At 36.5% G+C, this 143,147-nt stretch overlaps 7 protein-coding genes, 1 long non-coding RNA gene and 1 pseudogene across 14 annotated transcripts; 5 read left to right on the plus strand and 4 right to left on the minus strand.

Moving 5' to 3' along the window:
- Positions 1–6,348: 6,348 nt before the first annotated feature.
- On the minus strand, positions 6,349–9,235 carry LOC104113275 (rop guanine nucleotide exchange factor 3-like). The gene is made up of 8 exons (XM_009623390.4): positions 9,011–9,235; positions 8,299–8,647; positions 8,102–8,218; positions 7,859–8,013; positions 7,700–7,774; positions 7,293–7,601; positions 6,846–7,187; positions 6,349–6,735 (listed from the first exon to the last, which is right to left on the minus strand). Exons 2-8 carry the CDS (start codon positions 8,609–8,611, stop codon positions 6,613–6,615), a joined length of 1,434 nt encoding a protein of 477 aa, XP_009621685.1. The 5' UTR covers positions 8,612–8,647; positions 9,011–9,235; the 3' UTR covers positions 6,349–6,612.
- A 14,754-nt stretch (positions 9,236–23,989) lies between these two features.
- Positions 23,990–26,952, minus strand: LOC104113276 (pentatricopeptide repeat-containing protein At1g11290, chloroplastic-like). 3 transcript variants are annotated; one of them, XM_009623393.4, is made up of 3 exons: positions 24,802–26,952; positions 24,461–24,630; positions 23,990–24,374 (listed from the first exon to the last, which is right to left on the minus strand). In XM_009623393.4, exon 1 carries the CDS (start codon positions 26,782–26,784, stop codon positions 24,826–24,828), a length of 1,959 nt encoding a protein of 652 aa, XP_009621688.1. In that variant the 5' UTR covers positions 26,785–26,952; the 3' UTR covers positions 23,990–24,374; positions 24,461–24,630; positions 24,802–24,825. The 3 variants fall into 3 exon arrangements, with proteins under 3 accessions (XP_009621688.1, XP_009621689.1, XP_009621687.1); XM_009623394.4 differs by having other exon boundaries at positions 24,461–24,633; XM_009623392.4 differs by having other exon boundaries at positions 24,461–26,952.
- Positions 26,953–36,020: 9,068 nt separating this feature from the next.
- LOC104113278 (protein PLANT CADMIUM RESISTANCE 7-like) lies at positions 36,021–37,117 on the plus strand. Its single transcript, XM_009623395.4, has 4 exons — positions 36,021–36,241; positions 36,380–36,451; positions 36,562–36,774; positions 36,948–37,117. The coding sequence occupies exons 1-4, from the start codon at positions 36,043–36,045 to the stop codon at positions 37,022–37,024; spliced, it is 561 nt and encodes a 186-aa protein (XP_009621690.1). The 5' UTR covers positions 36,021–36,042; the 3' UTR covers positions 37,025–37,117.
- Positions 37,118–37,249: 132 nt separating this feature from the next.
- Positions 37,250–39,393, plus strand: LOC104113279 (gibberellin 20-oxidase-like protein). Its single transcript, XM_009623396.4, has 2 exons — positions 37,250–38,543; positions 38,632–39,393. The coding sequence occupies exons 1-2, from the start codon at positions 38,185–38,187 to the stop codon at positions 39,230–39,232; spliced, it is 960 nt and encodes a 319-aa protein (XP_009621691.1). The 5' UTR covers positions 37,250–38,184; the 3' UTR covers positions 39,233–39,393.
- A 24,939-nt stretch (positions 39,394–64,332) lies between these two features.
- Positions 64,333–69,867, plus strand: LOC138896884 (uncharacterized). The gene is made up of 2 exons (XR_011410400.1): positions 64,333–64,876; positions 65,102–69,867. It is a non-coding gene; the product is annotated as an uncharacterized lncRNA (long non-coding RNA).
- Positions 69,868–79,393: 9,526 nt separating this feature from the next.
- On the plus strand, positions 79,394–84,088 carry LOC117273766 (beta-amylase 2, chloroplastic-like; annotated as a pseudogene).
- Positions 84,089–84,570: 482 nt separating this feature from the next.
- Positions 84,571–94,632, plus strand: LOC104121695 (beta-amylase 7-like). Of its 5 annotated transcripts, none has more exons than XM_009633746.4 (12): positions 84,574–85,083; positions 85,874–86,478; positions 86,692–86,976; positions 87,244–87,321; positions 87,561–87,764; positions 88,013–88,207; positions 88,988–89,152; positions 89,582–89,842; positions 91,539–91,757; positions 91,908–92,127; positions 94,073–94,167; positions 94,266–94,632. In XM_009633746.4, exons 2-11 carry the CDS (start codon positions 86,044–86,046, stop codon positions 94,132–94,134), a joined length of 2,124 nt encoding a protein of 707 aa, XP_009632041.1. In that variant the 5' UTR covers positions 84,574–85,083; positions 85,874–86,043; the 3' UTR covers positions 94,135–94,167; positions 94,266–94,632. The 5 variants fall into 5 exon arrangements, with proteins under 5 accessions (XP_018622261.1, XP_009632042.1, XP_070038529.1 ...); XM_009633744.4 differs by having other exon boundaries at positions 94,073–94,164; XM_018766745.3 differs by lacking the exon at positions 87,244–87,321 and having other exon boundaries at positions 84,571–85,083; positions 94,073–94,164.
- A 411-nt stretch (positions 94,633–95,043) lies between these two features.
- On the minus strand, positions 95,044–100,226 carry LOC104121694 (uncharacterized). The gene is made up of 5 exons (XM_009633743.4): positions 99,093–100,226; positions 98,316–98,374; positions 97,491–97,619; positions 96,923–97,058; positions 95,044–95,594 (listed from the first exon to the last, which is right to left on the minus strand). Exons 1-5 carry the CDS (start codon positions 99,795–99,797, stop codon positions 95,304–95,306), a joined length of 1,320 nt encoding a protein of 439 aa, XP_009632038.1. The 5' UTR covers positions 99,798–100,226; the 3' UTR covers positions 95,044–95,303.
- A 10,477-nt stretch (positions 100,227–110,703) lies between these two features.
- On the minus strand, positions 110,704–111,759 carry LOC138906440 (uncharacterized). Its single transcript, XM_070195236.1, has 2 exons — positions 111,640–111,759; positions 110,704–111,558 (listed from the first exon to the last, which is right to left on the minus strand). Exons 1-2 carry the CDS (start codon positions 111,757–111,759, stop codon positions 110,704–110,706), a joined length of 975 nt encoding a protein of 324 aa, XP_070051337.1.
- Between the last annotated feature and the right edge of the window lie 31,388 nt (positions 111,760–143,147).

Genomic DNA, 143,147 nt, shown 5'->3' on the forward strand with positions numbered 1-143,147 from the left:
TATTGATAAAATCTACACATAAAATACATAGATCTTCAAGAAATTTCTTCAAGAACTCAAAGGAGGGTTTTGCAAGATTTCTTCCAAAAGGTAATCCTACACCCTTATACTTAAATGTATGAATATATTATGGTAATATGAGTATGAATTAAGTATAGGAACTCATGGTATGGTTATTGAAAGTCATAAGCTCCCAATTTAAATACATAACCATTATAGAAATTGAAAGGAGATTATTTGATGGAATATTGTTGGTTGGGTGAGAATGGTTGGTCACACATGTGATGTTAGGATTATAAGTTGTTAAATAATGATGGTGGGATGAATTGTTAGTAAATTATGGTAGTTGAAATAACTATTTCTATGGTTAAGAAATGTATAAATGTATGCCCACTAGGTATTTGATAAATTATCTAAATGGCCTAAACTATAGAATTTGTTACTAATGTTGGTCCCAATGGATGTTGATATTGTAGATTGAAATTGCTTAGTATAGTAGATCGTTGTAGTAACATTAAGGGGTGAATTTCAGTTTTGGATCGTTGGCATTGAATTGAGGAGACAAGAAGACATTCAGAGGTGGATACGCGCGGAATGGAATTTTCTAAGTATTGATTAGCTTGCTCGACGTTGGGTTCGCCTTGTTCGAGGTAAGTAACTCTTCTAATCTTGGAGCTGAGGGTATGAACCCTAAATATATGTATTTTGTGAATTATTGGGAGGTGACGCACATGCTAGGTGACGGGCGTGTGGGCGTGCACTATAGAAATTGTGACATAATTATTTCTGTAAAATTGTGTAGTAAATAATCTTGACATTTTCCATGCAGTTTTATGTGTTAATGAAATTGAGCTGAAAAGTATATTAAAAATCATGTTGAGGCTATGTTCCAGTATTATTGGGACCCACATAGGTCATATTATTGTGAATTATTTATTTTAAATTAAAAATTCATACTCAGTCATATTCATTTCAGTGCATATCATATCTTAGTCTCTGTTGTTATTTATTGATACATCATATCATCATTTTGGGCTATTCTCATGACATTGTGAGCCCATGAGAGAGAGACTGGAGAGATTGATGATTGAGGGAGGCCAAGGGCCTGATTGTGAGGATATTTTTGGGATCGGGCTTCACGCCATAGCAGGCCATGTTGGCTTTATATACATTATACTATTGCACGTGAGTTGGCCATGCAGATCCTTATATATTATACTATTGCACGTGAGTTGGCCGTGCAGATCCTTACATTATACTATTTCACGTGAGTTGGCCGTGCAACACGTGAGTTGTCCGTGCAGCACGTGAATTGTCCGTGCAGATCCAGATATGATATTGTAGCACGTGAGTTGTCCGTGCAGTACGTGAGTTATCCGTGCAGCACGTGAGTTGTCCGTGCTTATAGCGCTTGGGCTGTAGGAGCCCCTCATGAGTTTGTACACACCCCTAGTGAGCGCAGTCGACTATAAATAGGGATCGGATTGCACGCCGCAACATGTATTGTATAGCGCTGAGTGATTGAGTGTGCTGAGCACAGTGAGAGAGAATGCGAGACAATGAGATTGAGTACTCTGAGAGTGTGAGTACATGAGTGCAATCTCTGAGATACATTGCATTGACATGCACACATGACATATATGCATAGAGATGTATTTTTCTCATGTTGTACGGTATCACATTATTCATGATTTCTCACACATGTTGACATATGGGCATAGTGATGCATTTTGTTTTACACTGGTTATTTGGGAAAGAAAATGAGATATTTTATTTATTATTGAAAGGATTTTGGAAAAATTACTGTTTTCAAACTTATTCATATTTTTGGTAACTTCGGTAAACTATTCGGGTTTTCATTGATGTACTTGAAAGACAGAACTATTTTCAGAAGTCATGATTTAGCTGAGCATTTATTCTTGAGTTACTTCTGGTATTACTTGTTTAATATTGTTATGAACTATTGTTGGTTATGGAAGTTGGACTCTGACCTTGGTAGAAGCTCGTCACTACTTTCAACCTAAGGTTAGGTTTGTTAGTTACTCAGTACATGTGGTCGGTTGTACTGATACTGCACTTCTGCACATTGCGTGCAGATATTGGTTGTCGTTGTGGCTGTGTTCGATGGTTGCCGGATTTAAAGATGTACCTGCGTTCCTGTTGCAGCTACCTCTTGTTCAAGGTAGCCTTAGATTTATAAAAGCTCTGTTTATGTATTATTCAAACAGAATATGTATTTATTTTATTTTCGCTTTGTATACTCTATTCTTAGAAGCTCATGATTTGTACTACCAGTTCTTGGGAAAATGTATTGGTTTTAGATATTCTCTTTTAAATAATTATTATTGTAATTAGATAATTGAAAGTTGGCTTACCTAGCGGGTTAGGTTAGGTGTCATCACGACTAGTTGGATTTTGGATTGTGACAAAATAAATAAAAAGACAATATATACTTAAGAACAAAAGATGTAACATGGGGAAAGCTTGAAAAAAAAAAGTGTTGGCAACTGCTTTCTGCTCTCTTATTTGAGAAAATAATTTACCACATAATGAACTTTTAAGTGTAGAAAGGCCAAAAGGAATATAAAAGATTGAAGTAAAATATAGTTTGAAGAGAGAGTAATAAAGTGATAAAAGTAATGTAGGCCATGTGATAATGATGATGTGTATAAATGAGGTAAGAATACACACGTAAAGTTTAGGGTATTTAAGGTGAATTCCAAAAGTAACTATTCCTATTCCCAATATCTCGAGCGGTCCCAAATTATTTTTTTCATTAAAAAATATACTTTTTCTTTGATATACTAAATATTTTTTTTAAAAAAATTATCATATGCAACTATTTAATATTAGAAATTTCGGGAGCCCCACAGATATGGGGCCTCAAGCAACTTGCCTTGCCGCCCCTGGCAACGACAAAAAGGTCATTATTTTTCGTTTTGTTTCCTTGACATACTCTTATTATTTTAGAACAAGATCTCTGCAACTGAGAACAAGAAAAAAAGGTAGAGATGATTAGAGAAAGATGAGAAACAGAATCTCGCAAGTGTTTTACAAAAGGAAAAAAAAAAGAAGACAATTAGTTAACCGAAAACTCTGAAACTGAAACCAAGGATTCTTGTGGGAGCAAGAAAACACACCCCACATCCTGTTTTGTGTAGTCTGAGTCAAATTTGAATGCCGAATGATTAAACACATGCTAAATCTGTGTTTTCTAGCATATAACTTTGTGACATCTGGTTGCGAACAAATAATAAATCAAAAGATTGTCGCTTATAATCCTCTTATTTAAAATTTTAAACTTGTGGAAAAGAATTCTTTTATTAAAAATATAGTATATTTTATGTGCAAGAAGCTCTTATGTGTGACTTAACACCTTGTTTGGTTGATTGTTACATATTTTTACTTTAAATAACATAATGTTTATTTTATTTTTACTTAAATTTATTGTATCGTATAGTTAAATTTGTCATTATGTAACGACGAAAAGTGCCGCTTTATGTAATGACCGATTTGGTATTGTCGCGTCGTTATCTTATTTTTTCCTCTCATCTTGTCCTTGTCATTAAATAATTATATTTTATCTTTTACTCTATATTCTTATATGATAATTCTATCTCGTACCCTACTTCTTTTTTTTTTGGTAATATTGCAAGTCTATTCTTCATATTGCTGGTGCATGACATTAAATAATACAATCTATCCAATTAAACATTGTATCCATCAAAACAATACAGTACAATATAATACAATACGATACATTATAAAACGATATGTAATAACCCGCCAAACAAGCTGTAATTTGGTGATGGACGGGATAAGCTTCAAAGTTCAAACCATGGACATTTTCGTGTTCCAATATTAGAAGTTTGATTTGTTAAAGAATATATATATATATATATATATATATATATATATATCTTTGCAATATTTCTTTAAAAAGTACATTAACTTAACTAATACTCCCTCCGTTTTAATTTATGCGAACCTATTTGACTGGACACGGAATTTAAGAAATAAGAGAAGACTTTTGAACTTGTGGTATAAAATGAGGCACACATATTTTGTATGGCTATAAATTATTGCATAAAAGTAAATTATTTTCAAATATGGAAAGAGGTTATATATTATTTTTGGCACGAACTAAAAAGAAAATAGATTCACATAAATTGAAACAGAGGAATTATTTAAGTAATATATCAGTGTAAAATTTTTTACACTATAGATTGATTTGTTAAATTATAATGATAGCATACTTAAATATACTGTAAATTTATGAGAAAAAGAAAACAAGAAAAAAATTCACCTCAAAGTACACTTGTGACTGAATAAGTCAGCAAGTGATCAGATCCATGTCAATCACCTCTGTGCAGGGTCCCACTTTTAATAGATTCCCAAACTCCCAAAAAACAACCAAAACAGAAGCTGCCACAAAAATCCTATGCTCCTCTTTTGCAGTTTAATCACACAATTCATCACTGTACAACTTGTTGACTCTCAAATTTCCATGATCAATTAGTATATAGAGTTCAATCTAAAATTTCTAGTGATTCTTTTTTGGATTTTGTTGGTTGAATTTTGAAGAAATGGATAATGATGATGAGAAAAGGGAGAGTGGGGTTGCAGAGAAGAAGGTGGCTGTGGCTGATGTTGAAGCATTGAAGAAATGTTTGGAGGAAAACAAAGGGGACAATGATAAATGCAAGTCATTGGTTGAAGCTTTCAAGTCTTCATCAAGAATTAGGCCATTGAGACCAATGAGGCTCAGAACTGGTTCTTGGACTGATGTGTAAAAAGCTCTAATCTTTCAGCATAAATAATATACTATAAAGCTCCAATCTTTGAACAAATGGTAGTCCTTTTTTCCAATGTTTATATAAATTCTGTCTATAGTGGCTTAGGATTGATGATGATAAAAACTATCCTTTTAGGTCAGTCATTTCCGAGAAGCACATGTGGTATTGTTTCATTTGCTTTCAGCAGTGGAAAATTGATCCTGAATTGTGCTTTTTTTTTTCTTTTTTGTTCCCCTAGTTAAATACTAAGCAGGGAATCAAGAAACTGTTCTTATGACAGTAGTTTGGTGAATGATAATTCTCACTGGGCTATATGCTCAAGTAATATGTAATGTTTTTTTGACTGCTCATTTATCAAAAACAATTCCAGTTTCTGAGGCTTAAAGAATTCTTTGAGGGGTCGTTTGGTTGGAAAACAAGTTACCCCAAGATTAATTATCTTGGGATTAGTTATTCCACCATCTCAAGGGATAAAAAAAAAATACAATTTCGGAATTAGTTATAACACGATTTTATTACAACCAAACATGTGATTAACTCATCTCAATTTTAATCCCGTGATTATACCAAACGAGCTATTATTTCTTTTTTCCCTGAGAGTGTATGCTATTATTTTTTTTTCCCGCTATTTCATATCAGATGGTAGTACGTTGGCATTTGTATTGCGAACATATTATTCCTGACAAATTGGGGCGGGATGGATGAAATGGAAACTCGCTTCCGGTGTTTTGTGTGACAAGAAGGTGCCACCGAAACTAAAGGGTAAGTTCTACAGAGTGGTGGTCAGACCAACGATGTTGTATGGGCCTGAGGGTTGGCCAGCCAAGACCGCTCATGTCCAAAAGATGAAGGTAGCAGAGATGATGATGTTAAGATGGATGTGCGGGCACACCAGGTTAGATAGGATCAGAAATGAGGTTATTCGCGATAAGGTGAGTGTGACCCCTATTGAGGACAAGATTCGGGAAGCTCGGCTTAGGTGGTTTGGACATTTGAGGAGGAGGAGCACAAACGCCCTGGTGAGGAGGTGTGAGAGGTTAACATTGGAGGGCCTACGGAGAGGTAGAAGTAGGCCAAAGAAGAGGTGGAGAGAGTTGATTAGGCAAGACATGACGCAACTTTAGCTGACCGAGGACATGACCCTTGATAGGAAGGTATGGATGTCGAGGATTAGGGTAGTAGAGTAGGTAGTGTAGAGTGTTCATAGCAGTAGTATTGGCACGCAATCTCGCTTTCTGTTGGTAGTAGGTTTTTATGACTAACCGTTGTTTTCTTTCATTGTTGATCACCTTACTATCTTGTTGTTTTTATTTTGCTTTTATATGGCTTTTTGGTACTGTCCCTTGTCTATATTTTCATTAATGTGATGATCCTCACAAGGTAGGGGTAAGGTCTGCGTACACACTACCCTTCCAAACCCCAATGTGTGGGATAATACTGGGTATGTTGTTGTTGTTGTTGTATTATTCCTGACAAAATGCAGATGGAAGGGACATAAAATGCCCTCATTAGAGGATCTAAGGAATGAGAATGCCGATAAAGAATAGAAAACTACAGAATTTGGCTCTCGGATATAAAATATAAATATACAAAATCATGATAAAAACAGATTTCCAAGTTCGAATACTTCTCTCAAATTACAGAATCAATTTGGTTATCACGTAGTGAAATTGATCCTTCTTTTGTCAAGTTCTCGACTTGGTGCTATTCTATTCAGTAATGATCCTTTGTTACAGGAAGTTTAACTGTATTTCCGGAGGAGCTGAAATTTGAATCCTATTTGCAGAAATCAAAAAGGCTTTGCTTACTGCAGTCCCTACTCTTCTTGGTTTTTCATGGTCTTATCTACAAAAAGCACATCTTCAATCCAAGCAACAACGTTGAATGCCAAACTTTCCAATACTCTAGAATAGCTCTCCAAGATTGCCTTTCCAACATCCTGCAACAGTCAGTAAATATATCTTCGTTCACTTATCTATTCAAGTGTAAGGCCTAACAATTACATTGTTCGGTCAAGTATTCAAGATATGGATTCATTGAAATTTTTACCTTATTGAAATGGATCTTGCTTGTGTCCAATGTTGTTTGTGAAAGTTCAGGATACCGTTGCTTCAAAGAAAACAACAAACTTTCTGCTCGTTCTGCTAAGACATGATTCTTATCAGTCCGATCTTCAGAGACAAGATCTTTTACCATGACCCATGATGATTTCGATTGAGGCATGCATGTTTTACGTTTCCATGTATACATTGAAGCTTCAATCTTGTCAGCAAGTTCAAGTGCTTCATGTTCAGAGCTTATGTTTAGACTGTCAAGGAGATGTTCAGGGGAAAACTTCTCTGCTGAATACATGTGGCGATAGATTGAGTCTCCAACACTCGCCTTTCCACTCTGTAGCAAAATTTACCTCCTCATTAGTACTGCAATTTCCTATGTTTGTGTATTATGTTTTGAGTATGTTGTTCATTTAATCAAGAATTATTCAATAGAAGGTACCTTAGGGAGTGATGCCATGTATGATTCTGGGATTTCCATTTCAGAAAGAATGCTGCTATTGATAGCCATTGCTGCTTTGTGAATTTGGTTGGCACAGTCGCGTTTGTGTCTCAAGTGCTTCCTTGCCTTCTCGGAGATTCCACCAGAAGGAACACAAACAACTGGTAACCACCACTTCTCTTCTTTGCGCTGAGGTTGAGGCTGAACCTGAATAATCTTCCTAAACGATCCAGCACGTGTTGAGTTGCTTGACATGCTTCCTTGCTCAGCATACCAGAACTCAGTGGCCTCAAAACTGTCCAAGATTTCCTATAAAAGATCTCATTTTTAGCTTCATGTTGCTAAAATGGAACTTGATTTTGAATGAACATTTTGATTTTGAGGAGATTGTAGTTGTGTGGTCTTACCAGGAGCATGGCGTCGAGTTTTCTCAGTGCAGGAAGGTTGATGTAGATATCTGATCTAGGCCTGCTTGTCAATGCCTAAAAGTAGTTGACATTGTGTTAATACTCTCAAATATGCAAAAGTGAAAAGAGAGTAAATCTTCTGCTAAAAAGAGTTTTCACCTCAACAGTGGTTCCATCTTGAAACTTTTGTGATGTAGTAACAAATTCCACAATGTAATCACATATAGATAAGAGACAATTCATCTCTCTCTTCCACATTATTTTCTTGTCAGGATGTAAAGGTTCCAATCTTTGGTGTTGACCAAACATAGATGCTGAAGAAGAAAACAACAATCAGTAAACAAAAAATAGAACAAGAATCATATTAAACTGGGATTTAGAATGTCTATTTGAGAAACTTACCATAAAGATTTGTAATGGAATTTGAGATTGTCACTGCTGTTGATACACCTTTTCCCCCTCCTGACATGTCCTCTCCTAATAACAACTTTGAAAATCTCTCCTTCATCAATTCAAGCTCTACAAAGTTTTCGATACCAAAGTTAGCAAAATCATATATGAAGCTTAAACTTGTAATCCTATTTAGTTTATTGACTTACCTAAATCTATTGTTTCAGGATCATCTGCAATAGTCTTGTGCTGCCTCATTCCTAGTCTCGAAAGAACAGCACGAGTGGGAGATTTCATGCCTCGCGAGCTCATAGGAGATCCTGTCTCAGACCAACTATTTTCATCTGTATGTTCTGAAAAGGCTGAGGTCTCTGAGTTTGTTCTGCAATAGGCAAAAGAATAGCCACTCAACGTCGAAAAACCTGTTGTTTCAGTAGGTGATTGATCATCCACAGAAGATGGTGATGGTTGATATCCATATCCCACATCAGGACTTTCATCAGGACTTGAAATATTTTCCATTTTGAGACTCTCTTGCTGTAAATTCTCTGGTCAAATCTGCAAAACAATCAACAAAATGCCACAAGTTGTTTCAAGATTTGCAAGCAAAAGTTTCAAGAAAATTGATGTCTTCTTTCAAATCCAAAAGCTTTTTAACTACCCGGGAACTAAACTGAAATTAAAAATAACAGAATCTACAGCAAAAAGATAAAGTACAATGTTTTATACTCTTTTTGGACAAAAGCAAAAGAAAAATAGCATGTGTCATTGTTAACTGCAACTTTAAATAAGTCTCTGAATATGCAGCAAAGTTTGTATACAAAAGCAGTCTTGAATATGAAGATAAAAACTGAAATTTAAACATTTAAAGCTAACGGTACTGAACAAAAAAGCAAACGGTTAACCATTTCTTTATGTTACCTTTTAACAGTCACAGATTTTTGAATTTGAATAGTTGAAGGCAAAGCTAATACTGAAGGCAGTTTGAAACTGTTCCCTCCTTAAATCTTCTTCTTTTCTATTTACAAAAAGAAATCTGATTTATCTAAAGAACAAAATCAAATCTTGGCCGTCTGATCAAAATACAATCAAACAAAGAACACCCTTTTGCTGAAAATGGTTTCAGAATTGGCCATGAAGTTCTGAGCTTTTCTTGAAAATGTACAATGAGGCATGCATTATATGGTAGTGAGATTATAGTAATACATGGTTTTATGCATATTTAATGTAAATTAATATTTCTATTATTATATATATATTTTTCAATTGCATCAAAAATATATTAGTCCTGTACACACGAATGAGCTGGTCCATTGGATGCTTCCTTGAACTCAAAGGCTGTATTGCTAAGGTCAATAAGAATTCAAAATTAGATTTGATGGGTTAAAAAAGACAAAAGAAAATAGAGAATTTGTCTTCGATTTAGTTCTTACAATTTGATAATCAACTTCTTAATCAGAAAAAGGGGATTTTTAAGAGAATGATAGCAAGTCCGCTTGGATTGAAGGAATTTGAATTAGTGGGGCGGTTTTTGATAATTTACGATAAGTTTGGATTAGCTTTAAAATTAGAGATAAGCTGGAATTTAGTTGATTATTAATTAGTTAAATAGATGTGATATTTTTATTAGCCTGTGATTTGGCCCACAAGCTAACTAAAAAAATGAGTTATTCACAACCAATTTGCTCAATTTCTGAGATAATTTTAGAAACAAAGAATTTATTAAGATGCAATTAAAGGCAATACAAAACATTACCAAGAATTAAAATAACTATTAAGGCGCAATTAGGCTGCCAAGACTTTTACCACTAATTTTCTGTTGAAATTATGATTATTTTTCTAATGAAAAGTTGGATTATATGCAAATTTCATTCAAAAGTACAGGGAAAAAAAACTAAGAATTAAAATAGAAAAAAGAAAAGAACAAAGTAGGAATTATCAGACAAGTGCCTATTTCATATAAGAGGGTAGTTACGGTTGTCGGGAGTTAAGCAATGAGGCATGTGAATAAATCTTTATAAACCATCTAAATAATTATGGAGTTGTGAGGAAAAAAAAATATAATTATGGAGCAATTGGAGAAAATAGTATAAAAATTGGAGAAAGGGATGAATCATTCTATAACGAAGAGGTAAGTGGTAGACGTGCTTGCAACTCTTATTTTCTCTCATGTGGAATATAGTCTATGACTACATGCTATAAAATATTGAGGTTTAGTCAAATAGTTCTTAATATGTATGCAAATACATGAACCATAGTGGAACTTGTCACCGACAATACATAAATAAAAAAAGAAAGGAGTGAAATATATTCTCTGGAGAAAGTCATGTATCTTTTTCTTGAAAGGTCACACAATTTATTAAAAATTTAATGAGTTTAGTAAAAAAAAAAAAAAAAGGAATAGAAAGAGGATATTCCCATAAATTTGGATGACAATCCAAGGAAATTACTCTAATATATTTAAACTACGAAATTGCATGACATTCACCCTCCAATTAGGAATAGAAGTCATAACTTTGTGTAAAGTCTTGATGCATGTATTTTGAGAATCGTATAACAACAACAACAATAACAACTCACTATAATCTCACTAGTGGGGTCTGGGGAGGGTGATGTGAGACTTGTATAATAATAACAACAACAACAACCCAGTATAATCCTACTAGTGGGGTCTGAGGAGGGTAGTGTGTACGCAGACCTTACTCCTACCCTGGGATAGAGAGACTGTTTCCGATAGACCATTGGCTCCCTCCTTCCAAGAATTCTTCACATTGCTTTTGTATAGAAGAAGGGGAAAAAAAAAGCAGATTGCCCATAACCAAGACCCCATTGATTTACTTAGCCCGCATAAGTGTTCAAAAATTCGGAAAAATGATATTATATAGTTATTTTTAAAATAATAACAATTTTTATTTTTATTTTTTATATATATACATTTTTGTATGTTATATACATAAAATATATAAATTTTATATACATTTACGACTATAGTATATCAATAATTTTGACTATGGGCTAAAAGTGATATTTGCCCTTACATCGATATCATTGCGAGAGGAAAAAGACTTAACCAATAGCACAAGTTATACTCCCCATTCAATGAACATTTTCCCTTAAAAAATACATTTATACCAAACAACGAAAATTATTTTATCAAGGAAAATGCAAAATTATTTTCAGTTTAGCATCCCATTGCATTTCAGGAGGCTAAAGGAACTAGCTGCACTAACTGTTCAACAAGATTAACTTGTTTTTCTGTCTGTTTCCAAAAATATACAAGCTATTTTCTATTTTCATCAAGAATAGCGTCTAGTTTCTAGCATTCAGCTGTCGGTCCAGTAATCTTTTCTTTCCTAACATCTTCTTCTACGGTATTCAAGAAAAATGACTGTTTAACTTAAAAAAAGTTTATGTGGTCAAAATAAATAAACGAATAATTTGGGTTTCTAACAACTAATCTTCACTTTTCAAAATATAAAAAAAATAAACAATGATAAAAAGTAATACTAAAAGAATAAGAAAATAGAAATCTTATTAATGATTGTTGCTTTCTTTCAATAGGAAAGAACAAAATATTCCAATGACAGAGAATAATAAGAATATTGACAACTGATAGTATAACTTCTTAGATTTTCGATGGGGATACAAGATATTGTTGGGATTTTAAGCTTGTATAGGTTAAAGAGGGTGAATGAGAAATGGAGGGAAAATAAAATATTTGAGTTTTCCTCCTTGGCAAATGGACATTGTCCCATATTGGAGGAAGAAAAGACTTTTGATGGGTATATATATAATTGCTCTTCTTGTAACTCTTAAAGAGTTAAAAAGAAGGCAAGCCTCGCGCCTAAGAGTGTTCAAAACCGAACCGAAACCGAAAACCGAATCGAAACCGAAGCTTAATGGCTTATTGGTATCGGTTTAACGGTTGACGGGGAAAGGATTGAATTTTTTTTATTAACGGCTTATCGATTTGGGGGCAGATTATTCAATTTTCTTAACGGATAATCCGTTAACCCGTTAAGAATATATATATATATATATATATATATATATATATATATATATATATATATATAAAATTTATTTTTATCCATATATATATATTAAATAATCAAAAACCCTTCTTCCACTTCCAGTACTCTATCTATTACTAATTTACTATTAGACATTTAGTTATAATTTACTATTCCAGTTAGTTACTATTAGATAATTTTAATGTCATGTGTTATACCCAGTGTTCTCTTCTATTTCTTCTGATAGTTATAAGTTGTTATTAGGCTCATCCCCAGAGATGATTCTACTGGGAAATACGCTGGAATGTAGCTCTATATTTCTTCTATTTAGCTCTCTTCTTAGGTGTCATATTCTATAGACTGGAATGTAGTCTGTTGAGCATAGAAATTTTATTTTGAGTCACAATGGTCAGCAAACAATCCGATAAACCGCCCGATAAGAGCTAAACCGATACCAATCCGCCCGATATCTTATCGGGTGGCTAGCGGATTAATACATTTAAAAGCCGATAACCGATAAGCCAGACCGTTAAGAGTAAATAACCGTCGAATTCGCCCGATAAGCAGCCCTACTCGCGTCGTCGTCTTGATTAATTTTTTTGGACAAAATTTCTTTCAATTATTTAATTAATTAATTAACGAAAAATTCAATCCGGAATAACCCATGACGTCAGGCCCGTTTTCTTTCCCGGATTATTTTAAATCCGTTTTCCGCAATATTTCAAACAACCTGTTCCAACAGCCATGGCTATTTCTAAAAGGTTGCAAACCTTTTCAGCAACCCATGCCCGCAACTCGCTGTTCACCGACGGTTTTGGTACCAACACTCCGGTGAGTTAAATTATTTTATCCTGGGAGGATATATTCCAGCAGCTCGGGTACTTGAGGGGAATAATTTCCTTAAGGACACACTGTATATTCAGTGGGCTCGATTTATTCCTATACTGTTTTTCTAGAATTTATTTTGTTAAACAAGTATTACTAACTTTATGTTTTGTTTATATATTTCAGAAAGTTTAATAGTTTAATTATTTATTACAGCAATCCAGATTTATAACAGATATGGAAAGGGAATTTATATAATGGTACAATTTGTAACTGCTTGCCCTATTTAATTCTTACCCGTTATTAGTATTTATTATATTAATTACCCATTACATGGGTAATTTGTAACAGTTAAAGCAATAATAACCAATCGCGCACAATCAGGGATTCAACTGATTTCTTTTCATATTCGTAACTTTTAATGATCATTCCCTTTTTGTGGCTTCCAATGACCTTTATGTAGAGCTGTCTAAGATGAGGGTACTGAGTTCTTAAGGGTTAGGGTACGAAGAGGGTACCAGTAAGAGGGGAGGGGGTTCCTTAAGGGTACTTTGGTTAAGGAGATTTAAGGGTACGTATTAAGGGTACTTTTACTGGTACCTTACCAGTACCCCTATCAGTCTTAAGAGGAGGGTACTTAAGGATGCGGTACGAGTGCTTAGAGGTATTTTTAAATTAAAGTTTAAAAAAATATATATTTAAATACAAACAAACTTTAATGGATGAGAAAAATCATTACTTTAATTTCAATACTTATAAAAATAAAATTACATGTTTTTTTTTTTGAACAATTTACGAAATTTTTTATTAATTTCTATTGGTTCTTTGCTTGAAATTGATATCACTTATTATTCTGCATCCATGCTGTCTTCGGTAGATAGTATTTCACTATAGGTATCGTCGTCTTCTTGAATTATTTCTGGAAGGCCAAAGTTTCTTCTCTTCCAATATTTCAGCAAGTCTTCATTTCCTTCATCATCGCAAACATTATTTCTAACAATTGTTCTAGGAAAACCTTGAAAGCAAAATTATATGTTTCTTGTATGTGACGTCTAAATCCGGAATGGTTAGAATTTGTTTCAAACCGAGGACACCCCTCATTAGCATTATCCTCAGTCAATCTAGTAAATATTTTTTTATTCGTTTAGGAGCCATTTTTAATAATAAATAATTAAATTACAACAAATAGCAACACAAGTATAATAAAAATAAATGTGAAAATATATGAGTGCTAGAACGTTAATTGCAATTAGAGATAGAAAGAGATAGAGAATTAACAAGATATGGGAGTTTTGTGTGAACAATGAAAGAATGAAATTAGGTATTTATAGTTTTAAAATAGGGCCAAAGTATATTTGAACAAACTTAGAGGTTAAAAAATATAAATTCGGGGGTAGGGGGTGTTAGGAAGCTAGGGAGGCAAAAATAGTTGTTTTTTGGACGTTGCCAACGACTATCATTTAAAAATAACCGTTGGCTAATGGTGCAAAAATGGTCACATTTTTTTAAAAAAACTTAAGGGTATCGGTTCGGTACCTTAAGGTACCAACTGGACCGATACTATAGGTAAATTGTATGGTACACTCCCTGTCCCCTTACCCTTTAACCAAATCCCCCACCGCTACTCCCAATTCGGACTGGTACGGTGCGGTACCGGTATTACTCTCCCCTTAGATAGCCCTACCTTAATTATCAGTCTTCTACCTATTTTCTCTTATTCAGCTAACATGAACAATATCTTCGTAGACGATCTCGTGAGTGTGTTATTGGTATCTTTGCACATTCTTCTACTTTATTGTTCTGACTCCTATGACACCTATCATCATAATATTGGTCCACGAGATGAGTTTATTTTCCACCAATACAATGTCTTCACTTCAGATTGTTACGTTGTACACTTATAAATAAGAATGAGTCTTTTGTCAATTGTGGATAAAAGCTCACTATTGCATAGAGAAGTACATTTCAGTAGATAGTTGCACATTAAAATTTTAGAAAATCTTCAATGCTTCTAATTGATAGGAGAAGGACTTTACCATGTATCATCTGTACAAATCACTTAAACTCCATGAAATTGTATTTCTATAGTAGAGTTGGGCTCAGCCTGAGGTAGGTAAAGCTGAACTATTGCGGCGGTGCGAAAATCGCAAAAATAGAGTAGATGCAAAACTATCAACCATACATGAGTTGTAGCTGCATGCCATCTTTTTGTTCTTCAACCCAAGGTTAAAGTTTGAAGAGAAAGCAATGAAAGTCATGAAAGAGTATGATGAGTGTTAACTGATAGGCTAGGCAAGAACATAAGAATATGGAGTGTTTGTTGATAGGGTGAAAAAGAAAAACGACATTATAAGGAAAGAACGTTGAGCAATTAGGACTCGGCCAGCTACGTTGTGGCAGCAGGAGCATTTTTGTATATTTTGTTAGCATTTTCTATAAGATTTTCTTCTTCTTTGCTTTCAGAATGTATTGCAAGAATACAAAATTTTGAATTAATTAAAGTGCTTATTTTAATAAAGTCAATTAAAAGTTAATAATATCTTGCCTATTTAGCCTAAAGCCATCTCCCAATCAAACTCTTCAATGCGCAACACAAACAAGGACGTCTCAATAAAACTCGTGGTCTAAAGCTAAATTTTTATAAGAGGCTTTTTTTTTTCCTATGATATACTTTATCTTACAAAACATAATACTAATATTTTTCATTTTTTTTGTATATAATATTATTATTTTATAATATATACATATTAATTTTTACATCGATAAGAAAATTCAAGTTAATAAGATGTTAGCCACGTATTTACAACGTGTTACACTGGATCTTATTGTTAAAAAATGTTAATTACCAATATGAAAATTTAAGTAGTTTAATTTTAAGTTCTAAATGATGTCTATTGTTAAAAAATAGACAATCTTTCTTTCTACTTTTATAAGAATTTTGTATTTTTTTCTATAAAGTTTAATATTGTCTAAGCGAAAATAAGATAGAAAATTCGCAACTAAAAATATTTTGAAGAATTAACCCAAATAGCCGCTCACCAACCATTTAAACTAAAAATAGTCGCTGGAAGTATTATATATGCATAATTTGTGTATTATATGTGTATAATCAATGTATAATCTATGTATATAACTTCAAAAAGGAAACATTGAATATGACCGACTATTTGTGTAAAGATCCCATAATATTTTTGGGGCCCCAAAATTTAGGAGGCCTAAAACAAAGGCTTTATTAACCTCCTCTTTGAGCCGCTCCTGAGCCCAAACACACAATATAAACAATATAGACAAGCACGCATATGGGCCAACAACTGGCATCAAAGACGAATCACATCCATTGGAGTTGAGATGATCAACGGTTCAACTTTAATTTCATGACCGTTTGACTGTCCCTCTTCGTCCTTTGCTTGTAGATGCCTGGCGCCGAGGATTTCAGAGCTCTCTTCTTTCTCTGTTTGGTGTTTCTCCCATTTTCGTGCTTCTGAATACGTTAAATTACAGAGGAACAAAGCGAGTTCTCACCATATTCGATATCACCTTTAGCAAATTTCTAATATACAAGCCATTTTTTCTTTTCACCAAAAATAGCGTGTGGTTCATTCAGCTGTATTCCACTCGTATAATCTTTTCTTTCCTAACATCTTCTTCTGCCGCATTCCAGAGAAATGACTATTTAACCAAAAAATAGTTTTTGTAGTCAAAATAAATAAAAAAATAATTTGGATCTCTAACAATCAATTTTACTTCACTTTTCAAAATATAAAAGATTATCAATAATAGAAAGTACGACTAAAAGAATAAGAAAATGGAAATCTTATTGATGATTGTAAATTTCTTTCAATAGGAAAGAACAATATCTTCCAATGACAGAGAATAATAAGAATATTGACAATTGATAGTATAACTTCTTAGTTTTTCAATGGGGATACAAGATATGAAAAAGAGTTTTATATAATGGTATAATTTGTAACCGCTTGCCCTATTTAATTCTTGCATGTTATTAGTGTTTATTACATTAATTACACATTACATGAATAATTTATAAAGGTTGAAGCAGCAATAGCCAATCATGCACAATTAGGGATTAAGCTGATTTCTTTCCATATTCGTAACTATTAATGATCTTTCCTTTTTTGTGGCTTCCAATGACTTTAATTATCATCCTCGTACCTATTTTCTCTTATTTAGCTAACATGAACAATATCTTCGTAGACAATCTAGTCGTTAGGGGTTTTCTATGATTTTCTTTCCATATTTGAATTTTATTTTTTCTTGAAGGAAAAATAGTTTAGCATAATTGATTTTTACTTTTCCTAAAAGGAAAGTATAGATCTCTTCCATATTTGACAGATCACTTTCTTGAGGAAAAGGTTGTGGACCTCTATAAATTGAGGATCCCTCATTTAAATAAAAATATAACAACATCATCCATAGTGTAGTCTTTACAAGAGCTTTATTTAGAATTCTCTCTCTTTTATATTAGTAAATCATATGTAGGTCACTTAACCAAATCATATTATAATATTATGCTTCTTTTTAGAATATTTTATTTTGTCGTTTGATTTATCATCTTTAAGGTTTGCTTTATTAACTTGCGCATGATGTCTTATTATTTTCGATCCCAACAAGTGGTATCAGAGCTAATGGTTCAAAGCGAAGTTAAAGACATGTTCAAGTCGGATTCAGATCAAGCAACCCAATTTGACGATACTGAAAAATTTTTATCCCCAAAAAAATAAAAATAAAAATACTCGGAATACTATATATGAAGATAAATATTTAACCATATTTTCAAGAGTCGTGTTGTTGCATGTACAAAAACAAAAACCAATTTTTAACTCATGCTTATATTTACCCCATGAGATCCACTTTCAACCATTGCTTACTTTTAATGCATGAGCTCCAATTCTTAACTCATGCTTACTCTTAATCCATGAGCTTCACTTTTAACGTAGGGCTCCACTTTTAACCCTTCTCACTTTTGGCGCAGAACTCCAGTGCTCACTTTCAATGCACGAGGTTCCAATTTTTAACTCATACCTACTTTTAACCATGGTTAGTAGCATTGATGAAGATTATATGAAGAATGCGTATCAAGTTTTGTCAAGAAAATTCAGGTCAAAAGAGGAGAATTGTTAGGTTTTTTCTTCATTTTCTTTCCATATTTGAATTTTATCTTTTCTTGAAGAACGGAAAAATAGTTTACGATAATTAATTTTTACTTTTCCTAAAAGGAAAGTCTAGATATCTTTTATATTTGACAGATCTCTTTATTGAAGGAAAATGTTGTGGAACTCTATAAATTGAGGATCCTTCATTACAGAAAAATATAATAACAACATCCACAATGTAGTCTTTACGAGAGTTTTGTTTAGAGGGAGAATTTATTCTCTCATAAGTTTTCTCTCTCTTTTATATTAGTAAATCATATGTAAGTCACTTGACCAAAACGTTTAAACTCCAAGAATTGTGTTTCTTCAGTAGAGTTGGCGCAACCTGAGGTAGGTAAAACTAGACTATCGTGGCAGTGCGAAAATCGTCGAAACTGAGTAGATGCAAAAGTATCAACCATACATGAGTTGTAGCTGCATGTCATCTTTTTGTTCTTCAACCCAAGGTTAAAGTTTGAAGAGAAAGCAATGGAAGTCATAGAAGAGTATTATGAGTATTAACTGATAGGCTAGGCAAGAGAAAAATGACACTATAAGAAAAGAACGTTGAGCAGTGAAGACTCGGCCAGCTGCGTGGTGGCAACATGAGCAGTTTTTGTATATTTTGTCTTTACCATCTGTAAATACTAAAAGCATTTTCTGGTTTGATTTCAAATGAATGATTCAAAATATTTGTTTTATTCAATTTCGCATGTTGCTTATCCAAAAATCACCAATAAATTGATTAGTACATTATCTGAAACAAATGTTTAAGTCATAGTATATTTTATCATGACTTGATAAGCTTGTCTAACAAGCATTATTTTTCTTCTTCCTTGCTTTCAGAATGTATTTCAAGAATACAAAAACTTGAATTAATTAAAGTACTTATTTTAATAAAATCACTTAAAAATTAACTAATATTTGCATTATTTTTCTTTTTTCTTTTTGTATATAATATAGTTATTTACAAAATATATATTAATATTTACTTCGGTAAGAAATTCAAGTTAATAAGATGTTAGCCACGTATTTACAACGCGTTACATTGGATCTTATTGTAAAAACGTTATTTACCAATATGAAAATTTAAATAGATTAATTTAAAGTTCTAAAATATGTCAATTGTTAAAAAATAGACAATCTTTCTTTCTACTTTTATTAAAAAATTGTACTTTTTTCCTATAATCTTCAATATTGTCTAAGAGAAAATAAAATAGAAAATCGCAGCTAAAAATATTTCTGGGGCCCCAACATTTAAGGGGCCTAAAGAAAAGGCTTTATTAGCCTCCTACTTGAGTCGCCCCTGAACCCAGACACACAATACAAAAAATATAAGCATGCACGCATATGGGCCAACAGCTAGCATCAAAGACGCATCACAGTTGTTAGAGTTGAGACAATCAACGGTTCAATTTTAATTTCATGACAGCTTGATTGTCTCTCTTCGTCCTTTGCTTGCAGACGCCTGGAGCTAGGATTTCAAAATTCTCTTCTTTCTCTGTTCGTTGTTTCTCCCATTTTCGTGTTTCTGAACACGTTAAATTGCAGAGGAACAAAGCGATGTCTCACCATATCCGGTATTACCTTTAGCAAATTTCTATGATAACTCTCTTTGGCTTTTGACTTATACGACGAGACAAATGGCTCTTTCAAATCTCCGTTCTTGCCTCCATATCTCAGTTTTTACCATTTTCGCACAATAATCTCTTTCCCTTTTCTCGGTCCTATCTTTGCTCCCGTCAACGTGCATTTAATTTGGAGCAAAAATACTTTTGAGTCTTAAATTAAATGTTATTTCATCACTTAGGATTCACCTCCTGTAGATAAATAATTTCGCATTTGATCCCTTAGAATTTGCGTCTAGCTAATAATTAAAAGAGCATTGATGTTATATCCATATTTTTTTTAATCTCACCTTTTTGGATGTTGCTTAACAAAAATCACCATTAAATTGGTTAGTACACCAATCAAATGTTTGTATCATATATTTTACGAAAAAGGGCCAAAATGGTCCCTGAACTATTGGCCAAGGGCTAAATATACTTTCCGTCCACTTATCGGTCCAAAAATATCCCCAACATTATCTTTTTGGCTCTTTTATGTCCTTATGATTAACGGTCAATTTGAATTAATTTTTTTTTTATATTTGAATTCCACATGTCATTTTATTACTGATCCAATCTAATTAAATAAATAAATAAGGGTAAAAACTGTCCCTAAACTATTTGCCAAGGACTAAATATACCCTCGGTCTACCTACTTGCTAAAAAATGGCACATCAAATTCACCCACCTAAAAAGATGGCCGAGCCCACCATAAACCCATTTTACAACTTAAACAATCTATCTTAGAATTTTTTGTCAAATATAAGAATCACAAAGAAAGAGGTTAATTTTTATTTTATTTTATTTGTAATTCTTTACCAAATATAATTATTTTATTTTATTTGTAATTCTTTACCAAATATAATAATTTATTATATATATATATATATATATATATATATATATATATATATATATATATATATATATATATATAGAGAGAGAGAGAGAGAGAGAGAGAGAGAGAGAGAGAGAGAGAAATTATAGAATTACCATTTATTATAAACGGAAGCAATTAAATATCATAAACGAATGTAGGCTAAATATCATGATTCTTTCATAGGTCTTCTAATTAGAAACAAAATAAGACAATTGAAAGAACAAAGCAACAAAAGATGATATTCTAGAAAAAATATTGGCATCAAATTGAGATTATCCACAAGAAATTATTATTGACCATTAGGAGTACTGAATATACGTAATTTGATTTCTTATTTCTTGTGAAGATCGGGTATTCAATAACTAATGGTCAGTCACTGACCAATATTACCCTATCAATTTCGGTCTAACTTGACCACCAGGGTGTTAACTAAAAACAATTAGGTCTTAGTATTAAAAAAATAAAGAAGAGGGAGGAAGTAGAACAAAAATGACCGTGAAAATAATTCTTCTAGTGAGATTTTATGTTTTACGGGCAGGTTAATATTGGGTCAGGTAAGCCAGAAAATTGGGTATTTTTTAGGGGTATTTTTTAACCGATAAGTGGACGGTTAATATATTTAGCCCTTGGCCAATAGTTCATGGACAGTTTTGGCATTTCTTTATTTATTTAATTGGATTGGACCAGTAATAAAATGACACGTAAAATTTAAATAATTTTTTTTAATTCAAGTTGATTGTTAGTCATAAGGAGAAATAAGCCGAAAAGATAACGGTAGAGGTATTTTTGGATCGATAAATGGATGGGGGATATACTTAGCCCTTGTTCAATAATTCAGGGGCAGTTTTGGCCTTTTGTTTTTACCTGTAATTGATTAGTGTTAAGTATTGTTAGATCAATTAAAACTTGGAGAACAAAATTAGATATTCAATTAAAGAAGTTTTGAGTTTAAAAATCGAAAATTTGATTCGATTCAGAGTGGGTGTTTTGGTGAAATCTTGAATAACTTCTTATCCGGCCACAATTTTTACCGTATACATACGAGTATATTTAATTCAAGAACATGAGTTTAATATAATATGATTTAACTTATGAATTGATAAATGTAATTTGTAAAAAAATGAAAATATCAAATAATAAGAGACAAAGAGAGATGTTATTCTTAGCGTTTTCATTAAACTTTATCTATTATAATAAAAAATCATAAAGCTATTTTTTGTCATATTAAAATAACTAAATTTTACCACTGTAACAATAGAATAGTTATAAATATCATATGCTATAACAATCAGCCGCCCATTACAGTTAATGCTACTGCTATAATGGGAAAATTTTGATTTTATTGTTATAGGTAAAGTTTAATTAATTTAATGTGATAAAAATATATTTTTTTAATTTACTATTATAATGAGTAAATTTAAATTATTTTAATATAAAAAAAAATAACTTTATAACTTCATTATTATATTAAATAACTTCACTGGCCATATGGCGAAATAACCCCAAAGACAGTAAGTAAAAACTTATTTTTACACGTGTTCTAAAAATTCAATAATCCTTGTGGAGTTGTGGTTAAACATGTACCTTCGTCGTTTTTTCGTTTGATTGAGGAATGTGTTGAAATCTACTTGTCATTAATTTTGCTCCGGTTATTTATTGTCCAGTTTGTATATCTCCCCTCTACTAGTACGTAGTTTTAGGACCCATTTCAGTTTTTTGTAGATCTTTTTCCGTAATTCAATGTTACATAAGGTTATAATTTTGAAAAGATAATATTCCTATAAAAGAAAAAAAACATTTTTTTTCCTGGAAATTCTTCCTTCAAAATTAAAAGCCTAATACCAACTCAATGGTAACATCAAGTTCTCGTTGGGTCTTACGATTATGATACAACCCAGGAGAACCATACCCCAAGGCTATATAAACCTTAACAAACCACCACGCTTCGCATCCGTCGTCCCAAACGGCTGTGCGCTAGACTTTTCTAGTTCCGGGCGAACACTGCAATATCGGCGTCACCATCCATGGCACGGTGGACATGGAGGGCGGTGAGTGGCTCTGATACCATTAATACAACCCAGAGAGAACCACACCCAATGGTAACATCAAGTTCTCGTTGGGTCTTACGATTATGATACAACCCAGGAGAACCATACCCCAAGGCTATATAAACCTTAACAAACCACCACGCTTCGCATCCGTCGTCCCAAACGGCTGTGCGCTAGACTTTTCTAGTTCCGGGCGAACACTGCAATATCGGCGTCACCATCCATGGCACGGTGGACATGGAGGGCGGTGAGTGGCTCTGATACCATTAATACAACCCAGAGAGAACCACACCCCAAAAGCTAGGTATTAAGGTGGGAGAGCCCAAGGCTATATAAACCCCACATTACGATACCGATGTGAGACTCAAGTCTCATACCTTGCAATGTACCATAACAAATTACCATATCGAACTTGACATGACCTGAATCGAGAAGCGAACCTATAATTAATTTTAGGGAATATGATCAATTTTGTCCAAATGCCGTCCATTTAAATGGAATAACTTTACCCTTTGTTTCGTATTTAGTATAAAAATGCACTCACCTTTCATCAAGTAGCTCAAAATTGCGCTACCCGCTGGCGGTTTGCTCCAATTAGGATTGAAAAGGGTCAATTTGCCCCTAAACTACTCGAAATGAGACAATTCTTTTTTCTACTCCCTACCGTTCATGGACAGAATTGTCGCAAGCAATGTTAGGCGACACTAGAGAGTCTTAACTAATAGCACAAATCATATTCCCCATTCAGTGAACATTTTCCCTGAAAAAAATACATTTACATCACTTTTACGCAACCAAAAAACGAATATTATTATATCAAGGAAAATGCTTTTTTGCAAAATATCTTACTCTAGAGCAAACACAAGTAATTGCATTTCATGTACTACAGGTTGAACCCTCCTTATTTGGTCAAAGTGATTTCTTCATACTTCATGTATAGTTCTCTCGAATGAATATTACACACGTATGCATCGAAAGAATAACCAAATGAAAAAGATAATTTAAACATGCAACGTGAAGCAAGAATAAAATTGTTCTACAGAGGTCAGTCTCAAACAAATGTGGTGCTCACCAAACAGATGTTTTCTAGCTGCACTTTAATGACTATGGTCTACTCTTTCTATAGTTATTAAATTAAATAAAAGGATTAATAATGGATTATCTGCTGCGCAAACTAGTTTATACAAAATGTATCATTTCCATTTTTTTAGTTGGCTCCGATCACACAAGCAAAACTACCAAAAAGATAAAGAATGTTTTTATTACTTCAGCATAGAGACAGCTTAAGATTGAAACCACCCAGTGTATTTTTAGGTATCTCTTCAATGGATCAAGTCTATGAGCTCAGCACAACTTCAGTTAGATTTGCATATAGCCTTCCACCGTAAGAATTTAAAATGGAGATTCTCAATCCTTTGCCATCTACAAGATCTGCCCCAGATCCCCTGTAAATATCCTGACTATTTGACCTACGTTGATCCTCCTTCAAGTAGTGGGGAAGCAAATGTTGTGCTCAATTTTCATCGTCTGACACGATCGATGCTGATCTATGTTGCTCGGACACTCCAAAAATGTCGTTCGGTGCGTGTCGGATCATTCAAAAGTAGTGTATTTTAGGAGGATCTGACACGGGTGCGGCAGTATTTTGGAGGGTTCGTGCAACATAGATGCTGATCACACTGGGTGCTATCATGGTAGCAAGAGAAGTCACACGGTGACGGTTCATTTACCAATACCCGTCATTCTTCTGGACTTGTATAGGCTGCACCAATTAAAATATATTTGTATGGTTCAGCTTAAACTCTTGCAAAAAGGAAATAACACATTAGTAGCAAGAAGACATTCTACCTTGATAGGGAAATTCACAATTCAATCTGTGGGGAACCTTTGGGATAGGATGGCTCTCTTGTCCCCTCTTTTTCCAAAATGGCATTTCAAATCCTATGATGCTGTATTTTGATGAGGCCAGTTTTTTTACCTGAGAATCTGCACGAGAAGCTCCTATTCGACCTCAATACCTACTTCATAGCACATAAGAATGAAAATAATTTAGATAGTCATTTGTCCAACTTCTGAAAATTTTGGTTGAAACAAGACAAGAAGTTGACGAATAAGAGGACACTTCAAAGAAGAAATTGAATGCCACAAACTTATGACTGGGTTTCCAAGTAGATAAAGTACTGATATACCATCTGTCTATATTCTCTATCTTTCTACAGGCTGGTCTCAATTAAGCTATAACCCAAGCTGGTCTCAATTAAGCTATAACCCAACTCTTTCTTCAAATTCTTCTCATCCATGAGTTGCCTCAGCTCTTCTACCTCTTTCCATCTGCCCTGCTCTGCATATAAGTTAGACAGAATCACAAAATAGCTTGTATTCTCTGGGTCTAAAGCAATGAGCCTTTTGGCAACAATTTCAGAGATTTCAGTAGATACACGAGTCTTTCTACAGCCAGCAAGCAGAGTTCCCCATATCCGCTTATCAGGCTCGATGGGCATGTTGTTGACGAATTCAAGAGCTTCTTCTATATTGCCTTGACGACTAAGCATATCAACCATGCACGCATAATGTGCAAGTTTCGGAGTAACATCGAATCTCTCTTCCATTGCATAAAACCAGTTCCACCCCTCATATTCAAGATCACAATGACTGCATGCAGATAGAACAGAAATGAAAACAACATCATTTGGTTTTATCCCAGAGTTCAACATGTCTAAGAAACACTCAAGAGCCTTATTTCCATGCCCATTAATGCCATACCCATTTATCATTGAGCTCCAGCAAATAAGGTCTTTGTTAGGAAATTCACTGAAAATAGCCGTTCCTTGGCTTATGCGTCCGAATTTGCAATACATGTCAATAAGCGAAGATATCAAAAAGGGATTGGATATATTTACAATTTTAATCACTTGTGCATGTATACCTTCTCCAATCTCTTCAGCAGCCATCGAAGAACAAGCCTGTAATAGACTAACATAGATGATCTCGTTAGGCTTCTCATTTGCTGATTGCATCTGCCAATATATATCAAAAGCATTACTAGGCAGCTCACTTTGGGCATATGCCGCAATCATTGTACTCCAGGCAATAAGATCTCTTGGTTTCAGGCGATCAAACAGACTCCTGGCTGATTCAATCTCACATAAATCACCATACATGTGAAGAAGAGCAGTCACTACCGAAACAAATCTCAAATATCCCTGCTTGAGCACAAGGCTGTGAAAACACTGTCCAATTTTTATCTCATCCAATTCTGATAATGCTCCAATAACTTCACGAATAACACTATCATCCGGTTCAAAGCAACAATACCTCATCTGAGAGAACAGACTCAAAGCTTCATTGAAACGATCATTTTCTACGCATCCATGAATCATAGTCCTCCATGAAACAAGATCCTTCTTCTCTATTCCACGAAAAACAGCAACGGATGCCTTCAAACTCCCGCATTTAGCATACATATCCACAAGAGAATTTTGGATATTAACATGAGAAATAAATGAAATTTTCATCGAATAAGCATGAATTTCTTTTCCAACTTTCAAAGCACCAAGATTTGCACAAGCAGGCACAATACCCACAATGCTAATATAATTTGGTTCCACGCTAGAGGATAGCATTTTCCTGAAAAGTTCAATAGCATCAACATACTCTCCACTCTTGACACAAGCTGAAACCATTGCGCTCCACAAAATTACATCCTTGTACCTTGTGCGATTAAATAATTTCAATGCAGCATCCATATTCCAAGTAGAGTAAACACCAACAAGAGCCGTCACAATGGGTAGTTCCAATTCAAAACCCAATTTGATTGCAAACCCGTGAACACATCGTGCTGTAGACTCCAAATTTTCAGCAGCTCTTATAACGCTTAAAACTGTCACGTAATTGGGTTTGTGTTCGTTTCTTAGCATTGTTTTGAAGAAGTTGATTGCTTCTATGGATTGGTTTTCCCTCACCAAATTTGATATTTTTGATGTCCATGATCTCACATTTTGTTTTTCAGCAAACTTAATTGGGTCCACAAAAAAGGACCTTTCACGAACATTTAATGAAATTCCAGACGAGTAACGTCTCTTTGACATTTTAGCAAACAGCTTGTATGAATTTTCACCAATTGATTTCATATACCATTCGACTACAAATCTGGTAGCCAAAAAAGAGCTCATACGACTTGGATACTATTGGTTATACCCATATTGCTCGATGCAAAAGAAAGGGATAGGAGCAGATTGCGATAGCAGCACGGTCAAGCTGAATCTATTGTGAGCAACCTCTGCTTTGGGTTCCTGAAGGAAAAAAAAATGTTTTGGTCCTTTTGATGTTATAACTAAGTGCAGTTTTATCCCTTAATTATTCCTAGTAACCCTTTTAGTCCCGGACTATTCTGTAAGAGGTCGTTTGGTAGAAAATAATGCATGCATTATATTTGTGTATTAGTAATATCTTATTTGGTATACTTTTTCAATATATGTATAACTCATACAAGTATCAGTTATACATCTTATTATCCTATATATAACTAATGCACAATCATGATATTAGTAATACCAAGGCTATTAATGCATGCATTAGCATGATTAAAGACAAAATTGTCCTTAAAGTCCCTTAAAACTAAAGAATATAGAGGGCATTTTTGTAAACAACTAATTTTTTTTAAAAAAAATAAGCAATGCATTTTAATTTTTAATACACCACACCAAACAGTGTATAAAAAATAATCTATGCATTACTAATCCCTGCATTACTAATATATTATATTCAACATTATTCTTATACACCCTACCAAATGACCCCTAACGGTGACTCTCTAGCCGTTTGATTTGAAATTAGAGTAATTTTCATAAACCACTATTGTTTAGTGGCTATTAACTTCTTATATCAACCATATACATAATTACTTCATATAGCTACTATTTAGTTATTACGCCTTTTCTCTTTGTTGGGTTGTCTCTCTTGCAGCCAAATCAACATTATCATCATCTCCCGCCATAATTTCTTTGGTTGAGGATTGCCCAACCTTCTCTGTATTCTCGGGGAGATCTCTTTCCCTCCTCAGCTGCCGTGAGTTCGATTTATTTCACTTTTTTGGACTATTTTGTAATCCACTCGTGTTGCCCTATTGTGCTAATGATTTATTGAGTTTGGAAGGATGAAGGGCGTGCGACTGTATACGATGTATTCTCGCTACCATATTCATAAATACAGTAGCGGAATTCGCCTAAAAAATAGGGGAGTCTAGCTGTGCGACTGTATTCGCGCTACTGTATTCATGAATACAATAGCGGGATTCGCCTAAAAAAATAGGGGAATGTAGCTGTTTAATAACGGAAAGAGGATCAATTAGCGTATATCGCTCCTAAATTAACTCAACAAAATCAATTCTACATAAAATACACTCCTACGCGACTGTATTCATTGTATTTGCGTTACTGTATTCATGAATATAGTAGCGAAATTCGCCTAAAAAATAGGGGAGTCCAATTGTGCGACTGTATTCGCGCTACTGTATTCGTAAATACAGTAGTTGAATTCGCCTAAAAAAATAGGGGAATTCAGCTGTTTAATAATGGAAAGAGGATCAATTTGCGTGTATCACTCCTAATTTAACTCAACATAATCAATTTTACATATATTTCGCTGCTACTGTGTTGTATTCCATATATTCGCGCGATTGTATTTATATAAATACAGTGAGGTAATCAAGAAATATGGTGTATACCGTTCTATTCAATTCGACTGTATACATTGTATTCAATTCACAGATATTCATTATTCAATATTATACATTGTGTTCAATTCACCGTATTCAATTCGACTGTATTCAAACAACAAAAATCATAAAATACAGTGATATTCGGTTGTATTTAAAAAATACAGACCTATGAAATACATAAATATAATGCATTTGAGTGTTTGTACAGAATACGATGTATTTGTATTATTGTATGTGGCTAAAAAGTAAAGAAGAGAAGAAAGTTCACCGAAGATGGCGTTTTCCACCAAGCAAAATACTTAAAACTAAAAATAGAGACGAACAAAAATCAGGTCCTCAAATCTTCTTCGCCGTAGCCATAGCCAGATTTGTTCGCCTATGAAGATGAGCCAATAGTGGATGATGACGCCGACAATTATGACACCGACGATTCTGCCGATTTGATGGAGAAGAGAGAGGATTGAGAATCTTGTTGATAGAGAGAGAAGGAAGAGAGAGAAAGAATATAATTGGCTTATTTCATGCCTCAATGCATGAGCAGAATCCTCAGAATCGTATGATTCAGATACTTAACGAAATGAACGGATAAAAGATCGGGATAGCCGGGATGACCTATTTCAAGATCAGATGATCCACCCACCGGGCAGGTGTCAGACACTATATATCATGTGTAGGTATAAATAAAATACCTATTTTGTTATAAAATAGAAAAGGTAGCTATAAGTAATAATATTTTAAAAAAAATTAGATTTATAATAAATATGGTGTAATAATTTGCTATAGGTATAGGAGGTAAAATTTCCTTGAAAATATCACCTAATTAGTATAACCATGTATTACGGTATTAAAACAAAATGGAGTGTGTAAAAAAGAAAAGAAAAAAAACAAGAGTTTGTGGGCGTTTGCGTTAGTGTATGTACTATATATATACTGAACACTATGTATAGAACACTCAAATCTAACACATTTACACATTCTCTTCTCTTTCTTTAGTTTGCTATTCTCAATTGTAATTTATTCGATTTATTTATTTATGAGATTGAGTTTTGATTATGTGTTGATATTCAATTTAATATATCGAGTAAAAATATTTTATCATAATCTATAAAATTCATCTGGTGTGAAATATGAGGCCGAACCATTACATGTTGTAGGAGTAAATTAAAGAACGTTAACAAGAGCGTTCTACTATGTTGCAGAACCTTATAAGTACAAGATTTGTATCACCTGATGATGCCATACCATGTAGTAGAGTATTGCTGCCAACTGTTCAAAATCAAATTTATATGCCAACTGAGATAATTAGTTCCGGTTACGTCTCGATCTTAATTTCCCGTATGCATATAAAATATGCATAAATTGGTATATCTGCGAATGCATGCCTCCATAGACCATAATATTGTAAATTTTGTAAGAGAATTAAATCACGATTGCATCAATTTCGAGATGATTTTTCATCTTCCATGCATTTCAACTGAACTATCATCACTGCAGTCAGAGGCACATTCATCATATAACCCGTGGATGCAAGTGTAACCACCACCTTATAATCGAATTATATACATTTTAATATTATTATGTATATAGAAAATATACTAACCATCATATAAGTTGGACGTGAACTCATGCCTCGAACTCGAATTTATATTTAAAGGTGCACCCGTGCGCTATCTTCAAATCTTACATCCACTATATACCTCGCGTAGTGTTAGCACTGTGATTTTGATATTCTGGTTATTATTTGTGGAGTATCATGGCTTTTAGTCGGGATATTGAAAACTTTTGTGGCTGCCTCCTTGAGGGACCAAATATGTCTGCCACAATACCTAATATTGCTTATTTGAGAAAGAAAAGGAGGAATTTTCAGAAACCATGGCTAAGAATTGAACATTTATTTGGTCCCTACAACTAAGGGATTAACAAAAAATTAATCATTAGCTTCCTTTCTTACATTGGCCGTATATCATAGTTAAAACCATAAGATTTTAACTTATTTCCTATCATACAAAATTGTTATAACAGCTTCCCTTTGGTAGGAATGTAAAGAAGGGAATGGGGAGGGTATTCAAATATTTAGCACAATCATTTGTCTCTTTTCTTTCCTACATCAAGGTTAATTACACTTGCCTCTAGAATGGTGGATGGCACTAAAATTTTCTCAGAGCTTCTAGTTTAGCATTATAGATATATTCTAGTTCCTCAAATTATGCACGTCCTTTGCAATTCTACATGTAGTTAAATTTGTTCCTTGATCTTCTTATGATTTCAAGAAAATATCGATGTATATTTATCCCTTTCATAGTTTAGTGCTGGATCAATCCAATTGTTCCGGATGTTTCTGTCACACCTCCTTTTTTTCGATGGATAGGGGAGTTTTTCCAATTAAAGTGACATTAATCAAAATGAGATTATTTATTTAATTAGAGTCGCCACTTAGGATATTTGTTATGGTGTCCCAAGTCATCAGTTTATTTTAAAATTCCAAATCTAGAAAATTGACTCTTATTTATGGTCTCCGAACACAGAGGATCGGGTAAGAAATTCTGTTAATCCGGGAGAAGGTGTTAGGCATTCTCGGATTACGTGGTTTTAGCACGGTCGCTTTAATCATACCTGGCTTAATTAATTTTTTAATTACCTATTTTTAGAACCTATGTACGTTTACCTTTTACCACTTTAAATTATGGCATTTTATGGCTTTATCTTTGAGACGGATCACATGTGCGTGAATCTGTTTTATTTGGGGCGCTAAAATCATGTCACGCGTACGTGTACATAATTTATCACGTTTTATTAATTTATAAAGATTGTTTTTGGCCAAAATCGCGTGAACGCATACTTTGATTTATTTGTGAAAATCATGATTATGTCACGCGAACGTGTACACAATCATGATATTTTAATTAAAAGCATGCCTAAAGCACTCTAACAATGTTCATTACTCTTCCTAAGCTTTGAGATTATTGTAATATCATGATTTATGGAGTAGTGGTGAAAAAAATATAATAAATTAGTTATGAAAATGTGGGCTAGCTTTTATTATTGGTATTTGACCCAAGTAGTAACTAAAAAAAAAAATCTTATGCATCTACATAGAGTAGACCAACTATTTTATGAAATGGGCCAGCAAGATTTCCCTCAATTGAGCCCAATGCCCTCTTGCAAAATTTCAAGAATAATCCTCAAATTCCAAACTGAATTTAAATCTAATTAATCATACAAATCAACTTGACCACTGCAATATCTAATAATTACCCCAAATGAAACAGTAGACTATCACGAACCATTCTATAAACAAAGACAATAAAATCACACACAAAACATCCAACATTCAAAGCGAACCAGAATATGATTTGGAATCGGAAAAGTAGAGAGGAAAAGAAATGGACCTCTTTGAATTCTTTTTTTTGTTTTGTTTTGTTTTTGTATTTCTAAGAACCTTCAAACCCAGCTTAGTTCATAAATAATTGTTGATCAGCTAGCAAAATGAAACCCAGCAACAACACTAAAACGCCAAATAGAAAACTTGATCCGAAGACCTCAACATGGACCTCAACTTTGACTCGATTTAGCAAACTTTGTTGTTTATTAGGATACTTCAAGTGTGTTTTTAGGCTTGAATTTGGGGCATTTTCGAGTCTTAAACGGGGTGATAAATTGCTGGATTTTTCGAAAGAAAGAGAAAGAAAGAATGACACGAGTAGAAATCCCTTAGCGTATAAGAAGAAAAATAAAATTCTCTCAATTCCCCCCCCATTCCTTCTTCTCTTTTTTTCCTTCCTTCTCTCATTTTTCACTTCTATTTATAGAAAAAAATTCAAAAATTTTCAGATTTTGTTATAATTATTTTATTATTATTTTTTAATTAAAAATATTCTCACTTCCCTTTTTTCTTTTTTTCTTTTTTAAAAATAATAATAAATTCTCCACTTTCCTTTACTTTTATTTTTTAATTTCCCAATTTTTTTTACTTTTCTTTTTTTTCCACTTATTTTACTTTTTTTTTAATTTCCACTTTCTTTTATTATTTTTTTAAAACTTTTCACATACCTTTACTTTTATTTTTTAAAACCTTTCACCTACCTTTACTTTTATTTTTTAATTCCAACTTTCTTTTACTTTTTATTTTTTTAAATTTTCACATTCTTTTACTTTTAAAAAAAAATAATTTTCACCTACTTTTACTTTTACTTTTTAATTCCATACTTCTACTTTTCCTATTTTTTATTCACATCCGAAATTTAAAAAATATTTAATTTTTTTAGATTTTTTAATTTATTTAATTTTAAAATAAGGAAAATAAAAATAAAAATAATATTAATAGTAATAATTGACCTTTTAAAATATTTTTAATTTTTTTACCATATATATAAAAATAAAAATAAAAAAATCTAACAAAGCTAAAACGTTATTTGGTTCAAAAAGATAAGTTACTTATCTTTCATTATTTGTTTTAGCTTTGTTTGGGTAATCATTATTTTAGCTTTGTGACAGAAAAGACAAAACTTTGTAGTATAGGATAATTATTTTAAACTAATGTAGAATTAATATATTTTTTTATCGAAACTCATTTGGATTATGGATCAAATCACATTAAAGGATAAATGGATCTAAAATGGGTATGACCCATATTAGCTTATGTGGCATTTGTTTTTGGATTTTTATCATAAAATTTAATGCCATGTCATATTTATGGTAGGGGTTTGAGGCAAAATGACTTTTAGGTGACAATGATAAAGTTTAGTTAGTTTTAAGTGACAAAAAATAGTTAAATAACTTTAGTAAAATTGAAAGATAGTTCAATGACCATCAGTGAAATTAACGCGGCTAAATTTGGGCAAATTAAAATGGATTAAATCAATTAACTCGTTCAAAGTTTACTTGGCTATGATGGACATAAGCTAAATAATGAATCCGACCCGGCCATTTTTTATACATTTTGAGCAACTAAAATATCAAGATACTAGTATGTGTAAACGGACTAAAGGCCGTATCCTTTCAAATTTATATTTCCACTCTCTTTTTTTCCGGTTAATTCCCATCTTCTTTCCTAAATATAAAATCAAACACATAAAGTCGAACGCAATAAATCAAACACTATGCGTATTAAATTAGATATGTTCGTCGTTAATAGTTTGGCACAAATATGCTCAATCCGTCCAATACTTGCTCATTCATGCCCTTAGTTTAACGGAACCATTATTTTGTCTTTCTTAAATAATTAATAATCGGACCCAATCAAAATCTACTTACTCGATCCACTAGGACCCGACCCACCCTTATTTCAAAGATATTTTTTGATATATTATTTTTGTTTGATTGAGAAATTGTGTGATAATCATATTTATTTATTTGAGTAATTTGATAATCGATTTTTTTTTGGTTATACATCATTTCGGAAAGCAATCCTACTAAAAATAGTAATTGATATTTATTTATTATTTTAATAATATAATATTCGAATTAGTTTGTGCTTTCTTCAATCATTTTACCATCTATTTTTATTTTTCTCAGTAGTGTTTGTTATGAAATAATTAATTAATAAAAATAAAAAAGAAGCACCACTGTTTTAATAGTGGTGCTTGATATGAAATAATATTTGTTATGAAATAATTAATTAATAAAAATGGAAAAGAAGCACCACTGTATTAACAATTTATTACTTATTTCATAACAAATTTGTAATGCAGAAATAATCCAATAAACTTATAATCAATCATATAATGATCATTTATCTAAACAAAAAAATGGACCCATCAGGTTAAGTTATAGTGAATATGGAGTTATTTCTATTGGTGAAAAATATAAATAGATTATGAGAAAAATAAAAATAGATGGTAAAATAATTAAAGAAAGCACAAACTAATTCGAATATTATATTATTAAAATAATAAAAAAATATCAATTACTACTTTTAGTAGGATTACTTCCCGAAATGATGTATAACAAAAAAAAAATCGATTATCAAATTACTCAAATAAATAAATATTGATTATCACACAATTTCTCAATCAAACAAAAATAATATATTAAAAAATATCTTTGAAATAAGGGTGGGTCGGGTCCTAACGAATCGGGTCTGCAAAATTTGGTTGGGTCCGGTTATTAATTATTCAAAAAAGACAAAATAGTGGTTCCGTTAAACTAAGGGCATGAATGAGCAAGTATTTGACGGATTGGGCATATTTCTGCCAAACTATTAACGACGGGCATATCTGTCATAATTCGTATAGTTCACTGGCATATATGGCCATTTTCCGTATTTTCTATGGGTCAATTAGGTGGATTTAGGAGTTTTCTTCTGTCATTGGATACTTAGTTCCAACGGGACAACAACAATAACAACAACCCAGTACAATCCTACTAGTGGGGTATGGGGAGGGTAGTGTGTACGCAGACCTTATCCCTACCTTGAGGTAGAGAGGTTGTTTTCGATAGACCCTCGGTTCCCTCCCTCCAAGAACTCCCCACCTTACTCTTGGGGTGACTCGAATTTGCAACCTCTTAGTTGGAAGTGGAGGGTGCTCACCATCAAAGCAACCCACTCAGACGGGATATACGGATGTAATTATTGTTAATTTGTGTATATTGGCTAGTTGCTTAAAGCTATAAAAGATTTCACTGGGTTTTGAAGTTTAACTACTAAGATTCGGAAGGGGATTCCATTAAGAAAATATTTTATTTTAGAAGGGCAAAAAGGAGATTTACGCAAAAGTATAGCCCAACACACTACATTGCACCTATGTAGCTATATTTTTAAGTTTAAGCCGCATACCTATTAATTTTTTGCACCAGTGTTTATACACCAGATACTATTCACTGGTGCAATACCCCACTTTGTTTACCCTAAAACGGATAACAATTGAATTTATACGCGGTTTTAAAGATACGTGATATAATTTGGCACAATTTGAGAAATATATATATATTAAAATTGACTGTGAAAGAAATAAATGCAAACCAAACGAATCAAATAGCCTTGGCCCTCAGGTTCGATCACCCTCAAACCAAGTGAAGATTCAACTGATATAAGAACAGAGTAGCAAGATATTGAAAATTAGAAGAAGGCAGTATATTGCTTTGTATTGAGTGAATATGATGAGTCTTACGAATGATTAGACCTCATTTATATAATAGGAGAGCCCTACTCTTGATACAATCTAAATACAGTAAGGAATCTCATGATAGGCTAATTAATCGGCCTCTTCTTGATACGTGTCGGGATTTCCGCCGCGATCCTCGCCCGATTGCGGATATTTCGGCTTTTCGTTGTTTGGCTCGGTAAGCTTCTCTTGGTCTCGTTCGATCTCTATCTTACTCGGTCTCGATCTTGCTCGATCTCTGGGTCACGAGCTCGGCAATCTAACTTCGCACCATGGTTCGATATAACACGGGTTTGAACCTTGCCTTATCATGTTCTAGTCTCGATCAGTAATACGAGGGGCAAGCCCAGTTTTGACCGTATAAACACTTATAATAGTTGAAATAAGAGAAAAGAATATAGGCTAAAATTGATTCGGAAAATACCCCACTTATACTTCCCGGAAATTATTTAAAAAAAGAATATGAAAGTGAGATCCGTTCAGAATGCAGTTAAAGTTTTAAAACGGTTTCTAAACCGCCAAATTGCCCTCACACTACTTATGTCATCAGCCATTTCCTGAACAAAACTACATGTTCTCTTCTTAACCATCTCTAGTTCTGTTCCACAATGTCGCCAACTGAGATTCAACTGGCAGGCCCTTCTTTTCCAATTACACCAACTGCGCTCAACGGCACCAACAGATTAGAATGTGTCGCGAATCAAAACGTTCCTCCAAAGAAAAGCCCTAAAGTTAGCAACTTGGAATTTCGTCCTCTAGTTCCTTGGTCCACTGGTCTATTCGACTGCTGTCAAGATGTACACACTTGTAAGTTGATAGTAAAACTTATTTAAGAAGCGCATGCATTTTACTTTTTACGTTTTACGCTTTAATTTGTCCTTTCAACATTAAACAAAAATGGGAGTTTTTTTTCCATCTTATTTTGAAATATGTTTGTTTTCATAGGTTGCTTAACATGCTGCTGCCCGTGTATCACATTTGGCCGCATAGCAGAGATTGTTGACAGAGGATCAACTTGTACGTTTCAAATGAGACGTGTATATATTTCTTTATTCCCTAAATATGCAAACCAATTTCAGAAAATATGATTGATGAAACATTTTTTGTGTTTGGTTAAACTAATGCAGCATGTGGGGTAAGTGGTGCACTCTACTTACTAATTCTGTGCGTGACGGGGTGCTCGTGTTTGTACTCATGCTTCTATCGTTCCAAATTAAGAGGACAATATTTCTTGGACGAAATCCCTTGCACCGATTTCTGCAGCCATTGTTGTTGCGAGACATGTGCATTGTGTCAAGAGTACAGAGAACTTAAAAACCAAGGCTTCGACATGTCCGCAGGTCTCTTCTATCTCCTCTTTTATTTGAGAATGTTATTTGTTATAAACAAAAGTAGATAATACTTAAAAGCAAGATAGATTCATCCCATAATTACTGCTAGAAGTTGCTCCAAATTTGGAGTTGTTCTTCTAATTTGTTATTACACGGATCTAACCTGACATTTAATTGGATAGGTTGGTATGGAAACATGCAAAGGTGTAAAAGAAGAGATGTGTTGCCTCCATCAGTTCAAACTGGAATGAAGCGATAGGTCGAAGTACCATCATGTTGCTCCAGTTTGTTTCCTTGCAACAAGAAATAGCTGAATTGTTGAATTGAATTTTATAGTTTTATTTGTTTGCAAGTCTTTTTTCTATTTCTTCAATTGGCACTAAATGTCGAGTCTGTTTGCTGTGAATCCCCTCGCTTGCCCTTTATGCAAAACAATGGCAACTTAAACATATATATATAGTTTAATACCTAAAACAATCAGAAAGTATTAATACTGATTTCATTTTTGTGGCTAGAGCTGCCTAATAAAAGGAAATAGGACATAAGGAAACATATTTCATGGTGAAGCTTAGTATTGACCTTCAATTCTTCAGTTTCTGAGTTACTGAGCTCTGTCACACTAACAATACATGTTTTCCTTGACAGATCAAGATGTTTTTCTTTTTCAGGTTCAAAAGTGTAGCATAAAATAATACATGAGATAGTCCTTCTATAATACATTATACATATAGTATTCTGAAATATCTTAGACAAATAACAACTCATGTTACTCTCCAAGTGAACAGATCTGCTTATGTGCACCTAAGAATGGAAATTACATGTTTACACGCATATAAGATAACCCTTTAGTATCTTTGTCATTTGTGAAACATAGATAGGTGAAGTTTGTCCCTGTGCATCTCTCTTATAAGGCTAATGTAAGAAATCTAGGGGTCAGGGACTCTATATCCTTGAAATTCAGAACCAACGACTAACCATTTTTAATATTTGTGTTGATAAGTTGAACTGTTGATTGACCATGAATTCAAACATGTCTTGCTTGTTGCTGCAACAAGCACCAGAAACTTAAGATTAAAATTTAAAAGCTATCAATACTTTGAATTGACTTTCACAAGATATGCAAAGTCACCCTTCAAGCACAGGAACATCTATTATATCATTGCCAATCAGTTGGGAACATACTTTTTAATTGAGGCTGAAAAAAGGCTGCCACAGTTGTCACGTCCCCTCGCATAATATATTCCACCAAATGGAAGTTAAAAGTTGAATTATGTGTGTTGCATGCATGTATGTATGCATCAGAAAAAAATTTAGCTACTAGAAAGAAACTCTTTTTATGAAATTATCTTTAATGAGGAGTTACTTGTCCTTCTAAAGGTTTGATTAACCCAAAGGAACATCTTTAGCTTCTTTTAGAAAATGATTCCTGAATCCCAAACACCATTGCAACTTCCTGTTTTGGACATTTCCCAACCATTAAACTCATCTACTCTATCTTCTCTTGCTGCTGCCTGCAAAGAATGGGGCTTCTTTCATGTTACTAATCATGGAATTTCCAATGATCTTTACACAAAAATTCATTGCCTCTCCAAACACCTCTTCAACCTCCCTTCTGAGATCAAAGTAAAAGCAGGTCCTTCCTCATCTCTGAAAACTTATACTCCTCATTTCATAGCATCTCCCTTCTTTGAAAGCCTTAAAGTATCTGGACCGGACTTCTTTGACTCGGCTAAGGGTTCTTCAGATACCCTTAAAGCTGAAAACAATTCAGAATTCAGGTAATGCTCTTTTAGAACATTCAACTTCTCTTTTCTTTAATGTCCCTAAAGTTGATATTGTTTTCTGATAAATGGTATTCCTTGTTAGTGAAATACTGCAAGATTATGGAAGCAAAATGACAGAGTTAGCAAAAGTCATTCAGAAAACTGTATTGATGAGCTTGGGAGAAGAAGTTGGAATGAAGTGTTATATATCTGAATTTGGTAATTGCCATGGTTACTTGAGGATAAATAACTACTCGCCCCCGGATAGTTTAGAAAAGGAGGTTGAAGGTCTTGGTATGCACACTGATATGAGCTGCATAACAATTGTCTATCAAGATGAATTAGGTGGACTTCAAGTAAGATCAAAGGATGGGCAGTGGGTGGATATTATGCCATGTGAAGGAACTCTTGTGGTAAATATTGGTGACATGCTACAAGCTTGGAGCAATGACAAGCTAAGATCCTCTGAACATCGTGTCGTTTTGAAGAAGCCGATTAATCGCTTCTCGTTGGCTTTCTTTTGGTGTTTTGAGGATGAGAAGGTGATCTTAGCACCTGATGAAGTAGTTGGTAAAGAAAATTCAAGAATCTACAAGCCATTTGTTTGCTCTGACTATTTAAAGTTTAGAGTGAACAATGAAAAAGGTAAATTTGAGAAAGTTGGTTTCACAGTTAAAGATTTTGCTGGGATTGGATCTAAGTAAAAGTTAGAAGCATGGTTGTCATTCTTTTAGCAGTAAGATTATAAGCTTGTACATCTCCTCATGTTCCATTATTGCAACATAGGTATCCAGGAGTTCTGTTTGTGTGAAAGTTTGTTATATAATATTGTGGTTTGCTATTTGATGATATTGTTTGCAAGTTATTTGTAAGTGTATTCATTGAATGATAGGAAGATGTATCAAGAAAGGCTTTGACCTGACTTAATTAGCAACTGAATGCATGTACAGTTGGAAGTCCAACTTCCAACTCATGTCTATATTAAAATTCTATGTTTGCCCACTTGGCATGTTTGGGTTTATTAATTATCAACGTATGCAAAGGGCATATTCTAGAACCAAACATTTATTATCAGTTAATTCATTATTTTCTGAATTCTAAATAATTGTTCCTGATTAGGAATGCTCAAATCATTCTCTCATGGAGATCCAGAAGAGTAAGCGAATCCTACCTAAAGAACATCTTTTTGCTGATAGGATATAAAGAATGGATAAATCATCTTTCAAAAGATTACATGACCAAAAGTTGGTTGTCATTCAACAATTTAGAACTTTGTCCTCTAGTGCATGGGCGGATTTATAGAATAGTTTATTGATTTATTTCCGTCAAACTAGTTATTTTATGTATATATTTTCTAGAATTAGTCTAATCACCCGTTAACACTCATACTTCACAAAAGACGAAATGGTGCCTTTAATTGAATAATGAATTATTTACTCAAAGCATCCCTACTTTAAGCATAATGTTGATATGCACCAGAATAAGGAATCTTTAATGCAACTTAGAAAAAAACCTATAATGTTTTGTCCTCTAGTAGTAAATTATATTAAGCATAATGTGATATGCACCGGAATAAAGAATAGTTTGTGTTAGTAGAACTATTGATGCCTTTGAATAAAGAATAGTTTGTGTTAGTAGAACTATTGATGCCTTTGAATACATTCTGGTTAAGTCATATCATATGCTTTAATGGTGGGTTTAACTATATGGATTCAACAAATCATCAGCGGGGTCTTGAAAACAAAAGTGAACTTTGCTTTTCTTAATACTACCATTTTTGCTAACAAGATATAATTTCATTAATAAAGAACCCATAAAGTTGTATACTGTTAGTTATGGTGACCATATTAATTGTTAATAAAATACTCTAAATAGAAAGATCGATTTGTCACCAGTCAACTGTCCAAAAAGTTGCTTTAATCAAGTTTCTTTATTTTAATAGATGATGATGATTGTTTCCCACATGGGTTTGCTTAGGAATAGTAATTAATCAAATACAAAAAACATCATTGATTGGTTTCTTTCTTTCTTTGGCTGGATTTCTGTGGGCTTTACATTTTTTACTTTTTATGTTTTTTGGGATACATAAGCAACTATACCATAGATTTAGCAATCTGCTATACCATAGATTTAGCACTTTGTCAGATGTCGTTTTATTAAAAGGTCAAACTGAGTTGATAAAAATCCAAAAGATGAAATAGAATTCATACCTTATACTAAGAATGAACATCCAACTCAAAATCTTAAGACAGTCACTTGAGCAACTTGTAATTTTCGTAAATTCTTCTGGATACCTTTGTACACGTGATGTAGAACATCAGGTAGAAACCACTTAGTCACAAATTAGTATTAGTAGAGATGTTCGTAAAAAATCGAACCAAACCGAAACCGAATCAAACCGACCTAAAAAATCTATATTTTTTAGGTTTGATTTGGTTTGGTTTTGGTTTTGAATTTTAAAAATCGATCAAATTTGGTTTGGTTTGATTTTAATAAAAAAAAATAACCGAAAAAAACTGAACCAAACCGACTATAAAAGTAGCTATATATATATATATATACTAAAGATATAAATGACTAATATGTATCATAAAATTTTTAGAAACTTTATATAAAAATATGCATACATACATACATATCTTTAGGTTTGGTTTGGTTTGGTTTTGGTTTTGAATTTTAAAAATCGATCAAATTTGGTTTGGTTTGATTTTAATAAAAAAATAATCTAAAAAAACTGAACCAAACCGACTATAAAAGTAGCTATATATATATATATATATATATATATATATATATAGTGTGTGTGTGTGTGTGTGTGTGTGTGTGTGTGTGTGTGAGTGTGTGTATATTTTTATATAAAGTTTCTAAAAATTTTATGATACATATTAGTCATTTATATCTTTAGTCTAGTTCTTTGCTATTATAATAATCTAATACTTTATCTTTACATTCTAGTTTGATTGGTAGTTTTCTTTTGCTAAGTACAAGAATTTATTTCATGTTAAAAATAATCGATTTTTAATTGAGTACTTTAATTATTCATCACTATTTGATTCAATTATCATCAATATATCTTGGTAAATGATAGATTTCTCAAAGAGCAATTGATTTGATAGTGGTACGTTAAAAATATAGTCGCCGAAATATGCGTTTGGTAGTGTATGTCTCATTTTTAAGAAAAAACCCGATGAATAACCGAAAAAACCGAAAAACCGAATCAAACCGAATCGATAAAAAACCGACTTAATTGGTTTGGTTTGGTTTGGTTCCAATATTTAAAAAACCGACTTACTTAGTATGGTTTCTTTTTCAGAAAAAACCGACCCAAAGCGAATAATGAACACCCCTAATTAGTAGGAGAAATTGGAACGAAGACTAGGCAAAAAGAGAAGGTATCTGATTTTAGAACTGCAGCTATACTTTGATGCAGTTTAAACCTCAGGGCTAAGATGTAGTTACTATACCAAGACATTTCGTATGAGCCATTTTTGGTTGTTAAATATCTTTTTTTATTTTAAAAAAAAAGGTAAGGGAGTCAATGTCACGATCTGAAATTCTCACCTTTGGAATCATGTTGGTGCCTAACATTTTACTTGATAGGCAAGTCAACGTTAGAAAAATCTTAACCATTTTTAAACAAATCAACATAAGCGGAAGTCAATTACTGAAATGAAGTGCAGAAGCCCACAACTACCAAATCATCAAAATACATCCCCGAATCTGGTGCACAAGTACACGAGCTACTAGGATAATACAAATAATGGTCTGAATAAAATTCAAGATGTTCGAAAGATAATATACACCTAAGATAAGATAGAAGGGGGCTTCAGAACTGCGAACGATATGCAGTTATACCTCAAGTCTCCTCTAATTAGCTGAATCCGAGTAAGTCTATGGTACTTCATTAGAACCAACTCCAAAATCTGCACAAGAAGTATAGAGTATAGTATGAGTACAACCGACCCCATGTACTCCGTAAGTGTCGAGTCTAACCTCGACGAAGTAGTGACGAGGCTATGACAAGACACGTACGTAAATAACTTGTACAGGTATATATAAATACGAAACAAATATAACACAATAAGTAACAATTTATAAATTTTGGGAGGAAACATGCGGAGGGGAATGATATAATAATTTCAGCATGAGAAGTATCACTTAGCATCCAATTAATTTATCAAAAATAAAATGAGCAACTGATAATATGAAAATGGCACGGCACCACCTTTTGTGCTTTTACTTTCATTCCTCCCATAAACTGATAAATAAATAATAATAATAATTGACACGGCATCACCCTTCGTGCTTTAACTCTCTTTTGGCATGGCATCACCCTTCGTACTTTTACACTAAAAAATGGCACGGCATCACCCTTCGTGCTTTTACACTCAAAAATGGTACGACAACACCCTTCGTGCTTTTACTCTCTTTCTCACCATGACAATGATAGTATAAATAATAAAAATGGCACGGCATCACTCTTCGTGCTTTTACACTCTTTCTCACCATATTTAACAATAATTAAATCGATAAAAATTTCATGAGTAATGATCAAATAATCAATAATGAACTCAAACAGGAATATCTTAATTAAATAAGCAATTATTCAAATTGAAATAAATTCCTCCAGCATGTTTTGACCCAACCACAACGCATAAATACTCGTCGCCACCTTCGTGCTTTTACTTTCATTCCTCCCATAAACTGATAAATAAATAAATAAATAAATAATAATAATAATAATAATAATAATAATAATAATAATAATAATAATAATAATAATAATAATAATAATAATAATAATAATTGGCACGACATCACCCTTCGTGCTTTAACTCTCTTTTGGCACGGCATTACCCTTCGTACTTTTACACTCTCTGAAAATGGCGCGGCAACACCCTTCGTGCTTTTACACTCAAAAATGATACGACAACACCCTTCGTATTTTTACTCTCTTTCTCACCATGACAATGATAGTATAAATAATAAAATAGCATGGCATCGCCCTTCATGCGTTTACACTCTTTCTCACCATATTCAATAATAATTAAATCAATAAAAATTTCATGAGTAATGATCAAATAATCAATAATGAACTCAAACAGGAATATCTTAATTAAATAAGTAATTATTCAAATTGAAATAAATTCATCTAGCATGTTTTGACCCAACCACAACGCATAGGTACTTGTCACCTCACATATACGTTATACCCGCACATTAAATCACGTAAAAAATAGACAAATAAATCCCACTCCCTCAAGTCAAGGTTAACCACGACACTTACCTCGCTTTGCAACCAAATTCAAGATTCCAATAAACCTTTGCCTCGCGAATTCGTGTCCGAAATCCTCAAATCTAGTCGTAAATAATTCAATATACTCAATAAAAATCGTAGGAATTGATTCCATATAAATTTACTAATTTTTAGGATTAAAATCCGAAATTCATTTTAAAAATCAATAGTGGGACCCACGTCTCGAATCTCGAAAAAATTCACAAAATCTGAAAATCCGTTTCGAGACGAGTCCAACAATATAAAAATTATCAAATTCTGATGTCAAATGGACCTTCAAATCCTAAATTTTATTTTTGAAAAGTTTTTAAAAATTCTAATTTTTTTCTATCTAAATCCGAAAATATGATGAATATAGACATGGATTTATGAAATAAAATTACTGTATGATAAAGAACACTTGCCCAATTCGAAATCGTGAAAAACTTCTTCAAATCGTCCAAAAACCGAGGTTTTAAAACCCAAACGAAATGAAGAAAATGGCTATTTTTGACCTCTTAATGTTTTGCTCAGTCTGGCATTTGCGGGCAAAAGGTCGCATTTGCGGCCTCGCATTTGCGAGACAAGGGCAGCATTTGTGAAGCCAAGCAGGCAGGCGAGTTCCGCATCTGCAGAAAATGGGCCGCATTTGCGGCTGCGCAGAAGCGCAAGAAGGAGCCGCAGAAGCGACGAAATGCACATTTGCGATCGGCTAGCACAGAAGCGATATCGCACGTGCGATCAAAGCTTCGCAGAAGCTAAGCTTCCTTCCCAGCCTCAACGTCGCGGAAGCGATATTTCCTTCGCAGAAGCGGGCACGCACCTGCGGCCAAAATTGTGCAGGTGCGATACACCAGAACTAGACCTGCAATTTTTACAAAAATGGTCTAAAACTCGTCCGAAACTCACTCGAGACCCTCGGGACCTCGTCTAACTATACAAACCAGTCCCATAACATAATACGGACTTACTCGGGGTCTCAAATTATATCAACTAACAACGAAATTATAATTCGTACCTCGATTCGAACTTTTAAGTTTTAAACTTTTTAATTTACAAAACGCGTGCCGAAACGTATTAAATGAATCCGGAATGACTTCAAATTTGGCGCACAAGTCATAAATAACATAATGGAGCTATTCAAATTTTCAGAATCTCAATCCGAGTCTGATATCAATAAAGTCAAATCTGTGGTCAAACTTTGGAATCTATAAGCTTTCAAACTTCCAATTTTCAACAAATGGCGATAACTCACGCTACGGACCTCCAAAATAAATTTCGGGCATACGCCCAAGTCCTAAATCATGATACGGAACTATTGGAACTGTTAAAATACTGATCAGTATCCGTTTGCTCAAAATATTGACCGAAGTCAACTCAATTGAGTTTTAAAGCTCTATTTCAAATTTTAATTATTTTTTCATATAAAAACTTTCCGAAATATTATTCGGACTGCGCACGCAAGTCAAAAAATGATAAATAGTGCTATTTGAGGTTTTAGAACATAGAAATAATTATTAAATTTAAAGATGACCTTTTGGGTCATCACATTCTCCACCTCTATAACAAACGTTCGTACTCGAACGGAATTAGAAAAGTACCTCAGCTAGTAAAAAGGTATGGATATGTACTCCGCATGTCCGACTCGGACTCCCAGGTAGTTGTCTCAATTGATTGACCTCTCCATTGCACCCGAACTGAAGGATAACTCTTAAACCTCAACTATCCGACCTGCCGGGCTAGAATAGCTATTGGCTCATCTTCGTAAGTCAAATCCTTGTCCAATTGAACTGAGCTGAAATCTAACACATGGGACAGATCACCATAATATTTTCCCAGCATAGACACATGGAACACCGGATGAACCGCTGATAAACTAGGTAGTAATGCAAGCATGTAAACTACTTCACCTACCCTTTCAAGAATTTCAAAGTGTCCAATATACCTAGGGCTCAACTTGCCCTTCTTTCCGAACCTCATTACACCTTTCATAGGTGAAACCCGGAGCAATACTCTTTCTCCCGCCATGAATGCAATATCATGAACTTTACGGTCAGCATAACTCTTTTTCCTAGACTGAGTTGTGCGAAATCGATCCTGAATAATCTTGACTTTATCTAAGGCATCCTGTACCAAATTGGTACGCAACAATCGAGCCTCTCCCGGTTCAAACCAGCCAACTGGCAAACGACACCGCCTCTCGTATAATGCTTTATATGGAGCCATCTGAATGTTCGACCGGTAGTTATTATAGGACCACAAGTGGCAAGAACTCATTCTAAGAACCTCCAAAGTCTATAACACAAGCGCGAATCATATCTTCCAATATCTGAATAATGCGCTCGGACTGTCCGTCTGTCTGTGGATGAAATATTATACTCAACTCAATCTGCGTTCCTAACTCACGTTGTACAACCCTCCAGAAGTGTGAGGTAAATTGCGTACCTCGATATGAAATAATAGACACGGGCACACCGTGAAGGCGGACAATCTCACGAATGTAAATTTCAGCTAACCTCTCTGAAGAATAGGTAACTGTCACTGAAATAAAATGTGCTGACTTGGTCAACCTGTCCACAATGACCCAAACTGCGTCAAATTTTCTCTGAGTTGAGCCCAACAACAAAATCCATAGTGATACGTTCCCACTTCCACTCAGGAATTTCTAACTTTTGAAGCAAACCACCAGGTCTCTGATGCTCGTACTTGACTTTGTTGACAATTTAGACACTGAGCTACATATGCAACTATATCCTTCTTCATTCTCCTCCACTAATAATGTTGTAGTAAATCTTGATACATTTTAGCGGCACCTGGATGAATAGAATACCTGGAACTGTGTGCCTCTTCAAGAATTAATTCACGAAGCTCATCCACATTAGGCACACAAATACGACCCTGCATTTGCAGAACTCTATCTTCCCCTACAGCAACCCATTTGGCACCACTGTGCCGTACCGTGTACTTAAGGACAAGCAAATAAGGATCATCATACTGCCACTCTCTGATGTGCTCATATAAAAAAGACCGAGCAACTGTGTAAGCTAGAACCCGACTGGGTTCTGAAACATCTAACCTCACGAACTGATTAGCCAAAGTTTGAACATCTACAGCTAACGGTCTCTCACCAACCGGAATATATGCAAGACTGCCCATACTCACAGCCTTTCTACTCAAAGCATCGACCACCACATTGGCCTTCCCAGTGTGATACAAAATGGTGATATCATAGTCTTTCAACAACTCCAACCATTTTCTATGCCTCAAATTGAGATATTTTTGCTTGAACAGATACTATAGGCTACGATGATCAGTGAATACCTCACACGAGATACCGTAAAGGTAATGCCTCCAAATCTTCAGTGTATGGACAATGGTTACCATTTCTAAGTCATGGACAGGGTAATATTTCTCGTGAACTTTCAACTGCCGTGATTCATATGCAATCACCCTGCCATCTTGCATCAATACTGCACCAAGCCCAACACGGGATGCATCACAATATACCGTATAAGATCCTGAACCTGTGGGTAATATCAACACTGGCGGCGTAGTCAAAGAAGTCTTGAGCTTTTGAAAACTCAACTCACACTCGTCTGACCATCTGAATGGGGCACCCTTCTGGGTCAATTTGGTCAGTAGGGATGCTATGGATAGAAACCCCTCCACAAACCAGCGATAATAACCTGTCAAACCAAGAAAACTCCGGATCTCTGTAGCTGAAGTAGGTCTAGGACAATTTTGAACTGCCTCAATCTTCTTAGGATCCACTTTTATGCCTTCAGCCGATACTATATGCCCCAGAAAGGCAACTAAGTCTAACCAAAATTCACATTTCGAAAATTTGGCATATAACTGATTATTTTTCAAAGTCTGAAGTACAATCAGAAGGTGATGCTCATGCTTCTCTCGACTGCTGGAGTAAATCAAGATATCATCAATGAATACAACCACAAAAAATATAAATATGGTTTGAATACCCGGTTCATTAAATCTATAAATGATGTTGGGGCATTTGTTAGCCCAAATGACATCACTAGGAATTTGTAATACACATACCGAGTCCAAAAAACTGTCTTAGGGACATCAGATGCCCTAATCTTCAACTGATGGTAACCAGACCTCAAATCGATCTTTGAAAACACTTTGACACCATGAAACTGATCGAATAAGTCATCAATTATGGGCAACGGATATTTGTTTTTTATAGTGGCCTTGTTCAACTACCGATAATCTATACACATCCGCATAGAGCCATCTTTCTTCTTTACAAATAACACTGAGCACCCCAGGGCGAGACGCTAGGTCTAATGAATCCCTGATCTAGCAAGTTTTGTAACTGCTCCTTCAATTCTTTCAACTCCGGCGGGGCCATACGATATGGTGGAATAGAAATGGGTTGAGTGCCCGAAGCTAAATCAATACAGAAGTCAATATATTTATCGGGTGGCATCACCGGCAGATCTGCAGGAAATACATCTGGAAATTCACGAACAACTGGAACTGAATCCATAAAAGAAACTTCCGCGCTGGGATCGCGAATATAAGCCAAATAAGCTAGGCGCCCCTTATCGACCATACGTTGAGCTTTCACATAAGAGATAACCTTGCTGGTAGAATGGCCAAGAGTCTCTTTCCACTCTAGTTGAGGTAACCCCGACATAGCTAAGGCCACCGTTTTTGAGTGACAATCCAATAAAGCATGGTAAGGTGACAGCTAATCCATACCCAAGATGATATCAAAATCTACTATATCAAGAAGTAGAAGATTCACGATAGTCTCAAGACTCCCAATAGTAAACACATACGAACGATAGACATGATCTTCCACAACAGAATCTCCCACCAGTGTGGACACACATACAGAAGCACTCGGAGAATCACGAGGCACAACCAGATATGAAGCAAAATAGGAGGACATATAGGAATAATTAGATCCTAGATCAAATAGAACTGAAGCGTCTCTATGGAAAATTGGAACAATACCTGTAATCACGACATCATATGATTCGGCCTCAGGCCTAGCTGGAAAAGCATAAAATCGGGGTTGGTCCCCACCACTCTGAACTGCATCCCTGGGAATGCCTCTAACTGGCTGGCCTCCACCTCTAACTGCTTGACCTCCACCTCTAGTTGTCTGACCCCTGCCCTTAGCTGGCTGGACAGGTGGCGGAACAGGTAGTGCTGGAATCATAGCACGAGAACCCTGTTGTTGTGAACTGCCCGATGCTCGAGGGCAAAATCTAGCAATGTGTATCGGATCAACACAAGTATAACAGGTCATCGGTTGTTGTGACTGCTGACCCTGGAACTGGCCATGTCGACTCGGATAACCACTCTGATGACTCCGGATCGGAGGTGCATTAATAGGATATGGCGGTGCACTATAAGCTAGCTGGTCGGAATGAGACACGTGAGGGTTGTGACCACTTGAAGCACTATGGGATGCCTGGAGCGCTAAATGAAATGGCCTGGGAGGATGGCCTCTACCAAAATTACCCTTGCCTCCAGGCGAGGCACCACTGAACCCACCGAACTAATGAGGCCTCTTATCAGACCCCTACCCTCTTTCCTGTGCACGAACCATCTCGATCCTCATCGCAACATTAGCAGCCGCCTGAAAGGAAATCTCACTTCCGGTCTCCTTGGTCATCTGAAGCCTGATAGGGTGAGTAAGTCCCTCAATGAACCTCTTCACACTCTCTCCCTCAGTAGGTAGTAAAAGGAGAGCATGACGGACTAGATCCATAAAACAGGTCTCGTACTGAGTAACAGTCATACTACCCTGCTGTAGACGCTCAAATTGCATACGGTAATCCTCTCTCAATGTGATAGGGAGGAACTTCTCTAGAAATAGCTGTGAGAACTGCTCCCAGGTCAATACAGGCGATCCAACTGGTTTGTTCAACGTATAATCTTTCCACCACCTCTTGGCGGAACCCGTTATCTGAAATACAACAAAATCGACCTCATTGGTCTCAACTATACCCATGTTCCGCAATACCTCATGGTAGTGGTCAAGATAATCATGTGGGTCCTCAGAAGGTGTACCACTGAAGTGAACTGGAAAGAGCTTAGTAAACTTGTCCAACCTCAATAAAGCCTCAGAAGACATGGCGGGCCTATCACCGGCCTGCGCCGCAACAACTAGCTGAACTACCCCAACTGGCGGGGCTGCTGGAGCCTGATACTGGGGAGCCATCTACTCCGGAGTGGGAGTAGTGGGAGTTTGTGCTCCTCCCCCAGCCTGTCAGACGGCTGGTGCCACTGGAAATGTACCATTCTGGGTCACACCCTTCATAAGACTCACCAAACGGACTAGAGCATCCTGAAGCACTGGAGTAGCTATGAATCCTTCCAGGACCTGAGCTGGTACAACATGTACAGTATGAGCTGGAACCTCTTCTTCCAAATCCACCTGAGGTTCTACAACAGGTGATGTTGCTCGAGCTCTAGACTGAGCTCTACCTCTGCCTCTACCTCGGCCTCTAGCGCGACCTCGGCCTCGACCACTACCCTTGGTCATAGTTGCCACGGGGAGTTCTGGTCCCTGTCCGTCGGTAGATGTATTACGTGTTCTTACCATCTGCGAGATATAAGAACATAATTGTTCAATCATTGGTGATAGAATTAGAATCGCACGACAGAATAAGAAAGAAGTGATAAAGTTCCTAAACTTCATAGCCTCTAAAAGATACGTATAGACTTATCTGTACCGATCCTTCAGACTCTACTAAGCTTGCTAGTGACTCGTGAGACCTAGGTAACCTAGTGCTCTGACACCAACTTGTCACGATACGAAATTCCCACCTTCAGGACCATGATGGCACCTAACATTTCACTTGCTTGGCAAGCTAACGTTAGAAAAATCTTAACCATTTTTAAACAAATTAACATAAGCGGAAGTCAATTATTGAAATAAAGTGCGGAAGACCACAACTACCAAATCATCAAAATATATCCCCGAATCCGGTGTCACAAGTGCACGAGCTACTAGGATAATACAAATAAGGGTCTGAATAAAATTCAAGTTGTTTGAAAGATAATACACACCTAAGATAAGATAGAAGGGAACTTCAGAACTGCGAACGATGTGCAGTTATACCTCAAGTCTCCTCTGATTAGTTGAATCCGAGTAAATCTATGGTAGGTCGTTGGAACCAACTCTAAAATCTGCACAAGAAGTATAGAGTATAGTATGAGTACAACCGACCCCATGTACTCCGTAAGTGTCGAGTCTAACCTCGACGAAGTAGTGACGAGGCTATGACAAGACACGTACGTAAATAACTTGTACAAGTATATACAAATACGAAATAAATATAACACAATAAGTAACAATTTATAAATTTTGGGAGGGAACATGCGAAATGGAATGATATAATAATTTCAGCATGGGAAGTATCACTTAGCAATCAATTAATTTATCAACAATAAAATGAGCAACTGATAATATGAAAATGGCACGGCACCACCATTCGTGCTTTTACTTTCATTCCTCCTATAAACTAATAAATAAATAATAATAATTGGCACGACATCACCCTTCATGCTTTTACTCTCTTTTGGTACGGCATCACCCTCCGTGCTTTTACACTCTCTGAAAATGGCATGGCAACATCCTCCGTGCTTTTACACTCAAAAATGGCATGACAACACCCTTCGTGTTTTTACTCTCTTTCTCACCATGACAATGATAGTATAAATAATAAAAATAGTACGGCATCGCCCTTCATGATTTTATACTCTTTCTCACCATATTTAATAATAATTAAATCAATAAAAATTTCATGAGTAATGATCAAATAATCAATAATGAACTCAAACAGGAATATTTTAATTAAATAAGCAATTATTCAAATTGAAATAAATTCCTCCAGCATGTTTTGACCCAACCAAAATGCATAGGTACTCGTCACCTCACATATACGTTGTTCCCGCATATTAAATCACGTAGAAAATAGACAAATAAATCCTACTCCCTCAAGTCAAGGTTAACCACGACACTTACCTCGCTTTGCAACCAAATTTAAGATTCCAATAAACGTTTGCCTCGCGAATTCGTGATCGAAATCCTCAAATTTAGTTGTAAATAATTCAATATACTCAATACAAATCGTAGGAATTGATTCCATATGAATTTACTAATTTTCCGGATTAAAATCCAAAATTCATTTTAGAAATCAACAGCGGGACTCACGTCTCGAATCTCGAAAAAACTCACAAAATCTGAAAATCCGTTCCGATACGAGTCCAACAATACAAAAATTATCAAATTCCGATGTCAAATGGACCTTCAAATCCTAAATTTTATTTTTGAAAAGTTTTACAAAAATTCAAATTCTCTTCTATCTAAATTCGAAATAAATGATGAATATAGACATGAATTTATGAAATAAAATCACTATATTCTAAAGAATACTTACCCAGTTCGAAATCGTAAAAAACTCCTTCAAATCAACCCAAAACCGAGGTTTTAAAACCCAAACGAAATGAAGAAAAATGGCCATTTTTGACCCCTTAATATTTTGCCCAGTCTTGCATTTGCGGGCAAAAGGTCACATCTGCGGCCTCGCATTTGTGAGACAAGGGCCGCATTTGCGAAGCCAAGCAGCCAAGCGAGTTCCGCATCTGCGGAAAATGGGCCGCATTTGCGGCTGCGCAGAAGCGACGAGATGTGCATTTGCGATCGGTTGGCCGCAGAAGCGGTATCACACTTGCGATTAAAGCTTCACAGAAGCGAAGTTTCCTTCCCACCCTCAACGTAGCAGAAGCGACATTTCCTTTACAGAAGCGGGCACGACCTGCGGCCAAAATTGCGCAGGTGCGACACACCACAACCAGACCTACAATTTTTACAAAAATGGTCTGAAACTCGTCTGAAACTCATCCGAGCCCCTTGGGACCTCGTCCAATTATACTAACCAGTCCCATAACATAATACGGACTTACTCGGGGTCTCAAATCATATCAAATAATATCGAAATTAAAATTCACACCTCGATTCGAACTTTTAAGTTTCAAACTTTTCAATTTACAAAACGCGTGCCGAAACGTATTAAATGAATCCAGAATGACTTCAAATTTGGCGCACAAGTCATAAATGATATAACGGAGCTATTCATATTTTCGGAATCTCAATCCGAGTCCGATATCAATAAAGTCAAATTCATGGTCAAACTTTGGAATCTATAGACTTTCAAACTTCCAATTTTCAACAAATGGCGATAACTCACGCTAGGGACCTCCAAAATAAATTTCGGGCATACGCCCAAGTCCCAAATCACGATACGGAACTACTTGAACTGTCAAAATACTGATCCTGATCCGTTTGCTCAAAACTTTTCGAAAAATTATTCGGACTGCGCACGCAAGTTGAAAAATAATAAATAGTGTTATTTTAAGTATTAGAACAGAGAACTAATTATTAAATTTGAATATGGCATTTTGGGTCATCATAGTCCAAGGACATGTGTTTGTGTAGTCATGGTTATGCGAATCATAATGTAAGGTCAAATCTAGAGGAAGCCACCATGTTTTCAAGTTGGAAATTTATTTAATTGGAAGCATGGGCAAAGTGATGCTGGAAAATTTCCATGTTAGACTCCAGTTGGAAATAGTAACAACCACTTGCTATTCTTTTAGTTCTTAATTGTTACTACTTCACAAGCAATTGGTTGATCCGATATGCGAGGGAATTGTGCTTTTTTATTCACTCCACCATCATCTTATGGGTTGTTGGAGTAAGCCCACTCAAAGTAACTCTGGTAAATACTAGTATCAGTTTTGGGCAAGCACTTATACTCTTTCCATAAGGATTCATTCTATGACTTGTATATAGACTTTTATTCGCCCATTCACTAATTTTCATTTCGAAGTTAGTAACTACATGTCTCATCACCTAGCTGATTCATGTCTTATCTGAAAATTCACTTTACGCCACCTGATCATCTAAATATTTTATGGTCATTATATTGAAATCCACGAGTTTCTTCTCGTGTGTGACTCTCCAACTATTGGCGAAAACTCTAAACTATGAGTGTTTAACGGGCGGGCTGGGATGGGCTGAACACAAAAAAATCAGTCCGTTCGTTTAACGTTGCGGGCTGAGTTAGCGGGCTGTATTTTTTCGGATTTTTTTTGTCCGTCCGGGTTCGGGCTTAGCGGGTTAGACCGGGTCGTGCAATTTTTTTTTTAAAGTAAATTTTATTTTTCTTATTCAATGTTATTGATACTTAAATGTTTGCAAACTTTTTTAAGGCTTAGAATTAAACTTTGAAGTTTAAAGTTTTAAATTTGAAATTTGAATTTTACAATTTTAAAATTGAAATTTGAAAATAAGTGGCTACAAAAAATTATTTAATAAGACCAATAGGCAATATGTAAGGATCAAGTTCCGAACACTTTCATTTGATATTTTTATTATTTAATATATAATACTTCAAATTAAGTTGCAAGTTCTTTTTGGATTTTGTTATTTTTGAACTTGCAAATTAAAAGTTTACAACAATTATAAAAAAAAAAATTAAAAAATAGTACATCACATGATTTGCATCATTTTTGTAAGTTCATTCATGTTAACATGAGGTTCTTGGTTTTCGGTATTGGGTGAATCAGAACCATAAACCATTATATCTCTAATTTCTTGGTCCTCCGCTTCATCTACCTCATCACGCCCTTGATTTCGCCGTTCTGATCTTATACAATCTCTGAAGCACACTAGAATTTCTAAAGCGATGCTGCCCAATGAATGACGGGTATCTCCTAGTTGCTGCCTTGCTTGGCTAAATGCGCTCTCTGATGCGACTGCTGAAATAAGCACATTTTGCACGTCTCGAGCCATGGCCGAAAGAACAGGAAATTGATTTGAATTGCTCCTCCACCAACCCAGTGGTAGAAATTCCTTTGTGCGGGGCTTTGCTGACTTTTGCAAGTAGAATTGAAGTTCATCAATATTCCTGCTACTGGTTTGTTGATGCTCCCCTAGTGTAGACCAAATCAAATAATCTTCAACACCATCATTATCATCCAAAGCACTGGTCCCAGATGTTGAAACTGAACTTGAAGGAATATTTGCATCTACAACAGAAGAAGCATCAATAATGTTAGCATAATAATTATATAATATTTCTAAATGTTTGTGTAGATCAGAAATACAAGTGTAAATATCAGGAGTTTCAGTTGATCCAATATCCATATAAGAATATAAAGTAGTGATTAATTGGCGACAAGTGACCATTTTGATAGAATGGTTTAAAATAGCACCAATTAGGTAAATAGGCGAAATTGGGTAGAAATATTTTTTAAACTTATCTAGCATAGATTCAACAACACAAGTATATCCTTCTTTCTTCTTTAAATTATGTAGTAAAAGAGAAATTTCAGCAATATGAACTAAACCATTTACAATAGTAGGATAATAAGCTCCAGAAAACTCAAGTGTAGCAACATGAATTTGACCGTTGGCAACGGTCCAAAAAAAACCCCGTTAAAAACCGGGTTGTAGCTCGTTAAAAATTCGTTAACGGGTTAACGGGCTTTGCGGGCTCCGGTGCACCGGTATCAAAAAACTGTTCGTTTGAAACCCGCTCCCCGCTCAATCCGTCCCAGCCCGCCCCCACGCTACAATACCGGGCTGACCCGGGCTGAACCGGGTTGTAAACAGGTCAGCCCGACCCGATTAACAGGTATACTCTAAACCCATTACATCCCCTCTCTCTTAAGGGTCATTTGGTAGGGTGTATAAGAATAGTACGGAATAAGGTGTATTAGTAATACATGGATTAGTAATACATGGGCTAATAATGCAAGCATTAGTTATGCAGAGATTATTTCTTATCTATTGTTTGGTGTGATGTATTAAAATTATAATGGATTGCATAATTTTTAAGAAAAATAGTTGTTTACAAAAATGTCCTCCATATTCTCAAGCTTTTAGGGACTTTAAGGAAAATTTTATCTTTAACCAACCTAATGCATGCATTAGTAGCCTTGGTATTACTAATGCCATAGTTTTTTATGCATTACTTATACATAGGATGATACCAAGTATGATGTATAACTAATACTTGTATTAGTTATACACATATTAAAAAAATATACCAAACAAGATATTAATAATGCATAGAATTAATGCTTGTATTATTTTTTCTAATACCTCATACAAAACCACCCCTTAGACTCGTATCTTAGCTCTTCATAGCTACAACATGAGTAGAAATTCATTGATTCTGATATTATTTGTTGGGTTAATTCACCTACTCTGCTTGCACCATTTGATTTTCTTTATTATTTTATTTTAATTGGAGAGTGAAAAAGTATTAAAATATTTAACTATTAATAGAATAGAAGTCATCGCTATCTAATACGCATTGGCAAAACATAAATTTTAGAAACTTTTGTCTTGAATAATGTTGTCGTTTATTCAAAAGATATGAGTAGTTGTCTTAAAATTATTATCACTATAATATGCTATGCACTTCATCGTATGACTATTGCTGAATGAAATGTCTAATATTAGTAAATTCTAATTTTTTAAAAATTTATAATATAAAGAAATGAATTATGTCTCAAATTGTAAATCCCATTTTTTAGACTCGAATTCTTAATTGATGTACATTAGACACAGATTGTGATTTTAAAATCTCTGTCTTTGCCTTTAACTAGATGCCACAAAATCTTAAAATGTTCAAATAGATATCAATTACTCCTTAACTAATTGCAATTATCTAAGCGGTCCAATAACATTCTAGCTATTAATTAGATGCAAATCCTAAGTGATCACATAAGATTATTTTTTTAACTAGACGTGAATCCTAATTGGTCATCAAATAACAGTTACGTAATTATTAGCAAATTCTAATAAGTGATAAAACAAGAGATTATTTATTAATTGGGCGTGAATTCTTAGCTCCCGTTTGGACATAGAATTTTTTTTACTTTTTTTCAAACAAAAAAAGAAATTTGAAAATATTGTTTGTGCATAGAATTTGATTAGTTTTTGAACAATTATTAAAGAAGAATTTTCAAGTTTCAAAACTGGTTTGGGCCAAATTATGGGTAAAATCTTTTCTTCTACTAGCAAAATTTTAACTTTTTTTCAAATAAAATGCATGTTTAAACTCAACAACTTCCAAAAATTATTTTCCAATACAAGTTCAATAACTCTTTTATTCAAGTTTTAACCAAATCAATGTCTAAAAGCTACCTAAGTGATCAAATGAGAATTATATTAAGCTCTAGTTGGGACATATATTTTGGCTACTTCTGAAAACATTGTTTGTTCGTGAAACTTGATCAATTTTTGAAAAATTATGGAAGAAAAATTTTCAAGTTTCAAAAATTGATTTGGTTTAGTTTTGGGGTTAATGTTTTTCTTCCACTCACAAAACTTCAATTTTTTTCAAGTAAAATGCATATTCAAACACAATTTCAACTTTCAAAAATTATATTTCAACAGGAATTCAATTATTTCTTTTCTAAATTTTAATAAAATATATATTCAAATGCTAGCTAAGATTCAAGGGTTTTTGCTCCAAATGCACGGCTAAAATAAAGAAAAAGGAATAAAAGATAGAAATATGAACATAGAAGTCTTTGGGCAGAGAAGGACTGAGAAAAGCAAAAGTGGGCGCAGAGATATTTGAACCAAAATGGTAAAATAAGATATCGATGCAAAACATTGAAGAGCTGTATGTGTTGATATTGATTATAATGTACTGAACGACAAAAAAAGGACTTTCATGAAATTGATTACAACCAAACATATGGGAGATAATAAATTCAACGAAGTAAAGAGTTAAAGAGTTCTTGAGATAATAAATTCAACGGAGTAATAAATAATGTTACTGACAGTATTTGGAACCTTTGCATCTTCACATTAATTTTCTTACATTTCACAATCTTCTCAAATTGTTGTTGTTGTACAAAGAGATTTTGAATATAGTAGGCAATATTTCCTCTCAATTCTCACTTTTTGCCGCAGACATTAGGATTCTAAACTACATAATTTTAGTATTCCAATTTTCTCCCTCATATGAGAATAAATAAAGAGGTATTTTAATTATTTTGTAAAGAAATGAAAAGAGTAGGGGTCAAATTGCAAGAAAATAAAAAATAAAGTGCAAATCGAAAAATGAAGTATACTTTAGGGGTGCAAATAAAAAAGAACTCCATTGACACTAACAGAGCAGCAGTTGCGACCCAAGGAAAAATTTGGGCAGAAGAAATGTACTTTTACGATCCACTATTCGGTCGCAGAATCACTCTGCGAATCGCATAATGGCCGCAAAATTATTTTGCGGACCGCATAATGGCCACAGTGTGAGGCAGCTATTTAGACCAATTTTGATGTCAATTTCGCGGCCAATTATGCGACCGCGCTTAACCATTTCGCGGGCCGCACTTTGATCGCATAATCAGCCTTGGGATTTTGCGAAGGGAGATTCAGCGGCGCATTATGCGACCACAGAACAGGTCTGCGGCGTATTATGCGACCGCATAACTAGTCCGCGGACCGCATAACGACTGCAAAGTGAGGCAGACCAACCCAGTTTCAGAGGGCCATTTCACTGTCCATTGTGCGGACTGCATAAGCATTATGCGATCGCATATGCGACCCCAAACCCTGTTTTGGAGCTTCATTTTTGGGTTTTTATAACCCGACCCTACTTCGTTAAATGCACATCTGAGCTAAAATCTGGTGGTTTAGAGAGAAAGGAGAGTAATTTAGAGAGAGAGGAAATCCTAGGCTAAATTTTCATCAATCTTTGCTCAAATCTTGGAAGATTAACAAGGAAAACCCACAAGGTTTTCATCCTAAAGATAAGATTCTACACCCTAACCCTCAATTTCGAAAGTTAACTAGAAATGGATAATTAGTAAAATAATTATTGGGTATGGAAGTTGTTCATCTTGCATGCATGTGTTATCAAATGGAGTAAGAAGAGTGTTGAGCTAAGAATGGTAAAGAATGAGTTTTGGGATGATGGAATCTTCCATAAAAGGACCTTGAAACCTTAATGCACACTTAGTGTTTGATAAAATGCTCAAATGAGCTAGAACCATGATCATCTTCCTAATTTTGATTCAACTTGTTATATTTCTAAATAGATTGAAGTTGCTACGAATTTCGGAACATTTTAGAGTTTAAAGAAGCTCAATTGAGGTATGTTGGCTAAACTCTTCTCTTATAATTGAATTCCACGATATTCATGTAATTTATATAAGTCCCGAGTGGTTTATTATAAAATTGGCTATTCCGAATAAGTTTGTGTTGAAAGCTATATGTTCAATATGTATACCAAATGCTATTATCATGTCATGCTATCATTTGAGAATGGGTTCAAGTATGGGATGTGCATTAATAATATTTCTACTTCAAGTCAAGTTCAAACGAAGGTTATTATGCCAATTTTTGTAAAATATCTCTATGTGCCTTAGACTCTAAATTGCTCACATGTGTACTACACACCTTGATTTGAGTTGTTGTTATTGGTGATGGTGATGTTGATGTTTGAAAGTGAAGAGGTGAGCACGAAATACTAAATACGGCCAACGTGCCAATAATAACTTTATAATTGTGGCCACTAGTGCCAATGAAATGAAAAGATGTGAACGAAGTATGAAATGCGATGACTGATATAAAAAGGTTGATGTCTCGAATAAGACATCCTAGTCGATCAGATCGTGATCGGACACCATGTCGCACACATGGTGGTGATTGTGCTGAAAATTATAATTGAAATTGTAAATGTGGTCGATGTCTCTAATGAGATAGCCTAGTCGATCGGGTCGTGATCGGACTCCGTGTTAAAGGTACGATGATATTGATATTGAGAGTGATTGTGATTGATGCCTCTAATGAGATAGCCTAGCCGATCGGATCATGATCGGACTCCGTGCTAAGAGTACGATGGTATTGTTATTGTGAATAATGGTATTGTGAACCATGGTATATCAGTACTAAGAATCTCCAACCTGAAAATATGAAAATTTACTTGAAAGCTTATGTGGTTCTTAACTTAATGTTTTTGTATTGTTTGAGGCTTCCATTGTTTTTTTATGGTTGTTCCTCCTTGTAATATTATTCATTATATTGAGAGGGTATTTAGTTATACATACTAGTACTATTCGACGGTACTAACGTCCCTTTTGCCGGGGGCGCTGCATCTTTAATGGATGCAGGTGATTCCACAACATGAGACATTGATCAGTAAAAGCGGTACACCCTCTTTCCAGCTGACTTGGTGAGCCCCACTTCATTACGGGGTCATGTATCTTTTGTTCCTTGTGTATTGTGTTTGAGGTATAGCCGGAGCCTTGTTGCCGACATTATCATAATACTCTTCTTTATCTATAGAGGCTCCGTAGACATAGTGGGGGTTATATATTGGTGTTGGAAAGGTCAAAAAATATTATGTTGTGATTGTATTACTTGTTCCATTTGAAACTTTAAAATGATGAAACCATCGGTAATGAATTTATATTGTAGACATGATCACCTTATTGTTTTATTAATGAAAATATGTATTATCTCCAGTCATGAATGAGTTTGGGTAGAAGGTAATTTAACAGGCTTGCTCGGCCGAGTTCACTCGGTTGAGCGTCGGTCGCGCTCCTCGATTTTGGGGCGTGACAATTGTATTATTTTATGGATACAATGTTTGGGTAGATTGTATCATTTGCTGTTGTTAAATAATATTTTATTATTTGATTTGATTGTATCGTATTGTACTGTAACTGATAAATTTACTAAAATAACCTCAATTATTTTATATAAAATTTATCAATATTTACACATAAAAAATATTTAAGAAAATCTTTTTCTACTAATTTATCACCAATTATGTAACTTGAAAACAAGAGTAAAAACCTGAAGAAAAAAGGTTAACTATCTTTAACAACAAAATAAAAATCTAAAATGATGAAAAGAAACAAAGAAACGAACGAAGATTTGGATGAAAAGAACGGCAAACAACTCTGAAAAAGATGGACGAAGACAAAGTAGGTCAATAGGTTGGAGATTTAGAGTTAAAATAAAAAAAGGTAAAGGATAAAAAAGAATTATGGAATAATAAGTAAGGGCATAATTGGAAAATGTAAGCACGTAATTTTTGATCCGGCACGTTTTTGAGCTATTTTAGTGTTTAAAATATTTATTTAATTTAACTTTAATTTTTATAGAGTTTCAATCAATTTTTACTTCAAATTACAATTTAAAAACTCAAAAATATTTTTATTTTTAGTTTAAGGTCAGTTAGTATATTTATGTTTATAGTATTTTAATTTTACCATGACTTTAGCCTATTTTCTCTATTTTTACTTTATTATAACATTTAAAAATACAAAAATATAGTTTTACTTTTAATATTTAATTTTACTTTAGTAGTTTATTAAGAGTGATTTATATAAATACATTATATTATTTTAGTCTTCTTAGCCCAAAATTAAAACCCAACAAGACATGGACCCAACCCAATTTTCTAAATCCAAGCCCAATCCCTTAACCCTAAGCCCCTTCTCCCTACCTAAAGATAAATACACACACTCATTTGCTTGGCTGCCAATTAATCTACCAAAAGATAAATACACACACACTCATTTGTTTGGCTGCCAATTAATCCCAACACTTCAACACCACCCAAGCGAGACACAAAAAGAAAAACGAGAAAAAGGGAAGAATAGAGAAAAACCCCCAGCTCACTCCTCATCTTCCTGCCAAAAACGCAGCCTAAAGCTGCTGCAAAAAAAAAATAAAAAAATAGAATTAACAGTACCCATAAACCCAGCTAAACCACCCAAAAAAAAAAAGGAGCTCAAACCCCCACCTTAACCACTGAAAATCAGCAGAAACACCTACCAAAAAAAAAAATCACTGTCAAGATCCGGTTGAGGTACGAGGTCCGTGAGGTCCGTGAGGGATGAGGTTTGTCCGTCAGTCGAGTACGAGGTGGGTTTGAGTTTTCCGGCGTCCGGCGAGTGGATTTCGTTAGAGATCTGGTCGAAGGTCCTTGTGATTTTTCTCTTTGGTGGGTTGTTCTATTTAGTTGTTACTATACGATCTTGTTGGAGACTTTGCATTGATTCAAATATTGAAGAAAGTTTGCAGCTATTTAAGGTCCACCCTTTATTCATTTTATCTCATCTCGTTATATCAGCTTGGTGAATGCTTTTTTTTTTTGTTGTGATAGTATGCATTTATTTTGTTGACTTGATTAGTTTATATATATATATATATATATATATATATATATATATATATATATATATATATATATATATATTAATTGTTTCATTCTTTGATCTGTGGTAATGATTTGATAATGGGATTTGGACCTAGTTTGTCAGATTGATTTTGCTCTTAATGTGAATATGTTTATCTTGGTAAGTGTAACTAAATTTTAATTTAAGTACAGCTATCTTTTCCTATCAAGTTTTGGAGTTTTTGTTAGAAATTTAAATACTCAATTTATTTCTTAAATGCCTGAATAATTTAGCCTGATCAAACATCCTCTGAGTAGTATAAAATGGAATTTTAATATGATTTTAGTTTTCTTTTACTTTAAATTAATAGTTTCAGTAGTTAGGTTATTTGGGAAAGCGAAGTTTGGTTTTGTCAAATTATATCGATGGGTCAGTTGAAAGAATGTGATGAGCCAAATGAACAATCTTGCATTACAAATGTATCCGTAGAAGATAAATTCCTTTGCTCCCACAATTTCAACTTCTATAAAGCATGCCTCACAATAATCTCAAACTTAGAAAGAATAACTTATAAATATTCGTAGCTTGCTTTAGGCGCGATTAATAAATCATCGTGATTATGGGTACGGTTCCCGTGGCATGATCATGATGCGTAAATCCTCATTCGAGTGTGTGTTTCACATGACTCGACCATAACTTCAAATAATAATAAAAATCAAGCATGTCGTAAATCGCGGGTGCATTTCATGTGGCGCGGTTTGCGACGTGTGTCAAAACGACAAGTGTACGACATCGTGACTTGTTTCAAATAAATTTCATAAATATTAAAAGCGGTCAGAAAGCTAAAAAGCGCAATAGATTTTAAATATGTAATAAATCAGATAATTAGGCCAATTATTAATAGTTGAGCGACCGTGCTAAAACCACGAAATTCGGGAATGCCTCTCACCTTCTCCCGGGTTAACAGAATTCCTTACCCGGTTTTTTTATGTTCGCGGACCATAAATAGAGTCAAATTTCCTCGATTTGGGATTTAAAATAAACTTGTGACTTGGGACACCATAAATTATTCCAAGTGGCGACTCTGAATGAATAAATAATCCCATTTCGAAAAATGTCACTTAAATTGGAAAAACTCCCCCTATCCCCGTTCGGAAAAAAGGAGGTGTGACAGCTCTGGCAACTCTGCTGGGGACCGAACCCAGAATCTCTGGTTCAGGGTTCAGAATTCGAGTTTAGAATAACTGTTATGCTTGGCTTTCATGATTGTCTGATATTACTTGTTTGAGCCTAATGTGCTAATTGCCTCTCTTTACCGCTTTGATATTGTTGTGAGCTGTATATAAACTGTTACGAAAACCTCTATTCTCTCTGAGTCTTCTAAATTTTTTGGGAAGCGTGCGCTTCGCGCGGCTTCTTTTCTGTTAGTATCATATCCTAATTTTAGAACGAGGTTCGGACAAGTTGCAAAGCCGGTGAAGTTTCTGTATTCCCGGTACGCTGCCCCCCCGGCTCGAGTTGTCCGCTCGGGTAAGCCAGGTCTAGAACAATACACCCAAGATTTAAACTTAGAATAACACAGCCTCATGCCGGATCCCTATTAGGTACGTTTGCTTGCATCACGTGCATTTGACTTAGGGGACTCAACACAGGGGTTGGGTCCGTCTAGGACAGGTGTACCCAAAAAATTAAAAGACCATCCTGATACATTTTACGTGCTACTTGTATTTTTATTTGCTTCGGCTTGTATGTTGACCGGCTTCTAGAATAGGGAAAGAAAATCAAGAAAAAACAAGAGTGAAGTAGGTATTTGAAACATTTCGAAACTCTGCGAAAATTTTGAAAAACAAAAGAGAGAAAATAAGCCAATACTTTCAAAAGTCATTGTTTCCCCTGTTCCGTCAAAACTGGCAAAACTACGCGGGTCTGATTCTCATCGGAAGTAAGATACGTAGGCAAACCTTATCGGTTCCGGCCCACAATTCTCAAAAAAAATCGAAAAATATTTTTCTTTACTTCCTTCTTTAGAAAGCCATTCTTTTAGACCCCAATTTTTTTTTTAAAAATACAAAAACATTTTCTTTTTAATTCCTTCTCAAAATCCAAAAATATTTTCATTCTTCTTTCGAAAATTGAAAAGAAAATTCAAGATTCAAAAATATTTTCTTTTTTTTCTTTAGAAGTATTTCTTTCATAAATTCAAAATAAAAGTCCATAAATCCAAAAATATTTTCTTTCTTTTTTTTTTTAGAAGTTTTTCTTTCGAAATTCCGAAAAAAAATCAAAATTCAAAAAAAAAAATTTCTTTCTTCTTTAGAAGTCTTTCTTTTCAAAAATTTTAAAAACAAAAACAAATCGAAATCCAAAAATATTTTCTTTCTTCTTTATAAGTCTTTCTTTCGGAAATTAGAAAAAAAATAGTTAGTTTATTTTCTTTATTCTTGATCTTCCCGAACTACGCACGATCTGATTCATGTTCCCACATGATACGTAGGCAACCCACATCAGGTTCGATCGACCAAAAAAAAAATGAAAAATAAAAAATGAAATGAAAATGAAAAAAATAATAATAAAAAAATAAAAAATGATGATGATAATAAGGACCGACTGAGTCCATTCTAACGTGTATTTTATTTTGAATCTTAGAAGATAAGTTTGAGGTGGTCGGTTTGTGGCAAGCTATCAACACAAGATCCAAAGCAAAATGTCATTGACAATTGACATTGAAGCTGTTACGAGTGGTTAAGAGACTCAGGGTCAGAGGGTTCAACAAGAGTCTACTATGGTTGAGGAAAATAGAATACTGAAACAACAAATGACTGAACTGTGCCAAGCATCGGCCAATGGTCAAGGACCACCCTTTTCTTATGTTTTCCCAAAATTCACACTCATCTCGACTACTACCGCTCATGTCTCATTGTCTGATCGATCCTATTCATTTGGGTTCAGTCTTTATCCCAACTGCACGAATACAACTGGAACTTCTGTTGCGCGCTCCCAAAGTGTGCCATGGACAACCAGTCAGACAATCACTGCTGTTATGCCCGTTTTCACTATCCCACAACCAACAGTGGTACAAAAGAAAAGTCATGAGTCACAATTTGCTACCCATCAAGAACAATACCATTCTCCTGAGTATCACTAGTACCGATTTGATCTTCCTTCAAAGATTGAGAAGCCTACCCGAAAGATGGCACAAGAAGAAATGACCCAAAGAGTGAAAAACTTAGAACAAAAGTTGAAAAACATACAAGGGTCGACAGGTCAGAAGAGTATTGCCTTCAAGGATTTATGTATGTTCCCCGGTGTTTATTTGCCACTTGGTTTCAAGACTCCCAAATTCGAAAAGTATGATGGACACGGAGACCCCATAGCCCACATGAAAAGGTATTGCAATCAACTAAGAGGTGTGGAGGGAAAAGAAGAACTAGTAATGGCTTATTTTGGGGAAAGCCTGACAGGGGTAGCCTCTGAATGGTTTATGGATCAAGAAACCTCTCACTGGCATGTCTGAGATGACATGGCCCAGGCCTTTGTCAAACAGTTCCAATATAACATCGATATCGCCCCAGACCGCAATTCCCTTTCAAACCTGAAGAAGAAACCAACTGAAAGTTTTAGGGAATATGCCATTAAATGGAGGGAGCAAGCGGCTAGAGTTAAGCCACCCATGGATGACCACGAGCTAATCACTGTCTTCCTTCAGGCTCAAGAGCCAGATTATTTTCAAAACATGATGTTTGCAGTGGGCAAATCCTTCTCGGAAGCAATCAAAATTGGGGAAATAGTTGAGAATGGCCTTAAGACAGGCAAAATTATAAGTCAAGCAGTTCTCAAAGATGCAACTCAGGCTGTAAAGATTGAATCTGATAATTTTAGTGACATGAATGAGAAGGATGAAGAAACCATGATGACAATAAGGTCGAGAAGAAGTCCTAGGAGAACATCTCGAAGGTATGAGCAGCCTCATCAGGTTTCCGATGATTCCACTGAGCACTACTATCCACCTCAGAACCCACAATACTCTATTGCTCCATTTCAGTATGTTGTCCAGCCACCAAGACACCCCAGAAGGCGAGCACCAGCCCCGCAAAATCTCCACCAGCCTCCACAAAATTTTTAAGTGCCCTATAACCCACAACCAAGCCAGGGGTATAGAGGGGAACAAAGGTTGAAAGATAATTTTACACCAATAGGAGAGTCCTACGCAAGTGTGTTTGAGAAATTAAAGCATTATGACATGATTGCACCTATTCCTCCAAATCATGTGGACCCACATGCAAGAAATTTTGACCCTTCTAAAAGGTGTGAATACCATTCCAATGCCCAGAGGCACAATGTTGAAAGTTGTCGGGATTTGAAAAGAGAAATAGAAAGGATGATCCAGGAAAAACTGATTGTGATCCAAGATAATGACACCCAGAATATTACGCAGAATCCTTTACATGCACATGATGATGCACACTTTGTGGGGATGATGTGTAGTGACATGGAGTATGAGAATCCTCTCGAGAACTTGCCGACTGAAATTGGAGAAGGCCATGGTGATTCTGATGAGCAAATTTGTGGCTAAATGTCAAGCTTAGCAATTGAAAAGTCATTCCCTCCTCACTAGGAAGGAATCTTGGTAGCTTGTTTTGATATTTTTTCTATTATCTGGGTTATTCTAGGGTGTGATCCAGATTTTATTTGTTTTATTGAGTCAAACCCTTCTATCCCTTTATTTTGTTTGTGTGAGTCTTGTCTGTTCGTTTTGTTGCTATTTTTATTAGCCGGGTTATTTTAGGGTCGTAACTCGGATTTCAGTTTGTTTGTCTTATTGTCAAATCCTTCTATCCGTTATTCAATGAAATACAGTTTGTCTTTGTTTCATTCTATGCTTAGTTCTTTCGTCGCTAGTTCTAGTGAAATGACATGCATGCGGAACTTTGGGCCAGATCTTAAAAAATTGATTTAATCTTGAATCGGATAACCGAAAAAAAGAAGAAGATATTTTTTAGGATGAACAAAGAGTCGAAACACTTTGGAATTAAGCTCGAGTAAGTTTTACCTTCAAATCATTGTAAAGATCGGGTTTGAGAAAGAATCAATTGAAGTTTGTTGGAAAGTTTGACATTAAGGGATGGAAAGTGTCTTTCGACCACGACAAACCAATAAGACAAACATGGTCATCAATGTTGTGACCGCAAAAGATAATATGTTTGGCGTTCTCGAGGCTGGGAGGCCCTTTTGTGCTACCTAAACACTTTATACCCTTTGTTACCCCTTTTGAGCCTGTGTTAATTTCTTCGACCACCCTCTTTTGGAATTAAGTTTAGAGTTAAAAGTCCAAAAAAAAAAATGAAAAAAAGTCCATGCCCAAAGAATACAAACTACTGGGGCAACTCTTAGAAAGTACAAGCAAAAACAAAAAAAATAGAAGAAGAAAAGAACAGTAAAAAAGCTCATGCCCCCAGAAAATAAAAGTTGGGGCAGCTTGTTTTGAAAAAAAAAAAAAAGAGAAAAAAAAAGAGAAATGGAAAAAAAGATAGAGACAAAAAAGAAGAAGAAGATGTTAGGTTAGATGTTTGAACTACGTTAGACCTGATTCCTTTAAAAAAGGGATACGTAGGCAGCCTTACACGGTTCGGTCCAACCAAATAAGAATTCAAAAAAAAAAAAGAAAGAAAAAAAATACAAAAATCCCCAATATCGGAAACCGGGGCAAAACTTTTATTTCACTTTTGAAAGAGTCGATTCCAAGAGTTGTAAAGTGTACAACGTATTGAGTCTACTTAGAGCCTCCATGTCGACCCATCTTTCCAACCCTATCCAAAAACCTTCCAAATAAAGACCTCCCGATATGCCTTCAAGAATGCCAAGAAACGCATGCAAAGAGCAGCAGTTGTCACATGACATAGAACACTGTCGAGTTACTCACACAAAGAAAAATAAAGAAGAAAAAATGAGAGAGTCTTACTAGTGAAAACCCTCACGGGCACTGTAAGACGACGGTAGGCAGAGATGAATAAATGAGAGAGACTTGTTGGTGAAAACCCCTCGGGGCACCACTAGTCGAAAGTGAGTCATGAAGCTGATGCAAAGAATTGACACAAACAAGCCCGACTTCAAATGTCATAGGAATGGTAAAGGGAAAGATTTGAACAGTTTGAAAGATCAGGCCGCTAAGTCCAAAATGCATGTCATGATCATAAGGGCTAGCTGCCCCCCCAAAAAAAAAAAAAAACTTCCTCCTTTCCTTCCCGACAAGGGTATTTCTTGTTAATATTGTTTCTTCGCATCATTGTGTCATTCGCTCTGAGTCAGTCCTTGTCAAAACAAGCAAGAAAAGATTTCAAAATCTGCTACCAGCTTTTCAGTTGTACAAATGGCCAGCACACTCAAGTTTTACAGTCAACATGCATTGAGGATTCATGCAAAGGCTTCCCCCCCAAAACACTTTTGTCAACCTATTCGGGTAAAGCAAGCAAAGATAACCTTAAGATTAATCAGAGATTCTCTGTAGTACCGAATAAGGACTATGAAGTGGCACATTGTGCAAAAGACACTTACCAGTTGTGATTCTCTCTGACAGACAAATTGCTCAAAAAGCAGAAAGGCATTCAAGACATAGAAAATGTCACCTAAGCAAAGATCTTCAGTTGGGATAAGGCTGATTGAGCCACAAATACAAATGGTATTGGGTGTGAAACGATCAAGATTGATGCAGAGCAAAAAGTCTCTTGAAACTGACTCAAGCTGATTGAGCAAAAGCCAAATTGCCCAAGACTCAAGGCCACAAACCGACCACCACTTTTAAAACTGACAAAAATTTTTTTGTTTGAAATAGGAACAAATCAGTGCAAGGAAAGTGGTTCAAAAGAAAAAAAAGAGAAGAGAAGAGCCGACAAAGGGAAGTTTCTCAAATCTTTGCCTTTATTTGTCTTGCTAGTGTGCATAGGATATTGCCATTGCTCTTCACATTTTTCCTCCTAGGATAAAAAGTCCTAGTCTGATGGATTTTCTCCTAATAAAAATCTTAGTCTGATGAATTTTTCTCCTAAGATAGAAAACCTAGTCTGATGAATTTTCTCCTAGGATAAACGTCTTAGTCTGATGAATCTTTCTCCTAAGATAACAAAAAAAGGACCTAGTCTGATGAACTTTCTCCTAGGATCGAAGTCTTAGTCTGATGAATCATTCTCCTAAGATAGAAGGCCTAGTCTGATGAACTTTCTCCTAGGATCGAAATCTTAGTCTGATGAATCATTCTCCTAAGATAGAAAACCTAGTCTGATAAATTTTCTCCTAGGATAAACGTCTTAGTCTGATGAATCTTTCTCCTAAGATAACAAAAAAAGGACCTAGTCTGATGAACTTTCTCCTGGGATCAAAATCTTAGTCTGATGAATCTTTCTCCTAAGATAGAAAACCTAGTCTGATGAATTTTCTCCTAAGATAAAAATATCTTAGTCTGATGAATCTTTCTCCTAAGATAACAATAAGAAAACCTAGTCTGATGAACTTTCTCCTAGGATAAAAATATCTTAGTCTGATGAATCCTTCTCCTAAGATAACAAAAAAAGGACCTAGTCTGATGAACTTTCTCCTAGGATCGAAATCTTAGTCTGATGAATCTTTCTCCTAAGATAACAAAAAGACCTAGTCTGATGAACTTTCTCCTAGGATCGAAGTCTTAGTCTGATGAATCATTCTCCTAAGATAAAAGACCTAGTCTGATGAATTTTCTCCTAGGATTAACGTCTTAGTCTGATGAATCTTTCTCCTAAGATAGAAAACCTAGTCTGATGAACTTTCTCCTAGGATAGAAATCTTAGTCTGATGAATTTTTCTCCTAAAATACCAAAAACAAAAAAAAGACATAGTCTAATGAATTTTCTCCTAGGATAATAAGTTTTTTAAAAAAAGGGGAAGTCTGAAAAAAAAGAAAGAAAGAAAAAACAAAGGTCAATTTTTAGTTTTCTTAAGTTATCAATCTTTAGTTTTCTTGAAATCAGGAGTCCCGCCTGGAAAATAGGGTCAGTTTTTAGTTTAGTCAAGTTTAGTTTATAGTTTTTCGCAAGCTCAATCTCAAATTTAGGAGACGCACTTCCTAGTTTGAGTTTTTCAGATTTTTATTTCTTTAGGAGACGCACATCCTAGTCGAGTCTTTAATTTTACTCTCATCATTGCATCTTTCATCAATAGCATAGGTAATTTATAGTTCTGCTAATAACTCACAAATCTTCCTAGTGTAAACTCGGGCAGAAAAAGTTTCTTTTGTTGTTTCCGTTTTGTTGTAGTATCAGGCGCCCACCTGGAGAACGAGGGAATTCATTTCAGTTTTAAGTCAACACAGGCGCCCACCTGGAGAACGAGGGAATTAATTTCAAGTTTTAAGTCATCAGGCGCTCACCTGAAAAACGAGGGAATTCATTCAAGTTTTAAGTCATCAGACGCCCACCTGGAGAACGAGGGAATTTATTTCAAGTTTTAAGTCATGAGGCACCTACCTAGAAAATAAGGGAATTTATTTCAAGTTTTAAGTCAACATCAGGCGCCCACCTGGAGAACGAGGGAATTCATTTCAGTTTTAAGTTAACACAGGCGCCCACCTGGAGAACGAGGGAATTAATTTCAAGTTTTAATTCATCAGGCGCCCACCTGGAAAACGAGGGAATTCATTCAAGTTTTAAGTCATCAGGCGCCCACCTGGAGAACGAGGAAATTTATTTCAAGTTTTAAGTCATCAGGCACCTACCTGGAAAATGAGGGAATTTATTTCAAGTTTTAAGTCATGATGCGCCCACCTGGAAAATGAGGGAATTCATTTCAAGTTTTAAGTCAACATCAAGCGCCCACCTGGAGAACGAGGGAATTCATTTCAAGTTTTAAGTCAACATCAGGCGCCCACCTGGAGAATGAGGAAATTTATTTCAAGTTTTTAAGTCAGCAGGCGCCCACCTGGAGAATGAGGGAATTTATTTCGAGTTTTAAGTCATCAGGCGCCCACCTGGAGAACGAGGGAAGTCATTTAAGAATTCAATTCAAGTTAGAAGTAGCAGAAGCTCACCTCAAGAATGCGAGCTGACAGTCTGAGATGACCAAATGAAGAAGTCTCAATCCAGAATAAAAGAAGAAAAAAAAGAAAAAGAAAAAAGAGAAGTGAATCCAAAATGCATAAGCCGATGAAAGACATGAACTGCTCAAGACATGGCTGAATACACGAGCACTGCATGTCCGGTCTTGATCCGAAGAAGCTGTAGAAGAATGAATCAGCACCTGCAGTTAGCAAGCAGCAAGGTTCAAATCAAAAGTCTGTATGAAGAACCATTCAAGCCTCAAGATCAAGCTTCAGAAGACTTATAGATAGGAATCTTGTAACTCATAGCTGACAGGCTTAGTTAGTCTTTTTTATTTTTTGATTTTTGATGTAATAACAGGACCGCGGACCGGAACCTCGACGGAACGGTATCTCACTCGACTCTGTCATCCTCTCCACACACTCCATTACTTCATTCACCTCTGAACTACACGTGACCTGATTCCTTTAAAGCCAATGATATGTAGGCAGCTCAGATACCAGGGTTCGATCACAATCTTCTATCCATCTCTCTTTTCTTTTGAATAAGTGTCGGGTCAGAAATCAATTACGTTGCTTACTTGTTTCTTTGCCCCGAAAACTCTTCGTGTTTCCAAGCAAAGAGGGGCAGCTGTAAGCACGTAATTTTTGATCCGGCACGTTTTTGAGCTATTTTAGTGTTTAAAATATTTATTTAACTTAACTTTAATTTTTATAGAGTTTCAATCAATTTTTACTTCAAATTACAATTTAAAAGCTCAAAAATATTTTTATTTTTAGTTTAAGGTCAGTTAGTATATTTATGTTTATAGTATTTTAATTTTACCATGACTTTAACCTATTTTCTCTATTTTTACTTTATTATAACATTTAAAAATATAAAAATATAGTTTTACTTTTAATATTTAATTTTACTTTAGTAGTTTATTAAGAGTGATTTATATAAATACGTTATATTATTTTAGTCTTCTTAGCCCAAAATTAAAACCCAACAAGACATGGACCCAACCCAATTTCCTAAATCCAAGCCCAATCCCTTAACCCTAAGCCCTTCTTCCTACCTAAAGATAAATACACACACTCATTTGCTTGGCTGCCAATTAATCTACCAAAAGATAAATACACACACACTCATTTGTTTGGCTGCCAATTAATCCCAACACTTCAACACCACCCAAGAGACACAAAAAGAAAAACGAAAAAAAGGGAAAAAAAGAGAAAACCCCCCAGCTCACTCCTCATCTTCCTGCCAAAAACGCAACCTAAAGCTGCTGCAAAAAAAAAAAAAAAAGAATTAACAGTACCCATAAACCCAGCTAAACCACCCCAAAAAAAGGAGCTCAAACCCCCACCTTAACCACTGAAAATCAGCAGAAACACCTCCCAAAAAAAAATCACTGTCAAGACCTGGTTGAGGTACGAGGTCCGTGAGGGATGAGGTTTGTCCGTCAGTCGAGTACGAGGTGGGTTTGAGTTTTCCGTCGTCCGGCGAGTGGATTTCGTTAGAGATCTGGTCGAAGGTCCTTGTGATTTTTCTCTTTGGTGGGTTGTTCTATTTAGCTGTTACTATACAATCTTGTTGGAGGCTTTGTATTGATTCGAATATTGAAGAAAGTTTGCAGCTATTTAAGGTCCACCCTTTATTCATTTTATCTCATCTCGTTATATCAGCTTGGTGAATGCTTTGTTTTTTTTTTTTTTGTTTTTTTTTTTTGATAGTATGCATTTATTTTGTTGACTTGATTAGTTTATTAATATATATATATATATATATATATATATATTGATATTAATTGTTTTATTCTTTGATCTGTGGTAATGATTTGATAATGGGATTTGGACCTAGTTTGTCAGATTGATTTTGCTCTTAATGTGAATATGTTTATCTTGATAAGTGTAACTGAATTCCAATTTAAGTACGGCTATCTTTTCCTATCAAGTTTTGGAGTTTTTGTTAGAAATTTGAATACTCAATTTATTTCTTAAATGCCTGAATAATTTAGCTTGATCAAACGTCCTCTGAGTAGTATAAAATGAAATTTTAATATGATTTTAGTTTTCTTTTACTTTAAATTAATAGTTTTGAGTAGTTAGGTTATTTGGGAAAGCGAAGTTTGGTTTTGTCAAATTATATCGATGGGTCAGTTGAAAGAATGTGATGAGCCAAATGAACAATCTTGCATTACAAATGTATCCGTAGAAGATAAATTCCTTTTGCTCCCACAATTTCAACTTCTATAAAGCATGCTTCACAATAATCTCAAACTTAGAAAGAATAACTTATAAATATTCGTAGCTTGCTTTAGGCGCGATTAATAAATCATCGTGATTATGGGTACGGTTCCCGTGGCATGGTCATGATGCGTAAATCCTCATTCGAGTGTGTGTTTCACATGACTCGACCATAACTTCAAATAATAATAAAAATCAAGCATGTCGTAAATCGCGGGTGCATTTCATGTGGCGCGGTTTACAACGTGTGTCAAAACGACAAGTGTACGATATCGTGACTTGTTTCAAATAAATTTCATAAATATTAAAAGCGGTCAGAAAGCTAAAAAGCGCAATAGATTTTAAATATGTAATAAATCAGATAATTAGGCCAATTATTAATAGTTGAGCGACCGTGCTAAAATTACGGAACTCGAAAATTCCTCACACCTTCTCTTGGGTTAACAGAATTCCTTACCCGATTTTTCTGTGTTCGCGGACTATAAATAGAGTCAAATTTCCTCGATTTGGGATTTAAAATAAACCGGTGACTTGGGACACCATAAATTATTCCAAGTGGCGACTCTGAATGAATAAATAATCCCATTTCGAACAATGTCACTTAAATTGAAAAAACTTCCCTATCCCCGCTCGGAAAAAAGGAGGTGTGACAGAAAAAAAAATAGAAAATGATCCACCACACCAAATTGGTTGTTTCATAAAATGGGGCTTCTGGTTGTTTCCGAACAATAGATTTAACAATACGATACAATCAATTTTATATGAACAATCAAAACAAACATTGTTTTAGGATAACAATACAAATACAATGCTTAACAACCATCCAAACAAGTTGTTAGATGACTCATGTCTTATCTGAAATTTCACTTTACACCACCTAATCATCTAAATATTTTATGGTTATTATATTGAAATCCACGAGTTTCTTCTTATGTGTAGCTCTCCAACTATTGGCGAAGACTCTAAACCCATTACATCCCCTCTCTCTTAGGCTCTATCTTAGCTCTTCATGGCTATAACATGAGGAGAAATTCATTGATATTTGATACTGATATTATTTGTTGGGTTAATTCACTTACTCTGCTTGCACCATTTGATTTTATTTTAATTGGAGAGTGAAAAAGTATTAAAATATTTAACTACTAATAGAATAGAAGTCATCGCTATCTAATACACATTGGCAAAATATAGATTTTAGAAACTTTTGTCTTGAATAATGTTGTCGTTTATTCAAAAGATATGAGTAGTTGTCTTAAAATTGTTATCACTATAATAGACTATGCACTTCATCGTATGACTATTGCTGAATGAAATGTCTCAAATGGTAAATTCTAATTTTTTAAAAAATTATAATATAAAGGAATGAATTATGTCTCAAATGGTAAACCCAATTTCTTAGACTCGAATTCTTAATTGATGTACATTAGACGCAGATTGTGATTTTAAAATCCTAGTCTTTGCCTTTAACTAGATGCCACAAAATCTTAAAATTTTCAAATAGATATCAATTACTCCTTAACTAATTGCAATTATCTCAGCGGTCCAATAACATTCTAGCTATTAATTAGACGCAAATCCTAAGTGATCACATAAGATTAATTTTTTAACTAGACGTGAATCCTAACTGACCATCAAATAATAGTTAATTATTAGCAAATTCTAATAAGTGATAAAACAAGAGATTATTTATTAACTGAACGTGAATTCTAAGCTCCCGTTTAGACATTGATTTTTTTTACTTTTTTTTAAAAAGAAAAAAAAATTTAAAAGTGTTGTTTGTTCATGGAATTTGTTTAGTTTTTGAAAAAAAAAATGAAGAAAAATTTTCAAGTTTCAAAACTGTTTTGGGCCAAGTTCTGGGTAAAAAAGTTTCATCTACTTACAAAATTTCAACTTGTTTTTCAAATAAAATGCATGTTGAAACACAACAACTTCCAAAAACTATTCTTCGATACAATTTCAATAACTCTTTTATTCAAGTTTTAATCAAATCTATGTCCAAACGTTAGTTAGGTGATCAAATAAGAATTATATTAAGTTCCCGTTAGAACATAGATTTTGGCTACTTTTTCAAAAAAAATGAAAATATTGTTTGTTCGCGAAACTTGATCAGTTTTTGAAAAAACTTGGAAGAAAAATTTTCAAGTTTCAAAAATTTATTTGGTTTAGTTTTTGGGTGATTTTTGTTTCTTCCACTCATAAAACTTTTAACCTTTTTCAAGTAAAATGTATGTTCAAATACAATTTTAATTTTCAAAAATTATTTTTTAACAGGAATTTAATTTTTTTTTCTTTCTAAATTTCAATTAAATATATATCCAAATGCTAGCTAAAATAAAGAAGAGAGGAAGAAAAGGTAGAAATATGAACATAGAAGTCTTCGGGGCAGAGATGGACTGAGAAAAGCAAAAGTGGGCGCAGAGATATTTGAACCAAAATGGTAAAATAAGATATCGATGCAAAAAAATGAAGATCTGACCTCCTTGAAAGAGTTATCGCGAAAGTGCCAAGAGCTGTATGTGTTGATATAGTGTATTGAACGACAAAAGAAGGACTTTCATGAAATTGATTGCAACCAAACATATAGGAGATAATAAATTCAACAGAGTAAAGAGTTAAAGAGTTCTTGAGATAATAAATTCAACGGAGTAATAAATAATGTTACTGACAGTATTTGGAACCTTTGCATAACCAAAGTAATTCCACCAATTTGAATCCTGTGATTAACCATCTTTTCTATGCTTCTTGATTTCCTTTAAAAGGAAAAAGGATAGCTAGAAAAAACCGGAACACACTCGCTAGTGAAAATTCCAATTTTCTGGGAAGTTTTGGACTTTCCAATTGTATGATTGGAGAGGTGGCTTTATAATTGCAACAAAGTTATTATATTTTCTTGACGAATTTTGGAGGTAATTTTTTGGATGGTCACTCAACTTATAAGAATACTCATTTAACACACCCAATAAAAAAATGAATCAAATTTTAAATAACAAGTTCTTATTTTTAACAAAGAAAAAATAGTTAAATCAAGTGGCGCTTTAAGAAAAGGACATATGACAAAATTAGAACAAAACTAATAAAAAGTAGGGCAAAGTTAAGAGGCTATGAGAATTTTCATATATTGTCATTTATACTTCGGTATTGTAATAAAGTAGGGCAAATTAATAAAGATTGATTGTCATGACATACGTATTGTAATTTTCGGTATCGGTACAGGCCATGAGAATTTTCATTTAAGAAGTGAAATCAATCTTTACAAACGTATTTTTAATTTTATGATTCTCTTTTTTTACACATGGAAGATTTACTTTTTACACATAAGTAATCTAAAATGATATTGTTTTTAATTTTAATATTGTAAATGGCCATGAAGGCCAATTTCCTCCACAGAATCTTGCTGGTTTAATCCTATTAAATTATTAATGTGCATCTTCACATTAATTTTCTTATATTTCATTAGGGGTGTCAATGGATATTTAAAAATCGATTAAACCGATCATACCGTACCGAATCGATTTTTAGGTTTCTTTTAATAAAATCGTAGGTTTTTATATAAATCTATAATTGTAACGATAATTAGGGTAGGTTTTTTATTTTATGAAAATAAACCTAAAAAATATCGAACCGTACCGAATAAATTTACAATGTGAAAAATATATTTATATATTAAGTTTAAAACAATAAAGCATTAATTTTTTTCCTGGGCCTTGGAATTATTAAACAATTACAAGCCAACAAGTAATTAAACTCAAAATCTTAATTCCCAAACCTATTATGTTACTCCTATTGAAACTAAATTATTTTCAACGTGTTCACTAGCAAGACACAAGGTATTGTAGCGATTATGAGTAACAAATTATAATGTATTGAATATGTTTCATTTCGTATGATTTAGATTTATCTTTTTGAATATTTAATCTTCTATAGACTTTATTCTTGAGTCCCAACTTGGTTAATATCTTTACACTCGCGTGATTTATATTTTCATTGTATTTGTTTAATTTCTTTTACGTTGTTGTAGAATAGTTGATGGATCTATACTCAATCCATCTTTCATGTTTTCTTAATTCATCACCTTTTAAACTGTAAAAATGTCGAGACAGTTTTGCTAAGTTCTATAAAAGTACGTATGTAATTGCATTCTACTAGTGACTTTTACATGACATTTCAAAAATAATTACCGAAAATTAACCGAACCGTACCGATACCGAAGAGAAATCGACATGATTGACAGTTTCGCAAAGTCTAATTTTGGTTATACATAATAGAATAACAGAAAAATTAGTATGATATAAATTTTATAAAATAACCGACCGAACCGAACCATCGACATACTTATATTTCACAATCTTCTCAAACTGTTTTTGTCGTACAAAGAGATTTTGAAAAGAGAAGGCAATATTTCCTCTCAAATCTCACTTTTTTCCCCAGACATTAGGATTCTAAACTACATAATTTTAGTATTCCAATTTTCTCCTTCATATGAGAATAAATAAAGAGGTATTTTAATTATTTTGTAATGAAATGAAAAGATTAGGGGTCAAATTGCAAGAAAATAAAAAATAAAGTGCAAATCGGAAAATGATGTATACTTTAGGGGTGCAAATAGAAAGAACTCTACTGACACTAACAGAGCAGCAGTCTGCATCTATATTTCTTCCTCTCTCTCTCTCTCTGTAAACGCTCCAAACACCAAGCTCCATTTCCATGGAAGTTCAGTACCAAGTAAGAATATTTTCCTCTTCTCCTTTTTGTGAGCAGTATTCTTTTGTAACAGTAATCTTTTGTATTGTGAAAAGTACTATTCCTTAATACAGATTCTAAATGTCTCTGGTCTCAGGTCTTATCTCTGTTGGTCTGTCTATTTAGTTTTCTTTTGCTGACTTTGGAACAAAACACAAAAAAGGACACTCCAAACATTTGAAATCCCATAAATAAAAGCCCTGTCTCTTAACCAAACTGTAAAGTTTTGTCTTTCAACTAGTAAAGCTTAATTTGGTCCTTGGGAGCTTTGGATATAGATCAATATTTAAAGGTCAACTCTTTTGCTAATTGGTATTAACAAATTTTCCGAGTTTGTATTGTGTTTAAGACAATCTAGAGAACTCTTTAACTTTTAAATTTTTATAAGAAAGTCATACGTGCCAGAGAAAATAGCTTTGCTTTATTTCCGAGACTTCTGGGTATCTATGCAAATGCCTATAGTGTATTTTGTGACTTGGATCCTATTTTGTTCTAGACAGCAATAATATTTGAATAGAAAGCATTTTGAATGTAGGATAGGGTGCGAAAGATGTCTGTTTTTCAACTAATTATTCAAGTTATCTAGTTTAAGTCTAGCGCTTACATCAATTTTAAAGATTTACAAGATTCTTGTTATAAAATGTTTTTTTTGCTTAAACTTTTTATATACGGGGTGTGAACTCTATGACATACCATATTCGATCAACATTATCTGTTTGTTAGTATTTGTTTTCACGGCCATTATAAACAACAAACAACAACAACAACAACCCAGTATAATCCCACTAGTGGGGTCTGGGGAGTGTAGTGTGTACGCAGACCTTACCCCTACCCTGGGGTAGAGAGGCTGTTTCCGATAGACCCTCGACTCCCTCCCTCCAAGAACTCTCCACCTTGCTCTTGGGGTGATTCGAACTCACAACCTCTTGGTTGGAAGTGGAGGGTGCTCACCACTAGGGCAACCCCTCTTGTCAAAACGGCCATTATAAAAATATTTATATTTATAGCATTTGTCTATATTACCCTCTATATATCTTACACGTCTTACTTAAGTAACACTCTACTTATTGGAGTGATAAGGGTAAATTTGAAGGAACAAAAGGAATTAGGGGTCATTTGGTTCAAAAATCAGTTATTTGTCAATTTTGTGTGGTAGTTCTCTTTGTTGTGGACGAAACAACTACATTGTTAACTGTCTGAATGTTTATTATCATTGAACTATTTATTTATCTTCTTCATTAGTAGTGTCATCTAAGTTTATCTTACACTTTGATATGACAGTTGGGTATCATCAACATGGAGGGTAAAATTGTGAAACTAACTAAAGATGTTGATATCAAGTAATGTTGATGGGTCGTGGTAGATTGTTGGTGGGGTACAAAAAAATGGCATACTCTGAAAAGGTACAACTGGAGTGCTTACAAGAGACTTTTCAAAATTGTTCAAGATCTTAATTTGGAACTAGATGTGGTAATATCATCCTACGGATGTAGAGACAACATCAGCGACAATGTTTATATTTTCATTTCACGATGGATTGAAGAAATTGGTTGTGGAAATCGTGACATATTTCTTACTGATAGAGAAGGGAGAAGAAACCATGAATGCCTCAACTCGAGAATTGATAAAGAGATTGTCTTTAAGAAGACGAATTGCTCTTGAGGTTTACCTTTACTGTATGAGAAACTTTCATCTGGAGTTTGATGAGTTATTTGAGAGTGAAATTATCTCTGAGATCGAGATAAGACTTGATCCTTATGGAGAACCACGATATCCATCATATACTGCAAAATTCGGATGAAAATATTCCGAAATTGGTGAATTTTAGTGTTGCGACAAGTATTTGCTTAAGAGTTTGCAAAAAGCATCACAAGCATGATGACGCTAAATCTTGGATACAATACCTCAGAATGTAGGTTCTTACGATTTAAAACCACAAGAAATTGAGTTTTTCTCGTGATGGTGGTGAGTGCGATAACTTTTATGCTAGATTTTTCTTGAACTAGTACTCTTAGATTTAATTGATCATGGCGATCGAGTACTTGTCCTAGCAGACTTGATTACCTTTGTTGATATAGGAGTGCCTTTAAAATGCAAAATCTGTCATGCCAAGTACTCGATCGCCATAATCAATTAATACTAGCTCAAGAAGAATATGCGATAAAATTCGTCCGTACTTTCCACCATGACGAAAAAATATAGTTTCTTGTGGTTTTGAATTGTAAGAGCCTACATACCCAGGTCCTTTACCCCAGATTGAGCATATATATGTATGTGATGCCTTTTATAAACTCTTAAAGCAAGTATTTGTCATAACACTGAAATCCACCAATTCCGGCGTACTTCAGCCCGAATTGTGTAGGATATGATGGATATCGCAGTTCTTCCCAAGGATTAAGTCCTATCTCAATCTCTGAGATAACTCCTCTCTCAAGCAGAGGCGGACCCAGAATTTTTATGGGACAGGGGCACATTATTCTGCTCAACCAGTGCCCCCTAAATACTTTTAGTGTTCAGGGTGCCAACTGATTTAAATTAACCATTTTCAAGGTATATACGTATATATATATACAGGATTTCGGCCGAAGTTTACGGGGTCCGGTGACCCCTCACCCATACACATGGGTCCGCCTCTGCTCTCAAGCATCTCATCAAACTCCAGACTGAAGCTTATAATACAATCAAGGTAAACCTCAAGTATAGTTCATCCTCTTAAGTCAATCTCTTTGTCAATTCCCGAGTTGAGACATTTATGTTTTCTTCTCTCATCTCTATCAGGTTAAAATATGTTAGGATTTTCGCAGCCGATTTTTTCAACCCATTGTGGAATGAGAATATGAAGTTATCGCTAACGTTAACTTCACATTCGTGGAATGAAATTAATACCTTCTGTTTCATATTATGATCTCGAATAATTTTGAAAAAGTCTCTTGTACCCACTCATATTGTACTTTTCGGAGCATGCCCTTCCACTATATCTCACCAACAATCTACCATGACACCAACTACATTAACTGACTTCAATATCTTTAGTTGGTTTAACAGATCGCCAGCATCCACAATTTCACATATACGGGAATGTAAGGGGCCTCTCGGTCCTACTACTCTGGAATGGTTAAACATTCTCAACCCTTCACATTTTGCAAGAAGTGTTAATAACTATGTGCTTGTACGGTGAACAAGTTAATCTGAGTAGGAGGACTACTTTTTACGTGGAAGTGCACAAAAATTAAAACTTGGAAGGACTCCTTTACATATTATACTAAAATAAGAAACAGAAGAAGGTTTTCAAGTATTCTGAATTCTAACTCGTTCTTTGTTTCATCCTGAATGAAGGAAAACCTCCTCACCTGTCCATTCCCAAATGGCCTCTAGCTTCCTTAGATAAATAAGCTTCATTTAGATAAATGATGGGTGGCAAGTGAGCGATTCCTTCTGCTAGGCAGCTAACAACCCTGACAGTGGTTGAAAGTTATATTCTCAAAATTACTGCTCAAACTCCTTGATCTTTGTCAACACTGTTTGAATTTTCCATAGTGCATTCCACCTTGATGTATAAAATCGGCTGTTGTGAATCTGATTCAAGCTTTACTAATTGAATTGGCCAGACACCACAGTCTCCCAATAAGAATGGCTTTTCTTTCAGCTGCATTGTTACTTCCTTGTCCCAATGGGTAAGAGTAAAGCTATTATTATCTGACCTCTAGAGTTTATCAAATTATCTCCAGCACCACTACTTCCCGGATTCCCGAGGCTACTATCATCAGAATTCAGTTCAAAGACAGTATTTAGCTCTCTCCCATAGAACTTTGTTGACCTGTTTCCTTAGCTGAATCATGTGAGTCATGCTACGAATATGAGTCCAATTCTGTTGCTACTCAATCTCTGGAAACTGTAGCTGTATGAAGCACACCATAGTACCAACGACCTGGACTTTGTTTCTGGCACAATCCGCACCATAGTACTCCCTTACTTGTTAGAACATGTGTGGACCCATAATTCCCAGCACACAAGAACTAGGTAGACATCGGAAACTCACCCTGTGTCTCATTCGTGTGCTCCTTTAGCCACCAAATAGTGACTTGATATTTGAAGGTAAGTGCAGTACCCTGTACTCCCAAGGCATAATCAAAGTATGATCACACTTGCCATTTCTCCATTCAGAAAAATATATTCTAATGATTCCTCACCTACAGAATTATAACAGCAGCATTTTGGAGAAACATTGTATTCCTTATTTGTTAGCTTATCATCAGTAGGTAGATTCTTTCTCATAGATCTCCGAAACAGAAATGAGCGTCTGAAGGGATTCTTCTGTGCCATATCATCTTGTTTGTAAAAGAAGGGCATCAAATTGTCTGGTCATTGTCCAAGCAGAAGAGCAGGTAAACTTACCTCCCTGAGTAGTGGTTATCAGGGGCATTAATATCACGGATCAGTACTTCAAGTACCTTTAACAGAAAATTAGTTGATAGAGTCTGTTGCAGGCTTGCAGCATCTCCTGATCCCAGCTTTGCTCTTTAATGAATTATGATGCTGTTGCTTTGTTTGGCCCGATATCATCAGGTATCATATTTGCAAGTGCTCCACCGCCTGTCCAATTGTCCCACCAAAAGGATACTTCTCCTTGTTTATTCTCCATAGTAAGTGTTCCTCAGCCTCATTCTTGTTTTCAACCAGTTTGTTCCACATCTGCGAGTGGCCTCCTTCCAATTACCTTGGAACTGAATGTGATCCCTGACAATATTTAGCTTTCATAAAATCGCCTTACGATGTTTTTTTTGTTCTAAGGATATCCACCATTGCAGCATTATCGTTGCATTGCTGATTTCCCCTATTCTTCTGAACCCAATCCCTCTTTTAGTGCGTGGGTAACACAATTTTTTTCGAGATGGAGGATGCCCAGTGATAATTATCCCATCCTTCAGTAGAGCGCCAAAAGAAATTTTCCATATGTTTTTCAATCTGATCCATGACTGTCTTCAGGGTGTCATTTTTAAAAATTTACCAGCAGAACTGAGAATACTTTTCATTTCATCACATTTGGTGCAGCTGAGCTCTTTAGATTCATGGCAAAAACAGCATATCTTATTTCCTTAATGGTAGGCAAGTCAGTCAAAGCTGTATTATCACCATCTATGTCTTATTTTAGAAGCTGACCTAGAGTAGACATGTCTTGTTGATCTTCAGAGTCAATAAAGAGCTATGGAAAAATTGGTAGCAGCCGGTAACAACTAGGCTCTGAGACATATAAACATTTCAAAGATTCAAATGTTCTTATATCACATTTTAATCTTCCTTGCATATGTATATGCAGTTTTCTCGTAATTGTTTCTATATTTCATGAAGCGAGGGTTTATCTGTTTCTTTTTTCTCTTTTTGTTGTACAAATCATAAATAGCTCAGAAACTTGACTGTACATCTACATCAAAGAGATAATTGATCATGCAGTGTAATTTCCATGTGTGTATCTACATCACTAGATATACTCTATTTTTTTAAAGGATTTCATAAAATCGCAGGTGCTAAATGATGCATGGGATGTCAATATACCAGTTGCGTGTAAGAATGTACTTTGGTGTTACCATAGAGAAGGCTATAACAAGATCTTGAAAAATGGCAAGCGTTTGAGTGATCCAGTTGGTAGACACTTATCTGCTTTTACCTTACCTCAGGCTGAGCCCAGCTCTATTGGAGAAACACAATCTCATGGAGTTTGAACAATTTGTGCAAAAGATGCATAGCAAGAAGAATTGTTGAGGATTCATTGATATTGGGAGTTGTTTGTTATCTATGATATTGAATGAACGCATTCGTCTTTATAGGTGTACAACTATCTAGATAGGAGAAGATGCGAGGAAAAAGAATTATGGGGAAAATTGATTGCTAGGAAGCCAGAATCTATTGCACTGAGTAGGTGATGGTTAAAATAGTAGCCTAATTTTCCGATATCATGTATTTTGGAACCCCTCCCTTGTTTGTACTATAATCTTTTGAACTTGGACAAATATATCTAATGAAAATGGCTTGTATATTCTTGATGAACAGAGAGAACAGGTTAATCTTGTTTAACAGTTGGTCCTTAGCCCTCCTGAAAGATTCTCTTGCAATTGTTTGTCGAAGTCAGCAAATAAAGAGAATTTGAAACTGTAAGCTGATAAATAAAGGGTCTACAAATGATGGCTCTGTGTGCGCGGAACTGTAATCACGCGTTGTGTCGGCCAAACGGTTAGCACCTGCAAATTTGGGGTAGCTATGGACAATTAAAATTTCAACATTTTCCATGAAGTTTGAACTATGACAGTTCAAAACTTCGTGAAAATTTCTTAAATTGTATTAAAATAAAGGATTTAAATTATAGACATTGATATTATAATTTTTTTTTTAATATTATGGTACAATTTATCGTCTGATAGCAACCTAGTTTATTTTACTAGGATACCGACTTAATGTTTATTACAAAAATTTATTTATAATTATCTTATAGAAGTAATTTGATAGTATAATTATTTTTTACATCTTAACTTTCAAATAAATATGTTAAGGAGGAGGATCACATTTCATGTGCATCCTAAAAGCTGGGATCACAAAAGTTTTGTTCTTCTTTCCTAATTCCACCCATTCTTGTTCTTGCTGCCCATTCATTCCATAGCCATAACTTCAATACTTGCTCTATTTGTTTGGCACGTGTACCACGTGTGAATCGCACGCTCCAAAGATAAGGTCACACAAAGCACTTCATCCGTGTCACGCATATGCTTAGACACGCTCGGCTTCCTTCACACGCGTGAGAAACCCTAGCCTTCGCATGCTCGCCGTGTTCCGCCGGATCTTTGCCGGGAAACCTTCCCGCGAATCCTAAAATCTCCTCTCCTATCTCAGGTTCTTTCTGTAGAGAATATCAATTTTCCTTCCGTCACTCTGCTCCGGCCAATTCGCCGGAATATTTATTATTGTATTTATATGGATCTGATTTCTACAAGTGATGCTCGTCGGCTTCTGTTCATGTCCCAGAGCAATTAGATGTGAAATGACACATTGTAAGTCATCTATCTCTTTTTTCTTATGAGAAAAATTGCTGAAAACGATCTAAAGGATGAATTTTTGGGATAAATTTATCATCTTTTTAGAACACCATTGCAAAAAGGAATAGGAAAAAAAAGTAAAGTAAACAAACTTAAGAGTGGTCAATGGTCATATTAATGGGCCTGAATAGAGCTGAATGGAAAAGGGAGTCTGTAGCCGAGCTCAAGTTATTTGGGATTGACGTGTAGCTGATTATAAAAACTAAAAAGGTGGTAGTATAAGCAAAAAATGAGTTTTTATTAAGACGCTGCCAAAATCATGCTTTATTTGTTAGCTCGGGTGGTTTAAGTAGATGGATATTTGGTATCTTCTAGATGGTTTTGGGAAGATTGCGTGGGAGGTTCTTTCATTCTGTGCGTGGGATTTAAGTTATACGTACCCAATAGTGTATTTTTACATGATCTATAATTTTAACTGAGTTGTAGCAGGTTACTTACTGTTATCAAACATGCATATTGTAGACTATCTATAATTGTTTTTTAAGTAATCTAATAGTGTAGAATTTCTTATTATTTGTTAGGAGTAGTTTATAAAATTTAAACCTGCATGAATATTGACTTGCATTTTGGAAGCATGAGATTCCTATTTGTTGTAAGTTGGATTTATGTGTTTAGAATTTCTATAGTTATTTGTCCAAATGGAATACCTGAAGTAGTGGCTCCGTTCTGCATGTCTTTCCTTTGAAATGCTTTTTGTGGTCTAATCATATTGATATTTTGACTTTGAAATTTTTTGCTAAACAAGGGAGCTAAAGAGCCAAGCCTCTGTAATCATACAAAAAAATGTCTTCTGAAATACTTTAGTCAAATTATTATGCTGAAGCATGACGCTGGGCTAGTAGAATGTCATCTGCATGTGAAGTTTGAAATGTAATAAAGCTCAAGCAAACGAAGTGGAAAAAGAAAAGCTGGAAAATGGCATCAGAGATGCAGAGATATGTTACAAATGAAGATGACGAAGAGATGGATGTGAAAGAAGAAGATGATGAGGATGAGGATGAGGATGATGAAGATAAGAATGGCACCATGCCTGCAATGGCAGGTTTCGATGGGGCACATGGATCTAGCAGCAGTAATATGTTTCAACACCATCAGCAATATCAGGAGCCGCCAACCCCTTGTGGGGGATCTCGTAGATGTAGGCCATTAGAAGAGAAGGAAAGAACAAAGCTTAGGGAGCGACAACGTAGAGCTATTACTGCTAAGATCTTGGCTGGTCTCCGAAGGCACGGGAACTATAACCTTAGAGTTAGGGCTGATATCAATGATGTTATTGCTGCTTTGGCAAGGGAAGCAGGCTGGGTTGTCCTTCCAGATGGAACCACCTTTCCCTCAAAATCACATTCACAGGTAACTCTCCTCCTCCATTCTAAGCAAAGTATTTCTTATCTTTTTCCAATATAACAAAGTTCACAGATAGTCTCAATGTGTTTAAGTTAGGCAAGATGAAAAATTTAGCGTTACGGAGGAGATTTGTCAACCGGGGCATATGCATCAATATTATTTTGTTTCTAGTAGATCCCAAGAAAACTCAATATGGTGTTGTTTTTTCAACATCTACAGGTCACTGGCGCTACTGGTGGGACACCCACCACAATGGTGACTTCATCATCTTCACATATACCGACACAACATACTCCACCTGCTTCGTTGAAAGGCACGCCTTCTGGGTTTCAGAACACAGCCAATCACAGTGCCTGTCAAATGAAAAGTGTGTTTATACCTACTTCTTCCCCTTATGATTCATCCTCCACTGCCCGATCGCAAACTTCAGCCATGGTTGCAGATGGACAAGACACACAAAATGACCCATTTCTTGTGGGGTCTGGGGATTCAATTGACAAGCAGGTGAAATGGGTAGCTTAACGTATTGTAAAACTTGTAAATTATTTAGGAATACATTTTCGCTTTGCCAATTCATTTGCGTAGAAATCTCTTGAAGTACCAAAACAATAAAAAATTACCTTGGCAATCCCGTATGGGTGGTGGATATGGGGTATCATATGTGTGAAATTGAAATTGTTGTTTGAATACTTTTGGAACTTTAGTTTTGCTGTTTCAACGGGCCTATAAGAGCATTCTGCTAATGTTGATGTTTCTGAAATATTTTATTAGGTTATTGACATACACACAAAGTTACAGGAGCGTGATTTTGCTGGGACACCCTACATTCCTGTTTATGTTATGCTACCTGTGAGGTTTCTGAACTTGAACCTTGTTAATTCTTCCTTATTCTGTCAATTACTGTTCAGGGGGCCTCTTGTATCTCATCTCTGTTTCTCTAGCAACTTGATCCTTTGACATGTGTAACTTGTGTCTTCATTCTACTTGCGTTCTTATTAAACCTTTAGAAGAGGAGAAGTTATTGTTTTACAGCTTTCCTCAAGTCATATTTGGTTAACCTGATACTCGTTTCCATGTTATATTGGCAGTTAGGAGTGATTAATATGAAGTCTGAGCTTGTTGATGCGGATGGTCTAGTGAAGCAACTGAGAGTTTTAAAGTCAACAAATGTTGATGGTGTGATGGTGGACTGCTGGTGGGGCATAGTAGAGGCAAATGCTCCACAGGATTATAACTGGAATGGATATAAAAGGCTGTTTCAAGTTGTGAGGGAGCATAAACTCAAAATAAAGGTGAGATTCACATGCGCTTTGTTGTGACTTCCTTGTTCTTCCACTTTATCCCATTATTGGTTTATGTGAATGAGTGTAATAATGGGGAAAGGATGATCCTTTTACCATCAAATGTATAAGGACTTCAATTAATTTCTATCTGAACATTAGAATTTTTAAAAGGAAGTGATCTTTCGGGACTTGTGATTGTCACCATAGTTATTGCATCATTTTGGACTGCAAATTATTGAGGTTTTATCTGAAAACAGGTTGTGATGTCCTTCCATGAATGTGGAGGTAACATTGGTGATGATGTTTGTATTCCACTGCCTCACTGGGTATCTGAAATCGGTCGAAGCAATCCTGATATATATTTTACAGACAGAGCAGGACGGCGAAACCCTGAATGTCTGTCGTGGGGAATTGATAAAGAGCGGGTTTTGAAAGGGCGCACTGCTGTAGAGGTATGTTATGTGACCTCGGTCAGAATGCACTCTTAGGATTATGTCCTAGTTGTTCTAAGGATAATGAGAAGAATATTTGTGTAGTGAATGAATGTCTTCTAGTTATTTTGAGGCTAAGAGAACATTTCTCTTTCTTTATTCTTTTTGGATTGAGGATGGGGCTGAAGAACAGCCTCTACTGACCACAAAAACCTCCAATTTTGTGGGCGGTCAAATGTGCCAGAAAAGATAATATATCCGAGTAACGGAAATCTTTTTCATGTTGAAAGCTTTACTGACCACTAATGCTGGCGCAATATGTATTTTTTAATTGTTTTTTTTGTGATAAGTAATGGCAATTTTATCTATCTAGCAAAAAGACGATGTAGAGTGTATAATTAGATTGTAATGATTCTTTTATCATTATCAAAAAAAAATTAGTGATTGTAATGAACAGGAAATCGAACATGGGTTCAGTGCTGGCACAAGGTGTTTTTGCCATTTTAACTCCTAAGTTCTGGAGATTCTTTATTGTTTTCAGTATATTTTATGCTTAACGACAATAATTGATTAGGAGTTACTGTTACTGAATTGTCAAGGGATTACTGCAGAAAAATGAAAAACACAGCAATTGAAATGTGCATATTTTCTTTTGAGAAGATTTGTGTCATGCTATACTTGCATATTAAATTTGCTTTTAAGAGGTTTTAAAATTCATAGAACTCCAATTTTCTTCTTTGTGAGACTACCTTTGTCAAAAACTATATCCTACCCAGATGTTTGTCTTTTTGACCAATGCAGGTCTACTTTGATTATATGAGAAGCTTTCGAGTTGAATTTGATGAGTTCTTTGAGGATGGTATTATTTCCATGGTTGAAGTAGGACTAGGCCCATGTGGGGAACTAAGATATCCCTCTAATCCTGTAAAGCATGGCTGGAGGTATCCTGGAGTTGGTGAATTCCAGGTAATTTTTTTCCTTTTTCTCTTTTAAGTTGAGGGCAGTAACTTAGATTTGGATGAATGCCATGCAAAAGGATTTGGTTGTCAAATCTGTATCTGTTTATGCATCACCATATTCCTGCATGAAATCAGACTTGAAAAAGAAAGGGCAAAATACAAAATTGGTAGGTCGGCCGAATCTAATTGCATCCGCTAGCATACAAAAAATAGACATTTTGTCGGCTATTATGTTTTGGAGCGGCTAAAAATATACATTTCTCAAAAGGAAAAGGTTTGTCTACCTCTCTTTGCTTAGATGTTGTAGCACTTATTCTCCTCCTAAGTGATTGCCCTAGTTGTTAGGATCTCTGTCAAAAATTAGAGCCAAATGTGTATTTCAATCACATGCTTGTGACCCTTTATAGCATCAATATGACTTTCTTGTCTCCCATAGTGTTACGACCAGTATTTGCTGAAAGGCCTGCGCAAGGCGGCTGAAGCAAGAGGACACTCATTCTGGGCACGAGGACCCGATAATGCTGGTTCCTACAATTCACAACCACAAGAGACTGGATTCTTTTGTGACGGGGGTGATTATGATGGATATTATGGTAGGTTTTTCCTCAACTGGTACTCTCAAGTTCTGGTTGACCATGCAGATCGGGTGCTTTCTTTGGCCAAGTTAGCTTTTGATGGAACATGCATTGCCGCAAAGGTTAGTCATCTTTAGGGACAGAATTTAATATATGATACATTATCAGTTGCTATATTCTTCTCAACACAAAAAACAATGACAATAATATTAACAATACTAATAAATAATGGAGTATGATAGTTTTGCTTTTTCTTCTGTTGATAAGTAATTTCCTTTAATTTTCTATACCTTTTTACTAATTATTTTCTTTATCCAGAAAAATCCTCCTTACTATAATCTAAATAAACAGGGACGGTGCATGACATGTTTCAAGCTTTTCTGTCATTGTCCTTATGCACATTAGAGAGTACTGTTTAGTATGCATTGATGTTCTCTCAGTAACTAAAAGTTCTTTTCTTAAACAATTCTCAAGAAGCTTGAATCAAGGACAATTTCAACCAAAATTATAGTAGAAGAGCCAGCTGTCAAGTCTCAACTTTACAATGTACTATGAAAGGCACTTAACAGGCAATGGGCTGTTACTTTTACTTGAAAATTGGAAAGGAGTAACCAGCCTTCTGTTCTTGTCATGTTCACATTGCTGTCACCTTATTTATTCTCTCCATCTGTCCTCTTGCCCAACCTTGGTAGCCTTTACTTGTGGAAATCAATTTGGCAGTTACAAATGACTCAGAGGTGGCAACCCACCAAGCCATTGCAAACTAACTTGCATTATTCATCTAGCCGAGTAAGATAGGTTGTGCATAAAGTTTATCCTTAAAATGATAATATGAATATTTACTTGTAAGTTTTAAGCGATTAAAGAATTCTAGGACTCAATTCTACCTCCTGGACTTCGTAGTATAAAGTTCACGGCTTTACGCTTTGAAGATTATGCCTATGATCAGATTGATGGATGTAGAAAATTTATATAGTTGACCCAGCTAGTTCAGAATTGAGGCATTGTTGATTAATTAATTGCTGGTCCAGAAACCATTAATGATTTCAAGGTTTTCCACTGACCGAAATATTTTAGGAGCAAATGTTGGTTGCAAAACCAGTCTAGTTCTGCACTTTGGTCTCCAAAGCCAAAAGCAGAAAACAAAATATTTTCTGCATAAAATAGCATTAGTCAGTTATGAAAGCCTCAGAACTAGTTTATAGCTTTATTGCTGTTTTCCCAGATGACAAGCCCAACACTTATTCGCCACAATTAAAAAACAAAACCAAATTGCTCAAATTCAATCCAAACACTCAGAATATTGTTCTCCTTAAGAAAGTAGTTTAGAGCTTTAATGGTATTTTTGCAGATGACCAGCCAACATCAATTCTCCAAAAATAAAAACAAAACTAATTTTCTCAAATTCAATTCCAAAAACTCAGAAAATTGTTTTTTTTTTTTTTAAATTCTTCTCAATTCGGACTGTTTTCTAATCCAAATGCAATAATATTAGATGTTGTAAGTATGCTTTTTTTTTTCTTTCTGCCGGAAGTGCTTTGGCTAACTCTGTTATCAAAAAAAAGTGCTTTGGCTAACTTTCCAATACTGTTTCGCCTGCCAGTACTCACAAATCTTCTTTTGTTAATTTTCAAAAGCTTGTGAATGATAATCATTCAGGTTTTTCTCGCATACATCCTTTGATGAAATTCATGCACTTGAAATAGAAAGTTTTTTATGCTTGCTTTGTCGTTTAGTTGAAGTTCGCTAGAAGAGAAGAGACTTCTTTTATATTAGGTATAGTTGATCCAATTTCTACCATATTTTAAATCTGAACAGCTATCAGGAATTCATTGGTGGTATAAGACATCTAGCCATGCTGCCGAATTAACAGCTGGGTTTTATAACCCAAGCAATCGAGATGGTTATGTTGCAATTGCGGCAATGCTGAAGAAGCATGGAGCTGCACTGAACTTCAAGTGTGCTGAAATGAGCATGTTAGAGCAGGCAGTGGATTTCTCTGAGGCTTTAGGTGATCCTGAAGGATTAGCCTGGCAAGTAAGCTTCGAGCACTATAGCTTGAGTTTCATCTCTGCTGAAAGATAAATGTCTACTAAAAAGACAGTTTGCTTTGCTATACTTGCAAATCTGTTGACCATTATGTTAACTGCAGATTAACTCACTTTGCCTTCGAACATCTCATTGCAGGTGCTGAATGCGGCTTGGGATGTTTCTCTACCAGTTTGCAGTGAGAATGCCCTCCTGTGTCATGATAGAGGTGGCTATAATTGTTTATTGGAAAAAGCTAAGCTCTTGAATGATCCGGATGGGAAGCATATTTTTGCTTTTACCTACCTTAGGCTCGGTCCCCTTCTCATTGACGGACAGAACTTCATGGAATTTGAACGATTTGTTAAGCGCATGCATGGTAAAGGATTGGAAGTCTTCTACTCTTGTGTCAATTTCGTGTCTTCATATTTGGTAATTTTGTGGTTGACTAGTTTGTGATTTATTTGGGTAGAACTAGTTGGGTCAAGACTTGAGGGTTCAAAACAAGTCTACGAAACTTAGATTTCGAATTGAATTATAGACTTAGGACCCGTTTGGCCATAGATTTTGCCAAAATAAATTTGGGTTTTATTTGGCAAACACATGTTTGGCCATAGATTTTGCCTACATTTTGGCAAAATCCCAAATCCCAAAATCAGCTCAATAGCTGGTTTTGGGCTAAAATATCACTATTACATTTTTTAAAAATTGCCCCAAACTTTTGTATTTTATAAAAGAGCTTACCATTTATTATTTTGTAACAATGTTGCTTCGTCTTCTCGGTCACCTGATAGTGTATCATGTAGTTCATTATAAAAATGATAATTTTGTATCAAATTTATTTATGTTCAGGACTATGGTTTGTGATAATATAATGAATGTTATTGATAATGGTATTGTTGGGTATTTGTGATAGTTTTTAGAACTTGTGGGTATAAGTCATGTTTCATGTTTTTCCAAAATAAATTTGGGAAATATGTTTTGAAAACTGATGTCCAAACACATTTTCATCTTCAAACCAAACTTCACCCAAATCAGATTTTTCAGAATAAATTTGGGAATCTATGGCCAAACGCTAGCTTAGGATCAGTGATATTGTCTAAGATTTGAATATTAGTTACATCTCTCGTGTTGTGGCTCTAGCTCACCATAAACTTGATTAACTCCAATCTCCAAGGACGAGATAGAGACTAGTCACCCCTTCAGCCACAGAAGAGTTTGATCTCACAGCGCCACCCTGAGTTTGCTTCGAAACAGAATAACAAATCGAGCTGAGGAAAAAGAAAAAGCAACTAGTAGAGGAGGAAATATCGTCTTGGAAGACGATAATTGATAACCAGTTAACCACGGGGAGATGCTAGTTGAAATCATGGCTAATGGACATCATATCAATAAATCAGCTCCTTGCCTTTATCGTCTATGGTTCTTCCAGTGAACAAATAGATTATAAAGCATGTTATTTATCTCGGTGCAAATATTTTATTCCTTAATGATGGTGGTTGTTTAGTAGAAATGAGGATGTTGAGGTGGATGTGCGGGCACACTAGGATGGATAAGATTAGGAATGAAGATATTCGGGAGAGGTGGGCGTGGCTCCGATGGATGACAAGATGCGGGAAGCAAGGCTCAGATGGTTCGGGCACGTGCGAAGGAGAAGTTCGAGTGCCCCATTAAGGAGATGTGAGCGGTTGGCTTTGACGAGTACGAGAAGAGGTAGAGGACGGCCCAAGAAGTGTTAAGGGAGGTGATCAGGCAGGACATGGCGAAGCTTCAGATTTCCGAGGACATGGCCCTTGATAGGAAGGTGTGGAGGTCGAGCATTAGGGTTGTAGGTTAGGAGGTAGTGGAGCTCTTTTCTACTTGGTACCGGTTGAGAGACTAGTCTGATAAGGTTGTGTCTTAGACTGCTAGTGATTATTGTTGTGTCCACACTATTCTTTCACTTTTCATAGTACCGAGCCATACTTACGTGTTATTGTTACTGTTTTTCATCTATTTTCTGGTACTTGTGATGCTGTTATTATTTCTATGGTTTCTGTTGATGGTACTAATATATTGTCTTTTTTGTCTCCTTTTTCGTCTCCTTGAGCCGAGGGTCTATCGGAAACAGCCTCTCTACCCCCTTGGGGTAGGGGTAAGGTCTGCGTACACTCTACCTTCCCCATACCCCACTTGTGGGATTTTACTGGGTTGTTGTTGTTGTTATTGTTGTTGTAATGATGGTGGTTGTTCTGCCAGCTATTTATTGACCTATCATCCCCAAGATCATCTCATAGGCAGTATTATGGTGACTTTGTGATTGGTTCCTCCGGTCTGTTTTGCAGGAGAAGCAGTCCTTGAGTCAACCGTAGTTCGGGAGAGCAGGCAATCTTCACTATGTGCATAAGTTCCCTGACTTCCCTCTTCCTTAATGATGGTGGTTGTTCTGCCAGCTATTTATTGACCTATCATCCCAAGATCATCTCATAGGCAGTATTATGGTGACATTGTCATTGGTTCCTCCTGTCTGTTTTGCAGGAGAAGCAGTCCTTGAGTTCCAATCGTAGTTCGGGAGAGCAGGCAATCTTCACTATGTGCATAAGTTCCCTCTTCCTTGGGGAAAGCAGGATTATATATATTTTTCAGTATAATTTAAGCATAGTTCAGGAGAGCAGGCAGTCTTCAGCTTGTGAGCAAACCCCCTCTCTGGGATTATATTTCTGTAGTAGAATGTAAGAATACACTTCCATAGGAAATATGAAGCTGCAGTGCTATCTGTGTATCCCTGCAATTTGACGTAAGATGTATATTCATGTTGAAGATGATCACATACCGTAACTTGACCTAAGATGTGTGATTCATGTTGTCATACTATATTAAACAATTTCAGTTGTAGAAAACAAAACTAGTTTTCAAGGTGCTCAAAGAATGGATTATTAGCAGAGGAAACTGGATCTTGAAACAGTGATGCACCTTTCATAATGATTATATAATCAGCTTGAATGGTGTAGGAATTCTGTAATTCTACAAGTATTTTAAGCATATATTCAGCTCAACAATCTGGAACTGGAAAAGATGTACTAATACCATTTTCTCGTCAAATTTTGCATGCCTAAATAGTGGCCAGCATCTCCTAATCATTATTGTATGTTAACCTGATAGGTCTAGTATATCTTTTAAGGTGATATGGTCTATATATATTAGCCACCTGCTCTTTTGTTAAACTGGTAGGTCTGCTATTACTTCCGATGTGAATTGGCGAATATAGTCTAAATATTAGCCATGTCCCAATATAGTATGTAAATGAAACCTGAACTTTGATTCTTTTAAATATCTATGTACTGATATTTGGGCACACAAAATTTTGTCCCTTGGAGATAATAACTGATGTGGTCCGGACGTGCTATCATTCATGATTCCAACTAGTGAACTAACAAAAACTTGTGCCTGTTCTCTACCAAACGCCATCCTACTAACCTATACAAGGCATCAAATGTATCCTAAGGGACCCTATGAAAAGAAAAAATGAATATGACATTGACCAATTAAAGACTTCATGACCCATTTCGTCTGGACTCATCTGTGTAAAAAAAGACGCCCTGCTAAATCATCCCAGCTTTCTCTCCTCTTTTTGGAAATTGTGAGAGATGACTCCCCTGGTTTTTCAAAATCCTGCCCTTCCTCTATGTCACGGAAAGTTCCGTATGCAGAAGGAGAATATGCTTGGGGAACATCCAGTGCAACTGCCCTCTGCAATGCAGCCTTGTGTTCCTCCATGTGTTCCTTAGCGAGAGATGCCTGTCGCTCCATTCTCTGCTGCACAGGGAAATTCATAGATTCTGCAATTTGATGCCTCTCCAACATCGACTGTGTATAGAGAAAATGGAATAATTTCATGAATAACGATATGAATGTTAGCTCTTAGTATCATTTCCACAAATGCTCTCACAATTAAAAACATCAGGCAGGACAAAAATTTATTTTCTGGATGCTATAGAAAGGGGCTCCTCCATTAGTGCTCATAAAACTGCATTTATACATTAAATATATTACGCATTTAACAACACTTCCACAACGATAACTACTATGCATCAATCCCAACCATGACTTCTAAAAGGGAAAAAAACAAAATGTGCGAGGATCAACTCTATGAAAACTTATTTTTCCCATGTGTTTGTTCTAACAAGGTCCTCTAGCAATTCAAATCTAATCCTATAAAATCTTAAAGCATTTTAACATTGTACCAACAGCAAGAAAAAACTTTGTTGATTTCATATGACATTCCGTACTTCAGCCCGAATGCATTAAGCTATGCCCAATAAGGTGTCCAATCATGTCATAGCTATGATATCAACTTACAAATGCTACTGATTGGTCTGTCGCTTGTTTTAACAAAAAAGTGGGCACTTCAATTTTATATCTCAATGAATATTGGCCTCAAAGGATGTCACATATGCTGAGACGTCGAGGTATAACCTGGAGAAATCAGGTTTTGATGCCACCAACAACACTCAGTGTGCGTCCATTTGTTTCAACCTTAGTAGGAGGTTTATCCTGCATTTTTGCTTGTGACTAACAAATAATTTCCCGATCGATCATTCGAGGTGCACACAAGGTGGCATAGTAAAACATGCCGGCTTCAAGGTCCGCTCACCAAGACGATATTGTTTTCCATTACCAGTAGGTATAGAACATACATGTTCAACAAACATATTAAATAACCCAGAATGACTACTGTAGGCACGATTGATGACCTTTTCCTTGCCCTGGCAAGTTAGGCTACTCACCTTCTAAACCATAGTTAAGGTCAAACAATTAAGTTGTATTTGCTAGACTTTGAGATTTTTTTTTTTTGTGTGTGTGGGGAGGGGAGGGAGGTGCTACGATCTGAGATATTTTCCTAACTGAAAAAACAAGGGCTACCAAAGGCGGAAATAAACTCTCAGGAATGTCCAAGGATGCCTAACATTTCTTCTGTAACTTAAAAGTGTCTCGAATTGCCTCTTCCTTTTTCTCCTCATCTTCCTTGACCCTCCTCAATGAAAGAAGGAAAAAGAAGAGAGAGAAAGAAAAAGAAGATAAAGCTAGGTTTAGCTTCTCAATCAAATTGGAGTTCTTAAGAAATGTCAGCGGATATGGCTGACAGAAAAGGAAATTATATCTGATGCTCAAGACCGGAGCTGCATAAAACTTACATCAATTGTTCTTTGTGATTCTGTCAATATCCGAATAATGGCATGATCAGATGTCATGTTGCAAGAGAGAACTATGTGCTCAAACCGTCCATCAACAGGTATAGCAGTCCTCACAATGGGTCTAATATTAGCAAAGCTGCAGCAGAGGCAAAAAGCAGACAAGAAAAAGCTATTGCATCAGTGACATCCTAAATATATCATTGCTTCGAAATGGTAAAAAGGGAGTACGTTAATAAGATATCTTTCTCTTTTCTTAGCATATTACAGGAAGCTAGTTGTGATTAAGGCTTAGCTATTAAAACAGCTGCTTTTGAGAAACAAAATGTATCCAAGTGATTGAAACAAAGAATTTTTCTTTTTCAGAGAGAAGAACATCTCCCTCAATGGGATCCTACTTATTGCTCTTCAACTTGGCTCCACCAAGTATAAAATACTGTTGCCAAGCTAAGTCCTTACATGATAATAATTCTAAATTTCTAATGTATACTAGTAAAAAAGAGAGCGCGTCAAATCCTGCAAAAGTTTTACATTTTACTTCACAAATCTGTGTAAATGGAATTTCATATACCTGAAGGGCTTCCTGACAATAATGTGATAAAGACGACCAGGAGCATAAAGGCGTCTTGGATCTTTTAGCATTTTCTCCTCCAGGGTGAATGTATCCTTCAGGCACATTATGCACATCAAGCACGGGAAACTATAAAGAAAAACACTGCTCGTCAGCCTATGGCATTGTCACACTAGTCTCTTGGTATCATAAATATATAACCTGATACAGTGTTGAACCAAATTTTTATGTATCAAAAAACTGAAAATAAACAGTGATAATAACTCGATTCATCAAGCCTCCTATCGGATGTTAATAAGAAACTTTTGGCTTCTTATTGAAGGAAGTTTATTTGATAAGGTTACTAGGAAACGTCCGAATGTATAAGTGGCAATCTTCAAATTGGCAAGAAACTCCTATTTTGCAGTCAGAAGGAAAAGATTTTGTCTAGGACTGTCATTGATTCTACCACACTAAAAGATTTTGCCTTCGAATTTTAGATTTTCTCCATTTTATGATCACAAAGTGCTAGGACAAAGGACCTTCCACCTCCAACCAAGAAGTTGGGGATTCGAGCTACCAAGGGAGCAAATAGGAAAAGGGTCACTATTGACTTGATCATGGGGTTTTGCGGTGTGGATTTTATCACATCGAAATTAAATTGAATATAATGATTCCAAATAGACACGAGCAAATGGACACAGTTGCATTATTATCAAAACTATCACTTGGCGTAAGCTATTAATTACTCAAAGACTGTTTTATCTTGATTCATGCATATTTGATCACATACGATATATACATCAAAAGTCATACTGAAACGAGAGAAGACCTGCAATCTTTTACCAGAAAAGTGACTTGAAAGCATGTTCCAATGCTACAGTAGTCCGAGGTAAGAAATCGTCCTGGTTGGTCATGGAAAAGGTGTGTCAAAAAATGTGATGATAAATTCTAGGCGAACAGGTATGACTTTGGAAATAGATTATCCAACAAGACAAGAAATATACATCAGATATAAGACCTTGTTGATGATCAACAAAAGTATCCTTCCTAAATTCTGAATCAGACCTACCTTCGCAGAAACCGATTCCCAAGAACAAAATGTCTACCTCCTTCATATGTTTTGTGTATTTGTAGCTCTACCTACAATCCAGTAGATTTTGCTTCCAAATGACAGTTCATTTCCTTCAAACTAACATTTGCTTCACTAATTGCGGGGAAGCAACTCGTGTTGCTCAAAAATATGAGAGTTACTTCATCCCACAACTATGACACGAAACTTATCAAAAGATAATCACCATTCAAATGCTTCTTACGTGGCATATGTTTGAAGAGATATAGTTTATGGTGACGGTAAACTAACTAATAATTACATTTACAACATGCAATAAGCTCAGTCCTATTAACATTGCACTTCAAGGATAAAATCTAAAAGAAGAAAATAAACCGCCCCTTATCGTATGTTCTTTAGTAGAAGGATTACAAGGTCTAATATCAGAAAAAGAAAAACATCATCGAACTCACATATCTGGTTCACCTTTTCGGTCAGATAAGTCTAATAATACTAGTAAATCTGAAGCAACTAAGTGTATCAGACAACAAAGAGGACCTACACATGCTTACCTGAAGCACAATAGAATTTATGATATCCGCATATCTCACAGCCAAATTCAGCGAGACACACCTTGCAGGAGCAATTGCAAAGCATCTGATCCTTTTTCTCTCTAAGAACCCCAACTTTTCTCTGTTCTTCACAGCCAACATTGTCAATAGTGTCACCACCCCCGCCCCTAAAGAATGGCCAGCAAATGTCAAGATATAATCCGGATACCTCTCCACTAATTCCCTTAAAATTTGTGATTCTGCTTCCCAAACCCATTGAGCTGCCTTCAACAAACCATTATGAACATAACCCCCATCAAATTCAGCTTGCCCGAGTTTATCATCAAGTAGGACCAAAAAATCACTTTCCTTAGCCAAATTAAGACCCCTAATTGCTACAACTATATCGGCATTCTCATGATCAACATAGATCAAATAAGGAGATACCCTCCCTTGAGTATCTTCATGATTTTTCTTTACAATAACCCAATCAGGATCAATACCATACCCTCCAGGGGGAGTCCATATGGGGTTTCTAATATCATCCTCATATACAGCTATAATATATCGACAAAACCGTGGCACTGGCTCAAACTCACTAGCAATAGCAAGTCCCCAATTTTCACTCTCACGGCCAGCGGTATAAAGGAACTTCTTCCACACCCAACGAACGCAAGCTAAACAGTATACACATTCAATAACTGGAACACAACAGGCAAATGACATTGGTGCCTACCATACAGTCATCTTCTAACAGTTCAAGAATGACAATTACTTCTAATAAAATGAATCCTAACACTGTTTCTGCAAATGGGGGTCATTTCTTGTTGAGGTTCAACTTGTGGGGTATCAAGATAGTAAGTACTTGAGCTAAGTCAGTGATAAAAAATGATTAAATGAACCTTTACTAACTAAAGGTATCAAGATTGAATTTTTATTCATAAAATAACAAAGAAAGGGCATAAAATTACCACTACAAGAACTGGGCTTTGGAGAAACTGGGCAGGTAACAGTTGTAATCATCAATACAAACTTCAAAAAAGGAACATAATATAATATATGGTTTATAATTGAATAAAGAGAGAAAAGGGGTTGCTTTTGAAACTTGAAAAGAGAGAAATCACTGAAAATATAAGAGAAAAATGGGAGAAAAGGGACTAGCACACCTGCAACTACTTGTCAAACCCACCATTTTTAGTGGGGTCCCTTACAATTGAGTGAAAGAATATTTTAGGATTATGCTTAGATCCTTGTCTAATGGCACTGGTTTTCTAATTAATTAAGTACTACTAACTTTTTCTGGTTTGCAAGTAGAATAGCTTATGATGATGGCTTCTGCTTAGTTGTAATTTCTGTGGAAGATAGTTTCTTTAATTTTCGTACTATTTTCTCAGGTTTGGTAGAAGTTTCTTCTGAAGTGTGCAAAAAACAAAAAACAAAAGAAAAGGGAAAGGGGGTAGTTTCTTGTGAATTATTGCCATCTGTTAACTTTTGTCATACTTCTAGTTTTGTATTGTAGCAAATATTTCTACTTTAATTTTGATAAAAATAGAAGTTGTCATGTGCATGCATTCCTTTCTTTTTGGTAATATTGTACTCCGGAGTTTTTGGTCAATATTGTCACTTATCTTTGAGGTAGGTCTATTTTGGTCCCTCAAATATACCCTTAAACATATTTAGTCCCTTAAGTATGCTAAAGTGAAGCATTTTTATTCTCACTCACACAATGTGTTCAAAAACTAACGGTGTTACCCAACTCTGATTCATGAAGCAAATCTTCTGCCCTGAATCAAAACGTTTCACTTTTTTCCTCTCCTTTTATTGGATAACGTAAATTATCACTTAATTCCTCATTTTTAGATAATATCTTCTAAAATTTTGACCTTAAAAATATCCCCTTCTGTGCCAGTTTCAATGACATTGTATAGCCGCTGTAAAAAATAATAGCCGAAAATATATATATATATATATATATATATATATATATATATATATATATATATATATATATATATATAGACACACACACACACACACACATACATTTTGTAAATAGTTTATGGCACGGCCTAAAAGTGATAATACAACATCGTTATATATATATATATATATATATATATATATATATATATATATATATATATATATATATATATATATATATAGACACACACACACACACACACATACATTTTGTAAATAGTTTATGGCACGGCCTAAAAGTGATAATACAACATCGTTATTCTTTTGCTTCAATAATATGCCTAGAAGTGATCCTGACAGCTCTTTTTTTTTAAATTTTAACTTTTATTTTTGGAAAAATCAACCGAAATTTTCAAATGTATATATATATATATATATATTTCTTATGACTGTTGTGGTGATACTAATATTTGCTAATATTGTCTCCCTTTACTTTGCATCTTTCTTCTGGATTTCATGGTGTTCCTATTTATCCTATGATTGTTGTTGTGATACTAATATTGTCTCCCTTTTTGCCCCTTTTGTCTTTTTGTTTTTTGAGCCGAGGGTCTTTCGGAAACAGCCTCTTTACTCCTTCGGGGTAGAGGTAAGGTCTGCGTACACACTACCCTCCCCAGACCCCATTAGTGGAATTTTACTGGGTTATTGTTGTATATATACAAAAAAAAGTATAAATTTTATATATTTTTTCAGCTATTATTTTTACAGGGGCTATACAGTGTCATTTTCTCATTGAAAACTAGCACAGAAGGGGATATTTTCAAGGTTAAAATTTTAGAAGACATTATCTAAAAATGAGGAATTAAAATGATAATTTGCGTTATCCAATAAAAGGAGAGGAAACATTTTGCTTCAGAGCAGAAGATTTGCTTCGTGAATCAGAGTTGGGTAACACCATTAGTTTTTGAACATATTATGTCAGTGAGACTAAAGGTGCTCCACTTTAGCATACTTAGTGGACTAAATATGCTCAGGGTTATATTTGAGGGACTAAAATAGACCTACCCTCAAAGATAAGGAACAATATTGGTCAAAAACTCCCTTAATTCGAATAGAACGAACCATAAAAGAAGCGGGTAGTATTATGTGATAACGTGGATATTCTTACACTAATGTTAGCAAAATTATTAAGTTTTTTTTGACTTTTAACTTTTATTAGGATAAGAAATGACATGTAATTAGTAAGCAACATAAACCATAAATGAGTGTTCTCTTTAGAGGTAAATACTTATTCAGATATTTATATCGATCCAATAAATACAGAATACATTATTGTGCCAATTTATTTTCTTACAAATCAATTCAAAATCCTTTTTCTCTTTGAGGCATTTTAATTTCAAATGACTTCTTCAAAACCATTACTATCTTCTCATTCCTTGATAAATAATGGTGCATACGGTAAAAACCGGTTAGTCCTTTGTACGAACTAGTTTAAATGGTAATACATTGGATCAGAGAAGCGTCTTCATAATATCAGGTTGAGGTCCGAAGTCAGGTCACCAAGCTTCGAGCCCGAAGGACCGATCAACGTCGAGCTCGATGTTATTATCAAGATCGAATCCAAGTCGAACTATGATGCAAAGTAAAGTTATCGAGCTTATGATTCAGAAACCGACCAACATTGTCCCCGAATCAATACAGGGATTTGAGTCAGAATCGATCTCGAGTCAAGATCGAGAGCTCGAGTCAAGACCAGAAACTCGAGTCAATATCGAGCTCGCAGACAAGAGCCGTTGCAAACCCACTAGAGGAGAGAATCCTGACAGGAATTTTGGAAAAGCTAAATTATCATGGGTCTCCCACTATATATTTTTAATTATATCTAAAAGTAGGATCCTCCACTATAAAGATGATGGCTACATTTCTGTAAAGGATAATTTTTTGCTTACATTGTAATTCAAGCACCATATTCTCCTATATTCAAGAGTGATTCTGTTAAGCTTCCTAAATTGATTTATCTTGCTTAGTCCTAAAAATCATCTTTTTTTCAACCTTGCTTATTTTGCATTTTTTGCAATCCATATTGGATATTTCTATCTATCCTTACGATTTGTATTAAGCTATATCACATATCCTTAGAACTACGTAAAAATTTAACTCTATCCGTTTTTGGGGTAAACAGTTTGGCGCCCACTGTGGGGCTAAGGATAACAGTGGTTATTTGATACGAATCTACATAAATACACCGTTTTGCGCTTATTGTCTTGGATTTCGGATTAGCAACGACCAACTATCAATCAAATGGCCTTACCTATCGACAACGAAGTTGGTCGAGAACAACAACTTAACACCCAGTACCGAAAGACCACTCGTCAACGTCGTTGGAGCTCAAATCAAAGTGTCGATAGACATCAATTTGCATGTGGCCATTGAGGCGAACCTACATTCTAAACCTGAAAATAGCATTCATGGTGGCACTCGGTCTGCAGCTCGAGATACCCATAACATCGAGGAAAACGGCGTCAGCTTGCGTATGATTTTCGAAATGTTGCAAGCTCAACAGGCAGCAATAGCTCAGTTGCAGAGTCAAACCCAGATACCGAGTAGACCGGAGCCCAGTCAACCCAGAGAAATCACCCCTACAACGGAACCAGCTATAGTGAAATCAAATGAGCAGGAGTCGGGGACTAATCCTGAAATTGCTAAGATGTTCGAAAAACTGACCAAGCGAATAGAATCAGGAGAGAGGAGGATCGAAGCAAACGACAAAAAAGTGGAAACACACAACTCTAGGGTTGATCAGATCCCGGGGGCACCACCAATATTGAAGGGCTTAGATTCCAAAAACTTCATACAAAAATCTTCCCCCCAAGCGCGACTCCTAAATTGATCCCAAAGAAGTTCCGCATGCCCGAGATTCCTAAATATAACGGAACTACCGACCCTAACGAACATGTCACCTCATACACATGTGCCATCAAAGGGAACGATCTAGAGTATGATGAGATCGAATCTGTATTACTGAAAAAATTTGGTAAAACCCTGTCAAAGGGAGCAATGATATGGTATCATAATTTGCCATCTAATTCTATCGATTCTTTTGCTATGCTTGCGGATTCCTTCGTAAAAGCACACGTCGGGGGTCATAAAAGTCGAGACCAGGAAGTCGGACATGTTTAAAGTAAGACAAAGGGATAACGAGATGCTAAGAGAGTTCGTGTCTCGTTTTCAAATAGAACGAATGGATCTACCCTCAGTCACAGACGATTGGGTTGTTCAGGCTTTCACTCAAGGTTTGAACGAACGAAGTTCGACGGCTTCACGGTAGTTGAAGCATAACCTGATTGAGTACCCAGCTATCACTTGGGCCGACGTACACAATCGGTACTAATAAAAAATTAGAGTCGAAGATGATCAGTTGGGGTCTGAACCCGCTGCTCTAAGGGATATCAATCGAGAATAAGGTCCGATCAGGGATCGATACCGATCGTACAACGAAAACCACAGGATCAATGAATCGATACGTAACACTGGACAAAGCAACAAAATAAGTGATCGAGGTCAAGTGTCTCGGGGGATGATAAACAGAGGTGGGTTTGATAGGCCTACCGGATCTAAGGAAGCACCTCGGCTATCGAAGTATAACTTCAGCGTTGATGCATCCGCCATCGTGTCGGCTATCGGACGCATCAAAGACACTAAATGGCTTCGACCCATGCAGACCGATCCTTCCCAAAGGAATCCCAATCAAATGTGTGAATATCATGGCACCCATGGCCACATAACGGAAGATTGCAGACAACTAAGAGAGGAGGTAGCCCGGTTATTCAATAAAGGGCACCTTCGAGAATTTTTAAGCGACAGGGCGAAGAACCATTTCAAAAATAGGGATTTCGGCAAGCAAAACGAACAAGAAGAACCACAACACATCATCCACATGATCATCGGCGGGGTCGATACCCCTCAAGGGCCGGTGCTTAAACGCACTAAGACATCGATTATGAGAGAAAAGCGATCTCGAACTCAGGATTACGCACCCATAGGAACTTTGTCCTTCAATGATGATGATGCAGAAGGAGTCATACAACCTCATAACGATGCACTAGTAATATCCGTACTTATGAATAAAACTAAAGTTAAGCGTGTGTTAATTGATCCAGGTAGCTCGGCCAACATCATTAGATCGAAGGTTGTAGAACAGCTCGGTCTACAGGACCAGGTCGTACCCGCAACCCTGGTTCTAAACGGATTCAATATGGCATATGAAACCACCAAAGGCGAGATAATTTTGCTGATAAACGTGGCCGGAACCATCCAGGAAACGAGGTTCCACGTAATCGAAGGCGACATGAGGTACAACACCCTTTTTGGGAGGCCATGGATCCATAATATGAGAGTTGTACCTTCGACCCTACACCAAGTTCTTAAATTCCCAACATCGGGGGGAGTCAAAACAGTGTACGGAGAACAACCGGCTGCGATAGAAATGTTTGTCATCGAAGAAACAATTTCGATACCCTCACCCTCATCAACAAAGGGATCGAACTCAAAAGGGGAACAAGATGCCAAATAGCAATTACAGACGTTAGCTTCAACCCAACCAGAAGGATCCCTCGATCGTTAGATGATGATCAAAGGATCCCTCGATCCTTCGTGGTTCCCGATGATTCCGACGCTACCCAATCAACGATTGAAGAATTGGAGCAAGTCGTACTAATCGAACATTTGCCCGAACGAAAGGTATACTTGGGAACGAGATTAACCCCCGAACTCAGGAAAAGGTTTATTCAATTTCTTATCGATAACATAGACTATTTTTATTGGTACCATTTAGATATAACAGGGATCCCACCGGATATAACGACGCATCGGCTAAGCCTGGACCCTAAGTTCAAATCGGTGAAGCAAAAGAGAAGACCCCAGTCCGAGGTAAAACATGCATTCATAAAGGACGAGGTAACTAAAATTCTCAAAATAAGGTCCATTCGGGAGGTAAAATATCCCGAATAGCTAGCCAATGTAGTTGTAGTCCCTAAAAAAGGGAACAAACTTAGAATGTGTGTAGATTATAAGGATTTAAACAAGGCATGCCCCAAATATTCTTTTCCACTGCCTAACATTGATCGCATGATTGATGCCACGGCCGGCCACAAGGTTCTTACTTTTCTCGATGCATATTTCGGGTATAATCAAATCCAAATGAACCCGGAAGACCAGGAAAAGACTTCATTTGTCACTAAGTATGGAACATATTGTTATAATGTGATGCCCTTCGGGCTAAAAAATGCAGGAGCTACTTACTAACGCCTAGTAAATAACATGTTTGAAGAACAAATAGGTAAATCAATGAAAGTTTATATTGATGACATGCTAGTTAAGTCCCTGCGCGCAGAGGACCATTTGACTCATTTGTAGGAAACATTCGAGATTTTAAGGAAATACAACATGAAGCTCACCCCCGAGAAATGTGCTTTCGGGGTCGGTTCGGGCAAGTTCCTCGGCTTCATGGTATCAAATCGGGGGATCGATATTAACCCCGATAAAATCAAGGCCATCGAAGACATCGCCATCGTGGACAGTGTAAAAGTCGTGCAGAGGCTAACGAGGCGGATTGATGCCTTAGGCTGATTCATTTCAAGGTCGTCAGATCGGAGCCATAAATTTTTCTCTCTACTAAAAAAGAAGAACGATTTTGCTTGGACCCCGGAATGCCAACATGCATTAGAGGGATTAAAGCGATATCTATCGAGCCCACCACTGATTCATACTCCAAAAACAGACGAAAAACTTTGCTTGTACTTGGCAGTATCAGAAATCGCGGTAAGTGGTGTCCTAGTTCGAGAAGAGCAAGATACTCAATTTCCCGTTTATTATATAAGTCGAACCTTAGGAGAAGCAGAAACTAGATATCCACACTTAGAAAAATTGACACTTGCACTGATAAGCGCCTCTAGAAAGTTAAGATCGTACTTTCAATACCACCCCATATGCGTGTTGACCACTTACCCACTCCGTAATATTTTGCATAAGCCCAAACTGTCGGGCCGATTGGCCAAATGGGCCGTCGAACTCAGTGGGTACGACATCGAATATCAACCCCGTACGGCCATCAAGTCTCAAATTTTAGCGGACTTCGTGGCCGATTTCATGCTGACCCTCGTACCCGAAGTTAAAAAAGAACTCTTATTGAAATCGGGTACGTCATCGAGGGTATGGACCCTTTTTAAGGACGGGGCTTCGAACGTGAAAGGGTCCTGGCTAGGCATCATTTTAAAGCCACCCACGGGTAACACTATTAGGCAATCTATCAAAACTACTATGTTGACTAATAATGAGGCCGAGTATGAGGCCATGATTGCAGGTCTCGAGCTAGCTAAAAGCTTGGGAGTAGAAGTCATTGAAGTCAAGTGTGACTCTTTGCTGGTGGTAAATCAAGTAAACAAAACCTTCGAAGTTTGAGAGGATAGAATGCAAAGGTATTTGGACAAACTACAAGTCACTTTGCACCATTTCAATGAATGGACTTTACAGCATGTTCCACGAGGACAAAACAATGAGGCTGATGCACTTGCAAATTTGGGATCATCGGTCGAGGTAGGCGAGATAAGCTCGGGGACTGTCGTTCAACTCTCGAGATCCGTAATCGAAAAAGGTCATGCCGAGATAAATTCTACAAGCTTAACCTGGGATTGGAGGAATAAGTATATTGAATACTTAAAGAATAGAAACCTCCCATCGGACATTAAAAATTTGAGGGACCTATGAACCAAAGCTGCTTGATTCACATTAACTGCAGATGGAACGTTATACCGAAGGACATTAGACGGACCATTGGCAGTATGCTTAGGTCCAGGAGACACCGACTACGTCTTACGTGAGGTGCACGAGGGAACTTGTGGAAATCACTTAGGTGCCAATTCATTAGTCCAAAAAACAATCAGGGCAGGGTACTATTAGATCGATATGGACAAAAATGCAAAGGAGTTTGTTCGAAAATGTGACAAATGTCAAAGTTTTACACCAATGATCCATCAGCCCGGAGAGAAACTTCACTCAGTCCTATCCCCATGGCCATTCATGAAATGGGGAATGGATATTGTCGGCCCTCTGCTATCGGCCCCAGGTAAAGCTAAGTTCATTTTATTTATGACTGGCTATTTCTCTAAATGGGTTGAAGCACAGGCGTTCGTGAAAGTAAGAGAGAAAGAGGTCATAGAATTTATCTGGGATCATATCGTATGTCGATTAGGGATACCCGCCGAAATAGTGTGTGACAATGGGAAACAATTTGTAGGCAGCAAAGTGACAAAATTCCTCGAAGACCACAAAATAAAAAGGATATTATCAACACCGTATCACCCCAGTGGGAACGGACAGGCCGAATCAATGAACAAAACTATCATTTAAAACCTAAAGAAGAGGCTGAACGACGCTAAGGGAAAATGGAGAGAAATCCTGCCCGAAGTTCTTTGGGCATATCGAACAACATCAAAATCTAGTACGGGGGCAACCCCGTTCTCCTTAGTATATGGCTCCGAAGCCTTGATTCCAGTCGAAGTCGGGGGACCCAGTGCCAAGTTTCTATATACAACAGAAAAGTTAAATAACGAGGCTATGAACACTAGCCTCAAACTATCAGATGAAAAACGAGAAGCTGATCTCATCCAATTGGCCTCCCAAAAGCAGCGAATCGAAAGATACTATAATCGAAGAACCAAGCTTTGCCATTTTAAACTCGGGGACTTAGTGCTAAGGAAAGTCACCCTCAGTACCCGAAATCGAAACGAAGGAAAACTAGGACCGAACTGGGAAGGAGCATATCAGGTTCTCAAAAACCTCGGAAAAGGATCATACAAGCTCGACATTATAAACGGTAAACAACTATCAAGCAATTGGAATGTGTCGCACCTAAAACGATACTACCGCTAAGTTACGACCCTCCCATGTTCGTTTGTATTTCAAAACTAACCCTTGCAGGAGTTCGATCAGGAACAAGGATGGATCATTCAAAACAAAGCCCTAGGTCTGAAAGCAAGCGTTGCACTCTTTTTTCCTTAGACCGGTTTTATCCCAAATGGGTTTTTCGGCAAGGTTTTTAATGAGGCAACCATTCATCGTGCTAACTTAGAACAATTAAACAGTATCTGAGGCCTCTTTACAATCGACCTCGAATACTGGGGGGGGGGGCATTACCCCTCAAACATATCAAGTTCGATACAAGAAAGTTACTTCATAACAACAGGGTTCCAATAGGAAAAATTGTAAGAGCCAAATGGTCAAAACGAACCATGCTTATGTAGTTGGCCCGAGCCCTGGCACAAAACATGAACACATGTATAATGACTTACAAAGAAAACTTTCTTCTTTACCCACATCTTATATCCAAGAAATATTCCTCTATTTCGAGATTTATTATGCAAACAGGCTTAAGGGCCGACCACTACCCCTTAAATCGGGGACTACCAACCGAAAATCTATGAAGCCTTAGGGCTACCCTACTTCGAGTTCAAAATCACTCACTCGACTATTAAGCCTACGGGCTACAATACTTCGAGTTTGAGGAAGCACTCACTCGACTACTAAGCCTACAGGCTACTCCTATCTTGAGTTCGAGAAATCACTCACTCAAATCATTAAGCCTATGGGCTACATTACTTCGAGTTCGAAATCACTTACTAGACTATTAAGCCTACAGGCTACGTTACTTCGAGTTCGAGAAAGGCACTCACTCGAATACTAAGCCTACGGGCTACTCTTATCTTGAGTTTGAGAAATCACTGACTCAACCATTAAGCCTACGGGCTACATTACTTCGAGTTCAAAATCACTCACTCGACTATTAAGCCTACGGGCTACATTACTTCGAGTTCGAGCAAGCACTCACTCGAATACTAAGCCTACAGGCTACTTCTATCTTGAGTTCGAGAAATCACTCACTCAAATCATTAAGCATATGGGCTACATTACTTCGAGTTCGAAATCACTCACTCGACTATTAAGCCTACGGGCTACTCTTATCTTGAGTTCGAGAAATCACTCACTCAAATCATTAAGCCTACGGGCTACATTACTTCAAGTTCGAAATCACTGACTCGACTATTATGCCTACGGGCTACATTACTTAGAGTTCGAGCAAGCACTCACTCAACTACTAAGCCTACAGGCTACTCCTATCTTGAGTTCGAGAACTCACTCACTTAAATCATTAAGCCTACGAGTTATATTATTTCGAGTTCGAAATCACTCACTCGACTATTAAGCCTACGGGCTACGTTACTTCAAGTTCGAGCAAGGCACTCACTCGAATACTAAGCCTACGGGCTACCCTTATCTTAAGTTTGAGAAATCACTCACTCAATCATCAAGCCTATGGGATACGTTACTTCGAGTTCGAGCAAGGCACTCACTAGAATACTAAGCCTACGGGCTACTCTTATCTTGAGTTCGATAAATCACTCACTCAATCATTAAGCCTACGGGCTACATTACTTCGAGTTCGAAGACGCTCACTCAGATATAAAGGCTACAAAGTCCGAATTTGATCGAATTGCCTAAAGCTTTATGAAAATATTCATAAGGCATGAATAAAACGAAATCTTCACAAGACAAAAATAAAACAGAGGCAAGACGGGAAAAGAAAAGATATTTGTATATATTTACAAGATTATTTACATGATTGTTTGCAACATCCAAAATAGAAACTAAGGGACTAAGTTTCTTGGTTGTCCCCGGGGGTGGTCTTTTCTCCATCGGGCTCCTCCCTACTCTCTGACCTGCTCTTGCTTCCATCATCGTCGTCATCATTATCGTCATCATCCGAAACCAAGGCTTCAGCATCGGCTTCGAGCTCTTTAGCCCTTTTTATCTCTTTAGTGAGGTCGAAACCTCGAGCATAGATCTCCTCAAGTGTCTCCCTACGAGATCGGCACTTAGCAAGCTCAGCAACCCAATACGCTCGAGTGTTGGTGACCTCGGATGCCTCTCTTGCTTGTATCTGAGCAGCTTCAGCATCGGCTCGATAACCGGCCACGAATGCATCCGCATCGGCCTTTGCCTTTTCGGCATCATATTTAGCCTTAGCAAGTTCAGAAGCCAACCGAACCTCGAGCTCCTCTATTCTTCTTACTTGAACCGAGCTTTTCTTCTTCATACTTTGAAGCTGGGTTTTGGTCGATGACAATTGGGCTCGAGCAGCCTCTTTCTCTACAGCAAAGCGGTCCATGTCTTCTTTCCACTTCAAGGACTCCGCTTTTATCACATCAACCTCCTCGCGGAGTTTTCCGATCATCTCAATTTTCAGCTGCAGCTGTGAGACCGAAAAATTAGCCATCATTTCGGTATCTAGCCCATAGGCTTTTAAAAGTATCATTACCTGCTCAGACAGATCGATCTGATCTTGGTGAGCCTTGTCCAACTCAGCTCGGAGGTCTTTGATTTCCTCTCCCCTTTTCTCTAAGAGGAGTTTGAGGGAGTTCCTCTCCTCTGTGACCCATTGAAGATCGGTCTCGAACCGATGCAGCTCAGTTCGAGATCGAGAACATGCTTCTCGATGGACCACCACGGCCTGCGAAGAAGAAAGAAAATAAGTTAGGAAAGAATAGAAAAACATGAAAAATAATATCAACAAAGAGAGATAAGAACTTACCCAATTCAGAGCTAGATGCACTTCACAGAGAAGGCCCGGCACATCACTAAGGCCAACAGCGTCCTCGACCCCGGTAAACAGATCACGGAAAGGGTCCTCCCCTTCATGAGACCGGCTCATATCGAGGGCCCCCAAAGCTTGGGCTTACCGAATAGCCCCTTTGGAAAAGGCAGGAAGAGTGGGCGAATCCCCGATTACTATTGCCCCAGGTGACTCACTTGGGGCGTTCTCCTCAGTTCGGAGAGCTTCAGGACCGGCCCCTTCCGATGTACCCACCATTTGATTCCGGTAGGAAGCATCCTTGATCTCTAATGACTCGGGGACTTTGCCTGAACCTTCCTCCGATATCTCCTCGGTTCGAGGCAGTGCCTTATGAATCACCGTCGATTCAGCCGCCCGATATCTAATTTATCTTGCCATTTATTATTTTTTGGTCTTTATTGATTTATATACTCATCATCATCCTGCCGCTCCTACCTTGAGGCATCGGTGCTTTTCTTCATTCGGGCCGCCAGCGCAGACCCGTCATCATCATCATCTTCTTCGTCTTCATCCCTTAGGTGTAGAACTGATTCTACAGTCAAAGGAATGATATTTTTCTTCGGCTTACGAGCCGCCCTCTTCTTTGGTTTTGGATCTTCGAGGACGGAGGCCCTTTTCCTCTTATTTTCCTTCACCAGCTTTGGAACAGAGTCCGAAGCCTCTTCCTCGACGGACGAGGGCCTCAAGACCGCATCTTTGCCCACACCTACATACGGGAAAATTTATTAAAAGTATATAGAAAGCATCTCATTCTAAATACGAGGAAGGGGCTTACCATGATTCTTGTCTCCCATCGGCTCTTTGACAAGTCACGCCATGAGCGTTCGGTGTATGTGGAGGTCGAAGCCAGATCCCGTACCCAGTTCTTGAGATCGGGAACTACGCCAGGCATCCAAGGAACCACTGCATCACAAAAGGGGGGATATTGGTGAGAAAAGAAATGAAAAGGCAAAATTGTAGGAGATAACATCAGAATTACACTTACGCTTCATGTTTCACTCCTCGAAAAAAGGCATCTTTTCAGTAGGAATTAGGTCCGAAGTCCTTACTCGGACGAACCTGCCCATCCAGCCTCGATCCATGTCCTCATCTATGCTCGAGAACAGAGCCTTGGTAGCTCAACGTTGAAGTTTTATTAACCCTCATCGAAAAAGGCGATGACGGTATAATCTAGTGAGATGATCGAGGGTGAAAGGCATCCCCTTGATTTTGTTCACGAAGTATCAGATCAAAATAATGATCCGCCAAAAAGAAGGATGAATCTGGCCTAGGGTTATTAGGTATTTACGACAAAATCTATGATAACAGGATCTAGGGGACCTAACGTGAAAGGATAAGTGTACACACTTAAAAACCCTTTCACGTGAGTAGTAATATCCTCTTCGGGAGACGGTACTACCACTTCTTTGTTCCCTCAGTTACAATCTTTTTTTACCTGCTCGATATAACCCCGCCGGTTATCGAACAAATATATCTCGATACGGGCTCACATCGGCTGGGAACCGGCGAACCTTTATTGAGTTTGAAATCGGAGGTAATAACACACGCCGCCGGAACGCACTCCTCAGGCCATGGATCCAACGATGTTTTGTCGGCGGCGGATTGGGAAGAAGAAGCTTTCACTTTTTGGGAGACTGTTTTTGATGTTTTCACCATCTTTGGATTTAAAGAAGGTGATAAATATTTGGTGGTTTTTAAGAAGCATTTTGCAAAAAAGAATCACAGATCTATGAATGAACTCAGAAGAGACGAAAAGGAACTTAGAAAATTTGGAAGATTGAAGACGTAAAAGTGATAAATGGTGAAAGGAAGGGCTATTTATAGATTGAAGAAATGGCGGTTCAATATCAGCGGTGGCCGACCACCATCTGACATGCATTAAATACCTTGAAAAACTAAACCGACGGGACAGCTATCACGTGAGTCATGATCGAGCCCAATGTGAACGTCAGCTTATATCTGATCGAGCCATTGTGAAATCATATCGTTTCTCGCTACATCCTTCTCGAGAAATGAGGGGACTATCTGTATATGGTAAAAACAGATTAGTCCTTCGTACGAACTGGTTTAAATAGTAATACATTGGATTAGAGAAGCGTCTTCATAGTATCAGGCTGAGTTCCGACGTCAGGTCACCAAGCTTCGAGCCCGAAGGACCGATCAACGTCGAGCTCGATGTTATTATCAAGCTCGAATACAAGTCGAACTGTGGTGCAAAGTAAAGTTATCGAGCTTATGATTCAGAGACCGACCAACACTGATCCCGAATCAATACAGGGATCCGAGTCAGAATCGAGCTCGAGTCAAGATCGAGAGCTCGAGTCAAGACCAGAAACTCGAGTCAGTATCGAGCTCGCAGATAGGAGTCGTTGCAAACCCACTAGAGGAGAGAATCCTGGCAGGAATTATGGAAAAACTAAATTATCATGGGTATCCCACTATGTATTTTTAATTATATCTAAAAGTAGGATCCTCCACTATAAAGAAGATGGCTATATTTCTGTAAAGGACTTTTTTATTGTTTACATTGTAATTCAAGCACCATATTCTCCTATATTCAAGAGTGATTCTGTTAAGCTTCCTAAATTGATTTATCTTGCTTAGTCCTAAAAATTATCTTTTTCCAACCTTGCTTATTTTGCATTCTTTGCAATCCATATTGGATATTTCTATCTATCATTACGATTTGTATTAAGCTATATCACATATCCTTAGAACTACGTACAAATTTAACTCTATCCGTTTTTCAGGTAAACAAATGGACAAACTGATAAATGGAAAGCAACAATACAACAAGCACAAATTGATGACATGTTTTATATTAGAGGACAATGAAAATTTTAAAAAGAATAGTGAGAGATTTATTTTGCTTCTTTCTTTTAAATATGGACAAATTGTTACAGGGAAAACAACCATGTAACAAGTAAAAAGATTCGTCGCATAAAACATAAGATTGTGAGAAGTTCAATAATTTTTACTAATGATAGTGTATGGATCAGTTTGTGCGTGTCTTAGCTATGAAACGAATACATGTTTCTTCCCACTGATACAGGTACATCAGCACACAAAAATTCCAGAACTTTATCATTATGAGAAAGACCCTTGTTCAAGTATAAAAATAATTTATCTAGAAAAGAAACATGACTGATTTTTAGTAATATGGTCGAATTATTTAAATTTCAATGTGAAATACAAAGATGTATTTTAATGCATTTGAAGCACAATTATAAGCTATAACTTATGATTTTTATATTTAAAAATCATAAATACTGTCTTATGAAACGGGCTAACGTAATAATAATCTTATAATACAACTCCACTTTTTCTAAGAAAGGGTGCCTTTGCTACATTTACATGTTTTGAAGGTGCTATCTCTACCAATAGAAACAGCGTGGGCATTATCATCAAAACATCATCGTACTTATTTCAACAACAACAACAACCCAGTATAATCTTACTAGTGGGGTCTGGGGAGGGTAATGTGTACGCAGACCTTACCCCTACCATGGGGTAGAGAGGTTGTTTCCGATAGACCATCGGTTCCCCTACCATGGGATAGAGAGGTTGTTTCCGATAGACCCTCGGTTTCCTCCCTCCAAGAACTCCCCACCTTGCTCCTGGGTGACTCGAACTCACAACCTCTTGGTTGGAAGTGGAGGGTGCTCACCACTAGAGCAACTCACTCTTGTCATTAATACTTATTTCATTAATACTAAATACCAAAGCTACCCTTCTGCCAGTCAACATGCAAAATCTATATCTATATATATCTATCTATTCTATATCTATCTATGAGCCCGTTTGGATTAGCTGATTTGAAGTAGCTGATAAGCACTAGGTGCTAAAAAGCATTTTAAGGTGCTAAAAAATATTTTACAGTGCTGAAATTTATTTAATAAATAAGTAGTTACGTGTTTGGATACAAGTGCTGAAATTGATAATAAATTGTTACAGTATTTGATAAAAAGTACCGATAAGCTCTTTTTTCTGTTAAAATGACTTGAATAACCTTAAAACCGTTTACACTTACTAGGGCGTAATTTCTTTAAAATTTTAGATTCTAGATCGATTCAAATACAAAATATTCTATTTATTATTTTATTTTAAATACAACTGTAATTAAATAAGATAATTTTTATGATAAATATAATTTATTTTATGATAAGCATATAATCATAAGTTATAATAATTAATAAATTGATAAAAGTTTCTCAGTAAAAAAATAAACCTAAATAGGATAATATATTTGAAAAGAAATATTGTCTTCGTCACCACAACACTTTCAAACCAATACACCAAAAATTGATATGTCCTCGTTTATTATATACAGTTTAAAGATTAATACAAAATCACATAGATACAAATATGCAAAAGAATAGAGAATTTGCATACCTCAAATAGTCAATGAGAATTGCAGACTTGAAGAGACTTGAGGTTTAGGTTGAAAAAATACATGAGGCAGTGAGTATCGATGTAAGAGTTTTGTTTTGAAAAGGAATATTTTAGGGATAAAATAGAAAAAATCTTGGTCAAACTTAAAGTGCTTATAAGTTAAAAATTCATAAGCTGGTGGTGACCAACTTATGTTTTTTGCCTTATTTTTGACTTATAAGCACTTGACTTATAAGCACTTTTAACTTTACCAAACGCGTAGATAAGCCGAAAAGTGCTTATAAGCTAGTTTGACCAGCTTATAAGCTTAGCCAAACACCCTAAATATCATATAAAATTGAACATGTAAATATCTTTAGTCATGTAATCCTATTACTTTTAGGATATACTTCTTAAAAATTTCTATTACTAATTCAAAAATATATTATAATATCTTGTTACTAATTTAATTTGAGAATGTATGTCACGATCCAAAATCCCACCACAAGCGTCGTGATGGCACCTAGTCTCTAAGTAAGCCAATTTTCATTACAGTTCGAAGCCATTTTTTTTTTCAATGAAACCAACAACGGAAATAATTATACAACCTCCCAAGACTGGTAGTACTGAGTCATGAACTCTAACATAATACATGAAATGATCTCAATGATCGAATACTCAATGCTGTTTGATTAAAAATTAACAGTACAATGAAATGAAATGACTCCAAGGGACTGCGACGACCAAGCAGCTCTACCTTGAATTCTTGCGATCACACTCTAACTCTGTCCAGGTTCGCTACCTCCAATACTTGGCTCTGCACAAAAATATGCAGACGTGTAGTATGAATACACCATGGTCGGTACCCAGTAAGTATCAAGACTAACCTCAGTGGAGTAGAGACGAGGTACAGTCAAGACACTCACTAGTCAAATAACCTGTATAATATAGCAATATACAATAGTACTGGAAAACAACTAGCAATGATAACAACAAACTCAACCTTTGATATAACAATAAGGCAATAAGAACATCATAATTATTACTCACGCGAATAAGGAACACAAGTACAATCAACAAGTCAAGTCCTTCAAATATAAATCCTTCACATATTATTCTTTAAGATAAATATCTTACGAATATACTTCTTTTGAATAATTATCTTTCAAATATAATTTTTTCAGTAAATATATTTTCAAGTAAAAGACACCATGTGACACCTCATTTCACAATCATAAAAATTACGGGTCTCAGCCCACCTTCATATTTTTCACGGCACCTCGTACCCATATTTCTATCACCATCACACCGACAACTCACGTGTCAATAATAAAATTATCATATTTTTCTCCGGCACCTCATGCCCATTTATTTTCATAACTGCACGGACAACTCACGTACCAAAATATCAATGTATATAAGATTCGCATGATCAATTTCTTTTCAATAAAGTAAGGTTAAAAATCTTTAAATCAAGTAAGAAATCAACAAAAAGATAAGTTTATTTTAGAAATCGTTTGAGTGAGGAAAAATGACATTTTCATTAAAATAAAGCATCAACTAAACTACTGATTTGGATATAGAATTTATTAAATTAAACATACTAAAAAATTTTCTTTTATTTAAAACAACTCAATCATCAAAAACACGTACAACCCAAAAATACAAATCCGCAAAGTCTTGTACGAAAAAGTCAAAGTCAACATAATACATCAAGAAATACAAAACACTTAATATTAAGTCAAATAATACATCACGAAAAATACAAGAATTTAGAAATTATGGAAAAATAAAATAACCAAAGGCAAGTGCATCTATAGAAAATATCAACAAAAGGGCACTCTCGAAGTACCGCCTCGTAGTCCCAAAAGTAAATATGCAAAACAGGGGGAATCTCCCGAGGTACCGCCTCGTAGTCCCAAAAGTAAATATGCAGGGAAATCTCCCGGAATACTGTTCCGTAGTCTCAAAGTAAATGTGCAGGGGAATCTCCCGGAATACCATTCCGTAGTCCCAAAGTAAATGTGTAGGAGAATCTCCCGGAATAACGTTCCGTAGTCCCAAAGTAAATGTGTAGGGGAATCTCCCAAAATACTGTTCCGTAGTCCCAAAGTAAATGTGCAGGGCAGGGGGATCTCCCGGAATACCATACCGTAGTCCCAAAGTAGATATGATTTCAACAACTGCACAACAAGTGCTCACATATCACAACTTGCCACAGAAATCAACAATACATCATTTTCCACAATAAGGAGCCCATGGCTTGACCATAATGTGTACAAAATCTTAACAAAATATATTTCACATAAATTCAAGGTGGCAATCATACCAAATCATCATATAAAAATAATTTCAACAAACAAGAATCTAGGCATGACAAATAGAGGATTTAATAAGTGCCAACATCTAAGGATTTTTAATCAATGAAATTCGCACATATAAACCAAGTACGTACTCGTCATCTCGCGTACATGGTTTTTAATTACACAATTTGCACATAAGACTCAATGCCTAAGGAAAAATTCCCCCACTCGAGGTTAAGCAAGACACTTAACTTTTTGAAGTTAGGCCGATATTCAAAATTGCCTTCTTGCTTGAATTGACCTCCGGACGGCTCCAATCTTTCTTGAGCCTTCCTTACATTACTATGAGGTTCCAAAAATTCTAGAAACTTCAATCTATTTAGAAGCATAACAAAAGTGAACCATAATTAGGAAGATTTTCATGGTTTCAGCTCATTTGAGCATTTTATCAAACACTAGGTGTGCAAATTTGGTTACAAGGTTCTTCTACAAGATTTCCTTCATTCCACAACCCAATCTTTACTTATTTGATCTCAACAATCTTCCCACAAACCTTATTGTTACAAGCATATATACATAATACTCTTACACCCAAGAATCATACTCCCAATCACCAATCTTTTACCCCAAACTCGAAATTGAAGACTAGGGGTTGAATCTTACCTCTTTGATGAATATCTTGTGATTATGTGATGACCCAAAATGTCATCTTTAAATTTAATAATTAATTTTATGTTCTAAGACCTCAAAAAGTACTATTTATCATTCCTCGACTTGCGTGCGCAGTCCGTAAAATTTTCCGAAAAGTTTTCAGGTGAAAAATGGATTAAAATGTGAATTAGAGGTTAAAACTCAACTGAGTTTACTTTGGTCAATATTTTGAGAAAACGGACTCAGATCAGTGTTTTGACAGTTCTGGTAGGTCCGTATCATGAATTGGGACTTGGGCGTATGCCCGAAATCAAATTCCGAGGTCCCTAGCCCGAGATATGGAATTTTGATAAAAAATTAAAAGTTTATGTTCAAATAGTGATCGGATGTTAAATTTTGTACAAATGACTCCGGAATAGAATTTTGATGATTTCAACAGCTCCGTATGGTGATTTTGGACTTAGGAGCATGATCAGAATTTTATTTGGAAGTCCGTAGTGAAATTAAGCTTGAAATGACTAAAATAGGAATTTAAAGTTTGGAAGTTTGACCGGGGAGTTGACTTTTTGATATCGGGGTCGAAATCCGATTCTGAAAATTTTCATAACTTCATTATGTCATTTATGACTTGCGTACAAAATTTGAGGTCAATCGGACTTGATTTGATAGGTTCCGGTGTTGTTTGTAGAAATTGAAAGTTTCAAAGTTCATTAGGCTTGAATCTATGTGTGATTTGTGATTTTAGCATTGTTTGATGTGATTTGAGGTTTCAAATAAGTTCGTATGATATTTTAGGACTTGTTGGTGTATTGGGTTGAGGTCCCGAGGGCCTCGGGTGAGTTTCAGATGGTTAACGGATCAAAAGTGGGACTTAGTTGCTGCAATTTTTTGCTGGAAATGCTGTCAAAATCGGGCTGCCTGCCAAAATCGGGTTGCCTGCCAAAATCGAGGTCCCTGACAAAATCGAGGTCCCTGACAAATCGATGTCCCTGACAAATCGAAGTCCCTGACAAAATCGAGGTCCCTGACAAATCGAGGTCACTGACAAATCGAGGTCCCTGAAAAAATCTAGCTCCCTGACAAAATCGAGCTCCTTGACAAAATCGAGGTCCCTGACAAATCGAGGTCCCTGACAAGACAAAATCGAGGTCCCTGACAAAATCGAGGTCTCTGACAAATCTGTAAGTTATAAAAACAGGGGATTTCGTTCCATTTGCCTTTTTGATGAATTGGAGCTTGAGGAGAGGCGATTTTGATATATTTTCAAGGAAAAATATTTGGGTAAGTGATTCTAACTCGGATTTGGTCAATATACACGAATACATCATTGTTTTCACCATTTAATTAGTGTTTTGAGATAGAAATTTGGGTAAATTTTAGAAATCTCATAATTTTTTTTTTGAGATTTCGGTGTCGATCCGGAGTCCGATTTGAGTGAAACTGGTATGGTTAGACTCGTAATTGAATGGGTTATCGGATTTTGTAAGTTTTACCGAATTCCGAGACATGGGCCCGACGGCTAAGTTTTTGAGCTAATTTCGGATTTTATTGAAAAGTGTAATATTTTCTTACGAAATTGATTCCTATAGATTTTGTTGACTGTATCGAATTAATTATGACTAGATACGAGTCGATCAGAGTCAGAAAAATCGAGAAAAAAGCATAATACTTGGTTAAATTTGGGCAAGTCGAGGTAAGTGACTTGTCTAACCTTGTGTGGGGGAAATTTCCCCTAGGATTGGTATTGATGTGATTATTGAAATGTGTTGAGAGTCGTGTGCACGAGGTGACGAGTGTGTACACGGGCTAAATGTGAAGGATTATATTTTTAAATTGTGTAGATCATTGTTGCGCATTTATTAAAATATTCTATCTTTTTATATTCTTCATCATTGATTAAATGTTTATATTTTAAATTTATTTGACCTTCTCCTGCTAATTGTTTTACCTGTTAGTTGAAACTTAATTTCTTTTATTTTGTGCATTATTTGATGGTTGATTTTCTTTAAATTAAATATTATTAATATGAAGTATTTGACATTTTAAAATTTGATATTGAAGCAACGTATTAAAGATTTTGAAATATTATTTTTCCTGAATTATTTACTCCTGAACATTTTTGTAAGATTTTCGTATTCATTGTGATGGAGTAGTGAGCTCTTTATTATGAAAAAATATTATTGTTGAATTATTTTGACATGAGCCGTGAGCTCTTTATTGTGGAAAAATATTGTTGTTGAATTATTTTGGCAAGTTAAATTATTTGAGCACCTGAGATGTAAATTGTGATATATTGTGATATTGATACGCATGCGGTGGTATAAGGTCTGGGTATTGAAACGCATGCGGTGAGATAAGGGTGGCTTGATACGCGTGGCTAGTAAAGGGAACTACTAGAAGTCATGCACTGTGATAAGGATGGCTAAAACGCGGGATGCTATTTCAGGAAAAATATTTTCTTTAAAATAAATTGTGAAGGCTCCCGCGGTGAGATAAGAAAATGAGATATTGTGAATTTATTTATGATTTGGGACTACGAGGCGGTACCTCGGGAATGCCCTTGTTGATATTGATTTATGGCCGCAGTTGCCTTTGATTATTGTTGCGATTTTCTTCAAGTTGAAAAGAATTCTGTTTTGTTTTCACGAGGTATTTATTTTCCATTATTTGATGTAATTAAATGTGACATACTACTTGATTCATTTCCATTGTCATTTTTTCTTATAATATTATTTAAACATTTTACCATTCCATTATTTATTCTCCAGTAGGGCCTGATCTGACCTCGTCACTACTCTACCGAAGTTACGCTTGGCACTTACTGGGTACCGCTATGGTGTACTCATACTACGCTTATGCACATCTTTTTGTGCAGATCCAGGTACATCTTATCAAACCACGCATCAGTAAACTAGCTGTACGAGGAGACTTTGAGGTATATCTACCAGCATCCGCAGACTCCGGAGTCCCCTTCTATCTAACTATGTTGTCTTCCTTATTTGCTTTAGACTCTGATGTATAGAGACATGGAGAATAAATTCTTAGAAGCTTGTGACTTATTTCTACCGAGTTTTGAGAGTTGAAATTGTTTGAATTGTAGTTAATTTATTTCAGATATTTATTATTATTTCGCATTGATAGGCTTACCTAGTCTTAGAGACTAGGTGCCATCACGACATCATACGGAGGGAATTTGGGGTTGTGACAGATTAGCTTCCTTGATTGTTAAAGATTGGATGATTAAAATGTTAGGTTCCCTCCTTCTCTCTCTAAAATGCTCTTACCTCTCTCTAAAACCCTCAGAAAAACACCCCAAAATAAGCCCCAAAGCCTATTTATCAAAATGAGGTCGGGTTATGAAAATAGAAAAATTAACCCTCCGAAAGCAGGTATGCGGTCGCATAATGGACCGCAGAATGGGTATGCAGGCTGCACAATTGATCGCAAAATTGGTGCCCAGAACTGGGCTATTCTGGTCCATTCTGCGACCAGTTTTGCGGTCGTAAAAGCAGTTTTACGATCGCATAACGATTTTGCGATCGCAGAATTGGTCGCAGAATCGCATTTTCCAGCCTTTGGTAATTTGGTCATAACTTCTTGTAGGAATGTCCGAATGACGAACGGTTTGAAGATTTGGATACTAGACACATAGACCTTTCTTTTGAGAGGTATAAACCATATAAATCTTCATATCAAGATATGTATGATCATTTAAAGTTAGGTCTAGTGCGAACTCACTTGAAACCTTAGTCTATTATGAAATTTCCAACTTCAACATTCGATGCCGAAACCTATCGAATCAAGTCCGATTGACCTCAAATTTTGCACACAAGTCATAAGTGACATAACGGACCTATTCCAATTTCCATAATTGGATTCCGATCTCGTTATCAAAAATTCAACCTTCATTCAAACTTTTCAAAAATCGTCTATTTTCCAACTTTCGCCAAAACGCGTCGAATTGTCCTACGGACTTCCAAATCCAAATCCGAACACGCGCCTAAGTCCAAAATCAGCATACAAAGCTATTGACATCATCAAAATTCTATTCCGAGGTCGTTTGCTCAAAAGTCAACTCTTTGGTCAACTCTTTCCATTTAAGCTTTAAAATGAGAATTTCTCTTTCAATTAAATTCTAAATCTTCCGAAAATCAAACTCGACCACATCCACGGGTCATTATACATAATATGAAGTTGCCCGGGACCTTAAGTCGTTGAACAGGGCGTTAATTCTTAAAACGACAAGTTGGCTCGTTACATTCTCCACCTCTTAAACATACGTTCGTCCTCGAACGTGCCAAGAATCTTTTTGAGGACTTTAAATTACTGAGTGTATTTTTACACACATACTTGTGGGTGATTCTACGTTCCCGCAATTTAACACGGGTCCGACGACACCATCTCAGTTGAGATTATTTCTTTTCTCCATTCTTATAAGTTTTAAAGCAAATTCCCTAACTCTCCAATCATTTCCATAAGACCTGATTTTCACTTCGACACACGATATTAGTCTCAACTGGCTATAGTACCTCGTGCCTACGCACACATCAACTTTCTTGATAGTGTTGAAGTACTTCAAAAAATTTTCTGGGTTGCTACATTCTTCCCCGCTTAGGATCATTCGCCCTCAAACACATAATATATTTATCTCTTCCTTTGCAAATCTCAATCCTCCAAATTTTACTAACTCCCAATTTTTTCAGAAATTTCGGCAGAGTCCCCCCTGTAATTGGGCCTATCCACCTGCCAGAGTAACACCAAAACCACTCCTAACAACACATCCACAACACAACAAAATACCACAAGGTATATATCAATAACACCAAATCTCAGCATTACAAGCACTGCATTATCATAATGATATTAGGACATGAAGCACATCATATGTATGCTCATCACCACATCTCTAGTCTTAAAAGATGTTCATAATTAATTCCAGCATCATCAATAAATCTCATATTAACCACCACCTCGTTTCGAATTTTCACAACACTGACAACAACATGTGAGGCATGAAGACTTCATGATTACTTACTCGGATTAATGAGTCACATTTAACACCACCTGGGCACTCATCTCATAGGTTAAAACTCAATGTTTACAACACAACAAATGGTTGAATATGCACAGAAAATATACAAGAATTTTCAGATAAGCCTAACAGGCATGACTCCCTATTAATATTATTGCACAATTAAATTTCACAAAGGGAAATTTTTTAAACTCATAAGTATTTCACCACAAGGACCTCATCCTTATATAACTTCCACCGCGACTTGTAGCCCGGTTTAAATGTTTCACATCATATATAAAATGCGAGGATCTCGTCCTCAACTTCAAATCACAAGTATTTTGTACATTGTGCCAACTGAAATTTCAATTTCCTTTCTTTCTTCTTTTCAATATATTTCATAAACAGTTGTCACAACACATAATGAACCCTTATACCGGTAGGGCGTATAATTCATAAAAATTAGAATCAATTATTCCGAAACACATTAAACCCAATGTAATGAATAATAAAAATTAATTTTGGACTTCTAGCCCTCAATGGTGTACAAAACTAAATGACAGTCACAGGCTCATACCTTCAAATCTCCCAATAGGGATAAACATATAAGTGGGTCACAAAATTTCGAAGCTTACCCATAAGTAGAGCATAATAGGAGGACTCACCTCAATATTCAGATCTGAATCAAACTACGAGAAAATATTCTTTTATAACCAATCGGGATCATACCTGTAACGACACCATCTAGTGTATCGGCCTCAGCCAAAACATATCGAATATAACAACGGGTCGTGCCTCCACCTCTTAGGCGCCCACTACCCGCCCGTCCTCCACCTCTAACTGACTGTGCATGTGGAGTATTAACTGGAATAAAGCTTGTAGCTGGAGTGCTCTGATGAAATTCACCCCTCCTAAGTCTGGGTCAATCTCTCATGATGTGCCTAGTGTCACCACACTCATAACAACCCATATGAGGGTTCGGCTGCTTACACTGAATCTATGCCGGATAACTGGAATAACCATTATAGGAACCCCGTGCTGGTGGTGCATTAAAGAACTTACTGGAATACCCCGAGTATTCTGAAATTATTTTCATGACCCCGTTGATACTGAAATGTAGAATTATTAACGACACGGGGATACCGCAAGTCCCAGCGTCATCCCATACTAATCTTAGCTCTTAATCATATACAGGTTTTGGAGAACCTTTCAATACCACATAAATACATCTCAGGCCGAATCTCATATAACACATGACCCCGCAATATGATCGTTAATAGTGGACTCTCTTATTTGGCGCGGAGCCATATGACATATTCTGATGATCCACAATACTAACCTTTATCGCTCGTAGGACACCGATCATAAGACACCTCAAGCCATTTATTTGGTGCATGTCATCCTCATGACAGGCAAACTTGCTTCCTCCAGTGCCTTGGTTGCGTATGTACCCTTCGCTAAATAGAAATCCCATACGAACTACATAGTCTCTAATACCACCAACTATTTCAGATCTACATCCACCTCGTGACCCTATCACAATTGTGATGATTAGGCAATTAATTAAACCTTCTTAATATCATACTTATCAACCAAATGCCAGAACCAGTTGCACCTCAATGTACACAACTGAATGATCTCTCAATACTTCCGCATCCTCGATCTGGACGACACGTTGTAATAATGGTTGAGAAACCCTGGATCCCTTATAACCCTTTTATAGTATCACGAACCGTTGACGCATAGTTGATACCGAGTGCACAATTTCATACACGAGTGGATGCAAAAGGACATAAGATATATGCTTCAAGCTGAATAAATGCCGCACTATAAGGAATGAAAGAAGTGAAATTTCCTAACAGTTCTGTAGCCTCTCGAAGATAAGTACAAACGTCTCCGTACCGATCTGCAAGACTCTACTAGATTCGTTCGTGACTCGTAGAACCTATAAACCTAGAGCTCTGATACCAACTTGTCAAGACCCAAAATCCCACCACAAGCGTAATGATGGAACTTAGTCTCTAGGACTAGGTAAGCCGATTTCCATTACATTTCGAAGCAATTTGTTTTTTCAACGAAACCAACAACGGAAATAATTATACAACCTCCCAAGACTAGTAGTACTGAGTCACGAACTCTAACATAATACATGAAATGATTTCAATGATCGAATACTCAATATTGTTTGATTAAAAATTAACAGTACAATGAAATAAACTGACTCCAAGGGACTGCGACGACCAAGCAACTCTACCTTGAATCCTTGCAATCACACTCTAACTCTGTCCAGGTCCGATACCTCCAATACCTGGCTCTGCACAAAAATGTGCAGACGTGTAGTATGAGTACACCACGGTCGGTACCCAGTAAGTATCAAGACTAACCTCAGTGGAGTAGAGACGAGGTACAGTCAAGACACTCACTAGTCAAAAAACTTGTATAATATAGCAGTATACAATAGTACTGGAAAACAACTAGCAATGATAACAACAAACTCAACCAGTGATATAACAATAAGGGAATAAGAACATCATAATTATTACTCAGGCGAATAAGGAACACAAGTACAATCAACAAGTCAAGTCCTTCAAATATAAATCCTTCACATATTATTCTTTAAGATAAATATCTTTCGAATATACTTCTTTTGAATAATTATCTTTCTGTCACGACCCAAAACTAACCTCTGTCGTGATGGCGCCTATCGTGGAACTAGGCAAGCCAACTCATTTCCAAAATAAAATGATATTTTCATTTCAAAGATAATTTCAAGGTTATTTAACATAAAACCTCCATTTAAAGAGTTCAAATCAAAGAAAAACAGAAGTGCGGAAAAGAAAAGCCCGATATCGGGGTGTCACTAGTCATGAGCATATACTACAATCTATCTAACAATATCAAGGCTAACTCAGCCTGGAAAATAGCTAAATACAACTAGAGGAAGATAAGAGGGAGAAGAGCAGGGGCTGCGATCGCCAAATAGCTACCTTGCTATTTCCAAGAAAACCTGCAACCAGAACACTCAGTAACCGCTACCGTGTCCAGCTATACCTGAATCTGCACACAAGGTGCAGGGAGTAACGTGAGTACGCCAACTCAGTAAGTAACAACAATAAATAAAGACTGAGCAGTAGTGACGAGAAATAAAGCATATAACGTTCATATCAGGAAATCTCAGTAAAATACCACATGCTTTTAAAATCAGGATTTGAATCAAACATCTTGTTTAAAACCAGTTCCAGTAAAAATCATTTAAAGATATTTTACCAACAATTTTTTTTCTAACGAAGGCTCAATGCAACGGTGAGAAAAAATGATGAAATCATAAACAGCCCCTCGGGCAAAACATCACTCATATACAGCCCCTCGGGCAAACCTCACAGTCACTCGTGCCACTCGGGCATACCTCACAATCACTCTTGCCACTCGGGAATACCTCACAATCACTCTTGCCTCCCAGTCACTCGGCACACGGCACTCGCACTCAGTAGGTACCTGCGCTCATTTGGGGTGTGTACAGACTCCGGAGGGGCTCCTTCAGCCCAAGCGCTATAATCTGCACGGACAACTCACGTGCGATAATAATAAAGTATGTTGCAGGCGGGCATCCCCGATCCACACTCATCCTCACAAATCAGGCCCTCGGCCCTACTCACTTATAAAGTATGCTGCAGGCGGGCAGCCCCGATCCACACTCATCCTCACAAATCAGGCCCTCGAGCATTTCAGTAAAATAGGGCATTCAGCCCAAAATATTTATATGCATCAAAATAGAGTCATAAAATTGAGTTATGCGGTAAACAAATATAAACATGACTGAGTATAGATTTTGAATCGAAAATAGTGAGAGGATGGTAAGAAACAGCCCCTAAGGGTCTAAACAGCATTGACGCAAGGCCCAAACATAGCATTCAACCCAATTTACAGAACATCTTTCTAAAACATATAAGTATCAATGGTTTCAACAAAGTATGCAACTTTACAGTTGCTACGGGGTGGACCAAGTCACAAATCCCCAACAGTGCACGCCCACATGCCCGTCACCTAGCATGTGCGTCATAAAAAAATAGTAGAATGATACAAAATCTGGGGTTTCATACCCTCAGGACTAGATTTACAATCGTTACTTACCTCAAATCGGTCAAATCTCTACCCCGCAATGCTCTTGCCTCTGGACTCTGCCTCCAAATGCTCTAAATCTATTCACAATCAGTATAATACCATCAATATACGCTAACGGAATGAATTCCACAAGAAAAGCTTCAAAATTAGACCAAAACCCGAAATTGGCTCAAAAATCGCCTGCGGGGCCTATATCTCGAAACCCGACAAAAGTTACAAATTCCGAAAGCCCATTCAACCACGAGTCTACCCATACCAATTTTACCAAAATTCGACCTCAACTCGACCCTAAAATCTACAAATCTTATTTCCAAATTTCTAAGCTCCAATATGTGATTTACACCTCAAAATCATGTAATCTAGTCGGAGTATTCGATGATAATTCAATATTATGGAGTAGAAATGATCATAAGGGACTTACCTCAAATTTTCCTTGAAAATATATCAAAAATCGCCTCTCCCCAAGCTCAAATTTGTCAAAAATGGCAAATGGGACGAAGTCCCTATTTTTATTATTCTGCCCAGACATCCTCGGTTCTGCCTCGATCTTGGCCTTCGATCGAGGTCCTCGATCCTGGTCCTCGGTCCTGCCCCTCGATCCTGGTTCTCAATTATGTCTTCGACCCGGCCTTCGACCGTGACCCTCGACCCTCGACCCTAGGCTCAATCATGCCTTCGATCGTGGCCCTCGACTCGGGGCTCGATCATGGCTTCGATCGTGGCCCTCGACCCCGAGCTCGATATGGGCTTCGATCGTGGCCCTTGACCCTCAGCTTGATCTGGGCTCACATCTGGGCTCGATTTCTCGTCAGAAGCAATTTCCAACAGAAGGAAATTGCAGCAGCTGTTCTAGTTCAATTTTTGATTCGTTAACCATTCGAAACTCACCCGAGGCCCTCGAGACCTCAACCAAATATACCAAAAAGTCCTAAAACATCATACGAACTTAGTAGAATCCTCAAATTACCTCAAACAACGCTAAAACCATGAATTACACCCCAATTCAAGCCTAATAAACGTTTAAATTTCTAATTTCTACAAACAATTCTGGAACCTATCAAATCATGTCCGATTGACCTCAAATTTTGCACACAAGTCCTAAATGACATAACAGAGGTATTCCAATTTTCAGAATCAGATTCCGACCCCGATATCAAAAAGTTAACCCCCGGTCAAACTTCTCAAAAATAAAACTTTCGGCATTTCAAGCCTAATTTCTCGACGGACTTCCAAATAATATTTCGGACACGCTCCTAAGCCCAAAATCACCATACAGAGCTATTGGAATCATAAAAATTCAAATCCGAGGTCGTTTACATATAAGTTCATATCCGGTCCACTTTTCTAACTTAAAATTTTCAATTATGAGGCTAAATGTCTCATTTCACTCCGAGTTCCTTCTGGACTCGAACGAACTAACCCGATATAACATAATATAGCTGAATAACACAAAAAGAAGTAGGAATGGGGAAAACAAGGTTATAACTCTCGAAACGACCGGCCGGGTCGTTACATCCTCCCCCTCTTAAACATTCGTTCGTCCTCGAACGGGTCTAGAAACATACCTGGAGTCTCGAATAGGCGTGGATATCTGCTCCGCATCTCCCGCTCGGTCTCCCAGGTGGCCTCCTCCACAGGCTAACCTCTCCATTGCACCTTCACTAAAGCTATATCCTTTGACCTCAACCTTCGAACCTGCCGATCCAAAATTTCCACCAGCTCCACATCATAAGTCATATCACCCTCTAACTGAATCGTGCTGAAATCCAAAACATGGGACGGATCTCCAATATACTTCCGGAGCATGGAAACATGAAACACTGGATGCATACTCGACAAGCTGGGTGGCAAGGCAAGCTTATAAGCCACCTCTCCTATCCTCTGAAGCACCTCAAAAGGCCCAATGAACCGGGGGCTCAACTTGCCCATCTTCCCAAACCTCATAACACCCTTCATGGGTGATACCTTCAGTAAAACCTTCTCCCCAACCATAAAAGACACATCACGGACCTTCCTATCCGCGTAGCTCTTCTGCCTAGACTGCGCCATGCGAAGCCGCTCCTGAATCAATTTCACCTTATCTAATGCGTCCTGGACCAAGTCTGTACCTAAGAGCCTAGCCTCACCCGACTCAAACTATCCAACCGGAGATCTACACCTCCTCCTATACAAATCCTCGTACGGAGCCATTTGAATACTCGACTGATAACTGTTGTTATATGCAAACTCCGCGAGTGGCAGAAATTGGTCCCATGAACCCCCAAAGTCAATGACACAAGCACGCAACATGTCCTCCAATATTTGAATAGTGCGCTCGGACTGCCCGTCCGTCTGAGGGTGAAAAGTTGTGCTTAACTCAATCTGAGTACCCAACTCTCACTGCACGGCCCTCCAAAACTACGATGTGAACTGAGTACCCCTATCTGAAATGATGGAAACTGGGACACCATGCAGGCGAACAATCTCTCGGATGTAAATTTCAGCCAACCACTCTGAAGAGTAAGTAGTACCAAATGGAATGAAGTGCGCGGACTTGGTCAGCCGATCCATAATAACCCAAATAGCGTCGAACTTCCTCGAAGTCTGTGGGAGCCCAACTACAAAGTCCATAGTGATCCGCTCCCACTTCCACTCTGGGATCTCTAACCTCTGAATCAAGCCACCCGATCTCTGATGCTCATACTTAACCTGCTGACAGTTTAGACACCGAGCCACAAACCCAACTATATCCTTCTTCATCCGCCTCCAGCAATAGTGCTGCCTCAAATCCTGGTACATCTTCGCGGCACCCGGATGGATGGAATACCGTGAGCTGTGGGCCTCCTCAAGAATCAGCTCTTGAAGCCTATCTATATTAGGCACATCTGGCCCTGTATTTTCAGCACCCCGTCATCACCAATAGTCACATCCCTAGCATCACCTCTCCGAACCCTGTCCCGAAGAACGAGCAAGTGAGGGTCATCATACTGACGCTCCCTGATACGGTCATAAAGAGAAGACCTGGAGACCACACAAGCCAATACCCGACTAGGCTCTGAAATATCCAATCTGACGAGATGGCCTGCCAAGGTCTGAACATCTAATGCCAAAGGTCTCTCTACTGCTGGAAGATATGCTAAACTCCCCAAACTCTTTGCCCGATGACTCAAAGCATCGGCCACCACATTTGCCTTCCCCGGATGGTACAAGATAGTGATATCATAGTCCTTAAGAAGCTCCAACCATCTCCGCTGACGCAAATTAAGATCCTTCTGCTTTAATAGATACTGCAGACTCCGGTGATCAATATAGATCTCACAATGAACCCTATACAAATAATGATGCCAAATCTTCAAGGCGTGAACAATGGCTGCTAACTCAAGATCATGGATAGGATAGTTCTTCTCACAGGTCTTCAACTGGCGTGAGGCATAGGCAATCACCCTACCCTCCTGCATCAAAACACAACCAATGCCTATCCTTGAGGCATCATAATACACGGTGTAAGAACCTGAAGCTGATGGCAAAACTAACACTGGAGCTGTGGTCGAAGCAGTCTTGAGCTTCTGAAAGATCTCCTCACATTCATCCGACCACCTGAATGGAGCACCCTTTTGGGTCAATTTGGTCAAGGGCGATGCAATAGATGAAAATCCCTCCACAAAGCGACGGTAGTAACCCGCCAAACCAAGAAAACTCCTAATCTTCGTGGCTGAGGACGGTCTGGCCCAACTCTGCACCGCCTCTATCTTCTTCGGATCCACCTGAATACCCTCACTGGACACCACGTGCCCCAAGAATGCTACTGAACTGAGGCAAAACTCACATTTTGAGAACTTTGCATAAAGCTTCTCCTCCCTTAATCTCTACAATACAACCCTCAAATACTGAGCGTGCTCTTCCTGGCTACGAGAGTACACCAGGATGTCGTCAATGAATACAACGACGAATGAGTCCAAATAGGGCTGGAATACACTGTTCATCAGATGCATGAACGCTGCTAGGGCATTGGTCAGCCCAAAAGACATCACCAAGAACTCATAATGGCCATATCGGGTTCTGAAAGCTGTCTTGAGAATATCTGAATCCTGAATCTTCAGCTTGTGATAACCGGACCTCAAATCAATCTTGGAGAACACCCTCGCTCCCTGAACCTGGTCGAATAAATCATCAATACGAGGCAAAGGATACTTGTTCTTGACTATGACCTTGTTCAACTGCCTGTAATCAATACACATTCTCATGGAACCATTCTTCTTTTTCACAAATAGAACCGGTGCACCCCAAGGTGACACACTAGGCCGAATAAACCCCTTATCAAGGAGTTCCTGAAGCTGTTCTTTCAATTCCTTCAACTCCGCCGGTGCCATATGATACGGTGGAATAGAAATGGGCTGAGTGCCCGACACCAAATCAATACCAAAGTCAATATCCCTGTTAGGGGTCATGCCCAGTAGGTCTGCAGGAAACACATCCGGAAAATCACGTACCACCGAAACAGAATAAATGACAGGAGTTTCTGCACTAACATCCCTCACAAAATCCAAATAAGATAGGCAACCCTTCTCAACCATGCACTGAGCCTTCAAATATGAAATCACCCTACTTGGTACATAATCTACAAAACCGCTCCACTCAACCCTCGGAATTCCCGGCATAGCCAACGTCACCGTCTTAGCGTGACAATCTAGAATAGCATGACATGGAGATAACCAATCCATACCTAATATCACATTAAAGTCAACCATACTGAGCAACAATAGATCTACTCGGGTCTCCAGACCCCCAATAGTCACCACACATGACCGATATACGCGGTCCACAATAATAGTATCACCCACGGGAGTAGATACATGTACAGATGAAACTAAGGACTCACAGGGCATATCCAAAAAATGGGCAAAATACGAGGAAACATATGAATACGTGGAACCAGGGTCAAATAATACTGAGGCATCTCTGTGGAAAACTCAGACAATACCTGTAATCATAGCATCTGAAGCAATAGCATCTGGTCTGGCAGGGAGAGCATAGAAACGGTCCTGACCACCCCCTAATCTGCCTCCCCCTCTAGGGCGACCCCTAGCTGACTGACCTCCACCCCGAGCTGACTGGGCGGATGGTGAGGTAGCTGGTGCTGTAGTCGGAGGCTGACTCCTCTACTGAGATAGACCTCCATGATGACGAGGACACTGCCTCCACATATGCCCAAGCTCCCCACACTCAAAATAACTCCCTGGTGCTGGTGGCGGAAACTGAAGGGAACCCCTAGCACCGGGATGACTGGTAGAAGAACCTGGCATGGAAGAGCCCTGAACAGGTGGAGCACAGGACGAACTCTGAGCTGGAAGGGCACTAAGTGATGAGTGGCCCTGATGAGAACTATGAGAACCATGGCCAGATGATGCACCCCGATGAAATGGCTGAGCTGACTGAGCCTGTCTGAAATGATGACCTCTACCATGCTGGAACTGACCCCCAAAAGGAGCACTGCTGAATCCACCCTGACCACGAGGCCTCTTGGCCTCCCGCTCAACCCTCTCCTGACCGCAAACAATCTCAATCTGCCGAGCAATGTCGACAACCTCATCCAAGGTAGCACCCAAAACCCGCTCCTTGGTCATGAGCAACTGTAGCTGATAAGTGAGGCCATCAATAAACCTCATGATCCTCTCTTTGTCTGTGGGAACCAACCAGATAGCATGACGGGCCAACTCGGAGAATCGCATCTCATACTGCGTCATAGACATATCACCTTGGCATAGCCGCTCAAACTGTCTACGCAGCTCCTCTCTACGGGATCGAGGCATGAACTTCTCCAAAAAGACCACGGAGAACTGTTGCCAAGTAAGGGGTGCTGCACCAACAGGCCTACGCCTCTCGTAAGTCTCCCACCATCTGAGTGCAGCCCTAAAAAACTGAAAGGTGGTGAATGAGACCCCACAAGTCTCCAAAATACCAGCAGTACGGAGTATCCTCTGACACCTGTCCAAAAAGTCCTGAGCATCCTCTTTCTTTGTGCCACTGAAAGGTGGTGGCTGAAGTCTCCCAAACCTATCCAACCTACGCTGATCATCCTCAGGCATAGCAGGAACCACATAATCCTAAGCAACAACAACCGGATGGGCTGGTTGTGCCTCTGGTGTCTGAAGTCCCTGCATAACCTGCTCGGGTGTGCGAGCGATGGGAGTCTGAGTGCCTCCCCTGGCCTGAGAAGTGGTTACGGCCGTCGAAATAGAGACCGCCTGAGCAAAGCCAGTACACGCTGTCAGATTCTGATCTAGGGCCTCCTGAAGGCCTGGAATCACAATAGGCACAGGTGGTGCTTGAACTGGTGCATCAACAACTGGAACTTGGTCCTGATCTGAGACAACCGGTGGATCTGTAGGTACTGCCCCAACTATTGTACGGGCTGCACCTCTACCCCTACCACGGCCTCTACCGCGGCCTCGGCCTTGGCCTCTCGTGGCCCTAGCTGGTGGTACTGGTAGCTGGCCCTCCTGACCGGTAGCACGAGTCCTCACCATCTGTGAGAGAATGAAACAACATATGTTTAGTTACTAGAATCAATAGATTCGCACGACAAGAATTCAAGAATGTGGAGTTACCTAAAGGTTCTGCAGCCTCCTGAAGATAAGTACAGACGTCTCCGTACCGATCCGCAAGATTCTACTAAACCCACTCATGACTCGTGAGACCTATGTAACCTAGGCCCTGATACCAATCTGTCACGACCCAAAACTAACCCCTATCGTGATGGCGCCTATCGTGGAACTAGGCAAGCCGACTCATTTCCAAAACAAAATGATATTTTCATTTCAAAGATAATTTCAAGGTTATTTAACATAAAACCTCCATTTAAAGAGTTCAAATCAAAGAAAAATAGAAGTGCAGAAAAGAAAAGCCCGACATCGGGGTGTCACTAGTCATGAGCATATACTACAATCTATCTAACAATATCAAGGCTAACTCAGCCCGAAAAATAGCTAAATACAACTAGAGGAAGATAAGAGGGAGAAGAGCAGGGGCTGCGATCGCCAAACAGCTACCTTGCTATTTCCAAGAAAACCTGCAACCAGAACACTCAGTAACCGCTACCGTGTCCAGCTATACCTGAATCTGCACACAAGGTGCAGGGAGTAACGTGAGTACGCCAACTCAGTAAGTAGCAACAATAAATAAAGACTGAGCAGTAGTGACGAGCAATAAAATATATAACGTTCATATCAGGAAATCTCAGTAAAATACCACATGCTTTTAAAATCAGGATTTGAATCAAACATCTCGTTTAAACCCAGTTCCAGTAAAAATCATTTAAAGATATTTTTCCAACCATTTTTTTTCTAACGAAGGCTCAATGCAACGGTGAGAAAAAAAATGATAAAATCATAAACAGCCCTTCGGGTAAAACATCACTCATAAAAAACCCCTCGGGCAAACCTCACAGTCACTCGTGCCACTCGGGCATACCTCACAATCACTCTTGCCACTCGGGCATACCTCACAATCACTCTTGCCACTCGGGCATACCTCACAATCACTCTTGCCTCCCAGTCACTCAGCACTCGGCACTCGCACTCAGTAGGTACCTGCGCTCACTGGGGGTGTGTACAGACTCCGGAGGGCTCCTTCAGCCCAAGCGCTATAATCTGCACAGACAACTCACGTGTGATAATAATAAAGTATGCTGCAGGCGGCATCCCCGATCCACACTCATCCTCACAAATCAGGCCAACGGCCTCACTCAGTCATAAATTATGCTGCAGGCGGGCAGCCCCAATCCACACTCATCCTCATAAATTAGGCCCTCAGGCGTTTCAGTAAAACAGGGCATTCGGCCCAAAATATTTATATGCATCAAAATAGAGTCATAAAATTGAGTTATGCAGTAAACAAATATAAACATGACTGATTATAGATTTTCAATTGAAAACAGTGAGAGCATGGTAAGAAACAGCCCCTAAGGGTCTAAACAGCATTGGCGCAAGGCCCAAACATGGCATTCAGCCCCATTTACAGAAAATCTTTCTAAAACATATAAGTATCAATGGTTTCAACAAAGTATGCAACTTTACAGTTGCTACGGGGCGGACCAAGTCACAAATCCCCAACAGTGCACGCCCACACGCCTATCACCTAGCATGTGTGTCACTAAACAATAGTAGAATGATACAAAATCCGGGGTTTCATACCCTCAGGACTAGATTTACAATCGTTACTTACCTCAAACCGGTCAAATCTCTACCCAGCAATGCTCTTGCCTCTGGACTCTGCCTCCAAATGCTCCAAATCTATTCACAATCAGTATAATACCATCAATATATGCTAATGGAATGAATTCCACAAGAAAAGCTTCAAAATTAGACCAAAACCCGAAATTGGCTCAAAAATTGCCTGTGGGGCTCACGTCTCGGAACCCGACAAAAGTTACAAAATTTGAAATCCCATTCAACCACGAGTCTACTTATATCAATTTTACCAAAATCCTACCTCAACTCGAGCCTCAAATCTACAAATCTTATTTCCAAATTTCTAAGTTCCAAACTTCCAATCTCTGATTTACACCTCAAAATCATGTAATCTAGTCGGATTATTCGATGATAATTCAATATTATGGAGTAAAAAATGATCACAAGGGACTTACCTCAAGTTTTCCTTGAAAATATATCAAAAATCGCCTTTTCCCAAGCTCCAATTTGTCAAAAATGGCAAATGGGACGAAGTCCCTATTTTTATAATTCTGCCCAGACATCCTCGGTTCTGCCTCGATCTTGGCCTTCGATCGAGGTCCTCGATCCTGGTCCTCGGTCCTGCACCTCAATCCTGGTTCTCGATTATGTCTTCGACCCAGCCTTCGACCGTGACCCTCGACCCTAGGCTCGATCATGCCTTCGATCGTGGCCCTCAATTCTGGGCTCGATTATGGCTTTGATCGTGGCCCTCGACCCTGAGCTCGATCTGGGCTTCGATCATGGCCCTCGACCCTGAGCTCGATTTGGGCTCATATCTGGGCTCGATTTCTGTGCAGAAGCAATTTCCAACAGAAGGAAATTGCAGCAGCTGTTCTAGTTCATTTTTTGATTTATTAACCATCCGAAACTCACCCGAGGCCCTCGGGACCTCAACCAAATATTCCAACAAGTCCTAAAACATCATACAAACTTAGTAGAATCCTCAAATCACCTCAAACAACGCTAAAACCATGAATTACACCCCAATTCAAGCCTAATGAACGTTGAAATTTCTAATTTCTACAAACAACTCCGGAACCTATCAAATCACGTCCGATTGACCTCAAATTTTGCACACAAGTCCTAAATGACATAACAGAGGTATTCCAATTTTTAGAATCAGATTCCGACCCCGATATCAAAAAGTCAACCTCCCGGTCAAACTTCTCAAAAATAAAACTTTCGGCATTTCAAGCCTAATTCCTCTACGGACTTCCAAATAATATTCCGGACACGCTCCTAAGCCCAAAATCACCATACGGAGCTATTGGAATCATAAAAATTCAAATCCGTGGTCGTTTACATGTAGGTCCATATTCGGTCCACTTTTCTAACTTAAAATTTTCAATTATGAGACTAAGTGTCTCATTTCACTCCGAGTTCCTTCCGGACTTGAACCAACTAACCCGATATAACATAATATAGCTGAATAACACAAAAAGAAGTAGGAATGAGGAAAACATGGTTATAACTTTCGAAACGACCGGCCGGGTCATTACACTTTCAAATATAATTCTTTTCAGTAAATATATTTTCAAGTAAAAGTCACCATGTGACACCTCATTTCACAATCATAAAAATTACGGGTCTCAGCCCACCTTCATATTTTTCACGGCACCTCATGCCCATATTTCTATCACCATCACACCGACAACTCATGTGTCAATAATAAAATCATCATATTTTTCTCCGGCACCTCATGCCCATATTATTTTCATAACTGCATGGACAGCTCACGTACCAAAATATCAATATATATAAGACCCGCATGATCAATTTATTTTCAATAAAGTAAGGTTAAAAATCTTTAAATCAAGAACTAAACTACTGATTTGGATATAGAATTTATTAAATTAAACATACTAGAAAATTTTCTTTTATTTAAAACAACTCAATCATAAAAAAAAAGTACAACCCAAAAATACAAATCCGCAAAGTCAACACAATACATCAAGAAATATAAAACACTTAATATTAAGTCAAATAATACATCACGGAAAACACAAGAATTTACAAATTACGGAAAAACAAAATAACCAAAGGCAAGTGCATCCATAGAAAATATCAACAAAAGGGCACTCTCGAAGTACCGCCTCGTAGTCCCAAAAGTAAATATGCAAGACAAGGGGAATCTCCCGAGGTACCGCCTCGTAGTCCCAAAAGTAAATATGCAGGGAAATCTCTCAGAATACCGTTCCGTAGTCCCAAAGTAAATGTGCAGGGGAATCTCCCGGAATACCGTTCCATGGTCCCAAAGTAAATGTGCAGGGCAGGGGGATCTCCCGGAATACCATACCATAGTCCCAAAGTAGATATGATTTCAACAACTGCACATCAAGTGCTCACATATCACAACTTGCCACATAAATCAACAATACATCATTTTCCACAATAAGGAGCCCATGGCTCGACCATAATGTGTACAAAATCTTAACAAAATATATTTCACATAAATTCAAGGTGGAAATCACACCAAATCATCATATAAAAATAATTTCAACAAACAAGGATCTAGGCATGACAAATAGAGGATTTAATAAGTGCCAATAATTTCTAATTTAATACAAAAGGGCATCTAAGGATTTTTAATCAATGAAATTCGCACATATAAACCAAGTACGTACTCGTCACCTCGCGTACATGGTTTTCAATTACACAATTTGCACATAAGACTCAATGCCTAAGGGAAAATTCCCCCACTCGAGGTTAAGCAAGACACTTACCTTTTTGAAGTTAGGCTGATATTCCAAAATCGCCTTCTTGCTTGAATTGACCTCCGGACGGCTCCAATCTTTCTTGAGCCTTCCTTACATTACTACGAGGTTACGAAAATTCTAGCAAATTCAATCTATTTAGAAGCATAACAAAAGTGAACCATAATTAGGAAGATTTTCATGGTTTCAGCTCATTTGAGTATTTTATCAAACACTAGGTGTGCAAATTTGGTTACAAGGTTCTTCTACAAGATTTCCTTCATTCCACAATCCAATCTTTACTTATTTGATCTCAACAATCTTCCCACAAACCTTATTGTTACAAGCATATATATATATATATATAATACTCTTACACCCAAGAATCATACTCCCAATCACCAATCTTTTACCCCAAACTCGAAATTGAAGACTAGGGGTTGAATCTTACCTCTTTGATGAAGATCTTGTGATTAGCTTCCTTGATTGTTGAAAATTGGATAATTAGTATGTTAGGTTCCCTCCTTCTCTCTCTAAAATTCTCTTACCTCTCTCTAAAACCCTCAGAAAAATACCCCAAAATAAGCCCCAAAGCCTATTTATCAAAATGGAGTCGGGTTATAAAAATAGAAAAATTAACCCTCCAAAAGCAGGTATGCGGTCGCATAATGGACCGCAGAATGGGTATGCGGGCCGCACAATTGATCACAAAATTGGTGCCCAGAACTGGGCTGTTCTGGTCCATTCTGCGACCAGTTTTGCGGTCGCAAAAGCAGTTTTGCGATCGCATAACTATTTTGCGATCGCAGAATTGGTCGCAAAATCGCATTTTTCCAGCCTTTGGTAATTTGGTCATAACTTCTTATAGGAATGTCCGAATGACGAACGGTTTGAAGAGTTGGACAATAGACACATAGACCTTTCTTTTTATAGGTAATACTCCATATAACTCTTCATATCAAGATAGGTATGATTGTTTAAAATTAGGTCTAGTGCGAACTCACTTGAAACCTTAGTCTATTATGAAATTTCCAACTTCAACATTCGATGCCGAAACCTATCGAATCAAGTCCGATTGACCTCAAATTTTGCACACAAGTCATAAGTGACATAGCGTACCTATTCCAATTTCCAGAATCAGATTCTGACCTCGTTATAAAAAATTCAACCTTCAATCAAACTTTCCGAAAATCGTCTATTTTCCAACTTTCGCCAAAATGCGTCGAATTTTCCTACGGAATTCCAAATCCAAATCCGAACACGCGCCTAAGTCCAAAATCACCATACGAAACTATTGACATCATCAAAATTCTATTCCGAGGTCGTTTGCTCAAAAGTCAACTCTTTCCATTTAAGCTTGAAAATGAGAATTTCTCTTTCAATTAAATTCTAAATCTTCCAAAAATCAAACTCGACCACACCCCAGGGTCATAATATATATTATGAAGTTGTCCGGGACCTTAAGTCATTGAACGGGGCGTTAATTCTTAAAACGACAAGTTTGGTCGTTACAATGTATTATATTGTCCAAATTTATTTAGAAAAAAGAGAATCTATATTTTTATAAAAGCATAAATACAATATTAATATACCAAAATAACCCTAAAATTAAGCGCAAAAACTCATATGGAAATGACATAACTGCAATAACCCATTTTTTGGACTACAATACCTTATTTGATAATTTTTAATATTTAAGATCATAAATTTAATAAAATTTTGTCTATTAAATTCTTATTAAAAATGTGTAGGAAGGTTTAATAAAATTAATTTCATAAGAATCCCTCGTATTGGCAATACATTACCACTCCATAATGTCCAATAGCAAAAAGAATAAAAGTAATATTAAATGGACTGCATAAAGAGATGAAATTGAGAAACAAATACCACAGGATAATATATTTTTATACTATTTGAACTATTTTTATACTCAAATAATATTTTTTATTAATTTTCGTATAATATTGAAAAATATTCAATTATTAAACAACAACTAAGAAAATATTTAAGAATATAAATGTTAAGAAAGAGAAAAAAATGGTTGGTAAAAGTCAATATCACTAATGATTCTACAAACATAAAGATCTAAAAGTGAAATGTCATATAAATCTTTTACGCTTTGAAAATAAAATTTACATAGAATTTATTCAAAATAAGAGATAATTAATATTAAAATCTGAATCAACATAGAATAAATTATTTTTTATGTTAAAATTAAATAATTATCTTTTAATTAATTATTTTGCAAGAGAAACCAATTCAATTATTTTTTAAATTCATCATATGGGTAAATATTTTATTCAAGTTAAAAAGATCTTAGGATACATAAATTTATTCGATAAAAAGAGCATTAGAACAGAAAGTAAAAAGATTAGTATATTATTAATAATCAAAATTCTATGCAAGTGTCTGTGGAAGCACAATCAAAGCTAAATCATAATCAAGAACAAACTTTCAAGACTATATTATAAAGAGTCGACTATGGTATAACGGGATTGTTCTTTATAGATGCCTCCGGTGGAACAGAAATAATATTTCTATGTCATAGATTACTTCCAAATATCATATCAAGAGGCATGACACTGTTAGCTATAATAGCAAGTGGTGTACCAATAACGATTTATTGTGAGGCCACCCACTTTAGATTTGATATACCTCTTCAAACAATTTAAATAACCATCACAAATATATCAAAGTAGAGCAATGATGCTAAATTTATAAGGAAATCAAAATTGATAATATGGGATGAAGCACTTATGGCAAAGTGTCGAATTGTAACGACCCGGCCAGTCATTTTAACAGCTGTAGTCCCTTTCCCCTATTTAATGCTCATTATGTACCTTATAAATGTTATATGACTTGCCGAGGCAATTGGTTTGGGTCCGATGAGATTTTTAGAATAAATTGGAACACTTAGTTTCAAAGTTTAAAACTTAAGTTAAAAAGGTAGGCTGGATATCGACCTATGTATAAACGACTCCGGAATAAAATTTTGATGATTCCAATAGCTCCGCATGGTGATTTTGGACTTAGGAGCGTGTTCGAAAAATTATTTGGAGGCCCGTAGTTAAATTAGGCTTGAAATGGCTAAAATAGGAATTTAAGTTTGGAAGTTTGACCTGGGAGTTAACTTTTTGATATAGGGGTCAGAATCCAGTTCTGAAAATTTTCATAGCTCCGTTGTGTCATTTATGACTTGCGTGCAAAATTTGAGGTCAATCGGACTAGATTTGATAGGTTCTGGCGTCGTTTGTAGAAATTGAAAGTTTCAAAGTTCATTAGGCTTGAATCTATGTGTGATTCGTATTTTTAGTGTTGTTAGATGTGATTTGAAGACTCGACTAAGTCCGTATGATATTTTAGGACTTGTTGGTATATTTGGTTGAGGTCCCGAGGGGCGCGAGCGTGTTTCAGATGGTATTCAGAGTATTTTCCTTCATTTTGGCACTGCTGGTAGCTGCTGATTTCTAGTATTTCAAACCTCCTTCGTGATCGCGAATATTGGGACGCGATCACGTAGGCTTAGTTGGGGAAGTGTTGATTTTGTTCTTCGCGATCGCGTGAGGTCAACCACGATCGCGTAGGTTGGACCAGTCTGTGCATCGCGATCGCGTGGCATTATTTGCGAACGCGTAAGGGAAATTTGAGAGGAAGCTGGGCCACGCGTTTGCTCTATGTGATCGCGTAGAGTTGGAGTCTTGTGCATTGCGATCGCGTGGCATTGTTTGCGATCGCGTAGAGTTAAATCTGGGCAGTGGAAATTTGTGCTTCGCTATCACGACCTGAAATTCCCACCTTCGGACCGTGATGGCGCCTAACATTTCACTTGCTAGGCAAGGCAACGTTAGAATAATATTAACCAAATTTTTAAACAATTTTTAAATTTATTAATAACAAAAAATGATTGGGGAAGTAAAGTCTGAAATATATTGAATAATCCATAAAAACAACAACGATGTCTAAATACCATCCCATAATTTGGTGTCACAAGTGCACGAGCTTCTAGAATTATACAATTAAGGGCCTGTATAAAATAAAGCTTTCTGAAAATAAACACACAGCTAAAAATTTGAAATTCATTAAAATATTCAACAGTGGGACCCAC

The sequence above is a fragment of the Nicotiana tomentosiformis genome, chromosome 1 (genome assembly GCF_000390325.3).
Source record: "Nicotiana tomentosiformis chromosome 1, ASM39032v3, whole genome shotgun sequence".
In the NCBI taxonomy this organism is placed as follows: domain Eukaryota; kingdom Viridiplantae; phylum Streptophyta; class Magnoliopsida; order Solanales; family Solanaceae; genus Nicotiana; species Nicotiana tomentosiformis.

Excerpts from the sequence above, each read along its gene's own strand:
- LOC104113275 (XM_009623390.4), bottom strand. The coding sequence starts at position 8,611 with ATGGAAAATATTTCAAGTCCTGATGAAAGTCCTGATGTGGGATATGGA. Across the intron at positions 8,219-8,298 it reads TCCTGAAACAATAGATTTAG|AGCTTGAATTGATGAAGGAG; the intron begins GTAAGTCAATAA and ends AAAACTTTGTAG. Across the intron at positions 7,188-7,292 it reads ACATGGCATCACTCCCTAAG|AGTGGAAAGGCGAGTGTTGG; the intron begins GTACCTTCTATT and ends ATTTTGCTACAG.
- LOC138906440 (XM_070195236.1), bottom strand. The coding sequence starts at position 111,759 with ATGAGCCGGTCTCATGAAGGGGAGGACCCTTTCCGTGATCTGTTTACC. Across the intron at positions 111,559-111,639 it reads TGCATCTAGCTCTGAATTGG|GCCGTGGTGGTCCATCGAGA; the intron begins GTAAGTTCTTAT and ends TCTTCTTCGCAG.
- LOC104121694 (XM_009633743.4), bottom strand. The coding sequence starts at position 99,797 with ATGTCATTTGCCTGTTGTGTTCCAGTTATTGAATGTGTATACTGTTTA. Across the intron at positions 98,375-99,092 it reads TAAATTCTATTGTGCTTCAG|GACGATTTCTTACCTCGGAC; the intron begins GTAAGCATGTGT and ends ATGACCAACCAG. Across the intron at positions 95,595-96,922 it reads AATCACAAAGAACAATTGAT|TCGATGTTGGAGAGGCATCA; the intron begins GTAAGTTTTATG and ends CTCTATACACAG.
- LOC104113276 (XM_009623393.4), bottom strand. The coding sequence starts at position 26,784 with ATGAGCTCTTTTTTGGCTACCAGATTTGTAGTCGAATGGTATATGAAA.
- LOC104121695 (XM_009633746.4), top strand. The coding sequence starts at position 86,044 with ATGGCATCAGAGATGCAGAGATATGTTACAAATGAAGATGACGAAGAG. Across the intron at positions 88,208-88,987 it reads AAGGGCGCACTGCTGTAGAG|GTCTACTTTGATTATATGAG; the intron begins GTATGTTATGTG and ends TGACCAATGCAG. Across the intron at positions 89,843-91,538 it reads GAACATGCATTGCCGCAAAG|CTATCAGGAATTCATTGGTG; the intron begins GTTAGTCATCTT and ends AAATCTGAACAG.
- LOC104113279 (XM_009623396.4), top strand. The coding sequence starts at position 38,185 with ATGATTCCTGAATCCCAAACACCATTGCAACTTCCTGTTTTGGACATT. Across the intron at positions 38,544-38,631 it reads GAAAACAATTCAGAATTCAG|TGAAATACTGCAAGATTATG; the intron begins GTAATGCTCTTT and ends ATTCCTTGTTAG.
- LOC104113278 (XM_009623395.4), top strand. The coding sequence starts at position 36,043 with ATGTCGCCAACTGAGATTCAACTGGCAGGCCCTTCTTTTCCAATTACA. Across the intron at positions 36,242-36,379 it reads CTGTCAAGATGTACACACTT|GTTGCTTAACATGCTGCTGC; the intron begins GTAAGTTGATAG and ends TTGTTTTCATAG. Across the intron at positions 36,775-36,947 it reads AGGCTTCGACATGTCCGCAG|GTTGGTATGGAAACATGCAA; the intron begins GTCTCTTCTATC and ends TTAATTGGATAG.